The sequence below is a fragment of the Orcinus orca genome, chromosome 10, assembly GCF_937001465.1.
Source record: "Orcinus orca chromosome 10, mOrcOrc1.1, whole genome shotgun sequence".
Classification (NCBI taxonomy): Eukaryota; Metazoa; Chordata; class Mammalia; order Artiodactyla; family Delphinidae; genus Orcinus; species Orcinus orca.
Genome location: NC_064568.1, coordinates 65,242,289 through 65,386,120, shown reverse-complemented (window position 1 = coordinate 65,386,120; position 143,832 = coordinate 65,242,289). Strand labels below are relative to the sequence as shown.

Sequence of the window (143,832 nt, the reverse complement as noted above, 5' to 3'; positions counted from 1 at the left end):
GGGAGCAGGGCCAGGAGAACAACAGAGCCTTGATGTGGAGGTTGCTGAAGCTCTCAAGGCCAGACCTGCCTTTCCTGGGTGTGGCCTTCTTCTTCCTCGCTGTTGCCGTGTTGGGTGAGTCGGGAGAGGGCGCTGTGACTTGGAGGTGGGAAAAGGCCCTGGGCACCAGCACATTCACTGTTGTCCTCCCGCAGGTGAGACATTAATCTCTTACTATTCTGGTCTTGTGATTGACATCCTGGGAGGTGATTTTGATCCTGATGCCTTTGCCAGCGCCATCTTTTTCATGTGTCTCTTCTCTGTTGGGAGGTAGGTGATGGTGATTTGCTAGCCCCCAGTTTTTACAGGGGCCCTCACTTTCCTAACTGTTTTCAGACCCTCTTGTGCCCAAAGCACAAAATACTTAAACTAAAAAATCTGTATTTGTTCATTCACCATTCTGTGTCATGCATCCACTCATTTATTCCTCCGTTCACCACGTGGCTCCAACATCTTCAAAGTTTATATTACTTATTATAGTTACGGATAGGAGTGAATGTAGTACAGAAGGTGTTTATGTGTCGAATGGAATGTCTCTCAGTTACCTCTCAACATTTTTATCTCCATGAAGTTCCATTTCTCTTTTCTGTCTCCAACCTCCCACCCTGTGTTTGTTTCCACAGTTACCCAGTTGTCAGGGTGGGCATGTTTCTTCCTCCTGACTCTTCGTCCTTAAGTCATCTTGTCTATCCTGGAAGATCTTACTCTGAGGCTTGTCACCTTTCTTTCCAGCATCTTTACTCTTTTCCACTTCATTTACTTTTCCTTCTGTTTTAAGACGTAGCCAGGAGTCCGCTGTCTACAAACTAAGTAACTAATTAACTAACTGCTTGATAGGGCTGGGACTAGGATGAGGTGAATCAGGCACCTAGGCTGCAGAATTTAAGGAGGTGCTCATTCTCAGGGTCGTGCGAGTACCTCACTAGCCTTCCCCAAATACCAGCCGGCTGCTTGATCCTGCTCCTTTGATATGGTCATACTTCATTTAGAATCCCTCAAAAACCAGTTCTTCATTATTTCATACTTACTACTCTTTGCTGAAACTACTTAAAAGTGAACTTCTTAATGATCAAGCTGCTGCTTTAAAAAAAAAAAAATCAGCCCTCAGCTCTCTATGTGTCTGTAGCATCTGGCATCAGAACAATCTTTTTTAAAAAAATTATTTACTTATGTATCTTATTTATTTGTCTGTGCTGGGTCTTAGTTGCGGCATATGGTCTCTCAGCTGCAGCATGCGGGATCTAGTTTCCTGACCAGGGATCGAACCTGGGCCCCCTGCATTGGGAGCTCGGAGTCTTAACCACTGGACCACCAGGGAAGTCCCAGAACAATCTCTTATGATTGATCTTGTTCTTCAGGTAGCTTTTATGAACTCCCTTTCTACTTTCCAGTCCACTCTGCCTCTTCTGGAGAACCGTCCTCCTCTGGATCCTTAATTATGGACTTTTCTCAGGACTCAGTTCTCTGATCTTTAAGAACATTTTTCCTGTTGAGCTAATGCAGCTCACGTCTGCAGGACATTCCCACATCCACATTCCCACATCCAGCTCCAGTCTTGTAATCCAGAGGCCTCTTGACGTTCCCATTGGATGATGCCCTGTCACCTCAGACTCCATGCACCCAGAACTCCAAGTGCATCCCACTCCCTCCTGGTCTCCTTGAAAATGCCTCCCTCTTCTTATTCCCATTCATGAAACCATCAGTATCCTCAGCTCCAAGCACCAGCGTCGTCGCTGCCTTTCTCACGTTCTTGCATTTGCCACACTCAAAACGTGCTCCTATGGCTCCTTTCTCTCCGTTCTCACTGTGATCACCAAAGTCCAAACCCTCACCATTTGATGTCTGAGTATGCCAGCAGCCCTCTCAACATGGTCATTAGATTTGTATTAGAAACCCATATTTTGTACAGTTCCTGCCTTTGCGCTTTCACAGTTTTCCTTTGAGTTTGACTGTAAAAATTCACTTGGTCTAAGAGGAATTTTCCAATCCCAAGGACAGTGGAGAGGGAGAACAGCAGGATCCCAGGGCTTTGGAGATGGGAGGGCAGGGAGTCCATTGCTACAGTTCCCACAAGAAAGTATCAATATCTGGAAGTAGGAAGAAGGACGTTGGGGGTGGAGGAAGGAGACCAAGACCAAGGGGAAAGCTGGAGGGATGGCCCTGAGAGAGACCAGGTCAGAAGCAAGCCATAGGCTCTTTCCCTTCACAGCATCTTTCCATTTCTATTGTACTGTTCCCTCCTGTCTAGAACAGAATGAACTAGTGATGCTGGTGAATCTGTCTGTTATGATGTGGTTCCCACAGCTGGCTCACTGTGTCCTCTTTTCTCTTCGTCTGTTGATTCCTGCCCCTTGTGTCTCCCTCTCTCTTATTTGTTTCTCTTCTGCTCTCATGATATACTGCCCCCAACTTTGTATTTGTTTTCTTCGCATGCTTTCTCCTCTGCTTCTCTCTCTCCCTCCGTCCTTCTCTGCATCTCTCCTCTTCATCCTCTGCCGCCCTCCTTCCCCGCAGTTCACTGTCTGCAGGCTGCCGAGGAAGCACCTTCACCTTCATCATGTCCAGAATCAACCTGCGGGTCCGGGAGCTGCTTTTCTCCTCCCTCCTGTGCCAGGACCTTGCTTTCTTCCAGGAGACTAAGACAGGTAGGGCCTGGAGTCCAGGTCTGGGGTCCCCCAGGACTTCCTTTCCCCTCCACTGCCCTCCCCCTGCATCCCTGGTGCCAAGGCCTGGAGCTGTTTTTCTCTCTTTGGGGACCATGTAGAGAGGCAGTCTGCAGGGAGGGAGGGCTATGTGAGATTGGGAGCTCAGGAGGGAATTTCTGGGGGTTCTGCATTACAACACGTGGTTTCCTCACCTGCTTTGTCCTGCCCAGGGGAGCTGAATTCCCGGCTGAGCTCAGATACCAAACTGATGAGTAACTGGCTTCCTCTTAATGCCAACGTGCTGTCTCGAAGCCTGGTGAAAGTGCTGGGAGTTTACAGCTTCATGCTCAACGTGTCACCTCGACTCACCCTCCTTTCTCTGCTTGAGGTGCCTCTAATGACAGCGGCTGAAAAGATGTACAGTGCTCGCCATCAGGTACGTGTGGATGCTAGGGAATCCCCAGGGAAGAAGAAAGTTCTCCTAGAGGCCTTCTCCAGGCCCTTAGAGGCTTCAGAAGGGCCATGACCCTCTGGGACTTCGTGTGTGTGTGTGACAGAGGGGGGGGTGGGAAGAGAGGTGGCGGGGAAGAGAGAGAGAGAGAGAGAGAGAGAGAGATTTTCAGGTTATTTTTCATTATAGGTTATTAAAAGATGTTGAATGTAGTTCCCTGTGCTATACAGTAAATCCTTGTTGCTTATCTATTTTGTGTTAGTAGTTTGTATCTGTTCATCTCAAACTCTTAGTTTATCCACTCCCCCCTTCCCCCAATTTTGGTAACCATAGGTTTGTTTTCTACGTCTGTGAGTCTGTTTCTGTTTGTATGCAGATTCATTTGTATTATTTTTTTAGATTCCACATGTAAATGATATCATATAATATTTGTCTTTCTCTGTCTGACTTACTTCACTTAGCGTGAAGAGAGCGTTCCAAGGGCTGGAATGAGACGTGGGGGTCGGCTGTCTTCTGCCGAATCAGCCCCTCCTATCTCCTGCCCCACTTTTCCAGGCAGTCCTTCAGGAGATCCAGGATGCTGTGGCGAAAGCAGGACAGGTGGTACGTGAGGCAGTTGGAGGGCTGCAGACTGTGCGCAGTTTTGGGGCGGAGGAGCAAGAGGTCCATCGCTATAAGGAGGCTCTTGACCGATGCCGGCAGCTGTGGTGGCGACGAGATCTGGAAAGGGCCCTCTACTGCCTCTTAAGGAGGGTGAGGAGGCTGAGTGGCTGGAGGAAGGGCTCAGGGAGGGGGCAGGGAAAGTGATGGTCCTCTTCCTACAGCTGGTCTGGGGGTCGCTCAGTGTCATAGGGGCAGGGAGGCCAAAGAATGGAAGATTCTCAGGCTCCCTTTCCTTCTCCCTCCAGATGCTGCACTTGGCAATGAAGGTTATATTGCTGAGATGTGGGCTGCAGCAGATCCTGGCTGGGGACCTCACCCAGGGTGGGCTGATTTCCTTTCTGCTCTACCAGGAGGACGTGGGCTGCCACGTGAAAGTGAGTCAGGAGCTGTGCACGCTCTCTTTTCCCGCTTTGTCTTCTATTTGTTCCCCTTAAAAAAAAACAACAAACTGAAATAACCCCAACTCATTGTGATAGAGAATTTCAAACATGGGCAATAAAAGAGAAAAAAACTATAATGTGAACCCCCATGTACCCAACATCTGTGTTTTTTTTTAACTTTTTTTTTCTTTATTTTATTTAAAATTTTTGTTTTATATTGGGGTATAGTTGATTTACAGTGTTGTGTTAGTTTCAGGTGTACAGCAAAGTGAATCAGTTATACATATATCCACTCTTTTTTAGATTCTTTTCCCATGTAGGTCTTTACAGAGTATTGAGTAGAGTTCCCTGTGCTATAGAGTAGGTCCTTATTAGTTATCTATTTTATATATAGTAGTGTGTATATATCATAGGATATTGAATATAGTCCTCTCTGCTATACGGTAGGACCTTGTTGTTTACCCCCCAGCATCTGTTTTAACAATTACCAATTCATGGCCAATCTTATTTAATCTGTAACCCCACCCACTTCCCTCCCCCCATATTATTTTGAAGCAATCCAAGATACGGTTTCATCTGTAAATATGTATCACTACATGTAAACATTAAAATACATGTAACCACAAAGCCATGGCCACAGCAAGAGAATTAACAACAACTTCACCAAATGCAAGTCAATGATCAGATTTTCACATTTTTCATAGAGGTATATATTACACTGATCTCTTTCTCTCTCTCATATACATCTGTGGTGACAGCAACCAGTAAAACTTAGATCCATTAAATCATTTGCGGTGGCAAAACGGTGACACTCCCCCATTCCTTATTTATTAGATGCATGTCTCAAGGGAGATGTCTCCTCATCTACTGTTTGGTTGCCAAGTGGTACAGTTTGATTAGGAAAGGCACAGTAAGTGTTTAGTTCCTTCCTATATTTACCAGTTTTCAAAAATAATTAGTTACTGGATCTTGGGCTTTATAAGTTTCGTAGACACGGATTAAACATCTTTTATGGGTGGAGAGCTGTGCAAAGCAGTCTGGCATCTGCAAAGAGGAGGTGGGCACAGCACCCGCTTTTAAGGAGTTCCCTGTGTAACTCGGCCAGACAGAACTGTGTACGAGTAACTGGAAAGGTCTGGGGATGGAAGGACTCTGGCCTCCATCCTTTACCTGGCAAATTGGAATAATGGGGTATTGGTGCCCCTTTGAAATTCAAGCAAATTGCACATTAAGGGGACTTCCCTGGCGGTCCAGTGGTTAGTACTCCATGCTTCCACTGCAGGGGGCACGGGTTTGATCGCTGGTCAGGGAAACAGGATCCCACATGCCCTGTGGCACGGCCAAAAAAAAAAAAAAATCGCACATTAACAGTAGGGAATCGGGACTTCCCTGGTGGCGCAGTGGTTAAGAATCCGCCTGCCAATGCAGGGGACACGGGTTTGATCTCTGGTCCGGGAAGATCGCACATGCCACGGAGCAACTAAGCCCGTGCTCCACAACTACTGAGCCTGCGCTCTAGAGCCCACGAGCCACAACTACTGAGCCCACGTGCCACAACTACTGAAGCCCGCGTGCCTAGAGCCCGTGCTCTGCAACAAGAGCAGCCACTGCAATGAGAAGCCTGTGCACCGCAACCAAGAGTAGTCCTCACTTGCCGCAACTAGAGAAAGTCCACGCAGCAACGAAGACCCAATGCAGCCAAAAATAAATAAATATACATATCTATATATATGTGTATATATCTATATCTATATCTATCTATGTATATATAAAAGGTAGGGAATCTTTTTTGGATGAGGGGAGAAGCATGGCTGGGGTGGAGTGTGACAGGGAGGGTGTGAGGAGTTGGGAAGTTGGTTCCTGGTGGAGCTTCCTTTGCTTGGCTGACCCCTGCCTTCCTGTTTTGCAGACCCTGGTGTACATGTTTGGGGACATGCTGAGCAATGTGGGGGCTGCAGAGAAGGTGTTCTGCTACCTGGACCGAAAGCCAAATCTGCCTCCAACTGGGACACTGGCCCCGCCCACTCTGCAGGGCCTGATGGAATTCCAGAACGTCTCCTTTGTGTATCCCAATCGCCCTGACCAGCCTGTGCTCAAGGTGCCCAACGGAGACCCCAGGGAGGGAATCTGGGCCCCTCACGCCCTGAGTGATGAGAAGCTTATCCTTCTCTGATAGAAAGAAGAGGAGAGGGAGGGCAAACAGGCAGGCCTCTAACTCTTTCCTGGCTTTTCTAGGGTCTGACATTCACCCTGCCTCCTGGGCAGATGACCGCACTGGTGGGGCCCAGTGGATCTGGAAAGAGCACAGTAGCTGCTCTGCTGCAGAATCTGTACCAGCCCACCGAGGGGCAGGTGCTGCTGGATGGGGAGCCCATCTCCCAGTATGAGCGCCGCTACCTACACCAACAGGTGGGTGGGGAGGAAGGAGAGGGATTGCAGATTGGATGGAAGAAGTATGTGCGGAGAGCAGGGGGTGGAGACGGGGGAAGAAACACAAGGGGTCCATTGTGAGGTAGGTAGGCGAGGAGGAAAGGAGGGTCCCTGCCATGGGGGTTTCCACATGGTCCTCTGCTCCTGTCGCCTCTGCCCAGGTGGTTTTGGTCGGGCAGGAGCCTGTGCTGTTTTCGGGTTCGGTGAGGGACAACATCACTTATGGGCTGAAGGGCTGCAGCGAAGAGAAGGTTCTGGCTGCTGCACGGGCGGCCAGAGTGGAGGAGTTCATAAAGGAAATGAAGCACGGACTTGATACAGGTACCTTCTTCTTTTTTTAACATCTTTATTGGAGTATAATTGCTTTACAATGGTGTGTTGGTTTCTCCTTTATAACAAAGTGAATCAGCTATACGTATACATATATCCCCATATCCCCTCCCTCTTGCGTCTCCCTCCCACCCTCCCTATCCCACCCCTCTATGTGGACACAAAGCACCGAGCTGATCTCCCTGTGCTATGCTGCTGCTTCCCACCAGCCATCTGTTTACATTTGGTAGTGTTTATATGTCCATGCCACTCTCTCACTTTGTCCCAGCTTACCCTTACCCCTCCCCGTGTCCTCAAGTCCGTTCTCTACATCTGTGTCTTTATTCCTGTCCTGCCCCTAGGTTCTTCAGAACCTTTGTTTTAGATTCCATATATATGTGTTAGCATACGGTATTTGTTTTTCTCTTTCTGACTTACTTCACTCTGTATGGCAGACTCTAGGTCCATCCACCTCACTACAAATAAATCAATTTCATTTCTTTTTATGGCTGAGTGATATTCCATTGTATAGATGTGCCACATCTTCTTTATCCATTCATCTGTCGAAGGACACTTAGATTGCTTCCATGTCCTGGCTATTGTAAATAGACCTGCAGTGAACATTGTGGTACATGACTCTTCTTGAATTATGGTTTTCTCAGGGTATATGCCCAGTAGTGGGATTGCTGGGTCATATGATAGTTCTATTTTTAGTTTTTTAAGGAACCTCCATCCTGTTCTCCATAGTGGCTATATCAATTTACATTCCCACCAACAGTGCAAGAGGGTTCCCTTTTCTCCACACCCTCTCCAGCATTTATTGTTTGTAGATTTTTTGATGATGGCCATTCTGACCGGTGTGAGGTGATACCTCATTGTAGTTTTGACTTGCATTTCTCTAATGATTAGTGATGTTGAGCATCCTTTCATGTGTTTGTTGGCAATCTGTATATCTTCGAAGAAATGTCTATTTAGGTCTTCTGCCCATTTTTGGATTGGGTTGTTTGTTTTTTTGATAATGAGCTGCCTGAGCTGCTTGTAAATTTGGGAGATTAATCCTTTGTCATTTGCTTCATTTGCATATATTTTCTCCCATTCTGAGGGTTGTCTTTTGGTCTTGTTTATGGTTTCCTTTGCTGTGCAAAAGTTTTTAAGTTTCATTAGGTCCCATTTGTTTATTTTTATTTCCCTTTCTCTTGGAGGTGGGTCAAAAAGGATCTTGTTGTGATTTATGTCATAGAGTGTTCTGCCTATGTTTTCCTCTAAGAGTTTTATAGTGTCTGGCCTTACATTTAGGTCTTTAATCCATTTTGATTTTATTTTTGTGTATGGTGTTAGGGAGTGTTCTAATTTCATTCTTTTACATGTAGCTGTCCAGTTTTCCCAGCACCACTTATTGAAGAGGCTATCTTTTCTCCATTGTATATTCTTGCCTCCTTTATCAAAGTTAAGGTGACCATATGTGCGTGGGTTTATCTCTGGGCTTTCTATCCTGTTTCACTGATCTATATTTCTGTTTTTGTGCCAGTACCGTACTGTCTTGATTACTGTAGCTTTGTAGTATAGTCTGAAGTCAGGGAGCCTGATTCCTTCAGCTCCGTTTTTCTTTCTCAAGATTGCTTTGACTGTTCGGGGTCTTTTGTGTTTCCATACAAATTGTGCAATTTTTTTTTCTTGTTCTGTGAAAAATGCCATTCGTAGTTTGATAGGGATTGCATTGAATCTAGATTGCTTTGGGTGATATAGTCATTTTCACAATGTTGATTCTTCCAATCCAAGAACATGGTATATCTCTCCATCTGTCTTTATCGTCTTTAATTTCTTTCGTCAGTGTCTTATAGTTTTCTGAGTACAGGTCTTTCGCCTCCTTAGGTAGGTTTATTCCTAGGTATTTTATTCTTTTTGTTGCAATGGTAAATGGGAGTGTTTCCTTAATTTCTCTTTCAGATTTTTCATCATTAGTGTATAGGAGTGCAAGAGATTTCTGTGCATTAATTTTGTGTCCTGCTACATTACCAGATTCATTGATTAGCTCTAGTAGTTTTCTGGTAGCATCTTTAGGATTCTCTATGCATAGTATCATGCAAACAGTGACAGTTTTACTTCATCTTTTCTGATTTATATTCCCTTTATTTCTTTTTCTTCTCTGATTGCTGTCACTAAAACTTCTAAAGGTATGTTGAATAATAGTGGTGAGAGTGGGCAACCTTGTCTTGTTCCTGATCTTAGTGGAAATGGTTTCAGTTTTTCACCATTGAGAACGATGTTGGCTGTGGGTTTGTCATATATGGCCTTTATTATGTTGAGGTAAGTTCCCTCTATGCCTACTCTCTGGAGGGTTTTTATCATAAATGGGTGCTGAATTTTGTTGAAAGCTTTTTCTGCATCTATTGAGATGATCATATGCTTTTTCTCCTTCAATTTGTTAATATGGTGTATCACGTTGATTGATTTGTATATATTGAAGAATCCTTGCATTCCTGGAATAAACCCCACTTGATCATGGTGTATGATCCTTTTAATGTGCTGTTGGATTCTGTTTGCTAGTATTTTGTTGAGGATTTTTGCATCTCTGTTCATCAGTGATATTGGCCTGTAGTTTTCTTTCTTTTCTGTCACATCAACAAAGATGTGACGTCTTTGGTTTTGGTATCAAGGTGATGGTGGCCTCGTAGAATGAGTTTGGGAGTGTTCCTCCCTCTGCTATATTTTGGAAGAGTTTGAGAAGGATAGGTGTTAGGTCTTCTCTAAATATTTGATAGAATTCGCCTGTGAAGCCATCTGGGCCTGGGCTTTTGTTTGTTGGAAGATTTTAAATCACAGTTTCAATTTCAGTGCTTGTGATTGGTCTGTTTACATTTTCTCTTTCTTCCTGGTTCAGTCTCGGAAGGTTGTGCTTTTCTGAGAATTTGTCCATTTCTTCCAGGTTGTCCATTTTATTGGCATAGAGTTGCCTGTAGTAATCTTTCATGATCCTTTGTATTTCTGCAGTGTCAGTTGTTACTTCTCCTTTTTCATTTCTAATTCTATTGATATGCGTCCTCTTCCTTTTTTTCTTGATGATTCTTGCTGATGGTTTATCAATTTTGTTTATCTTCTCAAAGAACCAGCTTTTAGTTTTATTGATCTTTGTTATCACTTTCTTCATTTCTTTTTCATTTATTTCTGATCTGAACTTTATGATTTCTTTCCTTCTGCTAACTTTGGGGTTTTTTGTTCTTCTTTCTCTAATTGCTTTAGGGATACAGGTACCTTCAGCCAAACCCACTCACCTCCCTCCCCAGCATCATGAGTTCTGTAGCTGCCTGTCCAGCTCAGGAGCCTTTGTTCCTGGAGAGCAGGGCAGGGTGATGATGCTCTATTTACACGGGCAGCCCTAGAGGTCCCTCCCCTACTCCGGGCCCTCATCCACCTAATTGTTGGCTGTGGAAATACCAGCTGTGCTTGTGAGGAGGATGTTTTCGTGGTCACCTGTGTGTGAGGAGAGGGATTTCTCGGTTTCCTCAGAGGTGGGAGAGAAAGGGAACCAGTTGGCTGTGGGACAGAAGCAACGTCTGGCCATCGCCCGGGCCCTTGTGAGGGACCCCCGGGTCCTCATCCTGGATGAAGCCACCAGTGCCCTGGACGTGGAGTGTGAGCAGGCTGTGAGTACTGGGCTCGGAGGGGCAGGGGCGGTGGGACCTTTCTTAGGGCTGGGATGGAATGGAGGCTACGTGGGGGTGGTGTGGGGACATCCCTAATGCCGCCATGTCTCCCGTCCCATCCTCCAGCTGCCACAGCCCCTCTGAGAGAGGAGGGCAGCGCAGACCTTTCCCTCCCGTTCTGTCTTATCTTCTCGTGTTTCATGCCTTCTCTACCCTAAGTCACTAGAGATGGTGCCCAGTGGGGCCGTGGCGTCCATCTCATTCTTATCTTTCTGAGGTGTTATGATCCTCCCCCTTCAGCTGCAGGACTGGAAAGCTCGCGGGGACCGCACGGTGCTGGTGATCGCCCACAAGCTGCACACGGTTCTGAACGCCGACCAGATCCTGGTGCTGAGCCAGGGAGAGCTGAAGGAGCATGAGCAGCTCATGGAGGGGCAGGACCTCTACTCCCGCCTGGTGCAGCAGAACAGGAGGACTGAGACCCCAGAGATGCTGGAGCCTTCTCAGGGCCATCTCAGTGACCCAGAGTAGCTCCTGCTTTGGCTTTCCCTGGGGGTGTTCCCCTGGGTGGTTGTTTTTGGAGCTGGAGGCCCGATGATGGAGATTTAGACCATGTGTACTTTTGTTGGGGCCATGGGAGGGCAGGAGGTTGCTTTCTGTATCCAGGGACCTTATTTCCTTGATGAACAGAGCTTTGCCTGGTGCTGAGTACTGTACTGTGGCATCATAAGTACATTTCAAAATATTTTTTCCTTATATAAATAGCACACATTCATATAGGAAATGTAGAAAATAGAGACGGGTAGGAAGGAGAAAAGTAAAGCTACACACTGTTTCACATCCCAGAGATAATCACAGGGACTATTTTGCTGGCTGTCTTAGCCTTTGAATTGTTCTTTGAGATACATATTAACCAGTATGACATAAATATTCATGAGTTTGCCTTTCTGTATCCTTCCCTATTCCCACCAGGACCTGATATTTTGTTGGGGAGCTAGGGTATGGTGGGACAGAGGACTGTTCCCTAATTAACAGTATGAATAAAGTATTGATGAGTTACTGTGTACTGTACTGTGTACTGTGTACAGAGTAGGAACTATGCTAAGCCTTTTTCATGTATTATCATTTTTAATCCTTATCCTCAGCCCTTTGAGATTGTTAGTTATTATCCCCATTTTATGGATGAGAATACTGAGTCTCAAAGAGATTAAAGGACTTTCCCAAGGTTGCACAGTGGTGGAATTGGACTTGGAATCCAGGCCTGACCCCAGAGTCCACGCTCTCAGCTAATACATTATATTGCATCTTGTGTCATAATCTACTTTATAATCAGATCAAGTAAAGCTTTTTCACTTCTAGCTCCGAAAAGCTCTGAATCCCTTATCTTCTCTCTGATCTCGTTCTTGTAACTTTCATTCATAGTGTGAGATGATCTCATATTCAGAGAGGTTCCCCTACCGTTGGTGCACCTCTTCCAGCCATTGTTCACAAAGTCATTCTTTCTAAAAGACGCATAAGACGATGTCACTCCTGTAAAATCCTCCCTGTGTCTTCACCCCTTTTTCTGCTCACATCTTCCTCAGAGACAGTTTTTCTAGCCCGTTTGTCTCACCCTTTCTTGTTGGATTAAGTTCTATCCACAACAAACTTCCTGCCCTCCTGATGCCTTTGTGCCTCCGAATATGTTGTTTCCTGCCATTCGGTGAACGATGCTCCTGGATTTGCCCCAGTTCTTTAAGATTCAACTCAGGATTCAAGTCTCCCAAGAAGCCTTGCTTTATCTTCTCAGTCTGGAGAAAGTGCCCTTTCTACGTGCTTTTGTTGCGCTGCTGCTGGGGCTTACCTCTCACAGTCCCTATTAAACTCTCCACCGCCCACTGTAGACCTCTGTCTTTCCACGAGACCATGAGCCCTTGTGGGGGAGGCTGTCTATCTTATTAAGCTTTATATCTACTACCTGGCACAGGGCTCCATTCATAGTGGACAATAAATAAATGTTTGTTGGGTAAATGAATAAATCTCCTTCCTCTACTGTCTTCCATCTTAATCCTCCCTACACATACAAATCGTGGAAAGTCCAAAGCTGTGCACGTCACTGGTTATTGGAAGGGTCTTAAAGTGGACGGTTCCTATTCTAGGAAGTTGAAACTTTCACTTTCCCAGAAATAGCAGGTACTTTCCCGGCTAGCAATGAACTCACCAGATATTTTTGTTTTTGTTTTTGTTTTGTTTTTCTGCCTGGCCACTGTTGGGAGCAAGGTGAGGCCAGAGTAAGGAACTTCTGGTGCAGATAAACCTTTGCTTCATCCTGCTGCTGTCCTACTTCTCCACACCTGTTTATCTCTCAAATTTCACCAAGGGTGAAATAAGCATTGGGAGAGAGAAGGCTGGCCTGATTCCTTCCCCTCCCCACCAAATGTCCTCCTTCTATTTATAAAGTAGGAATGATAATTTCTGTATCTCCCTACCTTATGGAAACTATAGTCCTCACAGAAGAAGATGTATTAATCTTTGATGTCCTCAGTACAAATTATACCCATTGACTCAAAATACTTTAAACTTGGAAGACATCTTAAAAATAGTATAGCTGTCAAATCTTACTTTACAGATAGGGAAAGTGGCCTGAAATCACACAGCTAATCAGTGACAGAGCTGGGAGGAAAACTCAGGCATCCTGATGGGCAGTATGGGAAGATACAGCAGAACTTAGGATCATAAGCGGTCGTGAAAACTTGTTATCTCAGGGAAACTTCCAGGTACGCCTTATTTCAGGGACACAGAACAATGTTCCCCGACAGAGTGTTCAACAAATCCTTACAAGTGTGGTCTGCCTGGTAACCACAGACATTAGTAATTCTGATTTGTCCAGAGTTCTTTTCATTTCCCCCTCCTACTACCCATCACCATTTGACTTCCGCCCCTTAATTTCCCCTTCTTCTTGTCACTTACCTTCATTGCCTTTCCTGCTCAGCCATGTACTACTCTTTCCAAAGCGAGATATGAATGGAGAGGAGGAACCTTAGGAAACTCTCAGATTACTTTGGAGCCCCAAACAACCTCCCGCCCCGTCTGCTCTGCCCAGTGCGGGAATAACATTGAACTTAAAGTACTTTACACTCCAGCCGAGTGGGGCAGCCACTTGTAGTCTGCACGGCAGTCGCGGTTCAGGAGAAGGAAGTGTGGAGTCAGAATTTGCGGGGGAAAGGACAAGGGAATAAGGAAAACAAAAATCTGTTTTGGCGCTGAGTGAAAGGAGCATCCGTTCACTTGGGTCCGATGCCACCTGCTGGCCCTAGGAAAGACTGAGTCTTCAACCTAGAGTTTCAAGGGCTTTTATGAATTGTAATAATTCAGTATCAATGATAATCATTCACGGAGTGCCCTCTGTGTGCTTCTGCTGTGCTAAGTGCCTGCCATATACCATCTTACTTTATCTTTAAGATAATCCCATGTGGCAGGTGTTACTATCCCAATTCTAAGAATGAGAGTGGAGATTTAGAAACATTTACTCACTTGCCTGGGACACAGAGCTAGGAAAAGGTGGACTTTGCTTAACTTTACAACAGAACTCCTCAAAAGAGTTTGCTATACTGCCTGTATCCACTTACCCTCTTACTATTCTCTTTTTTAAAGATACAATTCATGTGAATAAGCAATACGTTAATTAATGTGGTTTACAATTCAAAAAGCACAACATGGTCTATGGAGGAAAGCTTCACTCCCATCCTTCCCCACAGTTTGCCAGTACCCCTTGCTTTGGTGATCCATACTTCAAGCTTTATCCTTCCAGAGAAACAATGTACTGTATATTTAAGCATATATATGTATATATTCTCGCTCCCTGTTATTACAAATAGCAGCTCCCTAAATTCCCAGTTCTGAAATTTACTTTTTTTAAATAAATGTATTTATTTTATCTATTTTTGACTGCTTTGGGTCTTTGTTGCAGCATGCGGGCTTTCTCTAGATGCAGCGAGCGGGGGCTACTCTTCGTTGCGGTGCGCGGGCTTCTCATTGCGGTAGCTTCTTTTGTTGCGGAGCGTGGGCTCTAGGCATGCGGGCTTCAGTAGTTGTGGCATGTGGGCTCAGTAGTTGTGGCACATGGGCTTAGTTGCTCCTTGGCATGTGGGATTTTCCCTGACCAGGGTTCGAACCCGTGTCTCCTGCATTGGCAGGTAGATTCTTAACCACTGCACCACCAGGGAAGTCCTGAAATTTACTTTTTAAACTTTAGAAATATATGGCTCTAATGTATGCTATTTTATGGAAGTACCATATTTCATTTAGCCTGTCTCCTTTTATTGATGAGTAGTTAGGCTATCAGAAGTCTTTTGCTATTATAAGCAATGTCTTGTATAGACATTGTTATACATTGTTATACACATGTGCGAGAATAGGACTAGGATAAAGTCCTAAAGAGGATGTTGCCAAGTCTAAATGTTTATGTATTATTAATATTGATAGATATTGGAAAATTACCGTCATGGAGATTGTATGAATGCAGAATTCCATCAGCAGTATATGAGTTTATCTCTTTCCCCGCATTCTCATCAACACAGAATGTTGCAAAATTTTTAGATTTTGTGACTCTTATAGATAAAAAGTGGCATCGTACTGAAGTTGTCATTTGGTTTATTTTTGTTACCACTTAAGGAAGAAGGATACTGAACCCAGAAAGAAAAACTGGGATGCAATAAGCAAAGATGAGTAAACACACACACGTGCGCACACACCACCACAACCATCGTTAACTGAAACCTGTCTAAAATATTGGTAAATCAGACTGAGGAATGAAAAATGACTATAACTATGAAAATCACTGGCAATAATGACAATTAAATTTAAGAACATGATGGAATAATCAGAAATAACATGAGAGTGAGGGCAGATAAAGTAAAAGAATTCTAAAGTCTTGGTCGTATTTGGCAGGAGGGCAGAGATATTAACTTCGGATGTTGCTAAATTAGGCAGTCATGTTAAAAATGTAGGGGTAAATCTTAATTAATAAAAATTAAAACTCCTAAGCCAGTAGGGGGAAATTAGAGATTACTTAGAATATTTAATTAGTTTAATGTAAGTGATGAAAGGACAATAAAGGAAGCAAATAACATAGCACAATATGTGATAATAGAAACAAATCCAGACAGCTTAGTAGTCACAGAAATGTAAATAGCTTAAATTTAGAAGTTAAAAGAAAGAAGTTCTCAGATTGGATTAATACTATCACAAAATCTAGTTATAAGCCCTTCACATGAGTCACAAAGAAAACTTAAATACTTGAAAAGGTTAAAATCAAAATGTGTAATACGATGTGTAAAGCTAACACTAATAGAAGATAGTTCATGTACATTGACATCTAAAAATATGCATAATGGGACTTCCCTGGTGGTCCAGTGGGTAAGACCGAGCTCTCCCAGTGCAGGGGGCCCAGGTGTAATTCCTGGTCGGGGAACTAGATCCCGCATGCTTGTTGCAACTAAGAGTTTGCACACCACAACTAAGACCTGGCACAGCCAAAATAAATAAATAAGTAAATATTACAAAATAAATAAATTAAAATATGCATAATGATAGCAAGAAGTCACCAGGACATTATACTAAAACTGAATGAGTCTGCACCTAGTAGTAAAGTCAGATATAGGTAAGAAAATATAGACCACAGGTATTCCCTGGTGGTCCGGTGGTTAGGACTCCCCGGTTTTCACTTCTGAGGGCTGGGGTTAAATCCCTGGTAGGGGAACTAAGATCCCACAAGCCGAGCAGCGTGGGCAAAAAAAATCTATATCTATATCTGTATGCCAAATTATAGAAGAAATTGACAAATAGAAACACATTTCTTAATAATTACAGATTAAGTGGAAAAATGAGTAAGGACATAGAATAAGCTTGCTGATGGCCTAGTCTTTAATATCTGAGAGTCAAAAGATAGCCCGAAGACTGATAAATCAAGTAGTTGTATTTAGAACATATGTAAGAGCACAAAGTTATACACAAAGACAATGGAAGAGAAAGGGAGAGAATATAAGCTTGTTTTCTGATGCTTATAGTAGAAAACTAATAGGAACTACCTAAAGAAGAGAGGAACTAACTGAAGTATATAAAAATAAAATTATCAAGACAATCCCAACATAGACACTTTCCTAAATATCTGAAAAACTGCAATTTAGAAAACCACAAAAAGACAAAGTGAAAGATTTTAAAAATGAAATAGTCGGGGCTTCCCTGGTAGTGCAGTTGTTGAGAATCCACCTGCCAATTCAGGGGACACAGGTTCAAGCCCTGGTCCAGGAAGATCCCACATGCCGCGGAGCAGCTAAGCCCGTGTGCCACAACTACTGAGCCTGCGCTTTAGAGCCCGTGAGCCACAAATACTGAAGCCTGTGCACCTAGAGCCCGTGCTCTGCAACAAGAGAAGCCACCATGATGAGAAGCCCGCGCACTGCAACGAAGAGTAGCCCCCACCCGCCTCAACTAGAGAAAAGCCTGCATGCAGCAATGAAGACCCAACGCAGCCAAAAAAATTAAAAAAAAGAAATAAAAAAGAAGTACTCATATAAACATCATATTTAACAGAAAATAATAATCTCCAAATTACACTGAACTATTTGCCATATTAATAATTGTAAATGAACTTAATTCATTAAAATATTAAAATTAAAAATATTTTCAGATTAGATTAAAAGAAAAACTCTGCTGCTTGCAATATACAAAAGATATGCCTAAAAATAAAGTGACTCAAATAGATTCATTCATTTATTCAATAAATAAAATGATGGACAAAGGCATAAAAAGAGAGTGCAAACATAAAGAAAGCAGAGGTCACAATCTTATTAAACAAGGTGAAATTCAGACCAATCTCCCCAGATTGGTTGAGATAAGAAGACACTTTATAATGTAAAGTGTAAAACTCAAAATGCATGTCTAAGAAATATATAAGTTCTAAATAGCATATAAGTAACCCTCACAAAGCAGAAATGAAGGTAGATACCAGGAAAATATTCAGAAATGTAGTAATAGGTGATTTTAATTCACTTTTCTTAGGACTAACAAATCAAGTAGACAAAAGATAAATATGAACACAGAAAATATTACTAACATAGTCAAAAATTAGATCTGATGGCTCTATATTGAAATTTCTTCCTTGAAAATTGAGAACATAATTTTTCAAGTTTCAGCAAAATATTAATGAAAATAGACCACACATTCTGGCACTCAATCATTTCCCCAAAATAGGAATGATACAGGTACAATTCTCTGACTATAATGGAGCAAGCTTGATAATAATCAGGTCAGAAAAGGTAAATGCCCTTCCGCATAGGAACTTAAAGAAATGGTCTTTCTCTTGGGCCAGAGAGTGAGAAAACAAACAAACAAACAAACAACTGAAGATTTTCTAGAAAAATGACAATTAAAAATTGTTACCAAGTCACTCTGCTTGCCGCACAACAGGCCAATAAATCGGGAGACAAGGTGTTGAGGCAAGGAATAGCGACTTTATTCAGAAAGCCGGCAGACCGAGAAGATGGGGGACTAGGGTCCTCCCAAAACCATCTTATCAGGGTCTGGATGGCAGTTTCTTTTGTAGAACAGAGAGGGGGAGGAGGTGAGGAAGTAAAGTAAAAAGGCCATTAGTGTTGCCTGGCTTGGCCAGCATCGGGAAGGGGATGTGTTAATTTCTTCTTTTCTGCAGCCATTCACAGGTGGGCAGAGTCCGATTGTCTCCCTGGGAGCTGAACAAAGGCACTTTATTATAACATTCAGGCAGATGGGCAGGGTTCCCTGAGGCAGGCCGTTATATATGATTATAATAACAAAAGCAATGAAAAACAAAGTTTAAAATCAAAGAAACAGATCCAACATGGAGTCCGACTTTGCTCTTCCCTGTTACAATTAAATCACATATCAAACTTTTGGGATGTAGTTCCTCAGTGTTCAGAGGAGAATTCATGACCTCAGTTACTTACATCCATGAAAGGAAAGAATGAAATGAAGTGAATTAAGTGAAAGGAAAACAAAATCAAACAAAGGGAAACAACTTAAGTGTCTATCGATAGATGAATGGATAAAGATGTGGTACGTATATACAATGGAATATTATCCAGCCATAAAAAAGAAATAAAATCGTGACATTAACAACAACATGGATGGACCTAGTGGGTATCATGCTAATTGAAATGTCAGAGAAAGACAAACACCGCATGGTTACAGTTACATGTGGAATCTGAAAAACAAAACAAGTGAACAAACAATTACAAAGCAGAAAGACTCATAGTCACAGAGTGGTTGCCAAAGGAGAGGAGGCTGGGGAGAGTAAGTGAAATAGGTGAGGGAGATTCAGAGGTATAAACCTCCAGTTACAAAATAAATGAGTTACAGGAATGAAATGTACAGGGTGGGGAATACAGTCAATAATATTGTAATAACTTTGTATGGTGATAGTTGGTAACTAGACTTATCATGGTGATTACTTTGTAATGTATAGAAATATCAAATCACTATGTTGTATATCTGGAACTAACAGAGTGTTGTAGGTTAATTATATCTCAATAAAAATTAATAAAGTCACCAAGATAGCAGTGGAAGATATATATATATTTTTTCTTTTTTTTTTTTTTGCGGTACGCGGGCCTCTCACTATTGTGGCCTCTCCCGTTGCGGAGCAACAGGCTCCGGACGCGCAGGCTCAGCGGCCATGGCTCACAGGCCTAGCCGCTCCACGGCATATGGGATCTTCCTGGACCAGGGCACGAACCCATGTCCCCTGCATCGGCAGGGGTACTCTCAACCACTGCGCCACCAGGGAAGCCCCACCCCGCTGGAAGAGATATTTTTGTCAGGTAATAGGAGAATGATTTTTTACCACCTCAATGAATAACCACATCTACCACACCCAACTTCTCTCACTCCCTAGGGAATGGGGAGGGAATGAGAAAGAGGGATGCAAAATATCAGTTTTGGGGAAAAATCACAGAAAAGCCCATGTCTCTATTAGGTAGGGCTCTTGGCTGAAGTCAGACGGGAAGAGATAGATGAAAATGCCCCACTTTATTTTTCAAACTCATACAAGTAGAACACAAAAACAGAAATGTGGGAGAAAGCAACCAGGGCATGACCTTTCCCTTTATTAGTTGTCTCCCCAGAAATGTCTATTTTCCCTGATGAGCCTCTGAAGCTCAGATTCTTCCACTGTAGACATTGACAAGAAGCACAGAAAATGACTCAACAAAGTTTCCAACTGGACCAATCAGAGGCTTCGATTTATTCAAGATGTATCAGAGGCCATTGACAAGGGAGATTCCCAGGTTGGTATTGCTTCCTCTTCTTGGTTGACATTGCTACCTCTTCCTACAGATGGTCTCCATGTCATTCCTTGCTTGTGATATACAAAACCACTGACTTCTTTTGAAGAGATGGGGATGGAAATCTGTCCTGGTACCAAAGTTATAGTACAATTCTTCAGTTATTTTGACCTTCTGTGCATCTTATCATTACAGGGATGTTAAAGGTGTAGAAATAAAGTTTCCAGGGTTCTCAAGTAAGAAATGTAGTGCAATGGAAATAGCACAGCCTATGGATTTACTACTTGTGACCTTTGGTTCATTCTTTCATTACTTCACCTGTAAAAGGGAGGTCATAATGGTATCTACGGTGAAGCGTTGTTCTGATGATTCTGTCTCTCTTTCTCTCTCTCTCCCTCCTCCTACCCCACACAGTCATATAGTGCTTAGAAAATTGACTCATAACAAGCAATCAAAAAGTATTAGCTCTTACTGTTATGATGTAGTCAAGTCAGATTTCAGAGTTCATGGGCTTTAGGCACATTCACACCGGAAGAAGTAAAAGGGAGCCCTCCTAAATTTCTGGTTCAGCATCCGTATCTTCCAATCTTCCCTCACCACCACTTGCCATCTAATAACTCCTCTTCCCTCTAAATCCAAGCACAAGCCCCAATTTAATCTGTGTTCTCTGGGCCCCAGAGTTCTCTTCTCCTCATGGGCTCTCGTTCATCTCCGAGAGAATCTGCAGAAGGCCAGCCGGGGTACTGCCTGCAGAGGAGCGGAGACAGGCTTAGGCATAAGCAGCCTTGTCATCTGCTTTTACTGCTTCTGATCACCCCCATATCATGTCCTCTTTCACTTAGCCTCAAGTAAAACATTTTTCTCTATTTCCAGATGAGATGAGATACACAGGAAAGACTGAGGTAAGTGTTTGTATGAAGAAAGAAGGAAATTAAAATTCAGTGGCTTGCGTTCCTTCTGACTGCCACCTTTCTACTCAGCGTCATACACACCCTTCCAATTGGGAGCAACACAACCATCCACTTCTAGAAAAAGCACTCACAACCATGGCTCATGCATCTGTACACAGAGTTGAATTTCTGGCCTGTGGTCAGGCTTCTAATTCATGAATATTCTAATCTACCTGAGGGATATGGGGAGGGGGGGTACATTCTGGCTCCTGTCCTATTAGGTTAAGTGAGGCTGTAGTAACAACCACCACCAGTGCCTTTTTTTTTTTTTTTTTGGCCTCATCGCGTGGCTTGCAGGATCTCAGTTCCCTGAACAGGGATTGAACCTGGAACCCCTGCAGTGGAAGCACGGAGCCCTAACTATTGGACTGCCACGAAATTCCCACTACCAATTATTAATTAACTTGCTTAATTAAGCAAGTTATTTCTCATTCATGCAGTGTCTCTTGTAGGTTCAGGTGATTCTCTAGCGCACCTTCTTTCCCTGATGACTCATCTAATTAGACTGCTTTTATATTCTGGTTTCAACATTTTATATAACACAAGGCTGTCTTAGTTGACTTGGTAGTGTTGCCGAAATTCGACCTCTGCACACCGGTGCTGGATTAAATCTCGGGGACAGAGTTTTGGATGAAGTAGAAAGAAATAGCTTTATTTCTTTGCCAGGCAAATGGGGAGACAGCGGGCTAGTGCCCTCAAGCCTGCGTGTCCTGCCTTGGAGGGGGTGGTGAGGAGTCTTACAGTGTTCAAGGAGCAGGGCGTGGTCAGCTCGTGGACATTCTTCTGATTGATTGGTGGTGAGGTAATTGGAAGTCAGCATCATCAACCTTCTGGTTCCAACTGGTCTGGGGTCTATATGCTTCTGGGCAGTGTACAGTTAACTTCTTCCACAAGGTGGGGATTTCAGTATCTGCAAAACAGCTCAAAGGACACGGCTTAGAATATTATTTATAGCCCTTGAGGAAGAACTAAAGGTCCTTCACTTCGTTTAATGGCTAAAATATTATTGTTTTGTCTTGCTTGACTATCTTCCTTTTTTCCCTGCATTTTCTCACTTCTCTGATTAAATTTATTCTTTGACTAAAGTTTTTCTAAGACCAAAGGCAGGCAGAGGACAGTATTCTGAGTACAGGTCTCTTGCCTCCTTAGGTAGGTTTATCCCTATGTATTTTATTCTTTGTATTGTGATGGTAAGTGAGATTGTTTCCTTAATTTCTCTTTCTGATTTTTCATTGTTAGTGAATAGGAATGCAAGAGATTTGTGTGCATTAATTTTGTATCCTGCAACTTTACCAAATTCATTGATTAGCCCTAGTAGTTTTCTGGTGGCAACTTTAGGATTTTCTATGTATAGTATCATGTCATCTGCAAACAGTGACAGTTTTACTTCTTCTTTTCCATTTTGTATTCCTTTAATTTCTTTTTCTTCTCTGATTGCCATGGCTAGGACTTCCAAAACTATGTTGAATAATAGTGGTGAGAGTGGACATCCTTGTCTGGTTTCTGATCTTAGTGGAAAGGCTTTCAGTTTTTCACCATTGAGAATGACGTTTGCCGTGGGTTTGTTATATATGGCCTTTATTATATTGAGGTAGGTTCCCTCTATGCTCATTTTCTGGAGAGTTTTTATCATAAATGGGTTTTGAATTTTGTCAAAAGATTTTTCTACACCTATTGAGATGATCATATGGTTTTATTTCCTTAATTTGTTAATATGGTGTATCACATTGATTTGCATATATTGAAGAATCCTTGCATTCCTGGGACAAATCCCACTTGATCATGGTGTACGATCCTTTTAATGTGTTGTTGGATTCTGTTTGCAAGTATTTTGTTGAGGATTTTTGCATCTATGGTCATCAGTGATATTGGTCTGTAATTTTCTTGTCTTTGTGATATCTTTGTCTGGTTTTGGTATCAGGGTGATGGTGGCCTCATAGAACGAATTTGGGAGTGTTCCTCCCTCTACAGTCTTTTGGAAGAGTTTGAGAAGTATAGGTGTCAGCTCTTCTCTAAATGTTTGATAGAATTCGCCTGTGAAGCCATCTGGGCCTGGACTTTTGTTTGTTGGAAGGTTTTTAATCACAGTTTCAATTTCATTACTTGTGATAGGTCTATTTATATTTTCTAATTCAGCCTTGGAAAGTTGTACCTTTTGAAGAATTCGTCCAATTCTTCCAGGTTGTCCATTTTATTGGTATATAGTTGTTTGTAGTAGTCTCTTATAATCCTTTGTATTTCTGTGGTGTCAGTTGTAATTCTCCTTTTTCACTTCTAATTTTATTGATTTGCATCCTCTCCTTTTTTTTCTTGATGAGTCTGGCTAAATGTGTATCAATTTTGTTTATCTTCTCAAAGAACCAACTTTTAGTTTTATTGACATTGCTATTGTTTTCTTTGTTTCTATTTCATTTATTTCTGATTCTTTATGATTTCTTTCCTTCTACTGACATTGGGTTTTCTTTGTTCTTCTGTCTCTAGTTGCTTTAGGTGTAAGGTTAGATTTTTCATTTGAGGTTTTTCTTGTTTCTTGAGGTGAGATTGAATTGCTATAAACTTTTCTCTTAGGAAGTCTTCTGCTGCATCCCATAGGTTTTGGGTCATCATATTTTCATTGTCGTTTATTTCTACGTATGTGTTAATTTCCTCTGTGATTTCTGCAGTGATCTCTTGGTTATTTAGTAGTGTACTATTTAGTCTCCATCTATTTGTGTTTTTTACAGTTTTTTTTCCTGTAATTGATTTCTAATCTCATAGTGTTGTGGTCGGAAAAGATGCTTGATACGATTTCAATTTTCTTAAATTTTTGAGGCTTGACTTGTGACCCAAGATGTCATCTATCCTGGAGAATGTTCCATGTGAACCTGAGAAGAAAGTGTATTCTGCCGCTTTAGGTGGAATGTCCTATAAGTATCAATCAAATTTATCTGGTCTATTGTGTCACTTAAAGCTTGTGTTTCCTTATTTATTTTCTGTCTGGATGATCTGTCCATTGGTGTAAGTGGGGTGTTAATATCCCCCACTATTACTGTGTGTTACTGTTGACTTCCTGTTTTATGGCTGTTAGCATTTGCCTTATGTATTGAGGTGCTCCTATGTTGGGAGGATATTTAAATCATATTTATTTTATTTAAATCATAAATATTTATAATTGTTATATCTTCTTCTTGGATTGATCCCTTGGTCATTATGTAATGTCCTTCATTATCTCTTTTTTTTCTTTTTTTTTTTTTTTGCGGTACGCGGGCCTCTCACTGTTGTGGCCTCTCCCATTGCAGAGCACAGGCTCTAGACACGCAGGCTCAGCTGCCATGGCCCACGGGCCCAGCCGCTACACGGCATGTGGGATCCTTCCGGACCGGGGCACAAACCTGTGTCCCCTGCATCGGCAGGCGGACTCCCAGCCACTGCGCCACCAGGGAAGCCCCATTATCTCTTGTAACAGTCTTTATTTTAAAGTCTATTTTATCTGATATGAGTATTGCTACTCCAGCTTTCTTTTGATTTCCATTTGCATGGGATATCCTTTTCCATCCCCTCACTTTCAGTCTGTATGCGTCCCTGGATCTGAAGTGGGTCTCTTGTAGACAGCACATATATGGATCTTGTTTTAGTATCCATTCAGCCAGTCTGAGTCTTGGTTGGGGCATTTAATCCATTTACATTCAAGGTAATTATCAATATGTATGTTCCTACTGCAATTTTCTTAATTGTCTTGGGTTTGTTTTTGTGGGTCTTTTTCTTCTCTCGTGTTTTCCGCCTCGAGAAGTTCCTTTAGCATTTGTTGTAAAGCTGGTTTGGTGGTGCTGAATTCTCTTAGCTTTTGCTTGTCTGTAAAGCTTTTGATTTTTCCGTTGAACCTGAATGAGATCCTTGCTGGGTAGAGTGACCTTTGTTGTAGGTTTTCTCTTTCATCACTTTAAATATGTCCTGCCACTTCCTTCTGGCCTGCAGACTTCCTGATGAAAAATCAGCTGATAACCTTATGGGGATTCCCCTGTATGTTATTTTTTGTTTTCCCTTGCTGCTTTAAAATTTTTTCTTTTTATTTAATTTTTGTTAGCTTGATTAATATGTGTCTTGGTGGGTTTCTCCTAGGGTTTCTCCTGTATGGGACTCTCTGCACTTCCTGGGCTTGGGTGGTAGTTTCCTTTCCCATGTTAGGGAACTTTTTGACTATAATCTCTTCAAATATTTTCTCAGACCCTTTCTCTTTCTCTTCTTCTTCCGGGGCCCTTTTGATTTGAATGTTGGTGTGTTTAGTGTTGCCCCAGAGGTCTCTGAGACTGTCCTCAATTCTTTTCATTCTTTTTTCTTTATTCTGCTCTTTGGCAGTTACTTCCACCATTCTATCTTCCAGCTCACTTACTCGTTCTTCTGCCTCAGTTATTCTGCTATTGATTCCTTCCAGTGTATCTTTCATTTCAGTTATTGTGTTGTTCATCTTTGTTTCTTTGTTCTTTAGTTCTTCTAGGTCCTTGTTAAACATTTCTTGTATTTTCTCGATCCATGCCTCCATTCTATTTCTGAGATTTTGGATCATCTTTACTATCACCAGTAAAGATGAATTCTTTTTCAGGTAGGTTGCCTATTTCCTCTTCATTTATTTGGTCTTATAGGTTTTTACCTCCCTCCTTCATCTGTAACATATGTTTTTGTCATCTCATTTTTTTGATGGGTGGGGCTGTGTTCTTGTCTTACTGGTTGTTTGGCCTTTGGCTTCCAGCTCTGGAGTTTGCAGGCCATTGGGTAGAGCCGGGTCTTGGTGCCGAGATGAGGAACTCCAGGAGACCTCACTCTGATTAATATTCCCTGGGGTCTGAGGCAGTCTGTTAGTCCAGCGATTTGGATTCGGTGCTGCCACCACAGGAGCTCAGGCCTGACCCCTGGCGTCCTGGGAACCAAGAATCCGTAAGCTGTGTGGCACAGCAAAAAAAAAAAAAAAGCAGAATAACAAAGAATAAAAAATAAAATTAAATTAGAAGAGTAAAAAATACATTAGGAAAAAAAATAAATGAAACAACAACAAGGCAAAACAAAACCACAGCAGCAAAAAAAAAAAAAGAAAGAGGGTCCAGAAAAGTCCTTGGCTGGGGGAGTGGGGAGGGGCTTAGGCAGGGGCGGGGCTTATGCTCAGGACCCATGCAAGTCTTGTGAGGGGTGGCAGGGGCAGGGCTTAGGCTCAGTGTGCCTGGAGGTGGTCTCGGAGGGTGGAGGTTCAGGCCTGGGACTCCAGCAGGCTCCTTGGGGCCCAACTACATAGGGATGCTGGATCCGTTCTTTTCCCATCCTCCAATCCCCCAAAAGTCTACCCCATCTCTGCTAATTCTCTTGCTGTAAGTGGGCCCCTCTGAACGTGGGAACCCCTTCCCTCCCCCATTCACCCCTCAGGGGTGCCGGTCCTGTCCCACCTCCACTTCTCCTCCTCCCCTCCCTCCCTCCCGAGTCCTACCCAGTTGTGCGGGGGTTCCTCCTATCCCCTTAGGTGTCCAAGGTCCCCCACCAGTGCCTGGTAGGTGCCCTAGTTGTGAGGAGACGTGAACTCTGTGTCCTCCTACTCTGCCATCTTGACTCCCCCTGTCATCTTTCTTCTTCCCACACTTCATATGCTTGGAAGTTCTAATCCTTCAGGATTTACAGCTGGCTAGCAGTAAAAGTGGGAACATGAGACCTTGCTTGGGGTCTCATGCTTCACAGAAGCTTAGCATAAAACTCTCTATTAGAGTATCAGGGATTTGACCAGCTAATAAAGCCTTTGATTTACAATTTGCTATTACATTTATGGGTAGAGCTGTCCTGAGGGCATCTCAGCATATTTGGTAAGGCATAATTCAAGTATTCCAGGCTCACCTGGTCAATTACCATCATAATCCCATATTACGCGTCCGTCAAAGCATATGTTCCTTTAGGGAAATGAAGGAGAAAAAAATTCTATTGTATCTTCTCATTCTATGAAGTAATGTGTGTGTGTGTGTGTGTGTGTGTGTGTGTGTGTGTATAAAATATATATACATATTTATTTTGGCTAATCAGTAATTTTTAAGGAATTCCAGATACACTTTTTGTTTAACTGTTTATTTCCTCTCTTTTGTCCACATGCACATATGTGGAATTATAAAATTCTCTCTTGGCCACATGTATCAAATATCAACTTTATCAATTTTATCATGAACTCTTTCTTAGATGGTTAGAATTTTCTCTTCTTGTGTGCTCAAGCATTACAATGTTGATTTGATTCTTCCTGACATTACAGTGGATTGTTTCCCTGTCACTCCACCCAGGTTTTACATTTCTTGAGGACAAGAAACATGTCTGTTTCACCTTGCACTGTCCACAATATTGGGCCATAGAGCGTGATGCTAATTAAATGATAATGCACTTACAGACCACTTTGGCAAAAAAGGAGTCTTGCTCTCCTTAGTTATCAAATTTTTTTTTCCAGTTTCTTTTTAGCAGAAGATCTTGTCTTGTTCTAAACTGAGTTTGTTGAAGCCACACAACTGGAACTTCCTCATTCCCCTCTATCACCCCAAACCTTCCTATTTCATTCATGTATCTGAAAAAGTCTTTCTCTTTTTATTGCCATGTGTGACAATTATTTGGATTCCAATCAACATTTGGAGAGTAATTTCTCTTTTCTTCTCCTTTTTATCTTCAATTTATCCTAAGTACAGTTGACTTTCACTTGACTCAGAAACTTAGGAAGATCTTTTCTAGCTTAAAAGCTATTTTTCCTTAGTGTTGCTTTTCTCTCAAGAGAGAGTCTCATCTTTTCCCTTGTTTTCACTTCCAAAATTCTCGAAGGACTGCTTACATCTGCTGCCTTCATTTTCTCATTTTAATTCACTCTTTACCTTTTTGAAATATTGCTTCTACCTTTAACACTCTGTTCCATTGAAGGTTTTTGGTGCCCCATTACTTATAAAACACAATAATGCTTTCTTTTCTTTTATCCTTTTAGCCATTTCTTGCAGCATTTTATTCTTTTGAGAATCCTCTCTCCATGCTTTTTTTTTTTTTTTTCTTCCCCCTGTCTTGGTTTACAGGAAATCCTCTTCGGGTAATTCTCAGTCTCTTCAATTTCTTCTCTGATAATCCTTTCCCTAACTCCTTATAAGGTCCATGCTTCAAAATGCTGTCTACTATCTTCTTTATTTACACACTCTCTGTAGGCAATGTGAACGACCCCATCGGCATGGAGATCTATTAGTCACAGCAGGCCAGGGACAGTGCTATATGAGGATAGTAAGATCCATGATAAACAATCTGCCCAGTTCTTCTAAGACCTTTTTCTCCTAGCCGGTTTCCATGTACCTAGACTGCTGCCAGTGATTTTGCAGGTCAAGAGTTCTTGAGTGGTAACTACTTTATGAAAGTATTCTACCCAGCACCTAATGACACAAAGCCCCTCTGTCTTGATTGGTTATCCATGTGAGGAGTTTCCAATCCTGGGGAGGCCAGAAAAGTATCTCTATTCTTCATGAATATTTTTGACTGAGTTGTGTGTGGGCAAGCCCCATTCTGAAGAGGTGGACGATTTTTCTGTCTCGCTTGTTTTCTTCCAGAATGGGTTCTAGCTGGGTTCCCTGGGTGGTGGCTTTGTTAGTGACGGTAGTCAGGCTGGATTCCTCCATGACTCAAGGCAGAGATGCTCCAGGTAAGGACACAGTGATTTCTTTCATGTGTACATGCAAAAACTGGCGTGGGGGAGGAAGGCCTTTCCCTACAGGTCCAGGCTCCAGTCCAGACCGGAAGGGGCTTCTAGGTTCAAAGAGAGTCTTCTTCCCTTTGACAGGAAATTATTCCTTCCCTCTTTACCACATGCAATGGACCGGCAGGAAAAGGGTCTTCCTGTCCCACAGCCACGGATTCAAGGAGTCCGGAGGCAGGAAAAAGGGAAACATTGCTTGCTTAGGGTCCTTATGGTATTAATGACAGTCTGGAGAGCTGTAATAAATGGAGGCAGTCTGAGAATAGCTGCTATCCTTCAGCCAGGAGTTTGATGATTGTGACTGTTTCCATATGTATCCAATTGAGGTATATGTGAATAAAAGAACTTGGAAACGAAGGTTGCTTCATTTGACATTTTTAAGCCCCTATAATATGGTCAGATTGTACGAAGCGATCTTGAGAAATGAGAGAAATTGAATGTATTAGAAATTGTATTAAGACATGGCTCAAACCCGTGTCCCCTGCACTGGCAGGCAGATTCCTAACCACTGTGCCACCAGGGAAATCCCCCACCTTTTTTTTTTCAGATGTAAATGTACTTTTTATTAAATCAGAAAAAGATACAGTATACATGGTATCAGTCAATCATATGGCTACTTTGGATTACATTTTAATGCACTCATCATCCTGTGTACTCCTCTGTACAAGTATTAAAAAAAAACTCAGGTATTTGAATAATCTTCTGTAAATTTTTATTATTAACTGGGGTTATAGGGAGGGTATACATGTATTAGATGTATTAGAATGTATTAGAAATTGAATGCCTGTCCTCGTGTTACCAGGTACATGTATTTACTGCTGTTATTTTTCTAGCTGAGGAGTTAAGCTATGCAAACATGAAGTGATATTACATTCTGAAAACATTTATCAGAAGAAAACAGGATATAACATGCTAAAAAACAGAACCCCTTTGAACGTCAAAGTCTCATTAAACACAAAAGAGGAACAAACCTAGGGGTGTGGAGGGTGGGTGTGAGGAGATCATTATTCTTGGAGAACAGAAACCTCTCTGAGCTTATGATATCCATTGAACAACAACAACACATGCACAATCAGTAAGATCTAAACTCTGACACAGATCTGACTGAAAACTAACTTTTAAAATATTTTTATTTAGAATGTAAGACAAAATAGAGATTTGGAGGTTAGAGCATTGTTTGAAATTAGCTGAGTTCGAGATGAGTCTGGCTGACCCAGGAAGGATGCTGCTGTCCTGACACTCAGTCCAATAGTTCCTCTGAACGTAGAAATGAAGGAAAATCTACTACTCGAGATCAGTAACAATTATCCTTCAAGTCTCAACTGAAATGCCATTTCTTCAGGGAGATCTTTCCTGATCAACTTACATTATTAACCCATTTGAATGTCCTTTTATATTGTTCTCAAGTGCACAGAATGGAGTTAATCTTCCCCAGTGACTTCACAGCACCTTGTAATCACTGATCAGAACAAGGACGCTCTCCTCTCTTCCCTTGTCTACATTCTCACTCCCTCCCTTCCATTCTAATGTGTCTGGTATGTCTTTAAGTATGAGGGTGGCTTTTAGGAAGATGTAGCATTGTTTTCCTGTGTGTATTTTAAAAAATATTTTTTTATTGGAGTGTAACTGCTTTACAATATTGTGATAGTTTCTCCTGTACAATGAAATGAGTCAGCTATATGTATACATATATCCCCTTCCTCTTAGGCCTTCCTCCCACCCCCGATCCCACCCATCTAGGTCATCACAGAGCACTGAGCTGATCTTCTTGTGTGTTATAGCATGTTCCCACTAGCTATCTATTTTACACATGGTTGTGTATATATGTTATTCCTAATCTCCCAATTCGTCCCACCCTCTCCTTCGCCTCCCTTTCCACATATCTGTTCTCTACGTCTGCATCTCTACTCCTGCCCTGCAAATAGGTTCATCTGTACCATTTTTCTAGATTCCATGTACATGTGTTAATATGATATTTATTTTTCTCTTTCTGGCTTACTTCACTCTGTATGACAAACTCTAGGTCCATCTACATCTCTGCAAATGATCCAATTTCGTTCCTTTTCATGGCTGAGTAATATTCCATTGTATATACGTACCACATCTTCTTTATCCATTCATCTGTCGATGGACACTTAGGTTGTTTCCATGTCCTGGCTATTGTAAATAGTGCTGCAATGAACATTGGGGTACACGTGTCCTTTTGAATTATGGTTTTCTCAGGGTATATGCCCAGTAGTGGGATTGCTGGGTCATATGGTAGTTCTAGTTTTAGTTTTTTAAGGAACCTCCATCCTGTTCTCCATAGAGGCTGTATCAATTTACATTCCCACCAGCAGTGCAAGGAGGTTCCTTTTCTCCACACCCTCTTCAACATTTATTGTTTGTAGATTTTTTGATGATGGCCATTCTGACAGGTGTGAGGTGATACCTCATTGTAGTTTTGATATGCATTTCTCCAATAATTAGTGATATTGATCAGCCTTTCATGTGCCTCTTGGCCATCTGTATGTCTACTTTGGTGAAATGTCTACTTTGGTGAAATATCTATTTAGGTCTTCTGCCATTTTTGATTGGGTTGTTTGTTTTTTTTGATATTGAGTTGCGTGAGATGTTTGTGTATTTTGGAGATTAATCCTTCGTCTGTTGCTTTGTTTGCAAATATTTTCTCCCATTCTGAAGATTGTCTTTTCATCTTGTTTATGGTTTCCTTTGCTCTGCAAAAGCTTTTAAGTTTTATCAGGTCCCATTTGTTTTTATTTTCCTTACTCTAGGAGGTGGAGTCAGAAAAGATCTTGCTGTGGTTTATGTCAAAGAGTGTTTTTCCTATGTTTTCCTCTAAGAGTTTTCTAGTGTCCAGTCTTACATTTAGGTCTTTAGTCCATTTGGAGTGTATTTTTGGATATGGTGTTAGGGAGTGTTCTAATTTCATTCTTTTACATGTAGCTGTCCTGTTTTCCCAGCACCACTTATTGAAGAGATTGTCTTTCCTCCACTGTATGTTCTTACCTCCTTTGCCATAGTTTAGCTGACCATAGGTTTAATCTCTGGGCTTTCTATCCTGTTCCACTGATCTATATTTCTGTTTTTGTGCCAATACGATACTGTCTTAATTAATGTAGCTTTGTAGTATAGTTTGAAGTTGGAGAGCCTGATTCCTCCAGCTCCGCTTTTCTTTCTCAAGATTGCTTTGGCTATTCAGGGTCTTTTGTTTTCCATACAAATTGTAAAATCTTTTGTTCTAATTCTGTGAAAAATGCCATTGGTAATTTGATAGGGATTGCATTGAATCTGTAGATCGCTTTGGGTAGTATGGTCATTTTAACAATATTGATTCTTCCCATCCAAGAACATGGCATATCTCTCCATCTGTTTGTGTCATGTTTGATTTCTTTCATCAGTGTTTTATAGTATTCTGAGTACAGGTCTCTTGCCTCCTTAGATAGGTTTATCCCTATGTATTTTATTCTTTGTGTTGCGATGGTAAATGAGTTCGTTTCCTTAATTTCTCTTTCTGATTTTTCATTGTTAATGAATAGGAATGCAAGAGATTTGTGTGCATTAATTTTGTATCCTGCAACTTTACCAAATTCATTGATTAGCCCTAGTAGTTTTCTGGTGGCAACTTTAGGATTTTCTATGTATAGTATCATGTCATCTGCAAACAGTGACAGTTTTACTTCTTTTCCATTTTGTATTCCTTTAATTTCTTTTTCTTCTCTGATTGCCATGGCTAGGACTTCCAAAACTATGTTGAATAATAGTGGTGAGAGTGGACATCCTTGTCTGGTTTCTGATCTTAGTGGAAAGGCTTTCAGTTTTTCACCATTGAGAATGATGTTTGCCGTGGGTTTGTCATATATGGCCTTTATTATTCAGTGAGCCAAAAAGTGCCTTTCATTTTTTAAGTAAAAATAAAAGGCACATTTTTCATTTTCACCAAGAACTTTATTGAACAACTTATTCACCATTTTTTTTACACTACCTTCTGCCAGTTTTCAGGCAAATTCATAATTCCATCTTCCCAAAACTTTTTATATTTTTGAGCAAAGATCTGTTTCGGGTGCCTTGTATGGTCTTCCAGGGAATTGAATTTTTTTCCATTAAGAGAATATTGTGAAAACCAAAATACATGGAAATCCAAAGGTGCAATATCTGGTCAATAGAGCAGATGAATCAGAACTTCCCAGTGAAGCTGTAACAGTTTCTGCCTGGTCATCAAAGAAACATGAGGTCCTGCATTATCCTGATGGAAGATTATGCGTTTTCTGTTGATAATTCTGGAAGCTTTTCATCGAGTGCTGCTTTCAGTTGGTCTAATTGGGAGCAGTACTTGTTGGAATTAATCGTTTGGTTTTCTGCAAGGAGCTCATAATAGAGGACTCCCTTCCAATCCCACCATATACACAGCATCACCTTCTTTGGATGAAGACCGGCCTTTGGTGTGGTTGTTGGATGTTCATTTCGCTTGCCCCACGATCTCTTCCTTTCCACATTATTGTATAGTAACCACTTTTCTTCGCCAATCACAATTTGTTTTAAAAATGGAACTCTTTCATTATGTTTCAGTAGAGAATCACATGCGGAAATATGGCCAAGAACGTTTTTTCTGCTTAACTTACAGAGAACCCAAACATCAAAGCCATTAACATAACCAAGCTGGTGCAAATGATTTTCAGTGCTTGATTTGGATATTTTGAGTATGTCGGCTGTCTCCTGCATGGTATAACGCTGACTGTTCTCAATTACTGTTTTAATTTGATCGCTATCAACTTCAACTGGTCTACCCGACAGTGGAGCATTGTCCAGCGAGAAATCTCCAGTACAAAACTTCGTGAACCACTTTTGACACGTTTGATCAGTCACAGCACCTTCTCCATACATTGCACAAATCTTTTTTGTGCGTTTCAGTTGCGTTTTTACCTTTCTTGAAATAGTAAAGCCTAATATGTTGAAAATGTTGCTTTTTTCTTCCATCTTCAATATTAAAATGGCTACACAAATATTCACCAATTTTGATAATTTTTAAAAAATGTATGCCGATATGACAGCTGTCGTATACAATCTAACAAAGTTGTTTTGAATGAATTTAAAGACAACTAAGTTCTACTAGAGCCATATTACAGAAAAAAACACACAAACCTTTTGGCCCACCCAATATGTTGAGGTAGGTTCCCTCTATGCCCATTTTCTGGAGAATTTTTTTTTTTATCATAAATGTGTGTTAAATTTTGTCAAAAGATTTTTCTGCATCTACTGAGATGATCATATGGTTTATTTATTTATTTGTTTGTTTGTTTATTTTTGGCTGCATTGGGTCTTTGTTGCTGTATGCAGGCTTTCTCTAGTTGTGGTGAGTGGGGGCTACTCTTCATTGCGGTGTGCGGGCTTCTCATTGTGGTGGCTTCTCTTGTTGCAGAGCACGGGCTCTAGGCACACAGGCTTCAGTAGTTGTGGCATGCAGGCTCTGTAGTTGTGGATCACGGGCTTAGTTACTCTGCAGCATGTGGGATCTTCCTGGACCAGGGCTCGAACCCATGTCTCCTGCATTGGCAGGTGGATTCTTAACCACTGAGCATCCAGGGAAGCCTGATAATATGGTTTTTATTCCTTAATTTGTTAATATGGTGTATCACGTTTATTGATTTGCGTATATTGAAGAATCCTTGCATTCCTGGGACAAATCCCACTTGATCATGGTGTATGATCCTTTTAATGTGTTGTTGGATTCTGTTCGCTAGTATTTTGTTGACGATTTTTGTGACTATGTTCATCAGAGATATTGGTCTGTAAGTTTCTTTTTGTGTGTGTGATATCTTTGTCTGGTTTTGGTATCAGGGTGATGGTGGCCTCATAGAACGAATTTAGGAGTGTTCCTCCCTCTGAAATCTTTTGGAAGAGTTTGAGAAGTATAGGTGTCAGCTCTTCTCTAAATGTTTGATAGAATTTGCCTGTGAAGCCAACTCGTCCTGGACTTTTGTTTATTGGAAGACTTTTAATCACAGTTTTAATTTCATTACTTGTGATAGGTCTGTTTATATTTTCTAATTCTTCCTGGTTCAGTCTTAGAAAATTGTGCCTTTCTAAGAATTTGTCCATTTCTTCCAGGTTGTCCATTTTATTGGCATATAGTTGTTTGTAGTAGTCTCTTATAATCCTTTGAATTTCTGTGGTGTCAGTTGTAATTCTCCTTTTTCATTTCTAATTTTATTGATTTGCATCCTCTCCTTTTTTTTTCTTGATGAGTCTGGCTAAAGGTGTATCAATTTTGTTTATCTTCTCAAAGAACCAACTTTTAGTTTTATTGACATTGCTATTGTTTTCTTCGTTTCTATTTCATTTACTTCTGCTCTGATCTTTATGATTTCTTTCCTTCTACTGACTTGGGTTTTCTTTGTTCTTCTGTCTCTAGTTGCTTTAGGTGTAAGGTTAGATTTTTCATTTGAGGTTTTTCTTGTTTCTTGAGGTGAGATTGAATTGCTATAAACTTTTCTCTTAGGAAGCCTTTTGCTGTGTCCCATAGGTTTTGGGTCGTCGTGTTTTCGTTGTCATTTATTTCTATGTATTTTTTTTTTTTCGGTACGCGGGCCTCTCACTGTTGTGGCCTCTCCCGCTGCGGAGCACAGGCTCGGGACACGCAGGCTCAGCGGCCATTGCTCACGGGCCCAGCCGCTCCACGGCATGTGGGATCTTCCCGGACCGGGGCATGAACCCGTGTCCCCTGCATCGGCAGGTGGACTCTCAACCACTGCGCCACCAGGGAAGCCCTTTCTATGTATTTTTTAATTTCCTCTGTGATTTCTGCAGTGATCTCTTGGTTATTTAGTAGTGCACTATTTAGTCTCCATCTATTTGTGTTTTTTACAGTTTTTTTTTTCCTGTAATTGATTTCTAATCTCATAGTGTTGTGGTCGGAAAAGATGCTTGATACGATTTCAGTTTTCTTAAATTTTTGAGGCTTGACTTGTGACCCAAGATATGACCTACCCTGGAGAATGTTCCATGTGAACCTGAGAAGAAAGTGTATTCTGCTGCTTTAGGTGGAATGTCCTATAAGTATCAATCAAATCTATCTGGTCTATTATGTCATTTAAAGCTTGTGTTTCCTTATTTATTTCCTGTCTGGATGATCTGTCCATTGGTGTAAGTGGGGTGTTAAAGTCCCCCACTATTACTGTGTTCCTGTTGACTTCCTCTTTTATGGCTGTTAGCATTTGCCTTATGTATTGAGGTGCTCCTATGTTGGGAGGATATTTAAATGATATTTATTTTATTTAAATCATAAATATTTATAATTGTTATATCTTCTTCTTGGATTGATCCCTTGGTCATTATGTAGTGTCCTTCATTATCTCTTGTAACAGTCTTTATTTTAAAGTCTATTTTATCTGATATGAGTATTGCTACTCCAGCTTTCTTTTGATTTCCATTTGCATGGGATATCCTTTTCCATCCCCTCACTTTCAGTCTGTATGTGTCCCTAGATCTGAAGTGGGTCTCTTGTAGACAGCACATATATGGATCTTGTTTTAGTATCCATTCAGTCAGTCTGAGTCTTTTGGTTAGGGCATTTAATCCATTTACATTCAAGGTAATTATCAATATGTATGTTCCTACTGCAATTTTCTTAATTGTCTTGGGTTTGTTTTTGTGGGTCTTTTTCTTCTCTCGTGTTTTCCTCCTCGAGAAGTTCCTTTAGCATTTGTTGTAAAGCTGGTTTGGTGGTGTTGAATTCTCTTAGCTTTTGCTTGTCTGAAAAGCTTTTGACTTCTCCATCGAATCTGAATGAGATCCTTGCTGGGTAGAGTGATCTTTGTTGTAGGTATTTCCCTTTCATCACTTTAAATATGTCCTGCCACTTCCTTCTGGCCTGCAGACTTTCTGATGAAAAATCAGCTGATAACCTTATGGGGATTCCCCGTATGTTATTTTTTGTTTTCCCTTGCTGCTTTAAAGTTTTTTCTTTTTATTTAATTTTTGTTAGTTTGATTAATATGTGTCTTGGTGTGTTTCTCCTAGGGTTTCTCCTGTATGGGACTCTCTGTGTTTTCTGAACTTGGGTGGCTATTTCCTTTCCCATGTTAGGGAAGTTTTTGACTATAATCTCTTCAAATATTTTCTCAGACCCTTTCTTTTTGTTTTCTTCTGAGACTTTTTTTTTTTTTTTTTGCGGTACGCGGGCCTCTCACTGCTGCGGCCTCCCCCGCCGCGGCGCACAGGCCCCGGATGTGCAGGCCCAGTGGCCATGGCCCATGGGCCCAACCGCTCTGCGGCACGCGGGATCCCCCCGGACTGGGGCACGAACCCACGTCCCCCACATCGGCAGGCGGACCCCCAACCACTACGCCACCAGGGAAGCCCCTTCTGAGACTTTTATAATTCGAATGTTGGTGTATTTCATGTTGTCCTAGAGGTCTCTGAGACTGTTTTCAATTCTCTTCATTCTTTTTCCTTTATTATGCTCCTTGGCAGTTATTTCCACCATTCTATCTTCAAGCTCACGTATTTGTTCTTCTGCCTCAGTTTTTGTGTTATTGATTCCTTCTATTGTATTTTTTATTTCAGTTACTGTGTTGTTCATCTTTGTTTATTCTTTAGTTCTTCTGGGTCTTTGTTAAACATTTCTTGTATTTTCTCGATCCATGCCTGAATTCTATTTCCAAGATTCTGAATCATCTTTACTATCATTACTCTGAATTCTTTTTCAGGTAGGTTGCCTATTTCTTCTTCATTTAGTTGGTCTTGTCGGTTTTTATCTTGCTCCTTCATCTGTAAGATATTTTTTTATTGTCTCTTTTTTTTTTTTTTTTTTTGGATGTGTGGGACTGTGTTCCTGTCTTATTGGTGGTTTGGCCTGAGGCTTCCAGCCCTGGAGTTTGTAGGCTGTTGGGTAGAGCTGGGTCTTGGTGCTGAGATGAGGACCTCTGGGAGACCTCACTCTGATTAATATTCCCTGGGGTCTGAGGCTGTCTGTTCATCCAGCGATTTGGACTCAGTGCTCCCACCATAGGAGCTGACCCCTGACCCCTGGCCTGGGAACCAAGATCCTGCAAGCTGCACAGGGTGGCAAAAAAATAAAAAAGGGCAGAATGTAACAAAGAGTAAACAATAATAAAAGATTAGAAAACTAACAGATATGTTAGAAAAAATAAAATATAAATGAAACAACAACCAGAAGGTAAAACAGAATCACAGTAGCAAAAATATAGGAAAAAAAAGGCCGGAAAAGGCCTTGGCTATGTGGGGTGGGGCTTAGGCATGGGCATCGTTTAGGTGGGGGCGGGGCCTTATGCTTAAGCCCTTGGGGTGGGGGGTGGGAATTAGGTTCAGTGCTGTTGGAGGTGCCCTGATGTGCCTCTGGCCTCAGAGTAGGGATGATCAGGCCTGAGACCTTAGCAGGCTCCCCATTCACCTTTACTCTTCTTCCCCTACCCCCTCTCTCCCACACCCTTAGGACCCACATGGCAGGAGGGGTCCCCGGATGGTGGAGTACTCAGGGCCCGAGTGGGCAGGAGAAATGCTATCCACGTTCCCCCGAGTCCTCTGAAACTCCAAGGGTCCCTCCAGGCATAGGAACCCCTCCCCTCCCCCAGCCACCCCTCAGGGGCACTGGTTCCCTCCAACCTCCACTTCTCTTTCCCCCTTGCTCTCCCCCATGTCCTCCCCAGTCACTTGGGGGTTCCTTCTATCCCCTTGGGTGTCAAGGTCCCCCATAAGCCTCTGGTAGGTGCCCTAGTTGTGGGGAGACACGATCTCCACATCCTCCTAGTCCGCCATCTTGACTCCGCTCCCTCCTGTATTTTTAAATTTTAATGAATGTCATTGTGCGATGAATCACATTCTGTTTCTTTTCTTACCTAACACAATGCTTTTGAGCTCTACCTCGGTGTTGGTGTTCGTGAATCCAAACCTGTCTTTATTGATAGGGAAGCAGATCAGGGAGGGGAAGTGTCTGTTTCTATGTAAAATGAACTAGAACTTAAGTGAATTGAGACCAATCCAGGTCCATTTACCAGTTTGTCTCTTAAAATTGTCCAGATCTTCAAATCTAAGACAACTATCACCACCTTAGTTTGTTTGGGTTGCTATGACAAATGCCACAGATCGCGTTGCTTATAAACAACAGAAATTTATTTCTCAAAGTTCTGGAGGCTGGGAAGTCCGAGATCAAGGCTGCAGCATGGTTGTGTTCTGGGAAAGGCTTTCTTTCTGGTTCAGAGCGGGCACCTTCTCTCTGTGCCATCACATGGTGGAAGGGGCTAGGGAGCTCTCTGGAACCTCTTTTCTAGGGACACTAATCCCTTTCATCAGGAATCCATGCTCCTGACCTAAGTACCTCCCCCAACACTGCCGACTAATACCATTACCCTTGGGGGTTGGGGTTTCAACATGTGAATGGAGGGAACATAAACATCCAGACCACAATACACAATCATACTTTTTCTTACCTATGAAGACTGATTAAATAGCTTTGGGAAATTAAATTGTTTTGGAGAACATGCCAGTTAGAAAAGAGTTACATTGTATGAAAGTCAGTATAGATTTCAAACTAATCACTATCAATACTAATAAGGTACTTTGAAAGTGGAAAATCATAATGGAGAATGGATTTGCATTTTTACTTATTTATTTAAAATTTATTTTTAAAAATATTTATTTATTTTGGTCTGTGTTGGGTCTTTGTTGCTGCACACGGGCTTTTTCTAGTTGCAGCGCGCGGACTTCTCATTGTGGTGGCTTCTCCTGCTGCAGAGCACAGGCTCTAGGCGTGCGGGCTTCAGTAGTTGTAGCACACGGGCTCAGTAGTTATGGCTCTTGGGATCTAGAGTGCAGGCTCAGTAGTTGTGGCGCACAGGCTTAGTTGCTCCGTGGCATGTGGGATCTTCCTGGAACAGGGCTCAAACCCATGTCCCCTGCATTGGCAGAGAGATTCTTAACCACTATGTCACCAGGGAAGTCCCTAAAATTTATTTTGTATTGAAGTATGGTTGAATCACAATGTTGTGTTCATTACTGCTGTACAGCAAAGTGACTCAGTTATACATCCTTTTTCATATTCTTTTCCATTATGGTTTATCACAGGATATTGAAGGATTTGGATTTTTTAATTCATTCTTCAGTGGAAGTGTTTAATATAAAAGTTTCCAGAAAAGGTTTAAGTTAACCCTATATTCACCATATTATTACAACCACTAGAACTGTGCATACAGGGCCAATGATGATGATGATGTTGATAAAAGGCATCTTCAAGTCATGAGTTAATACTATTTTACCCAACATAGATAGAGGTAATGAGGTCATTACCTTACTAGAGCCAACAGAGGGGATGAGGTCTCTGAGTAATCGTGCAAAGGAAAATGTCCAGAAGAAAATTCATTAAAAAAAAATTTTTTTTTGGCTGTGCCACCTGGAATCTTAGTTCCCCAATCAGGGATTGAACCTGTGCCTCCTGCAGTGGAAGCACAGAGTCTTAACCACTGGACCACCAGGGAAGTCCACAGAAGAAAATTCTTGAGAAAACCCATAGTGAGTGGAAAGCAGAAGGGTAGTTTATTTCACACCTACTATGAACCTACTCTGCATTTCTTTACCCCACCTCCATCCTCCTTTCACTTTACTCCAGAAGGAATATGTAGAATTAACCTACTAACGGCAAGAATACTATTGAACTATTCCATACAGGGCTGGGAATTCTTGGGCTTCTGAAAGCTTGGCTTGGAGAAACTTAGCACAGTGTCTGGCAAAATGCAAACAGTCTATAAATATTGGTCAAAGGAATGAATATTTGTTGAATGAAAGTTTATGTCTCTGGACACATTCTGAGTTACAGGTCTCCTGTTTGGCTGGCCTGGTAGGCTGGACCTCAGGCTTCTTTCAAAGAAGAATGGATGTCTCTTTGCTAAGAGGAACCAGGGTGGGGCCCAGGGGAGCAGAGGCTACTTTGGCCGATTTACTGAGGTCAAAGGCCTCTTCTCCAATCAATGTGGTCTGGCATAATAAACCAGGTATGGGTTTCCTAACTGGGGCTGGTTCATAGTCTTTTTTTTGGTTTTCTAGAAGATTTTGTGATTCAGGCAAAGGCTGACTGTTACTTCACCAATGGGACAGAAAATGTGCAGTTTGTGGTCAGATTCATCTTTAACCTGGAGGAGTATGCACGTTTTGACAGCAACTTGGGGATGTTTGTGGCCTTGACGGAGCTGGGCCAGCCTGACGCTGAGCTGTGGAACAATCGGCCCGATATACTGGCAAGGAGTAGAGCCTCTGTGGATGCGCTCTGCAGACACAACTACAAGCTGGGTGCACCCTTCACTGTGGGGAGAAAAGGTGAGGTGTAAGGTGGGGACTGCAGGGATTCAGGAATCTCCCCCGTGTGAGCCTGGCTGTGGCTCTTCTTCCTTGTACTGGGCAGTTTCCTGCTTCAGGATAGATGGGTCAGGAGCAGGGGATTCTGTATACATTCTGTCCTCAATTGTGACTCACTCACTATCCTCAGGGGTCAGTTCATGGTGGTCTTGGGTCCCAGACCCCCAGTTCTCAGGGACTTTAAGGGCTAGTGTCTTCCCAAATACAAGGGGCAATTGTGGGCATGTGATAAAGCCTAAATCCTCCTTGCGACACTAACATATCCAGTGTTTGAGTCTTTGGGGGTGAGATTTTCCCACATTTCCAGTTTCTACTTGGGTGATTTGGGAAAGAAATATGGGGCTGAGATAACCTTTAATGAAACTCCTGTGTTGGCTTTGTGGATTCCCTTCACCATGTCTCATGTCTTCTCTCCCCCGCTAGTGCAACCAGAGGTGACAGTGTATCCAGAGAGGATCCCAGCCTTGCAGCACCACAATCTGCTGCTTTGCTCTGTGACAGGTTTCTATCCAGGGGACATCAAGATCACGTGGTTCCGGAATGGGCAGGAACAGAGAGAGGGGGTCATGTCCACTGGCCTCATTAGGAATGGAGACTGGACCTTTCAGACAATGGTGATGCTGGCAATGACTCCTGAACTTGGAGAGGTCTACACCTGCCTTGTTGATCATCCCAGCCTGCTGAGCCCTGTTTCTGTGGAGTGGAGTGAGAATCAGCTTATACTTTCTGGACAAAACTCGGCTCAATCTGACTCAAGACCTGTGTTACCTCTGTGTTCATCTTGGCTTCAACACTAGTTCTTCCTCCCTCTGATCTGAGGGAGTCATAGAAATTGGGGTCTTTGGGTTGGGGTGGGAAAAAACATGGCTATCCTTGGATCTTCCAAGAAATATGGAGGTGTAATCACCTTGTCACTTACTTCCAACTTTGGGAACTACTGTCCTCTAATGCTTTGGTCTTGGCATTTAGGGGGGCATTATAAGAATCATTAACAGAAACTCCATGAGTACAAACCTTGGCTTCCAAGATGTAGTCCTTCCCTAGATAGCATTGGATTGGTGTCCAGCACAGGTTCTGGGATTTCAGGAAGGTACACCAAATACTGGGAGCTTTTGGCTCACTTTAATACATGTTTTCCATAGGAGCTCAGTCTGAATATCCTTGGAGAAAGATGCTGAGTGGAATTGCAGCCTTCCTGGTTGGGCTAGTCTTCCTTCTGGTGGGGATCGTCATCCACACCAGGGCTCGGAAAGGTAATGAGCTCTGAGGAGTACCCCTGCCACCTGCCCCCTGGCTTTCCCCGCTTCCCACTTTTCCTAACGTCTAAGATGCAAGGCAGGGAGGGCTGATCATACCTCTCAGGGATCACTGGGATAAGATGTAAGTGACTCTGGCTGGGTGCGCTGTCTGCTGAGTCCCTGTGCTGGAGGGTGGGGGACTCACAGGACTTTATCACTGTCCCTGCAGGTCCCAAGAGCAGTTCTTCGTCCACAGCCACATTAAGGTCCTAATAGAAGCTTCTCCCCCTGGAGCCTGAAGAGGGATTGAGTGGCCCTGGATTAAGTGAAGGACATTCATGAGGTCAATGTTCTGGATGACTCGTTTCCATGAGAGCTTGGCGGAGTCCTGAACTGATTCTAGAGTCTTGTGTTCTGAGATCACGCATCTCTCATCTTTGTGCCCTTCTTCCTCCTCCTTGTCTATAATAGTCCCCATTTCCAAGGACCAGAAATTCCCCTAAGACCTAGCTCCTTCCAATCCCAAACTTTTTACTTTTCTGTGGTCCAGCCCTAACCCTCTAAGTCGTGATCTCCATCTTTCTCTCTTCCAAAGGCAGCCCCACAGTCTTCAGAAGACAAACGTTCAGATAGTCACTGCTCCCTTTTCATTGTTTTTTAAAAGACTTTTTCCTTTAAAATAAAACTGAGATAGAGATTACCACATAAAATGTATAATTCAATACATGACTTAAGGCAAAACCCCTGTAATCAATGCTCAGTTCAAGAAATAGAACTTTTCCTGCTGCTGCATAAGTCTCCCTGCTGCAGGCCAATCAAAGCCCACTCCCTCCTCTCAAAAGTAGTCATATCCTTGCAAACTATTTGGGCCTTGAATTTCCTTTGAGGGATGATTTTATTACACTTAACAATTTTTAAAAAATCATCTGTAGGACTATACAGATTGTCTAGTTTCGGGGTCAGCTTTGGTAAATTTTGTGGGGTAGATTGATTAGGGTACAAAGTATTTGTCATTCATCTCATGGAGATGTAGCTGGCCCTGGACTTAGACCATTCTGAGAGTACATCTAAAGAAGGCTTACAGCTTTTACTTTCCTATTGGAAGTCCTGAGCCATCAGGAAAGAAGTTTGCCTTCATTGCTGATGGGACCACATAGGCCACGTTAGAGGCACTGGAATTGCTGAGGGAGAGAGTATCTCTGTGTCCCAGTTGAGCCTCCAGAGGACCCCAGCCCCAGCTACCATCTGCCTGCAACCATATGAGAGACCCTCTGTGAATACCACCTTCTAAGCTCAGTCAACTCCCAGAACTGTGAAAAATCATTAAATGGCTGTAGTTTTAAGCCACTAAGTTTGGGTGTAATTTGTTATACAGAAATAGATCATGAAATATTGTTTTTCAAAGAATTTTATCAAAACGATAAATCTACCGGCACAAAATTCTTTATATCCTGTTAGTATCTTTTAATGTTTGTAGAATCTGTAGCAATTGCATCTTTTTGTTACAGACGTTAATAATTTGTAATTTGGATTTTTCTTCCTTATCAGTCTTGCAGGTGGTTTATCAAAAAAAAAAAAAAAAGAAAAAAAGAAAACTCTAGCTTTGTGATTCTCTTTATTATACATCTATTGTCCATTCTATTTCCTCTCTTATCTTCATTATTTCCTTTCTTCTACTTTTTTTTGGCATGTGTTTCTCCAGTTTACACAGCACCATTTGTTGAAGACCCTATCCTTTCCCCATTGGATATTCTTGGCTCCCTTGTCAAATATTAGTTGAATATATATGGAAGGGTTTAATTCTGGGCTCTCTTTTCTGTTCCACTGGTCTATGTGTCCATTTTAATGTCAGTACTATACTGTTTTTATAACTATAGTTTAAAACCAGGAAGTACGATACCTCTGGCTTTGTTCTTCCTTCTCAGGGTTGCTTTGGGTATTCTGGGTCTTTTGTAGTTTATGATTTTTTTGCTAGACAGGTTGCTAGTCCTACATCATTCACTTAAAACTTGGTATATTAGTCCTTTGCACGGCTATACCACAATTCATCCATTCTCTCTCTTAAAATTAAGACTGTTTCTTTTCTCTTCAGTTACTTTTTTTATATGTCATCTTGGCACATGTATGAGAATTTATTTAGAATGTTTTTATCTAGGATGGAAGTCTGGGATTATCCAACTACCCAAAGGGATATACACCAATATTTAACATATTTTATAACTTTTTGATGTACAGAATTTTCATAATCAAGACAAAGTTGTCAGTTTTTCTTTTTGAATTTGGAAATAATTTTGTTATTCCTAACCTGGTGCAACAAACATTCAATTACAAGTCTCTTTAAGCTCATGTAGGATTGTTTCTTTTAGATAGATATTGTCTTAGTCCATTCAGGATACTACAACCAAATACCATAAACTGAGTAGCTTATAAACAGCAGAAATTTATATTTCACAGTTCTGGAGGTGGGAAGTCTGAGATCAGGATACCAGCAAGGTCGAGTTCTGGTGAAAACCCTCTTCTAGGTTTGCAGACTGTCAATATCTCACTGTGGCCTCACATGGTGGAAGGGAAGACCCTGGTCTTTTTGGCCCTTTATAAGGGTACTAATCCCATTCATAAGGGATCCACCTTCAGGACTTAATCACCCCCCAAAGCTCTACGTCTTAATACCATCACATTAGGGACTAGGTTTCAGCAGATACATTTTGTAGAGGCACAGAACATTGCAGATATATGGATGTGGATTTTATTGTTGTGTCAATCATGTAACATTTGCACTTTAATATTTTAATAGATACCACCAAGCTCCCACTCATTCATGATGCTACTAATAATATACGAGAGAATCTATTCCCACAGACTCTTGTAAATCCTTTATTTAAAAAACCCAGACTATTATATTTGCCAATTTGGGGGAGAAATATTTCATCACATTGCTATTTGAATTTGTTTCTGATTATTGGTGTGTTTGAGTAAATATTTTATGTTTATTGGCTTTTGGTGTATTTGATTCTGTAAATAGTCTGTATCTTTGCCCACTTTTCTGTTGTTTATTTTTGTTCATTTATTTGTTGATTTGTTGGCAATTTTACATAATAAGAAAGTTAGCCCATTGTCAGCCTTGTGTGTTGCAAAGTTTTCTGAGCTTTATATATTTCTTTAAAATTTATTTAATCCATGCAAATAAATTTAAAATTTTTATTCAAATACATATTTTTCTTTATGTCTTCTACACTTTCTATCTTGCTTAGGAAGACTCTTTCTTTTAAGAAAGATTATTTTAACAGGCTTCTTGAGGTATAATTTACTTACCACAAATTCACTCTTTGTACATGTAAAATTTAATGCTTTCAGTGAATTATAGTTTTTTTCTTTTATTTTTTATTGAGGTAACATTGGTTTATAACACTATATAAGTTTTATGTTACAACCTTATATTTCTATTTTTGTACACACTAGAGCATGCTCACTGCCAGATTTAGTTTCCATTCATCTTCATAGAGTTTATCCCCTTTACCCATTTCACCCTCATCCCACTTCTGGGTATTTATCCAAAGACTATGAAAACTCTAATTCGAAAAGATATATGCGTCCCCATGTTTATCACAGCATTATTTGCAATAGCCAAGATATGGAAACAACCTAAGTGCCCACCAACAGATGAACGGATAAAAAAAAGATGTGGTATATATATATATACATATATATATATGTATACACACACAAACACACACACATACAATGGAATACTATCAGCATAAAAAAGGATGAAGTCTTGCCATTCGCAACCACATGGATGGACCTTGAGTGTATGACCCTAAGTAAAATAAATCAGATAGAGAAATCTGTATGATTTTACTGATACGTGGACTGCAAAAACAAGTAAATAAAAACAATAAACAAGACATATCAAACAAAAATAAATGCTTAGATACAGAGAACAAAGCAGTGGTTACAGTGGTGTCTTTTGATTCATTAATTCAATCTATTTACATTTAGGGTGAATATTGATAGATGAGGACATGGTACTGCCGTTCTGTCTTTTGTTTTCTGGTTGTTTTATGTCTCTATTGCTTTTTTTTCCTTGTGTTTCTGTCTGCCATTTTAGTTTGGTGGTGTTAAAGGACGTTTTTCTCAGTTTCCTCTTTTTTAATGTTTCATGTCTCTGCTCTAGGTTTATGTTTTGTTGTTACCATGAGATTTGTGTAAAACATCTCATGTATAAAATAGTCTTTTTTTCTGCTGATAGCATCTTATCTTCATTTACCTATATGACTTCTGTATTTTTCCTCTTCCCTTTTTATGTTTTTGTTGTCTCAAATTATCCCTTATGTTGTGTTTGTTCTCAAATTGAAGTAGCTATAGTTATTTTTATGCCTCGCCCCCCTTTTACCTTTATGCTACAATAAATGTTTGAAAACCTATTCTGATACAGAGCTGCAATTTTCTGATTCTGTCTGTGTATCACCTTACTCAAAGTTGTGTGTACTTTTTACCTTTTTGAAAGCAGCTCTTTTGCCCCTTTCCTATTTGCCCATTTCTGTTCCTCTCTAACCTTAAAAGAACCTAATTATAGGAATGAGATCACTAGGCAATTGAAACTAACTCCCGACTTATGCTCTCCTGAATGCACACCATGCCTTGTCTAACCTGTTGATTCTTTTCCTAGATAAAAAGCAGTTAAAAAATGACTAGCTCTCTACCCCCAGCAGCTCAACCCCCCCCCCCCACCAAGCAATCCTGCAGGAGATCACGCAGGCAAGATAACATCTGAAGAGAGTCAGCCAGTCTGCACTCAATGGAGAATGATGCAGAACCCAGCCTCCTGCCTTGGTGATTCACTGAGATTCTTTCCTTCCATTCTTCCCTTTAAAAACTGTCATGGCTGAGCAGAATCTTTGGAGTTGGTTTGGGAAACAAGTCCACCTTCTCCCCAGATTTCTGGCTTTTCTGATTAAAACACGTTTCCTTCCTACTGACACTTGCCTCTCAAATTATTGGCTTATGAATGGTGAGCAACTGAACCTGGGTTCAGTTACATTTTTATTTCTGGTAGAAGAGCTCCTTCTTACATCTTTTGTAAGGAAGGTATATGTTGATGAGCTCTCTCAGCTTTCGTTTGTCTGAGAAAGTCTTTATTTCTCCTTAATCTCTGAATGACAACCTTGTTGGATAGAGTATTCTTGGCTAACAGTTATCTTTCAGCATTTTGAGAATGTCATTCCACTCCCTCTTGACCTGTAGAATTTCTGCTAAGAACTCTGCTGATAAACTAATGGGGGTTCCTTTGCAGGTTACTATCATTTTTTCCCTGGATGCCTTTAAAAAATTCTCTGTCATTGACTTTTTTTTTTCTTTCTTTTTTTGGCTGTGCTGTGCAACATGTGGAATCTTAGTTCCCTGACCAGGGATTGAACCCAAGCCCCCTGCAGTGGAAGCACGGAGTCCTAACCGCTGGACCACCAGGGAAGTCCCTGTCATTGACTTTTGACAATTTTAATGTGTCTTGGAGATGGTCTTTTTGCACTGAGTTAATGAGGGGCTCTATTTGCTTCATTGACTTGTAGATTCAGTTCCTTCCCCTGGTTGGTAAGTTCTCAGCCATTCTTTCCTTTTTATTATATTTTAAAAGAAATTATTTATTTTATTTATTCTTTTTTATTTTGGCTGCGTTGGGTCTTCATTGCTGCGTGCAGGCTTTCTCTAGTTGAGGCGAATGGGGGCTACTCTTCCTTGCAGTGAGCGGGCTTCTCATTGCGGTGGCTTCTCCTGTTGTGGAGCATGGGCTGTAGGCACAGGGGCTTCAGGAGTAACTCGTGGGCTCTAGAGCGCAGGCTCAGTAGTTGTGGCTCACGGACTTAGTTACTCTGCGGCATGTGGGATCTTCCCGGACTAGGGCTCGAACCTGTGTCCCCTGCATTGGCAGGTGGATTCTTAACCACTGCGCCACAAGGGAAGCCCCTCAGCCATTATTTCTTTAAATAAACTTCTCTCATCCCTTCTTGCTCTCTTCTTCTGAGATACCCATCACCCTAATGTTGCCCTTCCTGAAAGAGTCAAATGGCTCTCACAGAATTTCCGCATTCTAAAAAGATTTCCGTGCTTGCTTTGACAGTACATATACTAAAATTGGAACCATAAAGAGAGAGATTAGCATGGCCCCTGTGCAAGGATGACACGCAAATTCGTGAAGCATTCCATATTTTTATAGATAGCTAGTGGGAAGCAGCCACATAGCAACAGGGAGATCAGCTTGATGCTTTGTGACCACTTAGAGGGGTGGAATAGGGAGGGTGGGAGGGAGACGCAAAAGGGAGGAGATATGGGGCTATATGTATATGTATAGCTGATTCACTTTGTTATAAAGCAGAAACTAACACACCATTGTAAAGCAATTATACTCCAATCAAGATGTTAAAAAAATAAATAAAAAGATCTTTCTCTTTCCTCTTCTACTAGCATCATTTCTACATTTCTATCTTTGAGCTCACAAATTCTCTCTCTTCCATACGGTCTGCTCTATTTCCAGTGCTTTCTCAAGAATTCTTCATCTCGTTTATTAGTTCTTTAGCTCCAGAATTTCTATTTGGTTCTTTTTTTTTTTTTTTTTTTTTAGGGTTTCAATCTCTTTGGGAAAGTATTCCTTCTGTTCTGCCTTTGTGAGTTTCGTTGCTCGTTGAGTTTCTTCCTGACAGTTGTTCCTGCAGTTGTTTTGAATTCTCTGTCAGTTGGAGCACCATATCCCATGACCTCATCATTGTTTTCTGGAGAATTATTTACTTTTGTGGTACACTATTGCTGTGGTTCTTCATGGTGCTTGATGAGTTGTCCTCTGCCAGCACATTTGAAGTAGCGAGCACACTTCTATTCTGATGAATCGTGGGTTTAGAAGTTAGAGGCTTTTCTTTTGTTTTCCAGTAGGTGGCACTAGAGCACACGGTTTTGGTTTCTCTTACCTGCGCTGCCTCTGGTTATATTTGAGTTCTTCTGTCAGAGGTGTTGCAAGGTGCTCTCACTGTCACTTCTTGTGCCTCTGGAGTCATTGGTGCTTTGCTGCTGCCCGTGTTGCTGGTGTTGCCACCTGAGGCTCTGAGATGGGGGCTCTTCTGCTGTGTCCGGGGTCCCCTGAGTTGCCATTGGCTGTTGTTTCAACCTCCAAGTATTTTCTCTTTCCCAGAGGTCAGGGAGTGGGTCTGATCACAGGGTTTGTTCTCCCCGCAACCAGCCCCCACCCCTAAGTGGGGTCCAACTGTCACCTCATTAATATAACGAGACACCTTTGTGGCTCTCATCACTTTGGAAATTCCAAGCGTTTTAGGAGAACTGTGCCAGGAATGGGGAAAAAGACCAAATATAGATTTCATTTTATGAAACCCAATATCACACTCTGGGAAAAATTAAGTTGCCTCTTGTGTAATTAAAAATTTGTTAAGATGATAAGTCTCATGGAAAGGATTCTTATGACAATAAAGGTGGGGAACACAGGGAAATTTTTGGAGGTGATGGATATATTTAGCTATTGGACAGCTACATTGATCAGCTCTGGAGGTGCCTTACCTGGGGCCCATCTGCTATGTAAAATAAGTAAAAAACAAATCAAAGCCAAATTGATTGGGTTTTCTCTACTACTAGCAGCAGAAAGTGTCTTCATTGAAATAGTCATGCCATACATTTTAATTCAACCTTATAATTTCACACCAGGTTTCAAATAAAATGAGAGGAATCATTTCTTCATCTCAGATAACAAAGCAAGAGTAAAGCTGCAACCTTGGGATCAAATAAAACTTATCTCAACTGTATGTCTATTGCAGACATGACTATCTCCTTATTAAATTCCTATAGCATGATGACTTATTTAGTGTAAATAATATACAATGCAACTAGATGTTCAAAAAATAGACTGAATTTGCTTAAAAATAGAATAATAGTCTCTGACACTGGAGGAATTGTGCTCAAATGATTATTACTTTGAAATAAACTTCTAAATCAATCACTTACATTTAGGATTTCCTTCTATTTGACACTGACTCTTCAAATGGAACAAAATAGCAGAATCCTCTATTTTCTCAACCAATTTCTTTCTCTGAGACTTGTCCAACAACTTTATATAATCTATATTACTTATAATTACTTCTAGTATAATAACTTACTTATATTCCCAAAGTCTATGGAATTTAGAATTATATAATGATTTAATAGTTGCACAATGTTTTATACAAGGGTAGAATATTTCTTTGATTTACTTTTCTAGCTTGTTTCTAATCACATACTTTTTGTCAAGTTTGTTTCCATTCTTATCGTCTGTTTTCAGTTTATGTAACTCCTTTTTAATCTTTTGGATTAAATTTACCATTTACCAATCCCATTGACCATTGCAACAAAAAGAATAAAATACCTAGGAATAAACCTACATAGGGAGACAAAAGACCTGCATGCAGAAAATTATAAGACACTGATGAAAGAAATTAAAGATGATGCCAACAGATGGAGAGATATACCATGTTCTTGGATTGGAAGAATGAATATTGTGAAAATGACTATACTACCCAAAGCAATCTACAGATTCAATGCAACCCCTATCAAATTACCAATGCATTTTTTACAGAACTAGAACAAAAAATCTTAAAATTTGTATGGAGACACAAAAGACCCCAAAGAGCAAAAGCAGTCTTGAGGGAAAAAAACGGAGCTGGAGGACTCAGACTCCCTGACTTCAGACTGTACTACAAAGCTACAGTAATCAAGACAATATGGTACTGGCACAAAAACAGAAACAAAGATCAATGGAACAAGATAGAAAACCCAGAGGTAAACCCATGCACTTATGGTCAACTAATCTATGACAAAGGAGGCAAGGATATACAATGGAGAAAAGACAGCCTCTTCAATTAGTGGTGCTGGGAAAACTGGACAGCTACATCTAAAAGAATGAAATTGAACATTCCCTAACACCATACACAAAAATAAACTCAAAATGGATTAAAGACCTAAATGTAAGACTGGGCACTATAAAACTCTTAGAGGAAAACATAGGAAGAATACTCTTTGACATAAATCACAGCAACATATTTTTTGATCCACTTCTTAGAGTAATGGAAATAAAAACAAAAATAAACAAGTGGACCTAATGAAACTTGAAAGCTTTTGCACAGCAAAAGAAACCATAAACAAGATGAAAAGACAACCCTCAGAATGGAAGAAAATATTTGTAAATGAATCATTGGACAAAGGATTAATCTCCAAAATACATAAACAGATCATGCAGTTCAATATTAAAAAAGAAAAGCCAATCCAAAAATGGGCAGAAGACCTAAATAGACATTTCTCCAAAGAAGACATACAGATGGCCAAGAAGCACATGAAAAGCTGCTCAACATCACTAATTATTAGAGAAATGCAAATCAAAACTACAATGTGGTATCACCCCACACCAGTTAGAATGGGCATCATCAGAAAATCTACAAACAACAAACGCTGGAGAGGGTGTGGAGAAAAGGGATCCCTCTTGCACTGTTGGTGGGAATGTAAATTGATACAGCCACTATGGAGAACAGTATGGAGGTTCCTTAAAGAACTAAAAATAGAATTACCATATGACCCAGCAATCCCACTACTGGGCATATACCCAGAGGAAATCATAATTCAAAAAGAAACATGCACCCCAATATTCATTGCAGTACTATTTACAATAGCCAGGTCATGGGAGCAACCTAAACGCCCATCAACAAATGAATGGATAAAGAAAATGTGGTACATATATACAATGGAATATTACTCAGCCATGAAAAGGAATGAAATTGGGTCATTTGTAGAGACATGGATAGATCTAGAGACTATCATACAGAGTGAAGTAAGTCAGAAAGAGAAAAACAAATATCGTATATTAATGCATATATATGGAACCTAGAAAATGGTACAGATGAACTGGTTTGCAGAGCAGAAATTGAGACACAGATGTAGAGAAAAGACGTATGGACACCAAGGGGGGAAAGCGGTGGGGGGTGGGGGTGGGGGTGTGATGAATTGGGCAATTGGGATTGACATGTATACACTGAAGTGTATAAAATGGATGACTAATAAGAAAAAAAAAAGTTGTACCTAATATAAAAGGGGTTTTTAATATGTGTTTGCCGAATAAATTAATCAATTAATTAATTTACTGGTGCACACTATATTTAGTGTTTAGTGATAAAAAAAATAAAATTTTGATTACATAAAATATTTGAATGTTCTTCAATTTAAAATGATTAAATAAGATATTCAGACAAGTCAAGCTTTCAAATCTGTCCGTTACAACATATTTTCTCATTGTCATTTAGGCAACCACTTTCACAAACCTTCCATTGTTTCTATATACACATGTGAGTAGAATATAATGGAATAGAATGGGTATAGCTAGATATTCTTATTCTCCTCCTCTAATTTATTAAGCAAAATGTTGTACACTACACATACTCTCCTGTACCTTGCTCCAAATATATTTTGGAGATTATTCCATAGCAGGGTACAGAGAGCTTCTCATTTTTTTCTAGCTGCAGGGTACTTCGTCATTTATATCAGTGTATTCATGCATTCCCTTTTGTTTCCCAGCATTTTCTGTTTTCTGCTAAGGTAAGGTCCACACAGGATTCTCTCATGACAGACAGTTTGTCACACTATCTGGTGGGGGGCCTCAGAAATACATCTTTTCCACTACAGTGGCTTTGTCCTGATAGCTTTCTGAAAAGAGCACATCCCAAGTCAGAGTCAGCATGCCACTGATTTTTATTCAAGAGATAGAAAAAAAAAATTGAGGTGTTGAAGTCTACCCTTAATAATAAAAGGAAAGTTCTAGAAGTACCCAGGTTTAGATATTTTCTTTTAAAAAAATCAGGGAAAAGAGACAAAAGAATGTGATTGAAGGCATCATATACTTACAGGTTACCTGCATGTCTTGTATTTGTTGTCCCCTTTCTGTATCCCATGGTGTGAAGGGACTTGTGTGTTTGTCTTTGAGAATGCAAAGATGTAGGAGACCAGGAAGTGGGTTCAGTAAGGGCTTTCTCCTAGCTCAGGGCAACACGCCTAAATACAGAATGCAGAAAACCCCCGAGATAAAACAGGGAAGGAAGCAAGGAAACCTTCCAGATCACATGTGTCCAAAATTCCGGAATGTAAATGAAAACGATCTTTGTTTTGTGATGCAACTCTCCCTTTCTCTTTTCCTTCTGTTTCTTGTCCTTGATGCTGTATGAAGCAGAAGATTCACTCCCTGTGTATTTCAGAAAATAAATATAAGGAAATGAGGGCCAAAGGAGGCAGCAAGGGTAGAAAGCAAAGAGGATCAGGAAAGAATGAAATAAGGTACTGGAATCAACACTGGGAACTTCCAGGTCCAGGTTAGGGGCTGAGGAAGCCATCCAGGACATTTCCTGCAGGGTCATTCAACCAGATCCTGAGCAAACCAGATCCTGAGAAAGTACTCTTGTTGTGAAGAATGAGTGCTAAGCAGGAAAACTTTTCGTGCTGTGAAGAATCTGGGACAGAAGGTTCTTCTTTGTTTTTAAAATTTTTTTTTATTGAAGTAGAGTTGATTTACAGTGCTGTGCCAATCTCTGCTGTACAGCAAAGGGACTCAGTTATACACATATAGACATTCTTTTTTATATTCTTTTCCATTATGGTTCATCACAGGAGATTGGATATAGTTCCCTGCACTATACATTAGGACCTTGTCCGGACCGGGGCACGAACCCGTGTTCCCTGCATCGGCAGGCGGACTCTCAACCACGGCGCCACCAGGGAAGCCCGGGAAATCATTCTTAAGCCTCCCTGAGCCAAAGATACTTTAGAGCACAGCCTCTTATATTATTTATTTATTTATTTTTAACTGAAGTATAGTTGATTTACAATGCTGTGTTCATTTCTGCTGTATAGCAAAGTGATTCAGTTATACACACACACACACACACACACACACACACACACATTTTCTTTTCCCTTATGGTTTATCCCAAGATACTGAATATAGTTCCCTGTGCTATACAGTAGGACCCTGTTGTTTATCCATCCTATATGTAATAGTTTGCATCTGCTAACCCCAAACTCCCAATCCATCCCTCCCCCACCCCCTCCCCCTTGGCAAACACAAGTCTGTTCTCTTACTAGCTGGTGCAAAGCTTTATTGCAAACCACCTAATCAGAATTCAGTCTTTCTCATTTTGTCTGTCTCCTGTCTTGTCATCTCCACCACCGTTTCTAGGAGACCAAATCCATCTCTAAAAGAGGCTGAAGGGGCATTACCTGTTGGCTGAAGTCCAGAGTATCCTAGGAAAGGGAAGCGAGGATGTATACTTAAAACATACGGAGGCAAGTCTGTTCCCGGATACAATGTCCCCAGCCCCTGACTCCCCCCTCTCGCCTGAGATTTCTCTACATCACCATCCATATCACCTGATGCCAGGGTGGAGAGGAGAGCAGACCCTGAGAGCATGTGACCTAGGAAGCTTCCATCACGCAAATCCAGCGTCATTTCATCAGGCTTAGCGTCTCTTCCTGCATTTGCCCCGGGATCTCCATCTGAGATCTCCATGCATGATAACCCTTCTCTTATCTGTACAGGCCATCACCTCTTATATTTCACTCATAAATAACCGCGGACTGTTGATTTCTGGATTTCCAGGAAATTTGAGATTGACTAGGTAAATGTTGCTCGATGTGTTCTCTGAATATCGATGACCCTGTAGGATAGGGTCATTGATATTCAGAGAACTCACTGAGCAAAGCCATATTTCTTCCTCCAAGAAACCTGCGGGGCATCTCAGCTGCTAACAGCTTCCTTACCATTTTAATTCCTGATTAAGAGCAGCCCCACCCCAAGGAAGAGCAGACCCATGACACAGGCCCGGATTCTACTCAACATCTTGCCTCGTGGAGGTTCATACCGTGTCCCTGAGAAAAGAAGCTAGTTTGGGTGATTTTTAACCTGAATCCAACTTCTCTGAGACTCTGAGAGCTTTGACTGGGGGGAGAAGCCTGATATGAAAGAACTAGAATAATTGGCCATTCCTAGAAAAGGAATGGCTACAAGGTTCAGGCAGTGAATCGCTTAAATATCACAGCCCTGGCATAAGGCCACACGTCTTCAACATCGGATGGACGAGGAGCCTGGGACTGGTTGAGATTGAACTCCCCTCAGGACAGGAACATCCCTGTAGAGGATGTGCCCCTCCTCAGGTCACAATAACAACTCAGAGCAGGAGTGTCAGAAGCACAAGCCCAGCCCGACGCAGGGCACTGGTGCCCAGGGCCAAGGGGTGACCACGACCTGTGATGTCATGGGAGGCTCAAAACAGGGACATCCTCTATTCTGCTTGTCAGGCAGAACTGCCTCCCCAGGGAGTATAGGTATTTGTAGAAACCATCACGGGATGTCTGTAAACAATCAGGGGATTTCTATCACAGGATATCACAGGGCAGCCCCAATAACCTAAGCTGAAGGAGAGAAGAACATGGAGAAAATGCACGTATGCTGTGGGGAGAGGAGAAACCTGACACTCGGGGGTAAGCAAGTCTCCTCCCTGATGGGTAAGGAATTTTCGAGGTCAGAAAGCTTCTCACTCCATTCCACTGTGACAGGGCTCGTCCAGCTGGGGTGCTCCACGTGGCAGGTGTAGACCTCTCCACTCTGAGGAACTATTTCAAGCATCACCATGGTCTGGAAGGTCCAGTCTCCATTAGGGATCAGGCCTGTGGAGACCACCCCCCGCCTCCTCTTCCTGGCCATTCTGGAAGCACCTGACTTCAGTGTGGCCTGGATAGAAACCATTCACAGAGCAGACCAGGAGGCTGTGATGCCACAGGGGTTGGGTCTTTGCAGGATACACAGTCACTGTAGGCTCCAGTAGGAGAGAAAATGTAGAGGGAATAGTGAGGGAGACAGTAAGTCTCCTGACCAGATGTAGCCTTGGGCAGACCAGACTGCCATGTGGCTTAGGAGAAGTCAGTGTCATGGGTCTTGAATTTAACCCCTATAACAGGGCCTATTAGAGTTGAGAGATGTTGAGCAAAATTGTGGGGTTTCTTTTCATAATTTGAAACAGTTACCTATTGTTGAAGTGTTTACAAATTTTGCAAGACACAGGGTGCATTCAATAAAAGGGTGATTTCTGTAACTGGGCTGCCTGTGTTCAAATCCAGGCTTTACTTCTAACTGGTTAATCCTGGGAGAGTTTTTAAATCCCTCTGTGCCTCAGTTTTCTCTCCTCTAAAGGAGGATAATGATATGACTTTACCTCTTCAAGTTAAATGAGTCATATATACAATGGAATACTACTCAGCCATAAAAAAGAACGAAATAATGCCATTTGCAGCAACATGGATGGACCTAGAGATGATCATACTAAGTGAAGTAAGTCAGAAAGAGAAAGACAAATACCGTATGATATCACTTATATGTGAAATCTAAAATATGACACAAATGAACTTATCTACGAAAGAGAAACAGACTCACGAACATAGAGAACAGACTTGTGGTTGCCAAGGAGGGTGGGGCTGGGGGAGGGATGGAGTGGGAGGCTGGGGTTAGCAGATGTAAGCTATTATACTGTATATGGAATGGATAAACAACAAGGTCCTACTGTATAGCCCAGAGAACTATATTCAATATCCTATGATAAACCATAATGGAAAAGAATATTTTAAAAAGGATGTATATATGTATAACTGAATCACTTTGCTGTACAGCAGAGATTAACACAACATTGTAAATCAACTATACTTCAATAATAAAATATTGATCATCATATTAAAAAAAAAGAGTTAATGGACTTAAACTATGTAAGGAAATGGTTGGGGGAATTCCCTGGCGGTCCAGTGGTTAGGACTCTGCGCTTTCACTGCTGAAGGCCCAGGTTCAGTCCCTGGTCAGGGAATTAAAGTCCCACAAGCCGCACAGGGAGGGCCAAAAAAAGAAAAGAAAGAAATGGCCAGAACTTAGCCTTCAGTATATGTCAGTTACTTATCGAATGTTTTTACTGTGAAAGAAAGTGTGATTCACAGCTTAAGGGTAAATTAGGGAACAGTAGTGGGGTAGATAGAGATGTAGAGTGTGAAATCCTGGTTACACTGCCTCAATGGACTCACATCTTAGAACAGCACAGAAATGGTTCTTCCCCTGAGAAGCAGAAATAGACAGAGGTCATTCTCTAACTCTATGAGTTGTGTCTCAAGGAAAGCATGAGTCCTGCAGAGGAAAAGGAACAAGGAAAGTTAATCATTTAAAAAGTTTTTATTGTTTTATACTCAGCTGATGGATCTCTCTCTCTCTCTCTTGCTCTTTTTTTTTTTTTTTTCCCCAAAAAAGCCACATCTAGTTTTTCAATTGTTATCATTTTAGAATTCTCTCTCCTTCTAAACTGACATTTGAGATCAGGGCAGGGTCTGGGACTCTTCACGTCTGAGACAGCCTCTAGCACTCTCAGGCCCTCAATAAATACAATTATTTTAAAAGAAAGGAGAGGGACTTCCTTGGAGGTCCAGTGGTTAAGACTCCGCCCTCCCAATGCTCAGGGCCTGGGTTTGATCCCTGGTTGGGGAACTAAGATCCCACATACTGCAACTAAGCCTGCGTGCCACAACTAGAGAAGCCGTCGTGTGGCAACTAGACCCAGCACAGTCAAAATGAAATAAATAAATAAATTAATTAATTTAAAAAAAAAAGAAAGGAGAAATGGGGGACACATTTTTACAGTACCACAAAATAGCAGATTTAAGATCGATGGTAAATCATTAGTCACAATTTTTCAGTTTCTATTTCAGTAAGTAAAAAATGTTAAATTCTCAACATGGAAAATATTGAACAGAATCTAATAGAAACCACAAACTGGAGAAAATGTTGAATCAAGTATCAGCAAAGTGTTAATAATCTTACTGCATAGACAACCCATAAAATTACTGAGAAAAACACTAGGACCCTAGTGGCAACAGATTAATAGATAATGCTTTGGGCAGTCATTAAAATTGGGGGGGAAAAAAAGAGAGAAGAACTTTAGAAATAAAAGAAATGTAAGTTAAAAATAATAAGATATAAATTTCTAACTAAGTGGCAATATGGAAAATAAAATCTAACAATGGGGAATGTGAGGTAAATTGCTTACAACCATACAAAGGGAAAACACAACTACCTAAGTACTATTAGCATTATAAAAATAGTAACATCAGTATGGTATTATTAAGTAACAAAATTATATCTGAAAAGCTAGCTTCACAATAATTTCAAATATGTAAAAATATACACACTAAGAAAACAAAAGAGTAGTTGGAAATTTAGACCTAAAAGTAGCCTCAGAAACGTCGGAGGTGAGTGGAAGGTTCTTCTCCGCTGCACCCCTAGAGATTAGTCTCCCTCACAAATTTCATTCTCAAAGAAACGCGCCTGCACACAGACGCCACGCCGGCACATTTATTTCAGGGGTTTCAGGAGTAAGAGGGTGTGTGACCAGAGCAGACTGGGGCTCCTCTCACGTTCTCCTAAACCTCTTACATTCCTCACCTCTCCTCCCCTACCCTCCCCCAACCACAGACACCTGGAGGTTCCTTCCCGCATCTCCGACCACCCACCCCAGTCAGCCTTTTCCTTCGTCTTCCCTCCCCCAGACTCTCCCAGGGCGGCAGCGGAGGCTGCCTGGAGCCCTCGCTGCTGCATCCCTCTCCCCATACCCCCCTCCCTCCCGGTCCTCTCAGACCCCAGGCCCACTCCCCCCACCATACACACACTCTCTCCCCTCTCACCAGCACACGTCGACAAAATCTCACTTTAGTTTTCCCACAGAAGGCTCTCACGTGTACCCTCGTAACTTGCACTTGTCCACAATCCTACACACTCACCCTGGACTCAGTCCCTCTGTCTCTGTGTCTCTCTGTCTCTGTCACCGCCCCCCCCGCCCCCCCACGATCTCGCCGCCGCACGCTGCTTCTCTCCAAGAACTTGTAGTTGATCCTGCAGAAGGTATGCACGGCGGCCCGCGCCCGCTGCAGGGCATCCTTCTGGCGGTTCCAGAGCTCCGCGGCCGGCCGCCCCAGCTCGCTCACCGCCGTGTCCGCCCCCACGTGGCTGTCGAAGCGCATCAGCTCCTCCCGGTTATAGATGTACCTGTCCAGGAAGTGCACCTGCCGCGTGCTGTTGGAGAAATGACACTCGGACTTTACCTGTACCATGAAAAGTGCTGTGGGGACAGGAATGATGTTGTCACCCGCGCGCATGGGAGGAGACTGGCGGTGACGCCCACCGATGACAGGCGCCCGAGCGCAGGCGGGGGGCGCTAGGACTCCCTCGGAGGCTCTACCGGCACCCCACGGGTTCATCTTCCACCTGCCAGCGGTGGAGGAAGGACGTGCTGGGCGGAAGAGACCCCTCTGCTCCTGAGCCATTCGGGCTCCACTTGGCTTCCATGCTCGCCTGGACATCTCCAAGTGTGAACTGGACTGGGATTTGCCCCATCACCATCTCCTCTTAGGAGCCTCCTTCATTCTGTAAGTACTTGGTTAGGGCTGTGCTTGTGTCCAAATTTCGCTGTCCCTTGGGACTCCAAGGAAGGGAACACAGCCGTCTCCCCTCTACTTGTGGAGCTTAAAATTTAGTGAAAGTGATGGACAAAAGCCAAACACGAAAGAATTTATACAGAAGTGAGAAAAGTCAGGATAAAAGTGTGGCGTTCTATAGCAGAGAATGATAGGATGACCTAAATTAGGTTAGGGTGCCAGAGAAGTGGTCTCTGAAGACCACTTTAAGTGGTAACATAAAAGGTTACGTGGATGTGAGCTAGAGGAAGTGTGTGTGTGTGTGTGTGTGTGTGTGTTTAGGGGAAAAAGAGACACATTTTAGGTAATGGTAATACTGTGTGGAAAAGCTGAAAGAATTGATGAACTTCCTCTAGAAAGTTCACTGAAGCACAGAGAGTGAGAGGAAGGAGGGGAAAAGATTAGACTGGAAAAATCACATGGAACCAGGCACTTAAATTCCTTGTAGGTGACATTAGGATTTTGACTTTATGCTAAACGTAATGAGAACTATTGAAGAGTTTTAGGAGATTAAAACCATAACCCCAATACAGGTCCACAATTCCTTTCCTGCATTTCCAAATCTGGATAGCTCAGAAAATCAGATTTTCTAAAAATTTGCTGCTAAAATTCATTTGGCAAATCTGACCTGCTGAGGGAAGGGGTCAAATGTGTCTCAGAGCTCCTATTGGTTACATATGGTTCTGTAGCTTCACTGTGTGTAAAGATACACATAGACATAAATATACACATATATATCATACGAATGCACATATTTTTGATTTTTTGGTATTAAATTACAGTATCATTAACATTATGTTAGTTCCAAGTGTACAACATAATGATTCAATATTGTTAAAAGTTATACTCCGTTTAAAGTTATTACAAAATAATGGTTATATTTCCCTGTGTTGTACAGTATATCTTGTTGCTTATTTATTTTATTCACAGTAGTTTGTATCTCTTAATCCCATACCTTTATCTTGCCCTTCTCCCCTTCCATTTCCACACTTGTAGCCACTAGTTCACTCTTTGTGAGTCTGTTTCTGTTTTGTCATATACATTTGTTTTATTTTTTAGATTCCACTTATAAGTGATAACACAGAGTATTTGACTTTCTCTGTCTGACTTATTCCACTAACCATAATACTCTGTAGGTCCATCCACATTGTTGCAAATGGCAGAATTTCATTCTTTTTTATGGCTGAGTAATAGTCCACTGTGTGTGTGTGTATGTGTGTGTGTGTGTGTGTGTGTGTGTGTGTGTGTGTGTGTGTGTATATATATATATATATACACAAACCACATCTTTACCCATTCATTTGTTGATGGACACTTAGGTTGCTTCTGCATCTTGGATATTTGTAAATAATGCTGCAGTGAACATTGGGTTGCATGTATGTTTTCAAATGAATGTTTTTGTTTCTTTCAAAAATGAAAATATTTTTGTCTTTAGATTTAGTTGAATTGTGAAAATGTCAAAAAGAGTTAAAGAATAACCCTGTGGTTAAAGGTAAGAAGAATAAATGGAAGTTTCTGATATCATCAATAGTGTGGAAAGTAGCATTGCTGCAGAAATTTGAGGCATTTTACTGAAAAATATTGTAACAGCCACCACTATTTATGACTTAAAAAGACAAGTTGTTGAAATCAAATAGAGATGTGATGACCAAGAACTCGTGACATTTTGAAAAACATGGCGTAAGGCAAAAAATAAAAATGAAGATCTTGAACTTGCTTTGATTGAATGGATTCAACAAGAAAGTAATGAATTTGTTCAACTGTCTAGTTTTGGGGGTAATGAAACAAGCTAAATAAAACCATGAAGAGTTGAACTGGAAGGTGAATGTGTGTAGAAAGTGTAAGTCTAGAATTTCTAGAAGCAGCATAGTGTATATAAAGCGGTGTTTTCAACCTCAGCACTATAGACATTTTGGACCAGGTGGTTCTTTGTGGCTGGGGAGAGGGAGCTGTTCTGTGCATAGTAGCCTGTCTATCAGCTTTCCTGGCCTCTACCCACTAGTTGTCAAAAGAAACCCCCTGTGTGACAACTAAAAATGGCGCTATCTGGAGCCAGTGTTCTGCGGCGGGTGAAGGAACGGGGAGAAAGAGTGCTGAGCTGTCGTTGGGTGAGAACCATGGGTGTAAATCATATGAAAAAACTGTCCTGGAGAAACCACTCTCAAGTATGGAGCAGCTGAGAGTGACATAGAAAAATTTGCCAATATTATTTCTGTTGAAAATCTTGGTCCTACATGAAATATGTTTTTTGGGAAGCCGGTCCCAGTGAAGAGCTGTTTTATCCAATAAAATAAATTTGTTCAGTCCAACCAAAGTTGACTGATTTCTTTGCCTTGGCAATTAGTCACTGTGATATTGTTATTTATGATAAGAAACATGTATTTGTTCTTCATCCCCGTTTCTGCCACAGGTCTCCTAAAACCCTGGAAATTTCCTAAGGGGTAAAATCAATAAATGAGTCTTTTATATTAATTAGGTGACTTTTGGATCCAGTCTAAGGAGATGTACTGGTCCATAGTCCTCCCTATCTCAATAAACAGCGCCACCATCCACCTAGTTATCATGCAAGACAAAATCCTGAGGGATAAGCTTTTGATTTTCTATCTTCCAACTCCCACCATTTAATTCATTAACAAGTCACTCAACAATCTATCCCAAATCTGTTCACTTCATTGCTACCACACTAAATGAAGTCACAGGCACATCTTCCCTGGAGAACCCTTCTACTCTCCCCTAACTGGTCTCTGTAACTTCACTTGGAACCCCTGCAATCCAATCTCCATGTGGTAGCTAGAATTAGTTTTTAAAATAAATATAAATGGACTCTCCTTGTAACCCCTTAGTAGCTTCACATAGCTCTGTAAATAAAAGTCAAATTTCTCACTATGGCCATCAGGGCCTAACATGATTTGACTCCTGACTTTCTCTCTAACCTCATCTTATTCCACTCCCCAACTTGCTTTCTCTGCTTCAGCTCCTCTAGCCTTCTTTCCATCCCTTAAACACAGCAAACATCTTCCCACACTTTGACCTTTCCCCTGGTTCCTCTCCCTGGAGCATTTGTCCCTTAGATCCTTCCCATGTCTGGCTTATTCTCATCATTTATGTCTCAATTGAATGTCACAGGAAGAGCCCTGTAGGCACTTGCACTGAAGTCAGGTGAATACAATTTTCTCAGTCCCTTAACCCTTATATTTTTTTTCAGAGCATTTATTGCTGTTTGAAATGTTCTTCTTGGTTCAATGTTTATTGGGTTGTTGTCTTTCTCTCTTGTCATTAGGTAACTTCCATGATCATAAGGGACTTTTTTTCCTGTTATTCAAATAGAATCCCCTGTGCCTAGGACAGAGCCCAGTATATAATAGTTGCTCAAAGAAGTATTTGTCATCTAAATGAATAAAGCCATAGTTTTGGGAATGGATCTTTGTGGGACTCCTGGTAAAGCAAGAAGGGGCTCCAGTTCCAACACACTTTTGTAATCATGACACCTATGTCTCTTCTACTTTCCTGTGAGAAATTCAGACTAACTTCCTCTTTCTCCTCTTACTACTTGGAAGAAACATTCACAGGTAAGGAAAAGGTGATTTTTAAGAGATAGGGAACATTTCATGAAGTTTCATTTCATCCAATGCGTCTGTTATAGTGCTGAGGGTTTGTGCAAACCGGGGATTTTTAGTAACGGTGATGACATAGTAGGGGAAAGAATAGGGAAAAACTGGAAGGAGAGGTAACCAAAGACGGCTAATTATGGAAAATAGATGGCATGATGAATGAACCTATGAAATTTGGGCCCAAGACTCCAAGAGGTCAATGAGTTCCCTTGATTTCCTTAGTGGCTTTCAGCCCTATGGGATGGAAACAGCCTTCACATGCTCTGTATCCTGCTCAGGGTGTATGGTTTGAACCATATGAAATTGCTGATATTTGACTATTTGGAGTTTATAAAAATATAATTTCATAATTTATTCTATACTAGTTGAATCTCTTCTTGTGGGTTCAGGCCACAGAAAGAGGAGATATAGGAGAAACTGATAGGATAGAAAGGTTCAAAATAGAATAAGCACTAATAAGAACTAACCTGTGTCAGGTTTTCAGTTCTTATGAGTTCTTTAAGGCATCACAGAATGCCCCTTAGATGCTCCTTAACTACAGGGTCATTCTTAGTACTAAGGATCCCTGCTTCAGGTCCAGAGTGCTTTACGCAGGAGAAATAGGGAGAAAACTAACCCCAGCTTTTGTCAGAGTACCTCCAGTACAGGCATACAGGCCTTATGAACAGTGGGGTTTAGGGAGAAAGAAAAGGAGACAATAGATAACCAACAAGGACTTACTGTACAGCACAGGGAACTCTACTCAATATTTTGTAATAACCTATAAGGGAAAAAAATCTGTAAAAGAATATATATATGTATAATATATAATATATATATATAACTGAAGTGCTGTGCTGTATACCTGAAACTAACTTGATATTGTAAATCAACTATACTTCAACTTAAAAAAAAGAAAAGAAAAGGAGACAATGGTGAGGTCTCTTGATACATCCTCACGTATTAGTGAGAGGTAGCCGCATCACAGATCCCATGGACATAACACAGGATCTTCTAGGAGAGATCTTTCTAATTCCTTTTGAGTCCCCATAAAATTTTCAGAGGATTATTCCCATTTTCTGGCATAACTCAACAGAATAAAGGGAACCACGGATGGGAATTGTTTTGAAATCATTAATAATCATTTTAGATTATTTTTGAAAGCATTTCTAAATCCTCTCAAAACCCCGAGGGAATGGGATATAAGGCTGGAGAGGTTTTATTAGAAGAGAGTTGACAAGAAATAGCCTATATGTATATATACGAAGGCACCTTATGCTGGTCTTATAAAGAGGGCAAGTATCCAGGCTCCTTTTGTTTGTGGAAGGAATTGAGGATCCATGTGATAAAGGTAAGTAGTCACTGAAGAAGATGTCGGTGTTTTAAGTGACATGGCCTGGACCCAGACAAAGCTAACTCCCTCCCTTCCCCCACACCCCAAAATAGCTCACCATCAAAGGTGTGCGCTTACCTCTCCAGCCCAAGCCAGGAGCGGGCTCAGCACCATCAGTATCACTGTCAGTATTACTGTCCAGGAGCCTGCGGGGAACCAAAGGCACACCATGCAGAAGAAGAGAAGAAGACAGGGTGCAGGGGAGCAGACAAATCTCAGTGAGGACTAGGACCCTCCTCCAACCCACATCTCAAACATTACCAACCAAGGAACTCATTTCTTTGTTCCTGGATTGGGTCGTCTCAGTTTTGGAGAACCAATCAGATTCATCTGTGAATATCATCATCAGTTGCTGGTTAGATACTCAATATGAAGTTCCTCTTTTGAAACTCAGATTTCCTTCCTTAGGAGGATTGTTTTAATTTCGTGCTTTAAAGGTTTGATCCAGTTGTATTTGTAACATTTTAACTGGGGCCCTATTGTGAGCCAGCTCTGTGCTGGTCAGCGATGGTCACCCAAGTTTTTCAGGATTGTCTCCAGATACTGTCACTGAGTTTAGTGGGACCTCCAGGATACACATAGAGAAAGCGGCTTATCGGGGGCAATCCTTGTGGAATGGGGGGTCTTGAAGGTACCTTTGTAGAGCATGTAAATAACAATGTAATAGGGTCAATGTCCAAATCACATTCTACAAGACCCTCCATGTGGAATGGAGGTTCTTGAAGGTACCTTTGTAGGGCATGTAACTAACAGTGTAATAGGGTAAATGTCTAAATCACATTCTACAGGGGGCTGAGAGATTGATAAAGGACTCAAATCAGCCTTTGGCACAGCAACTCTGCTTTAGAATAATTAATATTTTATGTGAAAAAGTGATCAATCCATTCCTCCTAGTTCCCTTTTTGACTTCCTCATTTAATTGGGGATATTTCCCTTTCTTTCTCTTTTAAAAAAATTTTAATTTTATTTCATTTATTTTTTATACAGCAGGTTCTTACTAGTTATCTATTTTATACATATTAGTGTATATATGTCAACCCCAATCTCCCAATTCATCCCACCATCACCACCCCCCACCATCAGTTTCCCCCCTTGGTGTTCATATGTTTGTTCTCTACATCTGTGACTCTATTTTAGCCCTGCAAACCTGCTCATCTGTACCATTTTTCTAGGTTCCACATGTATGCGTTAATATACGATATTTGTTTTTCTCTTTCTGACTTACTTCACTCTGTGTGACAGTCTCTAGATCCATCCACGTCTCTACAAATGACCCAATTTCGTTCCTTTTTATGGCTGAGTAATATTCCATTGTATATATGTACCACATCTTCTTTATCCATTTGTCTGTCGATGGGCATTTAGGTTGCTTCCATGACCTAGCTCTTGTAAACAGTGCTGCAACGAATATTGGGGTGCATGTTTCTTTTTGAATTATGGTTTTCTCTGGGTATACACCCAGTAATGGAATTGCTGGGTCATATGGTAATTCTATTTTTAGTTTTTTAAGGAATCTCCATACTGTTCTCCATAGTGGCTGTATCAATTTACATTCCCACCAACAGTGCAAGAGGGATCCCTTTTCTCCACACCCTCTCCAGCGTTTGTTGTTTGTAGATTTTCTGATGATGCCCATTCTAACTGGTGTGAGGTGATACCTCATTGTAGTTTTGATTTGCATTTCTCTAATAACTAGTGATGTTGAGCAGCTTTTCATGTGCTTCTTGGCCATCTGTATGTCTTTGGAGAAATGTCTATTTATGTGTTCTGTCCATTTTTTGATTGGGTTGTTTGTTTTCTTAATATTGAGCTGCATGAGCTGTTTATATATTTTGGAGATTAATCCTTTGTCCGTTAATTCATTTGCAAATATTTTCTCCCATTTTAAGGGTTGTCTTTTTGTCTTGACTGTAGTTTCCTTTGCTTTGCAAAAGTTTCATTAGGTTTCACTTGTTTATTTTGTTTTTATTTCCATTACTCTAGGAAGTGGATCAAAAAATATCTTGCTGTGATTTATGTCAAAGAGTGTTCTTCCTATGTTTTCCTCTAAGAGTTTTATAGTGTCTGGTCTTACATTTAGGTCTCTAATCCAGTTTGAGCTTATTTTTGTGTATGGTGTTAGGGAGTGTTCTGATTTCATTCTTTTACATGCAACTGTCCAGTTTTCCCAACACCACTTATTGAAGAGATTGTCTTTTCTGCATTGTATATCCTTGCCTCCTTTGTCATAGCTTAGTTGACCGTAGGTGCATGGGTTTATCTCTGGGCTTTCTATCCTGTATCAGTGATCTATATTTCTGGTTTTGTGCCAGTACCATATTGTCTTGATTACTGTAGCTTTGTAGTATAGTCTGAAGTCAGGGAGTCTGATTCCTCCAGCTCTGTTTTTTTTCCCTCAATATTGCTTTGGCTATTCGGGGTCTTTTGTGTCTTCATACAAATTTTAAGATTTTTTGTTCTAGTTCTGTAAAAAATGCCATTGGTAATTTGATAGGGATTGCATTGAATCTGTAGATTGCTTTGGGTAGTATAGTCATTTTCACAATATTGATTCTTCCAGTCCAAGAACATGGTATATCTCTCTCCATCTGTTTGTGTCATGTTTGATTTCTTTCATCAGTGTCTTATTGTTTTCTGAGTACAGGTCTTTTACCTCTTTAGGTAGGTTTATTCCTAGGTATTTGATTCTTTTTGTTGCAGTGGTGAATGGGATTGTTTCCTTAATTTCTCTTTCTGATCTTTCGTTGTTAGTGTATAGGAATGCAAGAGATCTCTGTGCATTAATTTTGTATCCTGCAACTTTACCAAATTCATTGATTAGCTCTAGTAGTTTTCTGGTGGCATTTTTAGGATTCCCTATGTATAGTATCATGTCATCTGCAAACAGTGACAGTTTCACTTCTTCTTTTCCAATTTGTATTCCTTTTATTTCTTTCTCTTCTCTGATTGACGTGGCTAGGACTTCCAAAACTATGTTGAATAATAGTGGTGAGAGTGGACATCCTTGTCTTGTTCTTAATCTTAGAGGAAATGCATTCAGTTTCTCACCATTGAGAATGATGTTGGCTGTGGGTTTGTCATATATGGCCTTTATTATGTTGAGGTAAGTTCCCTCTATGCCCACTTTCTGGAGGGTTTTTATCATAAATGGATGTTGAATTTTGTCAAAATCTTTTTCTGCATCTATTGAGATGATCATGTGGTTTTTATTCTTCAATTTGTTAATATGGTGTATCACATTGATTGATTTGCATATACTGAAGAATCCTTGCATCCCTTGGATAAACCCCACTTGATCATGGTGTATGATCCCTTTAATGTGTTGTTGGATTCTGTTTGCTAGTATTTTCTTGAGGATTTTTGCATGTATATTCATGAGTGATATTGGTCTGTAATTTTCTTTTTTGTAGTATCTTTGTCTGGTTTAGGTATCAGGGTGATGGTGGCCTTATAGAATGAGTTTGGGAGTGTTTCTTCCTCTGCAATTTTTTGGAAGAGTTTGAGAAGGATGGGTGTTAGCTCTTCTCTAAATGTCTGATAGAATTCACCTGTGCAGCCATCTGGTCCTGGACTTTTGTTTGTTGGAAGATTTTTAATCACAGTTTCAATTTCATTACTTGTGATTGGTCTGTTCATATTTTCTTTCTTTTTTTTTTTTAAACATCTTTATTGGGGTATAATTGCTTTACAATGGTGTGTTAATTTCTGCTTTATAACAAAGTGAATCAGTTATACATATACATATGTTCCCGTATCTCTTCCCTCTTGTGTCTCCCTCCCTCCCACCCTCCCTATTGTTCATATTTTCTATTTCTTCCTGGTTCAGTCTTGGAAGGTTATACCTTTTTAAGAATTTGTCCATTTCTTCCAGGTTGTCCATTTTACTGGCATAGAGTTGCTTGTAGTAGTCTCTTAGAATGCTTTGTATTTCTGCAGTGTCTGTTGTAACTTCTCCTTTTTCATTTCTAATTTTATTGATTTGAGTCCTCTCCCTCTGTTTTTTCATGAGTCTGGCTAATGGTTTATCAATTTTATCTTCTCAAACAATCAGCTTTTAGTTTTATTGACATTGCTATTGTTTTCTTTGTTTCTATTTCATTTATTTCTGCTCTGATCTTTTTGATTTCTTTCCTTCTGCCAACTTTGGGTTTTGTTTGTTCTTCTTTGTCTAGTTCCTTTAGGTGTAAGATTACATTGTTTATTTGAGATTTTTCTTGTTTCTTGAGGTAGGCTTGTATAGCTATAAACTTCCCTCTTAGAACTGATTTAGCTGCATCCCATAGGTTTTGGATCGTCGTGTTTTCATTGTCATTTGTCTCTAGGCATTTTTTGATTTCCTCTTTGATTTCTTCAGTGATCTCTTGGCTATTTAGCAACGTATTGTTTAGCCTCCATGTGTTTGTGTTTTTTACTTTTTTTCCCTGTGATTCATTTCTAATCTCATAGCATTGTGGTCGGAGAAGATGCTTGATATGATTTCAATTTTCTTAAATTAACTGAGGCTTGATTTGTGACCCAAGATGTGATCTATCCTGGAGAATGTTCCGTGCGCACTTGAGAAGAAAGTGTAATCTGCTGTTTTTGGATGGAATGTCCTATAAATATCAATTAAATCTATCTGGTCTATTGTGTCATTTAAAGCTTCTGTTTCCTTATTTATTTTCATTTTGGATGATCTGTCCATTGGTGTAACTGATGTGTAAGCCCCCCAGCATTATTGTGTTACTGTCGTTTTCCTCTTTTATAGCTGTTAGCCGTTGCCTTATGTATTGAGGTGCTCCTATGTTGGGTGCATATATATTTGTAATTGTTATATCTTCTTGGATTGATCCCTTGATCATTATGTAGTGTCCTTCCTTGTCTCTTGTAACATTCTTTATTTTAAAGTCTATTTTATCTGATATGAGTATTGCTACTCCAGCTTTCTTTTGATTTCCATTTGCATGGAATATCTTTTTCCATTCCTTCACTTTCAGTCTGTATGTGTCCCTAGGTCTGAAGTGGGTCTCTTGTAGACAGCATATATATGGGGCTTGGTTTTGTATCCATTCAGCCAGCCTGTGTCTTTTGGTTGGAGCATTTAATCCATTCACATTTAAGGTAATTATCGATATGTATGTTCCTATGACCATTTTGTGAATTGTTTTGGGTTTGTTTTCGTTGGTCCTTTTCTCCTCTTGTGTTTCCCACTTAGAGAAGCTCCTTTAGCATTTGTTATAGAGCTGGTTTGGTGGTGCTGAGTTCTCTTAGCTTTTGTTTGTCTGTATAGCTTTTGATTTCTCCATCGAATCTGAATAAGATCCTTGCCAGGTAGAGTAATCTTGATTGTAGTTTCTTCCCTTTCATCACTTTAAGTATATCATGCCGCTCCCTTCTGGCTTGTAGAGTTTCTGTTGAGAAATCAGCTGTTAACATTATGGGAGGTCCCTTGTATATTATTTGTTGTTTTTCCCTTGATGTTTTCAATAATTTTTCTTTGTCTTTAACTTTTGCCAATTTGATTACTATGTGTCTCGGCGTCTTTCTCCTTGGGTTTATCCTGTATGGGACTCTCTGCACTTCCTGGACTTGGGTGGCTATTTCCTTTCCCATGTTAGGGAAGTTTTCAACTATAATCTCTTCAACTATTTTCTCAGGTCCTTTCTGTCTCTCTTCTCCTTCTGGGACCCCTATAATGCAAATGTTGTTGCCTTTAATGTTGTCCCAGAGGTCTCTTAGGCTGTCTTCATTTCTTTTCATTCTTTTTTCTTTATTCTGTTACACAGCAGTGAATTCCACCATTCTGCCTTCCAGGTCACTTATCCGTTCTTCTGCTTCAGTTATTCTGCTATTGATTCCTTCTAGTGTAGTTTTCATTTCAGTTATTGTATTGTTCATCTCTGTTTGTTTGTTCTTTAATTCTTCTAGGGGTTTATCCTTTAATTCTTCTATGTCTTTGTTAAACATTTCTTGTATCTTCTCGATCTTTGCCTCCATTCTTTTTCTGAGGTTCTGGATCATCTTCACTATCATTTTTCTGAATTCTTTTTCTGGAAGGTTGCCTACCTCCACTTCATGTAGTTGTTTTTCTGGGTTTTTAAATCTTGTTCCTTCATCGGGTACAAAGTCCTCTGCATTTTCATTTTGTCTATATTTCTGTGAATGTGGTTTTCCTTTCACAGGCTGCAGAATTGTAGTTCTTGCTTCTGCTGTCTGCCCTCTGGTGGATGAGGCTATCTAAGAGTCTTGTGCAAGCTTCCTGATGGGAGGGACTTGTGGTGTGTAGAGCTGGGTGTTGCTCTGGTGGGCAGAGCTCAGTAAAACTTTAATCTGCTTGTCTGATGATGGGTGGGGCTGGGTTCCCTCCCTGTTGGTTGTTTGGCCTGAGGCAACCCAGCACTGGAGCCCACCTGGGCTCTTTTTTGGGGCTAATGACAGATTCTGGGAGGGCTCATGTCAAGGAGTACTTCCTAGAACTTCTGCTGCCAGTGTCCTTGTCTCCACGGTGATTCACAGCCACCCCTGGCCTCTGCAGGAGACCCTCCAACACTAGCAGGTAGGTCTGGTTCAGTCTCTCCTGGGGTCACTGCTCCTTCCCATGGGTCCCAATGTGCACACTACTTTGTGTGTACCCTCCAAGAGTGGAGTCTCTGTTTCCCCCAGTCCTGTCAAAGTCCTGCAATCAAATCCCACTAGGTTTCAAAATCTGATTCTCTAGGAATTCTTCCTCCCATTGCCAGACCCCCAGGTTGGGAAGCCTGATGTGGGGCTCAGAAGCTTCACTCCAGTGGGTGGACTTCTTTAGTATAAGTGTTCTCCAGTCTGTGAGTCACCCACCCACCGTTACGGGATATGATTTTACTGTGATTTTGGCCCTCCTACCATCTCACTGTGGCTTCTCCTTTGTCTTTGGATGTGGGGTATATTTTTTGGTGAGTTCCAGTGTCTTCCTGTTGATGATTGTCCAGCAGCTAGTTGTGATTCTGGTGCTCTCACAAGAGGGAGTAAGAGCACGTCCTTCTACTCCGCCATCTTGGTTCCTACCAAGAGAGCTGTTGGAAGATATTTAATCACAGTTTCAATTTCATTACTTGTGATTGGTCTGTTCATATTTTCTATTTCTTCCTGGTTCAGCCTTAGAAAATTGTACCTTTCTAAGAATTTGTCCATTTCTTCCAGGTTGTCCATTTTATTGGCATACAGTTGCTTGTAGTAGTGTCTTATGATGCTTTGTATTTCTGCAGTGTCCGTTGTGACTTCTCCTTTTTCATTTTAATTTTACTGATTTGAGTCCTCTCCTTTTTCTTAATGAGTCTGGCTAAAGGTTTATCAATTTTGTTTATCTTTTCAAACAATCAGCTTTAGTTTTATTGACATTTCTATTGTTTTCTTTGTTTCTATTTCATTTATTTCTGCTCTGATCTTTTTGATTTCTTTCCTTCTACTAACTTTGGGTTTTTTTTGTTCTTCTTTTTCTAGTTCCTTCAGGTGTAAGGTTAAATTGTTTATTTGAGATTTTTCTTGTTTCTTGAGGTAGGCTTGTATTGCTATAAACTTCCCTTTTAGAACTGCTTTTGCTGCATCCCATAGGTTTGGATCATCATATTTTCGTTGTAATTTGTCTCTAGGTATTTTTTGATTTCCTCTTTGATTTCTTCAGTGATCTCTTGGTTATTTAGTAACGTATTGCTTAGTCTCCATGTGTTTGTGTTTTTTAACTTTTTTTTCCCTGTAATTTATTTCTAATCTCATAGCATTGTGGTCGGAAAAGATGCTTGATATGATTTCAATGTTCTTAAATTTACCGAGGCTTGATTTGTGACCCAAGATGTGATCTATCCTGGAGAATGTTCCATGTGCACTTGAGAAGAAAGTATAATCTGCTGTTTTTGGATGGAATGCCCTATAAATATCAATTAAATCAATTTGGTCTATTGTGTCATTTAAAGCTTGTGTTTCCTTATTAACTTTCTGTCTGGATGATCTGTCCATTGATGTAAGTGAGGTGTAAGTCCCCCAGTATTATTGTGTTACTGTCCATTTCCTCTTTTATAGCTGTTAGCCGTTGCCTTATGTATTGAGGTGCTCCTATGTTGTGTGCATATATATTTATAATTGTTATATCTTCTCGGGTTGATCCCTTGATCATTATATAGTGTCCTTCCTTGTCTCTTGTAACATTCTTTATTTTAAAGTCTATTTTATCCGATATGAGTACTGCTACTCCAGCTTTCTTTTGATTTCCATTTGTATAGAATATCTTTTTCCATTCCCTCACTTTCAGTCTGTATGTGTCCCTAGGTCTGAAGTGGGTCTCTTGTAGACAGCATATATATGGGGCTTGTTTTTGTATCCATTCAGCCAGCCTGTGTCTTTTGGTTGGAGCACTTAACCCATTCACGTTTAAGGTAATTATCGATATGTATGTTCCTATGACCATTTTGTTAATTGTTTTGGGTTTGTTTTTGTAGGTCCTTTTCTCCTCTTGTGTTTCCCACTTAGAGAAGTGATTTTAGCAGTTTTTGTAGAGCTGGTTTGGTGGTGCTGAATTCTCTTAGCTTTTGCTTGTCTGTAAAGCTTTTGATTTCCCCATCAAATCTGAATGAGATCCTTGCCAGGTAGAGTAATCTTGATTGTAGGTTCTTCCCTTTCATCACTTAAATATATTGTGCCACTCCGTTCTGGCTTGTAGAGTTTCTGCTGGGAAATCAGCTGTTAACTTTATGGGAGTTCCCTTGTATGTTGTTTTTCCCTTGATGCTTTCAATAATTTTTCTTTGTCTTTAATTTTTGCCAATCTGATTACTATGTGTCTTGGCATGCTTCTCCTTGGGTTTATCCTGCCTGGGACTCTCTGTGCTTCCTGGACTTGGGTGGCTATTTCCTTTCCCATGTTAGGGAAGTTTTCAACTATAATCTCTTCAACTATTTTCTCAGGTCCTTTCTGTCTCTCTTCTCCTTCTGGGACCCCTATAATGCAAATGTTGTTGCCTTTAATGTTGTCCCAGAGGTCTCTTAGGCTGTCTTCATTTCTTTTCATTCTTTTTTCTTTATTCTGTTACACAGCAGTGAATTCCACCATTCTGTCTTCCAGGTCACTTATCCGTTCTTCTGCTTCAGTTATTCTGCTATTGATTCCTTCTAGTGTAGTTTTCATTTCAGTTATTGTATTGTTCATCTCTGTTTGTTTGTTCTTTAATTCTTCTAGGGGTTTATCCTTTAATTCTTCTATGTCTTTGTTAAACATTTCTTGTATCTTCACGATCTTTGCCTCCATTCTTTTTCTGAGGTTCTGGATCATCTTCACTATCATTATTCTGAATTCTTTTTCTGGAAGGTTGCCTATCTCCACTTCATTTAGTTGTTTTTCTGGGTTTTTTTTATCTTGTTCCTTTATCGGGTACAAAGTCCTCTGCATTTTCATTTTGTCTATATTTCTGTGAATGTGGTTTTCCTTTCACAGGCTGCAGAATTGTAGTTCTTGCTTCTGCTGTCTGCCCTCTGGTGGATGAGGCTATCTAAGAGTCTTGTGCAAGCTTCCTGATGGGAGGGCCTGGTGGTGGGTAGAGCTGGGTGTTGCTCTGGTGGGCACAGCCCAGTAAAACTTTAATCTGCTTGTCTGATGATGGGTGGGGCTGCGTTTCCTCCCTGTTGGTTGTTTGGCCTGATTTGACCCAGCACTGGAGCCTACCCGGATCTTTGTTGGGGCCAATGGTGGATGCAGCCTGCCCACCAGCCACTCCGTGACCCCGGCTTCCTGTTCCTCTGGACCCCGGGAGCAAGCTGGTGGGGGTGGGGTGGGAGGATGACATCACGGGACTGTTTTTTAAAGAATGAGGCTGCCGATGATCAGGCCGAATGCCTTGGGTTCTAGGAGGAAGGTACTGATGAGGATGGGGTACCCAGGGCATCTTTCAGGGTAGCATTGGAGTAAATAAAATGGGAAGCTCATGGAAAATGTCCTGTGCCCATAAGGGGATTTTTTTTTTACTATTGAGTTGTATGAATTTTTGTATATATTTTGGATATTAACCCCTTTATCAGATACATGATTTGCAAATATTTCCTCCCATTCAGTAGGTTGCTTTTTCATTTTCTGAAGGCTGCAAAGGAATTTTTGTAGTTTGATGTAGTCCTACTTGTTTATTTTTACTTTTGTTGCTTTTGGTGTCAGATTCAAAAAATCATCAAGACCTATGTCAAGAAGCTTAACACCCTATGTTGTCTTCTAGGAGGCTATGGTTTCAGGTCTTACATTCAAGTCTTTAACCCATTTTAATTTTTGTGTACAATGTGAATATTGATAGTAGTCTAATTTCATTCTTTTGCATGTGGTTGTCCAGTTTTCCCAACACCATATATTGAAGAGACTGTCCTTCCCCCACTGTATATTGGCTCTTTTGTTGTAAATTAATTGACCAAGTATATGTGAGTTTATTTCTGGGCTCTCTATTCTGTTCCATTGATCTGTTCTTCCAAATTCCGTACGGATTTGATTACCACAGCTTTTTAATATGGTTTGAAATCAAAGCTGGAGGCACCATTACTCTTAATGCATTTTCCATAATTAACTTTATAATGTTTCATTTCATAAAATGTTAAGCATGAAAGGGGCTTTAGGGACTTCCCAGCCAATTTCAGCCACCACTTACCAAGAAAATGCAAATAGTTGGAGGAGTGTATCTTTCCCAGCCAAGGTCACCCACCAAGGCCTCCTCACGTCCAGTCCAGACCTCATGAGTTTCCTTCCAATTTACACTTTCCTAAATATCACTTGGCATGTATGTTCCGAAGTTTTTACAGGGAATGTTAAATATTTACACAAAAGCATAATGGAGAGGAGAGAGCAGCTGGTAGATCTCAGTGGCTTATCTTCAGGGAAAGCCAGGGGGAGCCTTAACCTAAATGGAAAATTCATTAGCAGCAGCCCCAAGAACCTTGCAGTGACGCAGCCTATGTACAGTTCTGAAAGGGGCCCCTTCCTAGCCAAAAGCCTTGATGCCCAGGCACCCCAGGCACACATCGCACGTCCCTTCCCCCACGTCAGACACCACCAGCTGCTTGAAGGATACTGTCACATTTTGTTCTGCAAGATCCCCAAGAAACCTCCTGAGACATGGCCTCTCACCACATCCTGGGTTTCCACACTTTCCACTCTTAGTTAACTTTCATGTAGGTGGTTTAGAAGGCGGCGGCTAAGCCCAGCTCCCTCCACTGAGGGACAGAAGGCTCACAAACAGCCTCAGGGAGGAGCCGGTGGCAGGGGCAGAGGCAGCCTGGGACCAGGAGGAAACCGCTTGTTAATCCAGGAGACTGGATGGGTTAAGTTAGGGCCAGTTGTGTTCTAAGTGAGGGTCTGGGCTCAGCCGCAGCTATTTCCACCAAGGAAAAGGCCCTCTTTGCTTATCTCAGTGTTCATCGTTCTGTTCCCAAAGCCCTGAACCCTCAGCTGAGTTCAGGCAGGAAAGCTTATGAAAGGTGGTACTTTCTGTCTTGGATATAGATAGGGTGCCGTTATTTGGTTTTCAGATAAACACACATTCGAATTGAAGACCAGTGTCATTTGAGACTTAGAATTGATTTGTGTCTGAGGTACAGAAGTGATCTAAGTCCTTGTTACTTGACGTGGCCCACACACCAGCAGCGTCAGCATTACCTGGGGGCCTCTTAGAAATGCAGGAACGTGGGCCCCCATGTCAGGCCCACAGAGCCAGAGGTGCACTTCAGTAAGAGACATGTATGCAGATTAATTTGACAATGACCCTGCCCTAGGATCGTTCAGTTAAAAGTAGACAAGCAGATGAAGCTGAGAAAAGTGGGTGGACAAGATGAACTAGGGGTTGGGGGTAGTAGAGGGATGTGAGTCCAAAGACATGGGTTGGAAACAGTTCTCTGCAGGGCCTGCTGAGCCAGTCTGAGCAGGACAGCACCCCAGTGCGCACACAGCCCGATTTACCTGTAACTCACCATGTGACCACTGACTTGGCACAGCGACAGTTTGGAGTAGAAGAAAAATTCACTTCCAGTGGTCATTTCTCCTCTCCCCACAGGGGTTGACAGCTACTAGGGAGATGAGGCATCTGTTTTCATCACTATGAGTCTTTCTAGAAGGAGCTGAGGATCATGATGAAGAAATTATTTCCTGGCATATCTGGGCTAATTAAAAAAAAACCACCCTCACCACCATCCGTTTAGTTGTAGAACTCACACATTCAAGAGTTTTCACAATGCCAATTCCATTCTTTTATTTCCTCATACCACAAATACTTTACTGCCTTTTTACAAACTGAATTTACACAAGCAAATTGCAAAGGAAAACCAGGTGTTCTTTAATCCTCCAAAATGCATGTATGAAATATAGCACAAACCCTAGTATCTATACACAAACAGGTTTAGCTGAAGCTTATGGCCATTTCTTAAAATTAGCATGACAGTTTAGATATTTATGCCTGTAAAGTTTGCATAATCTACTATACATAGTTTTTTCAGAAGCAGTTTTAAGACTTTTAACTAATTGGGGAAAAAAAACTTCAACAAAAAGCTCTAACAATTCTGTGAAACTTAAATTATTTACAATTAAACATTTAGGGTCCTGATTCACAAAACTTAGTGCATATCATGATTAATTTATGAGTTTCACAGAGAAGGTAAGTAGTATGTAGAATAATCCCCAGGTAAAATCTAGAATGAATGGCTTTTAGAAGAATGTCTGTAATATGCTTACTGGAAACTAGAGAAAAAGTAGCAAAACAGAAACTTCAGCAGCTGCGTTTGATTTGAAAATTTAAGTAGATAGCTGCAATCAGAATAAACAGGTGACCACAACAGAAGAGCTGGTGGCATTTTTGACATTACTCTTGGTATGTACAAGAAGAAAAACAATTCTCCCCTTTTTCCATAAAAAAATTACCCCCAATAATCACAACACGTGAACTCAGAGTCTTTCTCCAGAGTTGTCTTCAAACTTGATGCCAAAATTAGCAAACGTCGACAGAAAGTACTGTCAGTTCAGTGGGTTCTGTTTAGTGGGAAAAGCTTGGGACAGGGTTACCGAGGGGTTAGCTATTCCAATTACAAAAGAATCGTCATAGATAAGGTGCCGGAAATCTAAGCTTCCCCTCAAAGCACTTTGGTGGATTCAATAGTGATTTCATGTATATGCCAAAGGAGAGGACTCAAAGAAAATTAGCAGGACAAACTGTTTTCAAGGTGAAGTGATAGATTTCAGTGAATCAGGTCCAGGTAAAGTCTTTTAAAAAAAACCCCAAAATTTACAGTAAACATTTTAAACTCTGGAATGCAGATATAGTTATCAGTAAGTTACATTTACAAAACCGTTTCCACAGTAGTTGCTCCAGAGTCAGAACTGAAAAATGTACAAGCCAGCTCACAAATGACTTTAGATACAGTGTTATTAAAATACATTGTTAATCATAAAAATACTTTACTATGTACATGTACACTGTATAAACTCTAGATTTGCCTAAACCCACTTCTGCCGAGCAGCGCAAGAAACAGTGCAGTGCTATTATCTGGTCCTCACACCATGCACACGGGCTGATCCTGCGGTCAGTCCTTCACTAACACGGTGAAGCATTTCTCCTTCTGCAGGACGTCTAGTTGGAAGAGTCAGTTTTACTTCCACTGTACCTTACTTTCCTAAATGCTGGTCCAAGTAACTCTGGGCATTCACATAATTCATTTGCGATTTGGTTACACTTTAAAAGAAGGCTGTAGTTCATCTCGTCAGTTATTACACTGTCTTGCTTGTAGTCTGGATGGTTTGCAATGAACTCCCTCATCCATCTGGCAACTGTCATTAATTCTCCTGAAAAAAAATTTTTTTTTTTGTAACAACTTAATGGTAGTGTTTTTTTTTTTGTTTGTTTGGTCTTTTTCTTTCGTAAGTTGACATTTATTGGCCCACATAATACAATCCTGAAGAAGAATCAGTGTGGCCTTCTGGTGTAGCCACATGGCAGGGGCCAGGAACGAGCTGTATTACGTGGCTTCCTCCTGGGGAAGGGTTTCATGTTGTAGGCAGGCAGTGAGAACACACACATCCCACTGCTATGGGACCTGTTAGATGCCACCCACATGGTGATGCTGTCGGCTCTAAGACACGGGAGCCAATGTGTGTGGACTAGAGCCCGAGTTCTCCCATCTGGCCAAGTCCTGCCCATGCCGGTGTCACGAGACTGCCCCGGGACAGGAGGGCCCCCGAGTTCCCCAGAGCCATCTGATCAAAGAGGCGGAGAGAATAATGAGAAGTAGATGCATGAAGACAGAAACTGGCAGATACAGCATTTGGGGGGTGGGGTATATCCTTTGTGGATCTGGAAATTTTACAGAAGCCTCAAGCAAAATACAGATGCCACTGCTACTGTCCTCTTAGTCACGGCTGACAGCTCCCCAGCCACCATGATCTCAAAGCTGAGAAAGTGGGGTTCCAGGGCACCCCTGTAGGGAGGCAGGCTGGAGGGCCACCGTCTTAGCTGTGCTATCAGTTAACCTGAGGACTGGCTTAGACTCACTGTGCAAAGAGCCCAGGGTGCCTCACGACACACACAGTCGGGCATAAATGTCGAACAGGCAATCCAGATACTGTATTTCGTTGCCTAAGAGGTCATCGGCTTAAAGATGCAGCGTTATTGTATGAACCAGTAAGAACAAAAGCACTGCTAATCAAACCGCGACTGTCAAAGATTACAAGGTGCATCCAACCGCCGAGACGGTACAATGTGGGAAAGTTCATTTTTAGGATACCATGTACTTTAATAAAAGACTGCTTTAAAAACTGAATATTGTAAGATTGTGAGGTTCTGCCTACGTTAAGAGATTTTTAAAAAAGCAAAGTGCAGAATGCCATACCGGATGCTCTCTTCTTAATCAGCTTCAGGTAGTTCAGAATACTGCATCTGGTGTCCACGTCCACCTCCATGTTTTCCAAGTAAGAGTTCAGGATGGGGATCAGCCCGGGGAACATGCCTTCCTGCAAGAAGCGGGGTGCGCTGTCAGCCGACTCCCTGGGGGCGGGGGGTGGGGTGGGGGAGGGGCGGGGTAGCTGGGGCGCGGGCCCTACCTTGCCGTTGATGATGGTGTCGATGGTCATGAGTGCGTACTCCTCGGCTGCTGGCTCGGTGCTGCCCGTGGTCTTGCTGCGGCCGTCCACCATGGCGTTGCCACCTGCCAGAGGGGCGCAGAGGGTGTTAGCGGCCCGTGTGGCCTACAGGGACGCCAAAAATGCAAGAGAAGGCAGTACCTTTGCAAATATCTTTTCTGAAATAAAACAATCCCTGCAGGACGGCATCTCGCTTCTGTGCTACTTTCATGTTCTCATCAACCTGAGGGAGGAAAACCATCGCAGCCAAGTGAGAACATTGCCAAAGTCAGGGCACTCCCGCTCCGGCGCATTTGGGGGCTGTGGTGCCTCGCTCACCTCGCGGTCTGGACCCATCTGGGAAGAAGCCTCCCACAGCCAGCGCTTGCTGGCGGCCAGATAAGACTTTGCACTGTCATGTGGGGCTGTGTCCCTCAACCCCAGACTGCTGGGATGTGCTTTTTAATAACAATGGGGCAATTCTAAGAGAAGCTTACCTTAAAAATCAATGCGAAACTTACACTCATGTAGGCCGCCCACATCTCGAGGTCCCTTGAGACACCCTGGGATGAATCTATGGCATTGGGAGGTCAGGGGCCTGGTCCCTCCTCACAGCCCAGACTCACGCTCCTGCCTCTCCTGCCACCTGGAGTTGAGGGCTGTGCCCTCCCTGCCTCTGGGGCTTTGCTGCCTCATAGGTGGGCTGTGGGATCTGGAATAAGGTGACCCCTCCCAGGGCAGGTCACCGATGCTGCCTGCCCACCTGCGGCTCTGCCGTGCCCACTCCCTCAGGAGACCCCAACCCCTATTTGTGAATTCTCCATTTCTCCAATGATTTTTTAAGACCCTCAAAGTAGAGCTTTTAAAACTTTTTAGTAGTAGTCCCTTATTTCTATAATGAAATCTTAGGGGACTCTCCATATTCAAAACAGACACAAGTCAGAGGTCATGTTGAAGAGGGATGGTCAGTGCAGAGTCTTTGGTTACTTAGCTTTGCCCCCTCACACTGATCAATTCCTATCATTATTTTGTTTGTTTTAAGGCACATATGACCTTCGGATTAATCTAGATACAGGAACATATTCAAGCAATCTCAAATTCTATCCTGGCTAGGAACATCTGGCTTCATTTCTAATAACGTTTGTATTTTTCTTAGTCTTGACAAAAACTCACAAAGATCATCAGTTTTAATTTCTGCTTTTATGAATTCCTTTTACAAAGCTGTAATTTTCCTACAGCTCTTTACATTCTTATTTAGTTACTTAGGTTTATTTTTAATATTTCTGTTTATAGTACTTAAAGCTGTGATTTTCCCTTAGAAATTATCTTTGCTGGCATCATTTTCCTAAACAATCTATAATTCTAGTTTTTCAAAAAAAATTTTATTGAAGTATAGTTGATTTACAATATTGTGTTAATTTGTGCTGTACAGCAGTGACTTACTTATACACATATGTATTCTTTTCCATTCTAGTTTATCACAGGATACTGAATATAGTTCCCTGTGCTATACAGTAGGACCTTGTTGTTTACCCATTCTATATATACTAGTTTGCATCTATAATTCTAGTTTTGACTTAATCTAGAACCTACTAGGAAAACGATTTAAAATTTCCAATAGTTAAATGTTTCCTGAACATTTTCTTGTTCAACTTTGGTGGGAATGTATCCTATACAGTGTCTACTTCTGAGAAGTGACAATTTTCCTTAATTAATTTTTGTTATTCTTCCTCAGGGCATTTAAAAAAGGTGTGCCATGGTATAAGATTTGTGATCAGGCGACACAACCAAGCTTATTAACTGTGTCATTTAATTCCCCTGTGGCCTTTCTCATCCTTTGATTATATGGCCTGTCAGTTACTGAGTAACACGCCAGAAACTCTGCTAAGTGACTTACTCCACGAACCCCACATGGCCTTACGACAGTCCGTGTGTCTCTGTTCTACACCTGCGGACTGGGGCACTGAGAGGACAACTAACTTGTCCAGGTGAAAAAGCTAGTAAGTAGTGCAAGTGATTTATGAATTGAGTGCTCACCCGGAAGCCACATCTTAGCCACCGTACTACAGTGCCTTTAAATTCTTCTTATGCTGCTGAGAAATGTTTGCTACACTTTATGTTAAAAAAAAGAAAATGGCTCTAATGTTATCTTGAAAAGAGTATATAAAATTGTTTCCTGTATCTCATTTAAGACCTTCTCACATTTTGTCTGTTAAGACTTTGCCCTTCCTGAATTGTTAAGAGGTCATATGGAGCTCTTTACTGTCAACATCTGTCCTTGTTTTAAGTATATCTTATGCAAACAACATGTACCATTACATTGCTATTTTATATCACCCATTTTAGCTTTTGAATAGGAGAATTTAGTCTATTCAAATTTGTTTTCATCTTATTTTACCACTGTATGTTCTCTGGACCATAATGTCTTATCACGCCCATGGCCCCAGACCCACTTTTGTGGCACCAGGAAGCTTTGTTTTTTTTCCCACCTCTTTAGCTAGGAGATTAGAGGCGACAAATCCTATTTCTACACTATTAGTGGTCTTTCTTACTTTTAGACAAGTAGTTTTGAAATTCTCTCTCCAAATGTCAAGCATTAAGAAGTATCTACCATTCCCCTCCTTCTACTATCCCCTTGCTAGATAAGATTTCTGGCTTAATTTAGCCCTAATTTGATCTTTTTTGTTAGAATCACTTGCAATTTAAAGACCAGTTTGACTGGCATGGTTCTAATTCTTTACCCTTCGGATTCTGTAGACCTCTCGCCATCTCTTCTAGAGTTTAATGTTGTAGATGAGAAATGATATCCATTGATTTTCTTCTCCCTCTTGGCAGGAAGTTCAGGTATCCTAATTTCCTCTCCTGTCTGGACAACTGATCTTCTCTTTGAGATTCAGAAATTCCTAGACTTGGGTTCTTCTTTGAATAATTCTGTCTCATCCTCAGTGGACTCTCACTCAGGGGAAATTCTATTTCTTTATTTTCTTTATTGTATCTCACATCTCTTTTGTATAGACTGTTCTCTTCTTCTAAATTTTGATACAAACCCTGAACTTTCCAGAGAAATCCTCTCATCCTTTTCCCCATAATCTCTGTTTCTTTGCCAACCTGCTGGGATGAATCTCAGTTTGGTTCCCCTGAATCACAGACTTTGGTCTTCAACCACACCTGCTTACTGGTGAGCATACTGAGTGTGGCTACCACGTCCCTTGTTTCTGAGAACTCTTACTTTCCAAATGTTCTTTGGTCCACAGGGCTTGTTTATTTAAGATGTGACCTTTCTCTAGAATTTCTTCGAGGGCACTAATGAGAATTTATTTTAAAATTCTTTCCAGTTTCTACATTAACTGTGTTTTGGGACTTCCCTGGCGGTCCAGGGGTTAAGACTCTGGACTTCCACTGCAGGGGGTGCAGGTTTGATCCCTGGTCAGGCAAGTAAGATCCCACATGCTACACGGCCAAAAAAAAAAAAAAAAAAATTAACTGTATTTCACTGAGGATAATATACTCTGCAGGCCCATGGGCTCTTCTCTTTAAAAGTTTTCAATTTTATACTGACTTTCAGACATCTATATCTGACCCCAGAACAATGTGGGGCCACCTATATGAGGATTTTTCCAGCAGTAAATACTACAGTATTCCATGATCTGCTGCTGGTTGAATTCTCAGATACGGAGGAACTGACTATAAGTTACACGCATGTCAAGTGTATTTCATAAACTGGCAGCTCACGTGAACTCTCCTTACGTGCGTTCATCTCTCCAGTGGCTGTACCACATTCAGGGTGTGTGTGTGTGTTGGGACAGGGCAGCTCTGCTTCTCTTCCCTCCAGCCCTGAGCCCCGGCAGACCCTCACTCCGCCCGGCAGCCTTTCCCAGCCACTCTCTGTGCCAAGAGACCCACCGGCCAGGAACCAAAGGTCTCTATACTCACTTGGCTACTGCCCCGCGGCCCCCAGCCTTGCTGCCTCACAGCCTGGAACTGTTCCAAGGCTCTGCCGGGAAACTGCTTCCAGAAAGCTCCTTCTTGGTTTTTGTTGGGCTGAGGCTGATTCAGATTTGTTTTTCCAGTAGTGCAGCGCCAACTATGTTCTTCAGAAACCTCTCCAGTTTGGTTCCATTCCCTGCACTACCAAAGTTACGCGTCCCTCCGTCCTGAGTCTAATATCGTGATCGGCCTGGGACTGGACAGGACAAAACCCATTTGTGGGAATCCCTCCCGCCATCATCTTGAGTCAAAAGCCTCTAGAAACTAGAGATTGTTCAAATGCAACCCTAAATGTCTTCCAAATGGGCTGAGTAAGGAGCTACTATTAACATTTTTTTCCAGGAGTCTCCACCAAAACGGTACCAAAATCTATAGCATAAACTTAGGTTTAAAAAGAAAAAAAAAAAAAAAAAAGGGTGGAAGGAGAGCATTTTATTCTAAGGGAGGAACAATCCTAAGCGAGGTCAGAGTTGAAACAATTATTATACATAAATGAGCAATGGATGATAACCTACAGACACCCAGCCCTACACTGAAACTCATCCTTACCTTTGACAGCGGGATGAGAAAGTCCAGTTTGTAGGAAAGGATCACCCTGGTGAGCAGCACCACGAACACCACGTACGCGGAGTTCTCGAAGTCTGTCAACTGAACCTGGACACGGGGCCCGAGACATTAGGGGCCCACCATGCAAACAGCTCCTCCCTGCGAGGCCCCTGAGGGTCATGTCTTTCCCAAGCATCTCCTAACCTCCCACCTGGGTCTGGAAGCCTCTGCCCACAATCTATTCTCAGAAGCAGTCCTCCCGAGCTGCTGCACTTGCGTGTAACACGCACACACGTGATCTGTGCTGCCTTCCAAGTAACCCGAGCTTCTGACAAGGGTGCGGGTGGGTGGCAGGTGTCTGGGAACGGGTGCGTCCAAGTCGGTTCCTGCCGACAGGCTGCGTACCTCCATGGGCCGGAATTCCACTCTCCATCCAATGTCGGAGTTTGGAGGAGGAGGTTTAAATCGCATTGTCTGCCAATTTGTGGACTGAATATTCTGTATTCAAAAAGCAGAGAATAAAACCAATTTTCCAGTAAGGTATTAAGATGATTTGATATTTAATACGTGAAGCAGACTGTTTACTGTCCATACCAAATACTCTTCAATTTACAAATACAAAAAGGTACAATTTAAGATTTTCGTGGAGCGTGACCTGCTAGGGAGACAAAACAGCAAGTGCTTAACGGAAGTCAGGCGACACGACAGCAGTCCTGAAAGAAGCGGTCGTGTTATTTTCCTGTGCCGCATATTTGCATTTTTCATCGCTATGAAAATAAGAGAAAATACTGAATGAAAAATGCAGAACCGGAGAGTAAGAATCATAAAATAAGGGTACTTGAACCAATTTAAAATCTTTGCTGCACGGGGTCATGGAGGTCATAGAAGGCTTCTACTGTCATCAACTCCTTGCCCCTCCAGACAACGGCCTCCACCCTGGATAGTGAAGTGCAACACCTTCAAAGAGGAGCAGATACCTCGAAATGGTCGGACTCGTTGGCATCGTCCAGGTGGATTTTCTCTTCAAACAGAGTCAGCGGGTCTCTAATGAAGAGATGAGCCACGTGCTGGGCCAGGAGATGATCGATGCCTGCAGAGAGAGGTCACACCACTCACATCAGAGCTGTTCTCCATGCCCAGAAAGATGGCAGGACAGCTCGGGAAGTCTGAAGAAAGGGCATCTAGAAGCTTAAGAAATGGCTGGGCTGTGCAGGATTCTCGTGTCTCCCAGGATTTTATCCTATGGAGTGTGTTCGCTCCTTACCCAACGCCCGTGGGGGCAGAGCTGTGGACCAAGGGACAGACCTCCAAAGTCAGCTCCTTTTGCTAAAAGTCAAGATCTCACAAGTATCTGGAACTTGAAACTTTAAGAACAAGCAGCCTCATGAGAAAAGTTAAGAGACTTCACACTAAAAATAGAAGCCAGGCCAGGAGTCAGCAAAGGAATTTAAAAGGGCTTTGAAGAACTAAAGGCTTACAATCAAATCTAGACAAAAGGAACAGAGGCTCACCTTCCTGCAACAGCTGTTCATAGATTTCTTTGTGTTTCGTCAGGTCGATGTCATTATATTTCTCACCGCACTCAGATAAGTAACTGTCTATTGAATCATATCGGGACTTACTGATCCTATAGTGGTTGTTCTTCAGCGGCTAAAATTGAAAAAAATACAAATGAATGCCATATAAAATGATGTGGAAACAAACTAACGCCCCAAATAATTATATTAAAAGCCTATATACTATATATGTAATTACATAAAACTGTCCAACCTGAACATGAGATCCCGAAAAAAAGCTAGTTAATCCTGAAAAGTATTAGAAAAATTATATTAAAAAAAAATCTGGAGACAATTTAAGTAGTCTGTTTTCTGACATGACTTAAATATATATATATTTCTTTTTCTTTTTTTTAAAGTGGATCACCTTCATTCTCATTAAGATAGGAAAATGCCAATGTTGAAAGCAAAACTATAAAACTATAATGTAAAACAAAGCTATTAAAATGATTTCTGCTTTAAAGTTTATTTCTACTTAGAAGGCATGTTCAACAATTTATGAACAATTACACAAAGAGCAGAGCATCAATAGGGCAGCCCAGTCGAGAACATCAGAATCACCTGTGAGGGCTCCTTTAGTAACATGTATGTCTAGGTCCCAGTTCTGGACATACTTACTCACTGGGCTAGGGTGGGCCTGGGTACTTATTTTTAAAGATCTCTATAGGTGGTTCTGACGCACAGTCTCGGTTGGAGAGATGCAGTTCAACATGCAAACAAGAGGCGCAAACCTACCTCATTAGGCAAACCTAACCCTCTGTAACAGGCCAAAGAACCTGACAACAGATGACACTTTCCACAACAGAGAGCACCACAGACAAAGCACTCACGTAGCACCAAAAAGCTTTCTGGTAAAAACAGCCATCAGCACTGACTCCCAAAATATAGAAAACTTGTACTACTAATTTTAGAAGGTAAAAACAAGTACTGGTTCCAACAAATGATGAAAATTAACTTGAACGCCGCCCCCCCCCCCCCCACCAAATCACATTTCCTACATTCTCACCCCAAACACACATTGTGGAGCCAAAGACAGGTTGATAACCTGTCAGCTTCTTCCCATGTGTGACTAACCCACTCAGGATAAAAATTTAAGGGCGACTTCAAAACTGTAAGCAGTGACAATATCCCCATTTTACCTGCTGGACTTAAAAGACTATTAAGGAAAATCACTCCCACCTCCAGTCCTCTCTCCTCCCGAGTTCTATCATCTACAGATGCAGAAATCACGCCCCAGCGACAATCAATGTCTGACACATAGCCTCGGTAAAAAGGAGACGCAGCGCTCAAAGCCATCTAAAAACAAACAGAAGTCAGCACCTGCAAGTTCAAAGTGTCATTTACATGCTGAAAAAAGCTTCATGCAGTTACCTCTGGTCTGGAAGAATCAGTTTATGCAACCCCTACAGATTTCTACTACATCTACTGCACCTGCCTTCTCATGGTGAAATACACCAGAAGTGACTCCAATCCTTGCCTCTGATTCTTTTAAATCATCTTCTCTATACCGTGAGGACAGGCGGGATGGGAGGGGGAAAACGGCTACGCTCAAGCTCGACACTTCAACACAAAAATGCCTTACTGGCAACGGTAAACTCCACAGCTTAGACTCTTATCCATTACCTCTAAGTCTGCATATTATTCATGTTAGTTCAGTTCTAAATGAAGTCTTAACGGGACTTAAATAGTACATGGTCAGCAAATTTTGCACGTGCAGTCTTTATTTTATACAAAGAAGTAGTTAAAATTAGGTGTGATTTCTACTTACGACAATTGGGCAGATAGTGGCCAACTGATCATAAAGGTATCTGGCCTCAGATATGCTGCAGGCTTGGAACGTTACCTGTTTAAGAATCCCAAGTTATTAAACAACAACACAAAATCAGTACCATCCTCCACAAGGAGCCAAGTCTGAGAAGGAAGGTGGTTGGTCATGGCATGTGATGGTCATTCCGTTGATGACAACATTGAACACAGGAGTTTTAAGAGCTGTCTCGGATGAATTTTGCTAGAAAATGGCTTTAATCATGTTCACATCTACTATAAATAAGAACTAGATTAACAATGAAGTTCAGCCAGGCGTTTCCTCTTCCACTGACTTATTTCCTTCTACAGCTGCCCATCCACATCTGTGGGCTTGTATACATTTTGGTACAAAAGGGGGATCTGGAGATGCGAAGGACAGGTTTCAGAGTTCACTGGTGGCACAGTGGGGGATAGCTCGGAAGGGGGCAGGACTGGAGGAAGGAAGAGAGGGCAGTTAAAACACTGCAACTGTCCAGGAAAAAACTGAGGAAGTCTGGTGGGAAGAGGCACAGCAGGGCCAAAGCAGGCCTGGTGACCAGTGGGCACAGCGGAGTGAGGAGTGACCTGGGTTTTGGCCTTGGTGCTCCTCGGACAGATGGGAAGCAGCGGCGCCAAGACACAATGGGCTTATGAGGCCAAGGAAGAGCGGAACAGCCCTGTAAGCGGCTTGGTCTCCAGGGCTGGGGCCAGGAAGAAAAATCCGAGCTGGAGAAGTATTTGGGGAGTAGGCCCAGATGATGTACTAAGAAGGGCAGATTGCCCAGGAAGCCCGCACAAGACGGGTAAGTAGGACTTAAGAGTTAGGCAGAGAAGGAGATCACGTAATTGATTAGTGCAAATCCTCTTAAAGCAATTACCCAAAGAAACCAAAAAAAAAAAAAAAAAAAGTGCTGCCCTCTGCAGGGCTGGGGCAGCGGAAGGGGCAGGGAACGCAATTGTGGTTGTGTTGGCACATTTGTAATAACTGCAAACTGGGAACAGTTCTCATGTTCTGTTGTTATTTAATAATGACAGTTTGGATTTTGTGTTGGTGCAGTAAATAATTTAAGTGCTTAATAGTTGAACTAGAAGCTGAGTGAATGTTTACTATTCTAATCGCAACCTGTTAGTTCCAGTAGTTTTAGCCAGGTCTCAACTTTGCTTTTTTTTGTTTTGTTTTGGCTTTTGTTTAAATGGCAGAGGACTTCTGTTGGAGACTCAAGGGTCTAACCGCTGAATTCATGGCATTTCACGTCAGTGTGGTGACTGACTACTACAGAAAACGATGATTCAGACCATTTACTGTGTCCTGACTTTCCTACCATTTCTATGTGAATTATTAAGTCAGCGCTATATTTTAATTAAAACATAATGATAGGTACCCAGCCATTACAAATTAATTCAACACACGGAGAAGAGCTGTGTCACAGGTGTAAAGGAGCAAGAATGTCAAAGGTGAAAACAGAAATTGAGAAGAACTGACAGGTCACTAATAACCCAAACCAGGGCAGTTTCTGCCAAGAGGTGGGAATGCAGAAATCAGCTTGTCTGTGGGTAAGAGTTAAATGAGAAGTGGGGGAGATGGCGAGCAGAGTATTCACAGGCTTATCTGCTGTGACCCCACCCCTAAAGTGTAAGCCCTAGGAGGGCAGGGGTCTGCCTTGCGGTTCTCTATCCCCAGTGTGTAGAACAGGGTCTGACACCCACTTAGTCCTTAATATTTATTAAGTGAGTAGAGTATCTTGAAGGAAAGAGGGTGCTAAAAAGGAGAACACAGGAGCAAAGATAAGTTTTATTTTTATAAAATGGTGGGATACTTGAAAACCTGACCCTATAGCCCAAACTTATATGGATTGAGATCAGGAATACCTAAATGTTCCCCCAAGTGTTTTGACTGCTGAATGCTTTTTTTTTTTTTTTTTTGCGGTACGCGGGCCTCTCACTGCTGTGGCCTCTCCCGTTGCGGAGCACAGGCTCTGGACACGCAGGCTCAGCGGCCATGACTCACGGGCCCAGCCGCTCCGCGGCATGTGGGATCCTCCCGGACCGGGGCACGAACCCGCGTCCCCTGCACTGGCAGGCGGACTCTCAACCACTGCACCACCAGGGAAGCCCTGCTGAATGCTTTTGTACATACATCTCTTAGTTTATTTAGGTCCTTTTTTGAGTTACTCTTAGCTATTTTAGAGTCTGTTATTTTTGTTTTTAAGAAGATCCTATGATAAGCATTTTTCCTTTTCAGGTTTTTGATTGGCTTCTCTTAGATGGCCTAGTATATACTAGACAATTCACAGGCAAATTCTGAAAAAGTCAACCCTAGAAAAATATGCTTAAGAAAACTGGCAATTGGAATTCAATAGCCGAGTTAGAACAGTGATACGACTTAGTTATTCTAAGTATATTTAGTAACTAGCTTCTTTACCCCAGGGCTGATTGAGCCATTGAGACATCACTGTGGTAAAGGCTTTAATGGGGGAAGAAAAAAAAGAGTTCTTAACACCTTAAAAAGATATGAATATATGAACGGTTTTGGATTCTGGTATCCTTTTAAAGTATCATATAAAGAAAAGAAGCAATGTCACTAGGAAACTGATGAGGGAAAAAAAAAGAGAAAGTATGAAAAATTGATGTTAGAAACCTAAATATCTAAAATTTGTCCAGAACCCAGTGTCGAAGCCATAGGATTTTCTTGGGGGGGCGGGGGGAAGCCTATCACAATATGCATGAACTTATTAAATGATTCCTGCAAAGTCCCCCACCAAGAGTCAAGAATTTGAATATAGTTGAAGTACTTTTTGTTCTGTACAGTAAGATGCTCACTAACCTTAAAAAACAAACAAACAAAAACTTTGAAACCATTTTTTTTTTGCCTTATTGTAATAAGTAGTTTCTAGTGTTCCACTTAAGAGATAAAGCAGAGATTTCTGTGGTGATTGATGGAATTTGTCTCATTTACCATATACTTACATTATCTGTGCTAAAGACTTTTAAGTGGAGTATTGAAAGTGGGGTGGCTGGACACACCACTGAGAAAAAGAAAACAACCTTAAACCCATGACAAAGCTTAAACTGGATGGAAAACTGTATCTACAAGCAATAAAAATGTAAACTACCTACCATTAGGACACATTTATTTGTGTAAACACAGTGTTTCAAGGGAAAGACTATCCCTTTGGAATGGGGCAACTGTGCAGTCCATGGCAAAACATCCTGGTTTAATATTAAACCAAGAAAAAGAGGCAATCGGTCCTCCAAGAGCACTGATAGATTTTAAAGCTGTGCGCTCTAAGTTCTAGAGCTTAATGGTTCTCTTTAGAAATATTTGGAATTAAGATAGGGAAGCAGATAAGGCAGTTAAAAGTCAACAGGTCTCTTTTTTATGAAGTGTGTCCATCTGGAAGGAAACTCATAGCCTAGGTTTGTTTGGAAGACACGCTTTATGCCACCTATATAAGTCAGGGAAAGCAGGGGAAATGGTATCCTTGGCCATGGTTATTTGAACACACTTAGCATGTAAAAATCTGACTCTGGCATTCAATTTTGATTATACATAGTTGTAAAATAAACACATCCAAGATACATGTGCAAGAAAGTGTGTGTCTGTGTGCAGCTGCCTGAAATGATGGGATGCTGGGTCCCCAGCCGTGTGGAGGGCAGGCAGACTGAGGGCTGGGGGTGGGCTGGGGGGTGCTCATGTGGGGTCAGGCTTCACACTGCTCCAATCAGCAAATAATCAGAACTGGATAAAATCTCCTTGGATAATAACAAGAGGCCCTCTTTTTTTCTTTTGAAATTTTCAGTTTGAAACTTCTAATTTTGTGCCACTTTTACTTCTGTTCTAACATGACTTTAAACAAATTAAAGGTTAAAACCAATACTGTTGTTAATAAAAACAATTAAAGAATATTAGCTCAGAGACAGACCTAGAAGCAGCCTTAATATAAATCCTTCTTTCAGCTGTTGAGAAAACCGAGACCAGAAGAAGGAGAGTTACCCAAATACCTAAGAAATCACAGCTAAAGCCCAGACACAGGCTTGTGGGCAGCCCGATGGGTTCCTGCTCCCCGCTCTAGGTCCCCTGTGTGGTGGGACACCATCCCTGCCACAGGTGCCAGTAATCTGATTAGATCCAGGGGAAGTTTTAACCAAGTCATTGAGAGAAAGGCTATTCTACAATACCTCCTGTGAAACTTAGCCAGGGGCAAGGCAAACATGGGCTGCTAAATATTTATTCTTTTTATAACACTAGATGGCCTTGCAGGAAAATAAAAATTTAAAGTCCAAATAATCCTTCCCTTGGATCACAAGCTCACTGGAGTGCATCCAGAATTCATTTTCAGAAATGATAAGATTTGAGCAATGTTTACAATCTCAAAGCTAGTCACTAGATGGCAGCAAAAATTAGGCACAGAGAGAACAGAGACAGTGACTGCGGAATATTTCACCTTTTAAGTTCATTAACAACTATGTCTTCATAGTGAACTGTAGATTCTGTCCAGAGACAACTTCCAGTGAATTTACTAAGATAACTTCATTGGTTTTCAGAAAGAAGTACTAGCTACTATTTCAACCTGATTAAAATGTGATTTTTAAAAAGGAAACATGCACATATAAAGAAAAGAAGTTAATAAATAGAAACGGATGAGGACAGCTTGCCTCTCTGGATATTTGAAATGATACCTGCAGACAGCAATTGCCCATCCCAAAGCCCATAGCATCCATGTAAATGTGGTCGGGCTTAGAAGCCTTTGCTGCCTCATCATCCTCAGGAAATGTTTCTATAAATGGAGATGGTGTATTCTTGTCCTTAAATACTGCAGTATTAATTGAAAAAAGAAAAAAAAAAGAAAGAAAGAAAAGAGCAGGAAATGGGTGAGAGTCAAGGATTAACAACAATGGGGGGGTCCCCTCCCACCCGCCACCTCTGTAGACTCACTTGGGACGTTGATGACAACCTTTTCTCCTCTTCTGTGCCGGATGTTCCTGGTGAGGGTACTAAAAAACAGACAACAAATGTCCTAAGTTGGTCACCTAAGAACCATCATGCAAAAGAAGAATTTGACAATATGCAAGTACATGGAATGAAATCCTCCCTCAAACTAATCCTCTAAGACATCCCTACCGAAAATTCATGTGGACCGAGAGACTGAGGGGATTTCCTGAAAGAAGGCTTTGCATTAATACCACGTCCTCTGGTTCTTGTTTGAGAATGTCATTCTCTCTCCTGCCCAAGCCCTGATCCCCGGCTCCGTGTGACTCACCAAACCAAGCTCAAGTGTCCAAGGTCTACCGCGGTCTAGTCTCACCGTATGTTTCTAACATTTTCCATGCTAAGTCCAAAGACTTGAGCCAAACTGTGGTACTCATGTTCCCCGGGCATCTCTGGACCCCAGAACCTCATCACTCCCTCCACCCATCCTGCAGCATTAATACTATCCTCCAGCCTGCGATGTCTGATCCAGAAGGCCCTAGGCAAGCTGTGGCTGTGAGCACTGGACGCGCGGCCAGTCCTAATTAAAATGTGCTCTGAGGGTGAACACACAGCACATTTTGAAGACTTGGTACAGAAATAAAGTAAAACTTATTAATAATTAAAAAATACTGGTCACAAGTTGGATATATAAAGTTAAATAAAATACACTATAAGTCCACCTTTTTCACTTTTTTAAGGTGGCTACAAAATTACTACTAAAATTACATGTGTGGCTTGCACTATGGTTTTACTGGGCAGTGCTGCTGTCGACGGTGTAAATGTCACCTCTCTCAGGAGGCCTGCTTTTGACCCCCTCAGTCAGAAGCACCTTTCTCTCTCTGGTGTTATCATCTTTGGACACCTGTCATAATCTACCTTTTCTTGCAGCTGAATATCTCCAGCTTCCCCTTGGCACACTATAAACACTTGATGTCGGAAACTATGTTTATATGTCTTTATCTTCCCCACGGACTCTGCACCTAGCAGGTGTGCAGACCTGTTATAGGAATGAACACTGAGAAGTCACAGGTCCCTAACTCTAGGTCAGGAGCCCGGGTTCAGGATGACAGGTGAGACTCAAAGGTCCAAAGCTGAGATCAGACTGAAGCAACTTGAAACCCTAGAATTAAAACTACAGACCAACAGACTTAGGAGTTAGTGGAACAGAAGGTAGAGCGTGCCTACTATATACACAGGTATTGTACACATTTTACCTTATTGTCAAGGTATATGGAGTGGGATGAGAAGACCACAGATACTGGCGGTAATTTTCAGAGGAGGAAAAGGTAAAAATGATGACAAGAAAGCTTCTCCAAACAGGTGTTAACAGAACTAGGATTGAAATGCATCTGTGGCTAAGTGAACAACGTTAGGATCACTTGGAAAACAGGCAGATCCAGCCTGGAAACAAGCAGCACCAACCGAGCAGCCTTGGGGGACTGAGAACAGGCGTAGCTGTGGGTCTGTGGGCTCCTCTGGTTAATTACCACAGGAGCTGGAATTCAGGAACCGCTCAGTAATGACTCCGGGAGGGACACTGCACCCCCAGGGCAGGGATCCAGGGATCTGAGTCATCCACACACTTACCTGAAGCGCGGGTGCTTGTTTATCGCTTCATCAGGAAAGAAGAGGGACTTGGAAGCTCCTCCTTCCACTGGGTTGGGCTTGAACTCGGGCAGTGTGAACCCAGGGCAGCCTAATCTACAAGAAATTGAAGAACTAAAGAGATAGAATCTGTCTTCAGGGATTAAAAACATGCATGTGTAACGTTGCCTTTTTCAGGGGTCCGGCACACAGGTGTTCTGCAAACACTGTGCCCCTTGCAGCCACGCCTTTGCAGTCTGTCTTGCTCACCAAGCTCTTCTCTTGTGACTGCAGCCCTTTTGCCGATTTTATCAGAAGCCTCCGTCCACTCAGGGTCTGCAGAGCGCTTACTTACGTCCTGGCCGCCTCGGCTGTTTCCCCCACGTGGTTTCTGAGGCGTCTTCCTTTACCAGCTCTGACCCCTGCACACCACCACCTCCTCATCAGCTTGGTTCGACTTGGGACAGGCCTCCTGCTTCTTGCCTCTGCCAGGCACCTCATGATTCCGTCCAGATCAGGCAGGTTCTCTGCCGGTGCCCCTGTCCACCCCCAGGATCTCCCTCTGGAGGCTGAAACCCAACCCTATTATCTCACTTGACCTGAGGAAGAGCTTTAATTCCAACAGAGAAACAAAGCAGGGTGTAGATCGGCAGTGGGAAACTTCTGGCTTGGGGGCCAAGACTAGCCGGTGCCTTATTTTCAACCTCACCTTTTATAAAACTGGCCGCCATGTTCGCCTTGTGAACAACAACTGAACTTGCCGATCTTATCTGGAAAACAGCCCGAGCTATGATGGGGCTCCTCAGAGCTCCTGCAGCTCCGTACATTATTCACTGACAGCCTGCAGCCTTAGGAAAAGCCCTTACAGAGAGTGACAAACTGAGATCTGGGGGTCTCTCTGCTGACCGGAATCAGGCTGGAGAAGCACGTGTGTACTTGGCAGGAAGCGGGCAGCCAGGACTCAGACCCGCACCCCCAGCCCCACTTTTCCTCCAGGCCAGCACCGTCCCACGGAACCTCTGCAGGGATGGAAATGCTTACGACCTGCACTGCCCAGGTGGGTACTGAGCAGGTGGAAGGAGGCGAATGAGACTGAGGAACTGAACTTCTCATTGTATACAAGTCGGATTGATTTAAATGTAAACAGTCACACGACCACTGTTTGGGTTGCTAGGCCACACTACAGTTGCACCTGTTTACGGAAAGAGAATCACCCTGTTTACACTGAAGAAACTGAGTCTTGCTCTCCCTCTTGATCCCGAAATAAAACTTGCCTTATCATTTAACTGTGGATGTAAGTGAGGCTTCTACAAACAAATAATTATTATCTTTGTTTTGTTTACAAATCCAAAAATACCCTCTCATCATAAAAGATACGGTTAGGCTTTTTTAAAAAAATTAGATTTTTAGAATAAAACTGATTCCTAGCTCAACTCTCCTCCCTTCATAATAACTTAAGGAAAAAGATACTTCTCTAAATGTCTGATGAGTTGCTTAAATAAGGTTTCAACTATTTATATGTGACCATGGAGATTTTAAAAAACAAAATTCCCTTTAAGTGTCCTAAGACCAGTGGTGTGACTGTGAATGCCTATGTTCATCGTGGACATTTATCAGGAAAGAAAAAGAAAGCATAAAAATAGTTCAGAGTGTTCCAGGCCACGGATACCAATCCCCAAAGAGCTTTTGAACTTTGGGGAGGTAAGCATACTTTGCCACAGTCTGACAGATATCTAGCAGAGATAACCAGATTTACGATTTGGTAGAACTGCATTCTTGCATACAGGTCCTATGTATAACTGTGTGATATTTACATACCTCATACTAAGCTAAGGACAGAATTTCACTGTTCATATTTACCTTATATTTACTCTTATGAAACTTTAGCCATAACTAGATTTGATGACAAATCCTAAATCTTTTCAGCACAATCCAAACATGACCCAGTGACTCCCTTGTTCTTTGTTAATATGTATCAACAGACCCTGGGAGCGCTGATGCCATCCCCCCGTCGGGGGGCCCCCTGATCTGATCTGGGGGTAACGCACATCCTTCCTTGTGCACTGCTCCTTCCCCTCGGCCTGCGGAGTCTGTGGCCCTCGGGTCCTTCCACAGTCCCCCCGGCCACCACCACCACTGGCAGAGGCTGGCATATGACTCTGCCTGCAGCTCTAATGTTACAGATTCTACCAGACACAGTGTGATGAGGATGAACTGTCTGCAAAGCATGAGAGCTGTGGGGTCAAGTGCTGGGTTGTGATCTGCTCTCTTGATACCCGGATGCTCTGAAATGCCAGCCATGCACGTTAACACAGGGACTAACCTGGGAAACGAAGTGATTGTGCAGAGGGCCTGGTTTTCCCCCAGCAGAGATGTCGCTTCCTTGCGGCGCTTCCTCATGTTGTCCTCGACCGTGTTGAACTCAGACATGGTCCCTCCGTACGGCTGGCCAGGTGTCCCCTCGATCATGTAGCTCCCATACTCTGGTCTCCAAAGGGTAGGGTGGCTACAGAGGAGAAAAGGTTTCAGTCCATCTTATTCTTCTGCTGCAGTCTGCTCCATTTTTAGTTTTGAAAAAGTTGCTTCCAAAAATTTAGAAACGACTGGGTATACAAGAAGCCAAGAACTCTTTACAATTCCCAGTGGCTGTTAATCTTCCACAGCTTTTCAACTACATAAGGGTTACAAGTGCTGGGTCTAAAATATTTATAAGTAACTGAGACACACACAGGGCATGCGCTGTCCAAGGCAAGCAAGCCTGTCCACTCTGCGGGGAAGGACGTGGGGATTTAAGGCCTCCTTCAGTTTAAGACTGGGTTCCAAATGCAAACCCAGCCTCCCAAAATGTAGTGGGTAGAAAAATGAACTGGAGGTACATGCCCCCTTCACCTCTGTCTACTGAAATAAAGAAATATTTTAAAAATATCCTGCCAGCCAAGCAAAACCCATCTGCAAGTTTTCTCTGACACCATGGTTTGTGATCTTGGTAACTGCCAATTTTTAAAAAAAATATTTAAATAGTAAACAAACTTTATATTGAGTTTACTCTTCTAAGTGCTTACTAACGTATTTAGAATGTCTACACCCTAAGAGGTAGGTATTATTATCCCTGATTTACAGTTGAGGAAACTGAGGCACAGAGAAGTTAAGTACCCCACCTAAGGGTACCCAGCTATTAAGCAGAGGAAGCAGGATTTGAACCCAGGCAACTGGGAACCAGAGCCAGAGCCCTAAACTGCTGTGCTCTCCTGTCTCCTGTATGTGGGAGGAGAGATGATATTCCAGTGGTTCTAACAGTTTCAGAAACTCTCAAAGAAGCCTTCAGTACATCAGCTTACTTTGGGTTTGTCCTTTCCCCCTTTTCTTGCAGAGTTTCAAGAAGTTCCTCTCCAGACAGTACCAGTTGGGCTTTTCTATTTTCATGATCAAAAGATACCAACATGTATTCCACCTATTGAAAATAAAGGAGAGAAAGATGAACATTCCTCCAGACTCGTGCTTGATGTGACCTTTAGGAAAAGTAGGGAAACGTGAAGGTTGGAAAGGATGACAGTGTCCTGAGGAGTCACATCTGCTTACACAACGGTGCTTACTGAGTGAGGTTTGCATAATGCAAAAACCTGGAGAGAATGGCCAACAGTGGCCTTGTGGGAGTACAAGGGCTCTTACGTGATTCCGTCTTCCCTCGTTCTACTTAACACCTTATAGAAAGGTCAGGATGCCCATTCTGACAAATTGTCCTTCGAGAAAGAAGTATTTCAAAGCCAGGATTCTGTAAATCGCAGCTGCACGTAGTAGTCGCAGTTTACAACGTATTTCCTCGGTGGGCTTACTGTAAGTTTATGAAAGGGGTTACCTGAGCGTTCTAATCAAGGTAGATTATCCTTCCTCACTGGTAGGTTATTTAATCATCCCACTATGAGCCTCACTAATGGACAGTTAAATCAAAATCAAATACACCAATGTAGAGGTATTAGTTTAGGAGTTTCGGCAATTTTGTTTTGGTTTTTCAGGAATAATTTAAGACCACTTCCCCACTCTGAACTCACACAGAATTTACAACGCAAGGTGCACTAGTGCATTCATAACAATACCTGGTGGAATTCTGATAAAAAATCAAGAGTGAAATACCAAAGTAAGACTCTTCTGGGCAGAGTACAAACAGAACCTGCATTTGTTTTCCCTGAAATCGCACGCTGTTAAGTCACGATAGTTGCTGTTAATAATGAAGATTGTCACTCCCTATTCACGGTTAATACAGACACACATCATCCACAGGTAGGTGCAAAGACTGGAGCTGGATCATTCAGGCAAACCCTTGAGAGCACCCTTCGCACACGACCCCAAGACACGGATGGCAAACTTGTGGCACGTGGCAGACCAATCCCCAGAAAGTGCGTTGTTTGGCTTATTATAAAAGAGAAAGGCAACAATACATCCACTATCTACCTTATCTACCTGACATTTCACATGTAAATCCAGATCCCAGCCTTAAAAACAAACCAAAGCGCAGAAGCCCAGCAGGAGGCCTGGGTCCAGAGGGGCTGGGGCTGGGCAGCCCCCCTTTGAGGGGGGCTCTGGTCTGCAGACCCACCGTCCCAGGTGGAAGGCATCTGAGTCAGTCCTCCCTATCACAGAAATAGTACTATTCAAGAGACTGGTTTGCCCTTCAGCTAAGAAATATAAAAGGGGGAAAAAATGTTAGTAACCATAGGGAAATAGCCTGGCAGGTTTAGATGACAACAAAAATAAACTTTTGATGAATTTTTATTAGTTGTTGTTATGGACTGAATGTTAGTGCCCCCCACACCATTCTTATGTTGAAGCCCTTAACCCCCAATGTGATGGTATTTAGAAGTGAGGCCTTGGGGGGGCAGGTAATTAGATCAGGAGAGTGGGGCCCTTGTGACGCGATTTGCGCCCTTATAAGAAGAGACGAGAAAGATGATTTCTCTCCACTGTGTGAGAACACAGCGAGAAGGCAGCCCTTTGTAAGCCAGGAAGAGGGACCTCACTTGGAAACCAAATCTACCAGCACCTCTGACCATGGACTTTCCAACCTCCAGAACTGTGAGAAGTAAATGTTTGTTGTTTAAGCCACCCAGTCTGTGGTATTTGTTACAGCAGCCTGAACAGACGAGAGAGTTGTCTTACTGATGAGTTCAAGTCATCAGCGCTGAGGTGAAAACAGCACTTAATTTGGTAACAATCTAGTTCCATAAGACTCAGAAGCAGCTACAGGCAGTTCCCTATTTAGGGAGATTGTACTTTGAGAAAGCTCCTCTGTCAATTTCTGTGTACATTAGAAAAAAGGAATTTTCAAATTCCTTTGAAACAATGTTATACAAAGGTCTCTGGGCCACTTCTCTGAAGTATTTAACCTATCATGCGTCTGACCTCTGGAGACAGGAAACCCATCACTGCGTCCCTGTGGGACAGTGAGGTCCTACATTGCTTCCCAGGCACTGGGATGAAGACTCTGGCCTCCTTACACCCTGGAGAAGGGGTTGCAACCAGGTGTCAGGCCGAGGAGGGGGAAGGTGCGGGGTAACTCAGCCCAGGAGGACTGGGCTGCAGGGCGGGGTCCGCAGCCACCCTAAAGGAATTCAAAATTCAGGATTCAGGGCCAGCTCCTCCATTCCACCGGCCCAAGCAGTAAGCAGTCTTGACTTCGGCTGGAACCACCCATTGCATCTAAGAGACCTGGTTTTCTCCTTACACCGACTCCTGAACAAGCCCTCAGCCATCTTGTGATAAGGCTCTAACTAGCTGATGACCCATCAGTGCTGAAACACAGCGTCCTGCTGCCTCCACACCCTTTGTCCTTTCACCCAAAGTCCTGTGGTCGGCAGGTGCTGGGAGCACTGCACAGAGCCAGGTGGATGTGGCTCCTGCTGTCAAGCTCACAGGTGGCTGAAATGACAGCCAGCAACTCAAGGGAGCTAAATGGTCTGGGGCACGTGTAACAGGAGGGTCTGGTCCCGCCTGGGGTATCAGGTTTCCTGGGGGGAAGGGGGTGGCCAGGCAAAGGAGAGGGTCGTCATAAATACAGCCCCCACTCCTGACCCCTGAGCTCCCCCTGACCACCACCCTGACTGCAGCGTAATCACCTGGTTGGCTGCCCAGAGATGCAGATAAACTGGGCCCACTCCTGGAGACCATGTCACAGTAGTCCCGCCTCTAGACTGTAAACTGTTTAAAGCTAGTGACTGTGCCTTCTGCCCAGAAGATGGTTTCCTCACACAGCCAAATACTAATGACCAGGATTTTTGAGCACTTTCAACCATCCAGTTGGATGGCCCCCATTTCCGTATCTAGCAAGACACTCAAGCCTGGAGCACCCAAAGGGGTCCTAGAACCAACGGTGATGCTACTTGGTTTCAAAATCACTTGTAGTGATTTAGGGAAGACCTGCGTGGCAAGACCAGAAGAGCAGCTGTGCCTGAAACAGTGGGTGAACTTGAGGTGACCACCACAGGTCCAGGAACCCTTTGTATATGGTGACATTTTAGACTATAACTGTTGAAATGTTATTTTAAACTGCTCTATTTTCCCCAAAAGGAAACGTTTTCGTAGTTTACTCTAAAGTTACATCAGGGAACTATACTCAATATTTTGTGATAACCCATAAGGGAAAAGAATCTGAAAAAGAATATATATATGTGTATACATATATATGTATGTGTATATATATGTATGTATAACTGAATCACTTTGTTGTACACCTGAAACACAACATTGTAAATCAACTATACTTCAAAAAAAAAAAAAAAAAAGAAACACACAGGCCAAAAATAAAGTTACATCAAATTCTTATAATATCTGCTATATTCTGACTTTTCCCCCACTATGAAATGCCATTTCATACCACAGAATAACACAGGGTGCACGTCAGGGAAGTTTACACAAAATAAGCGTGGCCTTGCCCTGGCCTGGTCTTCCTCCAGTGTCCTAGACCAGGACTTCAGCTAACAGAGCAGGAGGTTCTTTAATCTCAATTTTAACACTGCGTAAAATGATGAATTTCCTATACGATTACGTAAAGTAACTTCCTTGCATCATTACCAAAACAAATTCTTCACATGCCAAGATTAGTAATATGAAGCCTCAGTGAAAAATTTTAAGATTCAGGAGAGAGCAGGGAAAATTGTGATGAATCTCATAAAGGGGACAATGACACCTTTCGATAAAGGAAAGGAAAAACAAACACCCTCTCCTTTATGGTAGACACTAGGCATGTGTGACCTTTTTAGATTTAAAATTAAAGTAGGGTTTCCCTGGTGTTGAAGTGGTTAAGAATCTGCCTGCCAATGCAGGGGACACGGGTTGGAGCCCTGGTCCAGGAAGATCCCACATGCCGTGGAGCAACTAAGCCCGTGTGCCACAACTACTGAGCTTGCACTCTAGAGCCCGTGAGCCACAATTACTGAGCCCATGTGCCACATCTACTGAACCCGCGCACCTAGAGCCCGTACTCCGCAACAAGAGAAGCCACCCAATGAGAAGCCTGTGCACCGCCATGAAGAGTAGCCCCCGGCTCGCTGCAACTAGAGAAAACAGCAACGAAGACTCAATGCAGCCAAAAATAAAATAAATAAACTTGTAAAAAATAAAATTAAATTAAAGTAAAATAAAAATTTCAGTTCCCAAGTCCCTAACGATATCGCAAACAATTCAATTACTGCAGGAAGTTGTACTGGACAGCACTGGACTTAAACCCGAGAGAAATCACCTCTTGGAATTATATCTGGACACACTTACTGATGCATTACTGCTGGTGCAAAGGAAAGCCCTGCATGCCGATCTGCTCTTTCATGTCCTACAAATGGTGTGAGACATTTACTTTCTGGGCCTCTGAATTGACACTGGCTGATTTTTTTTAACCATGCCACTACACTTCAGGCGTGTGTCAGTTTTCATTTTCTGATGGTTACAAAGACCAGGCTAAGTCACTCCTACCTTATTTCTGAACCAAAGTAGAACCCAACCAGTCTGCTCCCACAAATCAACCTCACAAAAGAGAGCACATCACGTGAAGTTACCAAAGGAGATGTTTGCTGTGGCCACCAACACGGGCACTCTGCAACTTAGAAACCTAAGCCAGAAGACACGTCCTCCTAAAGAAATAATACTGTAAATATAAATAGTTCTTATTTACCTCAAAACACCTGCAGGTTAGTACTATAGCTTCTGGGTTCTGAGGACAAGTGAATTCTTTGCTTCTTTCCTGAGAACAGGGTCCTGGTCACCGCGCGGCTGACAAGAGAGGGTGTCTTGGACCAACTGCTCTGCAGCGCTTAGGTGGGGAGGGGGCGGTGAGGGAGTGAGAGGTCAGGGCCCCTGAAGGACTCCCACGAGGTAAAGGAGAACTCAGGGCTTCAGCAGGGCTGGCTCAGGGCCCCAGGCACTCCTGGAGCAGGTGACTGACAAAGCAAGCTAGGTCCCTGTAAGTGTGTTTAGAGATGAAGTTGGCCCAAATTCAGGGACCACCATCGAGAGATAAGAAATTCAGGGCTTTAGTTCTTAGGAACTGGTGATAGATTAACCCACCCAACAAAGGGAGGGTGATGCTTTCTAAAGAGACCTAGATCCAGTGCCGAAACAGGACGTGCAACTCCTAAGTCACTGCTGTGCTCAGAGGGGCCCTTGGGCCCCCAGGGGCAGGTGACAGCGATTCCAGACCTCCAAGTGCAATGCCATTCCACCACAGTGAGGGTCTCCTTCATAACCGCATCTGAGGGTGCCTGGATGCTGAGGCAGGTGCCACCAAGACAGCAATTCTGACCTGCTGAAGACAGGGTCTGCAGGATGCAAGACGCGCTAAGACAAACCCCTTCCTGCCATACCTGGAATTCATGGGAAAGGATTACAATCTCTGTTTAAGATAAACCAGAGCTCCTGACTTGGGGCTCTGATGCTGGCCCACTACCTGCGGCCCGGGACAAGGTCCGCCTGGCAGCATAGCTATCAAGTGAGGTCAGCCTCATCCCCACAGAGGCTCATCCTTGTCTGCCGTTTCACAGGGCTAGGCTGCCAGCAGAAGATTAGCTGGAAAGGCCGCAGCCACATTGCTAAACCTGTTAGCATTTGCCCTGCGGACCGAGAAATTGACCACACATCCTCGACTTTTCAGATCTGAAAGTGTAGCTGGCATTTCACTAGGAGGGAACCACTGATCATCTGGTAACCAAAAACACCGAAGCTTGCACTTGTTGCTCGAGACCTTTATCAAAGCAGCCCACCTGCCTTGTTACCCCACCCCACACTCTACTCCTTTCCCTTCCACCTCCAGCCTCGCCTCGGGTTGGAGCCTAGTTTGAATCTTAGTAACATCTGTGTTTTTTTCTTTTATAAAATGAGGATAACGCCTACCTCAAGGGGCCACTGGGGAGGAGCACACAAAGTAATGTGTCAAGTGCCTAAAGTGGTAGTTGAGTACACATATCCTCACGTGTTAGTGATGATTTTCTAGCTCTCGGGCAGGGACACACGTATTGAGGCAGAACAGTGTCTTTTAAGTGTTCTTATGGGTCCATGGTGGCCTGTAATCAACATTACCAAAAAACGTTGAAATGAGTAATAAATACCAGAATATGTCATTCATGGAAAAGAAGTACTATTTCACCCAAATACTGTTTCGCGCTGTGTTTGTTTCAGGCACTCGCGGTCTCAGTAAAAGGAAAGACTTCATGCAGAACACCGCCAGCTCTGCGACAGTGGGCACAGGTCAAGTCACCCCCCTCCCGGACACTTTCAAATGGCTCAAACTCAGCACATCTTAGCACCCTCACCACGTGTGCCGCCCCTCCACTCCAGCCCCGCCCCCCAGGCTGCACCCACACAGGCCTTCCTTCTGCTTCTCCGCCAGTCAACCACTCCAGGGCCTGGACAGCACCGCTGTTCTCTGCTTGGAAAGCTCTGACCGCAGCCCCTCAAGTAGCTGGCTCCTGATGGGCTCTAGTCACATGCTACCTCTTCAGAGCAACCTTGGCTAACCCCCAACACTAGGACCTCTCTTGTCCCATGCCCAGGGGTGCCACCCACACTAGTGCCTTGTGGAGTTGTGGAAGTGGTTACCCAGGCCAGAGCAGTCTTAATTTCCCCTCTCTCCTCACAAATATTACAATTATGGACATTTGGAACATGTCCTAATCTAACAAAGTGTCCCTTCCAACTCTAAACTACTATGTCTGTCATTAAACTCTTCCAGAAGTTCTTGTGGTATAAAACCATCCATTTTTCTTTCCCTCTCAAAGATAAGACAGTACATACACTGCATTGCCAGGAAGGGAAGTTTTTTCAAATGCATCGTCTTGCTACCTAAAGCTCACCCCTTCTAAGCACATGATCTCTTAAATTGTATGCATACATCAGTGGAAATCTTTCTAAAATTGATTACATCCTCTTCTGCTACAATAGGAAGATACTAAACATACTTCCACTTTTTTATTAAGGCTTCAGACTCGGGGCAATTTCATTTCTTTAACAGAGCAAGGCCCTGGGAGGCACCGGCTGCCGTGTCGAGATCTGCTTTTCCAAGCTGCTCTCCGACTTGGTCTCTGATTGCTGCCTCGACTGATTTTTTGTAGTTCATCCTGAACCGTGGAAGGAAATGACCAGCTTGCAGGAATTGTGGACAAAGTGAGCAATCTCCGGGTGAGGGCTTGAGACAGGCTTCCAGGAGTAAAGTGCATGCACTCTGTACCGAGAGGGCTTTTGCCTGCTTCCTAGTTCTCGCTGTCTGTGTTTTGGGGCCGGCAGCTCCTGAGCCCTGGATACCACTCACACAGCCATGGAGGGAGGACCACAGGCAGGGCTGCTGCCGCATGGTGTGTTGGACGATATGCCTTCCAAGTGCCCGACTTGCGTAAATACGTGAACGCTTTAGCGGGAAATGAGGGAAGCACTCCCAAATAACCTCTTTAACGTTCCTCTGAGGCTTACAGTGCTCAGCGTATCCTTTCAAGCGAAAAAACTTTTTAAATTAAAAAATGTAAACTTTCATGGAGGCTCTTGCCTTCAGGGTTTGTTTTAACTCTGCTAAATCATCATCCAGTACAAAAAAAGGAAGGTGTTAACTAAATCCAAAGGACTGAAAAAAGGGCCTGGGGGATGGGAGACAAGACAGTGGGTTTGTGTGAACATTTATGTAATTAGGAACATCTGGTTTGGGGGTTCTTTTGTAATCTTGTTGTGGAAATAAGTTTAATTACTAAATCCTGACCATAACAGACACAAACATCTAAGAACACAGCAAGCTCTCCAAACAGTGTCCAACAGAGTAGAGCCGTGGCCATATGAATGCTGCAAAAATATACCAACCTAGATAACCAAGTTTTCTGGACACCTATAAAAGATGTGCTCTTTTGGCTAGAAGTCTGACGCTTATTTATGTTTCCTTAACTTCTGAAACATCTGAAACAATGTCTGAGAAACCCAGCCCTTAAGTGGAGGAGATGCAGGGTCATCATTCTAAATTACTCAGTCCTTTATGATCAGTTTCAATATACAATCCCCGCGGCTACTAAGTAACCAAAATGCATATGCTTTCCCAATTCAATTCTGTTTCTTTCTGAAAATCATAACCAAGATTTCAAGGACCCTACAGGCTGTGAAAACATGCATGGGCTTTGAGCCATTTATTTTGGCTGGAAACCAATTTTTGCTCTTTTCCCAAGTTCTAGTATGTTCGAGATAGGTCGCTGCCAAACCCTCCAGTCCCCTAACCGGCCAACTCCGGCTTCACTTCCGTTCCCATCCTTGCACTCCTCTCGAAAGCCTGACATCCTTCCTGCCCCCAGGGCAGTCCTACTGCCCCCACTGGTCCTTCTCCAGATCCCACACACGTCCAGGTCCTTCTGTGTGTATCACCAGGGTTCGGAGGGGATGGCCATGCTTCCTCTCTGGGTTAGTCATCTCGCTCTCCTCCTTGGTTTTAACCCCATCTTCAGGCCCGTGGCTGCCCTGCCACACACACAGCCAGCTCAGATGTTGCTCCAGCTCCCTCTGCACTGTCTACCCCGCATCTCCACTGCATGAGCACTGGGCTCCTTCACCTAGGAGGTCCCAAACCAGAAGATCCAAGCAGTTCCCCAGGAACTATCCCCACAGGCTACACTCTCTCCCCTCCCTCAGCATCGAGGTAACCTCTGCAGTGGGAGCTGCCAGCCTCTAGTTACCCTCCCAGCCCGTTTTCCCCACCACCGCCGAAGAGACCCAGGATCAGTCTCCCGGTACGATTCCTGGACTGACAATACCACGTCTCCTGGCATGGTCCATTACAAAGGACCTTGACATATATACACTAATATGTATAAAATGGATAACTAATAAGAACCTGCTGTATAAAAAAATAAATAAAATTCAAAAATTCTAAAAAAAGATATATGTATAACTGAATCAATTTGTCGTACATCTAAAACTAACAATATTGTAAATCAACTATAGTCCAATATAAAAAGATTAAATTACAAAAACAAAAAACCCCCCAAAAAACAAAGGACCTTCGACAGCCTCAGCCTCTAGCCACTCCCCTTGCCCTGCTCTGGTCCCACACCACGGCAGTGATCCTCAACTTCAGGCACTTCACAGTCGCACGTCTGCACACACCCTTCCCTTGCGCTGTCTCCCTTTGAGATCCTCCCAGAAGGTCCCCCACTCCGCCCCCCATCTCTAAGACTCCCAGGATCTCCAGGCAGAGAGTAAACTCCTCCCCTCCTCTCTCCCCTGACCCTGCCATGCCACTGGAGTTCTTCAAGGGCAGGGAGCTTCTCCCTTTTCTTGGTTTCTCTCTTCAACCCCATGACCTACCACAGGAAGTCCTTGATAAACAGGAGTCACTCAATAAATACTTAAAAGTCATCCATCATGGAAATAAAGCCTTTAGTATTTGCCACATGTAAGTGAAGCTTAAGTCTCAGTTTTTCTGAAGGAAACAGTCTGCGATAATATCTTGTTTTTATTTTTTTTTAATAGAAACATTATGGGGTTCAAACAGGTTTACTTAGGAAGTTAAGGAAAAGATTTTAGAAACCTAATATCTATGGGTTTGTAATTAGATTACTTTTTCAGTAGCCAGTAAAGTACGTTCTCTTTGAAAAATCCTAAAACCCAAAAGGTGACGGGATAAGGAAACGGATTCTACTGTCTCTTGTACACATTTCCTGATTTTTGTAAGTTGTGTGGCATTTAAAGCATTCTGAAACAGTCAAATTGTTAAAAGATACAATTAGAAATTATATATACATATAAAAGCATGCAATTCAAAACCAAATGATAGAATTTTTTGATTATTCTTGCAGATGAGGAAATTGTGGTCCAAAGAATTTAAGTTCTGTATCTAAGATCACACGACTGTTTGGAGGAAGACTTGTGGCTGCACTCCCATCTTAAACATGTATGCAAACTTCAAAATAATTGTGTTTTCACCAAATACCCAGTCATAGGATGATAACAGTGGTACTAAGTGATGAACATTATAGCATAAAGGCAAAGAAAATCCTGACTTAAAAAACTTGGCTATATCTAGGCTGCTGGAGATATAACCATGAGGGTAGCTAGCCTTTGGACAAAGTCTACAGACAAAGGAGAGCAGAGCTCAGAGAAAAGGTAGAAAGACTTCCACTTCTGTTCAAGATGGAGTAATAGCGATCAATTTCACACCCCCCACCCTGAAAAAAAAAAGAGAGAAAGAGAGAAAATATATAAAAGAATTTTCAAGACACTGGACATCAGATAACAAAGGGCAGAGATCCCCGTGATAGGAGGGACAATTTAAAGTGAGTGAGCCCTGCAAATGCCCCAGCTTCCTGCCTGGCGAGAGGCACTAGATCATGGGCAGGGAGGTGAAGCAGAGCCCACGGTGGGAGTGGGGGTTTGGTGGGGGGAAGGACTCCCTGAATTGAAGAGATAGAGCTGAGTATCTGAGGAAACCAAGTAATTTAGAGGTCACAGGACCAAGTACCAAAGGGAAGAGAGCTGCACAGACAATTCCGGAGATCTGCAGAGGGTCCCCCCTTAAGGACTCGGTAGTAAATCGACCCACACGTGAGAGGTGAGGACCCAAAGCTGGGACAGGGTGCCTTCCCCCCGCCAGAATGGAATAACTCCTAGTTCAGGGCATTGAGGAAGGTACCCCTGAAGGCCTTGCCTTGGCAGAAGAGAATAATTAGCCCTAAAGTGACACTCTTCCGGACCTGCTGAATAAATTGTAAAAGCAAGACCTGAAAGGATCAAACCATCTCCAAATAACTATATTCCAGAACAAAGCTTAAGAATACGTTTAGGAAAACGCAAATATCAAGCACCCAACGAGGTAAAATTCACAGTGTCTGGCATCCAATCAAAGACTACCAGGCATGCAAAGAAGCAGAGAAACCTACTCAAAATGTAGAGAAAAAGTCAAGTGAACCTGACTTTAAATGACAGAGATGATAGAATTAGCAAAGACATCAAAACAGTTACTAGAACTGTATTCCCTATGTTCAAAAGCAGTATAGTAAGGTTGCAGGATACAAGATAAATACACAAAATCAATTTTATTTTAATATATTAGCAACAACAATCAGAAATTATAACTTAAAGAGTAATACCATTTACAATAAAAAAAATATGAAACACTCAGTGATACATCTGACAAAAGACATGAAAGACTTGTCCACTGAAAACTACAAAACACTGATGAGAGAAATTAAACAAGTGGAGAGATATACTTGTTTATGGGCTGGAAGCATCGTTAAGATGTCAATTCTCCCCAAACAATCTACAGATTCAACGCAACCACGGTCAACATCCCGCTAGGGTTTGTTTTGGGTAGAAACTGCCAAGATGTTCTAAAATTCATGTGTAAATTCGAAGGACCTAAAAGAGTCAAAATGAGTTGAAAAAGAGCAAAGTTGGAGAGGTAAGACTACCTGATCTCACAGTTTATTATAAATTATAGCAATAAAAAGTGTGGTATTGGCATAAGGACAAATAGAGCAATGGAACAGTACAAAGAGTCCAGAAATGAAACCACACATAGACAACTGATATTAGACAAATGTGCAAGGGCCTTCGGCGGTGGAGAAAGGATAGTCTTTTCAACAAGTGGTGCTGGGGCACTGTGCAAAAGCAACCAAACCCAAAAATCCATACCCTGCATCATATACAAAAGTTAACTCCAAAAGGATCATAGACCTAAATGTAAACCTAAGACCATAAAACTTCTAGAGGAAAATACAGGAGAAAACCTTAGATAATGAAAGATTTCCTAGACAGAAACACAAATTCTATGTTAGAGGCTCAGATAATATTCTGACATCTTTTCTCAAGATATGGGGCCTTACACTGAACATTACCTAGGTTTCTCCTTCAAAATGAAGCTACAGAGTTCTAGTTAGTACATTTGCTAACACCACTGCTAGACATTCCTAGAAGTGGTACCTTTAGAAGTGATATCCTGGACATTCCTCTTCACAAAGAAGAATTCAACAGTGATGTGGTGGGGTCACAGTAACTTGTTCAGGAGTCCAGAAACATATTCTTAGGGGAGCCACGTGTGCGGAAGGAATAAACATTTTCCTCCCATTGTGTTTTCGCCATATTTAAAGTACATCAAAACCTCTACGTATCCAAAAACCTCTACAAACTAATCCTACCTGTTCACCGCACTGACACCACCACCAGACACAGAACGCTCACACACCAATGCTATTTCTCACCTTTCTGCCTTTATTACACTGTTCACTTGCCTGGAATCCTTCCCTTCTCTTCCCTTCTACTCATATAAATAACGACCCTAATTCTCTAGGGCAGCTTCCCAAAGATGGTGCCTGACGCATCACAATCACCCGGGGCGCTGTGTGTCTCACACGTCTGCAAAGGGCACAAGGGAACATCTGGAGGTGATGGAAGTGTTATATGTACACAGATGTTTCCTATTTCTTTGTTTTGACTGTGGTTGCAGATATCTGGTTGTATACACTTGTTAGAAGTCATTGAGCTCTGTGTTTAAAATGGGTGCATATTATTGTATGTAAATTATAATTCAATGAAATTGGTTTAAAAAGAAAGCCCACATAAAACTATATAACACGAAATGAACAGGGGGAAAAAATCCCAAACTGAGATGGACACCAGAAGTGATAGTCAAGCTCACATTTAAGCCAAGCTTAAATTCCTAGCCTCAATTCCTAATACACAGTTGACCCTTGAACAATGAGAGGGTTAGGGATGCTGACTCTCCCCACAGCCAAATATCTGCATATAAATTTTACGGTCTGGATCATGTGGTACTCTAGTACGTTATTTATTGAAAAAAAAATCCATGTATAAGTGGACAAGTGCAGCTCGAATCCATGTTATTTAAAGCTCAACTGTACACACAGTCAGTTTTCTGGTTCCCTAACCTTCAAAAATGAACCTCTTGGTTATAAAAGGTAATTTTGAAAAAAAAAGAAAATCACCAGAAAGCTCTAACCATATTTCACTCTTTTTCCTCGATTTCACCACCGTGCTTTAGACACATCAGTAAATGCGGATAAACTGATGCCCACAGTGACAGCAAGAGACAGAAAGATGCAGCAACTGTGCTTCGTGTGCAGAGAGCACACAATGACCTACGGAATCTTCATGAATTCTCAGAGTAATTTTTGCTCAGTACCTTATTCTAAGAAGTCATTGTCAAATAATGCATTTTAAAAACACAATTTAGATTCTGAAATGCAGTTTAGAAATACCATAAACAATTACTAAGCTAATGGAATACAATTATATCTGAATGGGCAAATTTCAGTTAAAAACCGGCAAACATGGAATGCCTCATTCCCCAATAACCATGGCTATTTAAATGATATATTTTAAATGAGATATCCTGGGTATTTAAACATTCCCAAGTGAACATTTATGAGTCTTACTTAAAAGACTAGGCACTTACTTGTAAACCATTCCAACAACATTATCTCATTTAATCTTACTAACTCTATAAGGAAGGTATTACTCTCCCCATTTTACAGATGACAAAACTGAGATAAGCACTTCGTCCAAAGCTACACAGAACCTTCAATTAGACTCAAATGACTATGCTTTTGTCCATTCTAGATTTATAGCTCAGGATGTTATTTTTGCTATAGGATCATAAGCTTACTGATTAACAAGCTATGCATTTTCTAATTAGTCATGTAAGCATTCTTAACCTACATAGGTAATTTGAAGTTCAAACTATGAATGATATGCCAGCCCTTTATAAATCCCATCTCAGTTCTTATTGGTTTTACACGATAATAACACACTTATAAATATTAAAGATGTATATTTCTCTCAAAGTTCTCATAGATTTATCTGCTCATTAGAGTACAATTGACCTTCTTGCCTTTGAAAGGCAAAAAAGAAAAATCAGAAAAAATGTTTCCTTTAAAATGTTTTTCTGACACCTCTGTAACCTGGAGAGTTTGAACTCTGTAAAAAGAGATTTGATGAAATCTCATACATTGTAAATATTCCAAAACCTGGTGTAATGTATTTAAGAAGTGGACCGTGGAGTCAGACAGATTTCAATTCTGATAATGCCTCTGCCACTAAGTAGCTGAAGAGCCTGGCAGGTAGCTGACACTAGAGGGATATTAGGAAGCATTCAAGAGTCGAATTTACTGCCACATTTGCAGTGTTTATAAACTTCCTAGGTTTGTCTTTTAATGTGCATACTCCAACTTACAAAATCTGTACCTAAAAAGTTGTGTGTGGGCTGTGAAGAGAGAAGTGCTTACTTTTTTGCATAAAAGAACGCTTAGCAGGCATCAGGGCCCCCAGGAACACCCATCTCAGCTCCCCCTCACCCCCATCTGGGGCAGCATGAAATATCTTCCCAGTACCTGGGAGTTAGAACTTCGACTACCCACAGTTAACAGCATGATCAATGGGTTGGGACCAGCCACACTAAAGGCGAAACTCGCATTTGTAAGCTGACCTGGGAATCTGCCTGTTTCTAAGGTTCTCACAGGAAAATACTTCTGAATTCCAAAAAGCCAGCAGACACACACTTGTACAATACAACCATTTTCACCACAGTGACTGGTGGCAGCCTTCTCTTCACTCAGCAGTCTAAAGATGATCCCAGGCGAGTTTCAAAGAGGAACAACCCTCTCATTTTCCAAAGGAGGAAACTGAGGTTCACAACCACCAAGGTGGTTGGCAAGCCTTGGAATACAATACAAGTGCAACTCCAAATCCAAGTTCTTCCTGATAAATACCACCAGAGACAAATACTGTCCTAGCGCCAAGCATTTCCAAAGTGGCAGGCTCTCCTTCCAACCAGATCTACAATGATAGGTTTAGGCTGCTTTTTTTCCTTTTTTAATCCGAGTCCATGGTCCTGTAAGCGCAACATCAAAACTTCCACAAAGAGCAGTATTTTGGTATCACGCTGACCCAGCCCAACATATCACGTCCCAAACACCCCTTTCTGTCTGGTGGGGCCATCCTTCATCTCCAGGGCCACGGCACCCACCACACCCTTCTCCAGTTTTATCGGCCTAGCCTGATTCTTGGTTGTTTCCTAGGCTTCTGCATCCAAACAAGCTCACTTGCAGGCTGATTCTGCCTGCAGACTTTTACTCAGTAGACATGACAGGGAGTTCCCACTATGCGCAAGGGTCAATGCTAAGAGTGTTAACGGCCTGCTCTTTCTCAGAGGCTCACCTCGTCAGGGAGGCCTGCCACGATAAATCTGGGACTCTGACTTTCAAACCCCGTAACTGCAACCACAGTAAGAAATAATTTACATGCACCCAATATACCACCCCTACACACACTCTCAAATAACTCAAGTTTGACATAATATTCTCACTACGTGTGATAAACCAATACTCTTCATCCTACCCCATTTCCATTTTTAAAGTCTCGGAGAGAAAAAAATCTAGGGGGAGAGGAGAGATCATAAAATACACACAATACACAAATAATACACAGTAGTCCCTCGGTATCCACAAGGGACTGGTGCCAGGACCCGCCAGAGACACCAAAATCCGCAGAGGCTCAAGTCCCATAGTTGGCCTTCCATTCAGCATCTGTGGATTCAGCCAACTGTGGATCAGGCTGTATTCACTATCCGACAGAAAAACCTCGTATAAGTAAACCTGAGCAGTTCAGACTCTAGTTTTTCAAGGGTCAAAATGTCAGATGCTGTAAAGAAACAACGAATTTCAGACTTCTAAAATCTTCTAAATTTATTTCTCAACCCACTAATGGATCATGATCTCCAGTTTGAAAAGTAATTTTCTGTAACATAAGAGTGATTACCTTTACATGATGCTGGAGGAACAGAAGCATCAGCAAATGCTTAGGTGTGAGACAACCCCCCCCTCCCCTGCCCAAGTCACATCGCTGTCCAGAGATGCAGAGGTACCACAACACAACGGAGAGTTAGCCCCTGTTTGATTTACAGAATCAAACTGGGGGAGACCAAGCTTTCAATGAAGTCCTATTCCAGGAGTAGGAAGAGTGGGGCTTTTTTCTTAACCACTAGGGAAGTCTTCACAATCTCAATTCTTCCCCTTGGGTCATGCTGCTTATTTCCAAGAGGACTGTCAATACTGGCAGGCAGGAATTTTATTCTTTTTGAAAATCTTACACTCTACCCCGACATGACTGAAGCAGAATTTAAAGTAATAATAAATAATCAGTGGGTTATTTTTTAAATATAAGATAACTTTTCTACTCCATGGTTTCTGTTAAACAGTAAACTCCTCATTCCAAAGGACATGGGTTTGTTAGTGGAAAAAAAGGAAAGGGAGGTGTGGGAGAGAAAAAAACATCCAGAGGGAACAGAGGATAGATCATAAAATAAACACAATACACGAATATATTAAATGTCGGATGCTGTAAAAAAAAAAAAAAAAAGAGTTTTAGTCTTAAACTGAAGAATCATCACCAAACATACTGTACCCCTCTTCTGTCCAATAAAGTATGGCAAACCACTTACGGTAGAAATGTGAATTACTAGTCATGATACTTTTCTAGCTTACAGGAGCACAATTCCTTCAAAAGACAGGCAGAATTATTTTCCAATCATAGAAAAACTAACTTTTTGCAAGGAGAGAGATTCGGCACTGGTGTAGCAGCACCTTGACACTTAGGTAAAGAGTGATAACACTGACAAGGAGATAAATTATTTACACCTGAGCAAGCCATGGAAGGCAAAAGGTAAAAACACGAAAAATATAAACGAACCTTTCCAGAAGTCATTTGATTATTGGAACTGTATATACACGTCTTTTTTAAAAAAACAGGAAGGAAAGGCATAAAACGCTTTGGCAGAAAAGACTTTAAAACTAACAGGAGGCAGTGCTTTCCAAATCATTCCAATAACCAATGGTTCAATATTGAGAATCTAGAGGCATTTCACCTCGAAGCAGCACACATGTGGAAGCACAGATTCGGAAAGTTTATATACTAGATCTGGGCCATGGAAAGACACTAACAGATCCTAATTTTGAAGCTCTCAGAGTTCCCAGTTAGAATTAAACCAAGCCATGATTTTTTAAATTTATATCTATAAAGTGGTGGTCGGGGGGGGGGGTGGTTGATGAGGAGAAGCTGGAGGTTTAAAAGGCACCAGGATGAGGTGGGGCGGAAGCGAAATCCTGAAGACCTGATTCCTAACAGCAACCGGCCTTCTAGGACAACTTTAGTCCCTTTCACTTTAATGGCATTTTGAGACGGGACCGTGGGTCGATAGGCGGCGGGCAGACACCCCAGCCTGAAAACTCCTCCAGGCACCCAGTGTCACACTTTTGCACGCTCACGCCCTCCCAGCGCCTACTCCGCACTTGCTGAATGGAAACGAACCTCGAATGAATGAATGGGAGAGAGAAGTCCGGCCAAAGGCTCGGAGCACGGCCCTGGACAGCGCTGGACGCCCGCGGGCTCGGCGGGACCCTCGGGGGCGCAGCGGGGACCCTCCGGGCAGCGCAGGGCGCGGACCGAGGGCGCAGGGGCCTCGCCGAACAAAGGGGCGCGGGGCGGCGGGGGCCGGGCGCTCACCTCGTCGCCCCACTTGAGCACGTCCTTGTGCCGGTCCTTGACGGCGTGGTAGATGTGCAGGAACTGGAGGATCCCGTGCAGCCGCACGTGGTCGGCGTGGCGCTGGGTCTCCTCCCAGCTCAGTGGCGAGCCCTGGGACAGTAGCCCCATGGCCGCCCCCTCTCCTCGCCCTCTGGGCCGGCGGCGGCCGCTCCGGGCTCCGGGCGCGCGGCGCGGGCCGGACACTCAGCTCCCCGCGGAAGGCGGCGGCGGCTCAGCCCCGAGGGGGCGCCCTCGGGCCGCAGCCGGCGGAGGAAGGGTCCGGTCCGCTCCGGCTCCCCCGCGCGAGTTCCTCGCCGCCCGGGGGACTGACCCAGGGGCTGGGTGTACCGCGCGGACGGAGGCTGCGGACCGGGGGGGCGGGCTGGACGGCCCTCTGCCCGACGGCCTGGCCCCTCGCCCGCTCCGGCTCCCGCCCCGTTCCTGCAGCGAGGCGGCGGCGGCGGTCCCCACAGCCCCGGCGCAGCGGTGGCTCCCGCTTCTCTTTGCCGGTGTCCTGCACTACCTCCTTCCTACTTGTGACCAAAGCCTGCGCCGCTGAGCATGCCCAGTGCTCCCAACCGCTCGCCGCTCCCCAGCTCGATCCGCCGCTCCGGATTTTATAGACTGCGGGCTTGGGGCGGGGAAAGGAGGCGGTGCGGCCGAGGAGGCGTGGCCGAGCACCCGCAGAGACTCAGAGGCTGTGGGGTAGGCGTGCGCAGGCGTGGTTAGGGCGGAGTCCAAGGGGAGGGCCTCACCAGGCCGGGGTCGGCCTCGCTTTAAGCAAACGCGATGTGTAAAAATCCGTTTTCTCTAATCCAAAGAGAGAAACTCTGCGTTGGGGAAGAAGTTTGATTATTCGAATAAATGAAGAATCCACCATATTATTTTTTATGGAGAGAAGCGCCTCACACTTATAAAACCAGGGTGAGAGCAGCAGGGTGTGGCAAGAAAATTTGTCTACAGGTTTTTAGACGTGTACATATTATAAGTATTTGTGTAGTCTCTAACTATTTATTTGATGACATATGTTCTTTGGATGGCACAGACACCATTCACTGCAACCAAAGGAGCTTTGTCAACATTTCCATAAGGATCGTTAGAAGGAATCATCTCCAAAGTATATCCCCCATCCAAACCTAGGATTCAACCATCAAGTGATTAAAATGATGCTCATGTGAGCTTAACCACGGGGTGGAAGGTTTTAGAAACAGCTGGGGTTAGCCTTATCCTGGCAGGAAAGGGAAGGAACGAGGTAACTCGCCCCCAAGTAGTTGTTCAAAAAATATGTCAAAAGAGCAATGAGATGACAGATCAGGGGAAAAGTGACAGCAACTAGATCATATGTGTACTGAGACCAGAAAGTGTGTACTTACTGTGCCCTCTTCCCTCACACCACAAAGTTAACATTTAGTGACCACTTAATGACTGACAAATGGGTACATGATCGTAGAAGTCTCTTCTCCCACACCCTTCACGTTGGCTGTGCCCATCTCAGGGCTTGGGGACATGGATACCCAAGGTCTGGCTGTAATGTCCACAGGGGTGTATGTGTATGTGTCTGGAGTGTGGGTGGGGATGTGAGGGGGTTTGAAGCTCAGTAGATGAGGTTTCAATCATCTGTTTCAACAGCCAGGATAAAAACCAAGCCTCATTCTACTTTGTCCACAGCCCCCTCTTCCTTGTACCCTCCCCACCAACCTCACTAGATCTGTGCGGTCCGGCTTTCTGCTGTTTTTTCTGCTTGGAATTCTTCACCTGACACAATCCTGTTCATTCTTTGAGTCCCAGTTACTCCTCTCTGTCTTTTGGTTGCACTTGTACATGTCACTATTTCTACGTTATGATAGAATCATTTAAAAAATATTTCCACACTAGGTAGTGACTTCCTCTGGGATAGAGATGATTCACGCCTTTTGTATCTTTAACTCTAGAAAAGTGCTTTGTGTAAATGCAAAGAGGCAGTGTGGAGGTGGGGAGGGAGGGATAGTATTGGTCACTGTTTCACGAGGCATTCACGTCCAGGCGAGGCATCCAAAGGATCATTTTGTAATTCTCATAATCTCATCTCACATCTGCATACCCTGGCATTGTTCAATACAATAGCCATCAGCCACATGTGGTTGACCATTTGAAATGTGGCTAATTTGAGAAAGTGAATTTTACTTTTGTTTTAATCCAGTAAAATAGGAATTGTAAAATTGATGTTCCATTTGGCTACTGGAAAGCTTCTAAGTAAATCTGGAACAGATTGGGAATGTGAAATCCACTTTTTCATCTGTAAATTTTATGAACTCTAAATACGGATCAAGTATTTCCAAAGAAAATTTATTGGACTGGAAATGAGCTGAGTGTAATACACACACCAGATTCAAAGACTTAGTACACACACACAAAGAATGTAAATATCTCATTAGTAATTTTATATTGATTACATGTTTCTATACTAGTATTTTGGATATGTTATAGTATATTACTTAAATTAATTGACCTCCAGGGTGACTTGTAAGTGCTGTTACAAGGGGAAAAAACTACAGATCAACAGACGTCATATTTAACAAGTCATTCCCCTCTATTTGACAGTGTTTTGCATTTTCTTTGGTTTACTTCTCGATTTCATTCTGTAGATTGCACCCAAGACTGGGTTTCGACTTGTGGGAGAGGGTTTTCTGCAGACAGCCCCGCAGAGAACGTTTAAGACCTTAATGATGGCTAAAGCGAAAAGAAGGCGCGCATATCGTGCAGAATCAGCGTTGACCAAAGGTGGATTCCCGGACAGTTCTTCTGCAGAAAACAGCAAGACCCACTGGGCCGGAACCCAGCGACAGTACAAACACCGCATCCTGCGCTCGGGGTATCCAGGGAGGCCGAAAGCTCCGCCCCCAGGGCCGCCCGGAAAATCCGGGCGGTGGAGCCGAGGGGCGGGGAGCGGGCGCCGCTCTGAGCATGCTCGGAGAGCCGGCGGTTCGCGCGAGGAAGCGGTGCGGCCGCGGGCGCTGCACGCCGAGACGGTGTTGTGGTCCAGCCCCCGACACGTGACTGCGCGGGTCCGGCCCCCGCGCAGAGCGCCGCCTCGCCGTGACTCAGCACTCTGTGCCGGCTCAGAGGTAGAAATCAATCCCGGAGAGGCTGGCCAAGTTGGAAGTGTGGTCCTGCACTCCTGCCTCCGGGGCTGCTGCTGCTGATGTTGCGGCAGCCATTTCAGTCTCGTCGGTTTTCGGGCCTTCGGTCAAAGAGGAAAAAAATATGTTTCCCTGTGGCCACGCCGCTCCCAGTTTCCCCTGAGTCAGCGGCTCCGCGGAGAACCCGGAGCTGGCCTTTCACAGGGCGAATGAGGACAGCAGAGGGGCTGTGCCTAGGGCTCTCTGAGGTTCAGGCTACTTGCGGTCACCCGCACCAGCCTTTACTGCTCCGTTTGGCCTGAGCATCCCCTAGATGGTCTCTTAGGTGGTGTCAGTACCTTACTCTTTATGGCGCACCTGCTTAATGCCACGCTCTTTGATTTGGAAATCTGTGAGGCAGTCCTGGTTGTTGTCTCGTTTTATGGACGAGGCAACTGAGATCCAGTAATAGCGACAGGTAGTTGCTACGCAGGGACTTGAACTCCAGTGTGATTTCAAAGCCTGCGCACTTTCTGCTGCACTTCACATCCTGCGTGAAGCTGATGGCCTCCTGCAGTGGGACTCTTGGTTCTTGATACTTCCTGCCCTACAGCCTTCCTCTTTTGACACACCCTTCCCCCAAAAGACCTCTGGTCTGCTAGTGAGGGGCTTAAGACTTTCTTTTTATTTTCATTAATTGGTAGAAAGACAGTTAACTTGAGTGTATGTAATACAAAATCCAAAAGCTGTGGAAAGGTGTTTCTCCCTACAGTTTCACTGTACTTTGAATCTGAATTGATTATACTAAAGAAGGCCTCCAGGACCTTATGATAGAAGAGCAGTAGCCGAGAGATTGGGGTCTTCATGTTAGCTCAGAGGGTAAGCATCTGGGTGGAGCTAAGCAACGTTGTGTGTATCATAGGGGACCCCTACCTCTTCACCTGTTCCAATGAGAATCTGGAAGAAATGTGGTTTCCCTTCCAACCTAAACGTTCTCTGATGTTAATACTACTAGATTAGTTAAAAAAGTGCAAACCTTTTTGTATTGTGTAGTATTTCTAACGCATGATGCTGAGACGCGCAATTGCTATTTTAAGTAAAAAGAAAACAAAACCTTTTTTTTTGGCCGCACTGTGCTGTATGCGGGGTCTTAGTTCCCTGACCAGGGATCCAGCCCACACCCGCTGCAGTGGAAGCGCAGAGTCCTAACCACCAGACTGCCATGGAAGTCCCAAGAAACACCTCTTTTAACTTAGTTTCTAAAAGCCAATTTTTAGTTTATATGGATTTAAAAAGTATAAACATGTTCATTTTCATGTAGAGTTACTAAAGATGTGCTTGTCAAGGGAAGCCCTTTATTAAGCTGGGGAAGCGAAAGTGTGTAAAGAAGACGGGTAGGAGTCAGCTGGGGATGAGGTTAAAGATGTGGGAGTGAGAAAGGATGCCTTAGAGGCAAGATCTCTCAGGAGACATGACTTGATGGGATCCAGAGCACACGTAAAGAGGTGAGCTTCTTTTCTTTTTTAAATAGTAATATCGTCTTCCTGTGAGATGCTAGGGAAGATGTATTGGGATGGGCAATGTGGTAGCTGAGTTCCATAGACTCACTCTTTTCACTGGAGTATAGTTAAAGAAACACAGCTTTTTTTTTTTTTTTTTTTTTTTTTGCGGTACGTGGGCCTCTCACTGTTGTGGTCTCTCCCGTTACAGAGCACAGGCTCTGGACGCGCAGGCGCAGCGGCCATGGCCCACGGGCCCAGCTGCTCCGCGGCGTGTGGGATCCTCCCGGACCGGGGCACGAACCCGTGTCCCCTGCATCGGCAGGCAGACTCTCAACCACTGCACCACCTGGGAAGCCCAAAACACAGCTTTTTTTGATGGACATTTCCAAACAAGCACAGAAGTAGGGAGAACATAGTGTAACATACCTTTTACCCATGTTCAGTATCACTGCATGGCTAATCTTGTTTTGGGTATTCACCCCCCCCTTATTAGTGTAGAGCAAATCTTACTGAGTATGATCTCAAGTGGTTAGCTCTAAATGAGTGCTAAAGAAAAAAAGAGGAACGTAGGGATGAGGGGCGATCCAGGAAGACAGGAAGGAATGAGCAGTAGGCTAATCCCTTGCTGGAAATCAGTGTCCTTCATGCAGAAATTGGAGACGCTTGACGTTATCCAGTGGTTTTTATTCCAAATGTTCTAGCTATTGTTATAAATTATGGGACCTTGCATTTAAAAACAAAGCCAAAAACAAAACCAAAAACTGTGCTTGTCACATGTAGTATAAACTGTTTCACAATAGCTGGCATGGATAATTATTATGGTCAAAGTAGGCCCACTGTCAAAAGGAGAATAAGGATTTTCAAGCATGTATTTACCCTTTTAAAGATCCCTAATGTTAGTCTACACCCCTTCCCTCCCATTTCGCTTACACTGGTTCACACAGACATATGTAAACTTCATTGTAGATTAGATAGCATCAAATAATTCACCTTTGGCACACAGCAGCCCATCATTTGTGGATGATGAGATGTGAAAAGGTGCTAACTGTAGTTACATATACTTGAAAAGGCAATTGTACTAAATATTGAGCAATTTTGCTTTGATAAGATCAGTTCCTAAAAGAAAAAAAAAAAAAAAGGAATAACATAATTTTACTTCCTGAAGGTATTTTTCCACACACAATACCCCTGCCATTTATTTTAGTACTTAGGCTGAAATGTAATAGGTACCTTTGGGGGAAAAAAATCAACTCATCTAAAATGCAACTTATCCTAAATGCAACTTATCCTACAATCCACATGAAGAATCATCCATCTCAGAATGTCAGCAGTGCCAAGGGTGAGAAATCTTGGTCTACATGGATCAGGATTGATTCTGAGTATTACGTGGGTGCCTTTCCTTAAATCCTTGCAAGGGTTTCTAAGGTCATCAGAATGATTAGTTGAGACGAACTGGATATATACAATGGTTAGTATCACTTTATTTGCGGTTACCATGGACACAGATATATACAGCCGTCTAGTACACTCAGTCTGTGGTACGCTTCTGGAGCTTACGATAGGAGGGTGAGGTTAGGGCCCCTACTTTGTCCTGTTTTTCTTTTCCTCGTGTTCTCTTAGTCATCCGATCCCGGTCTCCTCTCCATAGCATCTTATTTCCTGTCCATGTGAGGCTAGTTATATATTTGTACCAATATTAATATTAAACTGCAGAGTTCTTAGTCCCCTGTCTAGATTTCTTAAAAATTCAGTTTAAAGAATGAAAACTCATTAGCTTTCTTAAAAGCTCTTTTCCTCCTGGACAGGGAATATGTCATATGTATGATCAGGGCATCCAAGATGGCTATTCTCTTGTTCCCTGTACATCCCCTGCTTGACCAATACCTGCTTCACCTACACCTACTCCCGTGACTGACCTTCCTATTGATACATACTTGGCCCTGCCCCAGCTAGTGATTGTTTTAACTTTAGATAAGAACATCTCTACCGTGATACTTATCAAAGGGGTGGTGAGAGGTGCCCCTCTGCTAGTTTCCCTGGTAATCCATGGCCAAGCTGACGTCAGTTCCCCCTGTAACTGGTAACCTGCCCCCAGCACACATAATCCTCCTACCCCCCACCCCCCAGCCCCAGCAAAGACTGCCACACAGTGGGGTGTCGCTCTAGGACCTTGCTTCTGGTGTGTAAGCTCCCCAATCCATTAAGCCACTGATGTCTCTGTTGCTGACTCCGGGCTCTTTCTTCGGTCTTGAAGCTGGGCAAACTGCGGGGTGCAGCCCGACAGCATACTGCAAGAAGACTTGGGTGCTAATTTGCTGAGTAGTTGTAAAGATTGAAAATAACCTGCAGAGCATCTGACACATAGTGGGGCTCATGAAACGGTACTTCTTTTGCATCAGTCAAGGCAGGGTAGGAATTTCAGGAGTAACAAACAGTACTACACTCAAATAGCAGTGAGCTCGCGAAGCATCTTCCAGCCATGGCTGGAATGGTAAGAAGTTTTAGATTTTTCTGGAATGACACTCCCTTGTTACTCAAAAGCTCAGTACCTGTAAAAGCTGGGGTTAAAACTCCCCCCTGGCCACTGAAAACTGCCTCTCTGGGACTTTCATTTTTAAGGTTTTGTGACTTCTGCCAGTGTCTTTTCTGGAAGTGTCATTCAGGCAAATCTCTATGGGTTTTCTACCTTATTTCTCCCCAAGAAGTAGCCTGGACAAAGTAGAGAACAGCTTGCTACACAGCAGCTGCCCCATGGCCTCAGGTAGGGGCGTTGTAGGGGCTTCAAGGAAGACAGGCCACAGCTCACATGGCACGTGAGCCAGTGAGTTCACAAAGAGAGTCGCTGCAAAGCATCACTTTGGGATGGGTAGCCCTGCCCTGGTACAGCCCGCCGTTGCCCTTCCGAGGGGTGTTCAGCCAGGGAGATGCGCGTCGGCCAAGTAGGTTGCTCCATTTGTCCTTGATCTACGGAAGGAAAGGGATCTAAGAAATCGTGCTACATCTGTTATGACCAGGAAGGCTCACATTTATTCCTCTCCACAAACCAAATAAAGCAGCACCTGATCTGGGTGATCACTGCCACCTGGTATGGTCACATCTCACTGTGGGCAGCAACATTCTTTGCAGTAAAAATATTCTCCTTTTCAAGGTGTGCAATATTATGGAAAAGTTTGGGAAAGACTTCTGTGAGGTATGAGCCCATTTTACAGAAGAGGAAGCTGAGGCTCACAGATTATTCCATCCTCAAAGGCCACACTTAGAAACAGCAAGTGAACAGCAAAACCAGGATTTGATACCAGGCCTGTTTGCCTTCAAAGTCCAAGTTCATTCCACCTTCTTCACACTGCTAAAAACCAAACCAAACCATATAAACAGTAATACCTAAATTTTGATTAGGCTTTTATGGCCTACCAGGTGCTTTGACAGAAGAAAGGGAGAATTAAGAGGGGAGGGAACGAACATTTCTCATATACCTATACTGCATCTGGTGCTTTCCATCAACCATTTTATTTAATCTTCTTAACTGTGAATTTCTGATTCACAAAACTTATAGTAGATGGTCTTGGTTTATTTTACAAATTTAAGTTGCCCTTTCATTATTTTCTCTCTGTACCTCACGAGTTCTAAGAACAAGCACACTAATAACTCATATTTGTGTATGAGAGTGTAGCTTTCACATAGTTTATCTCATTTGATTCTTATAACACACGTGTGGAGTAGGGCAATTTTACAGGGAGGAAACTGAGGCTGAGAGGTTACCTACCTTGCCCCAAAGTGGCACCACTAGCATAAGGCCAGGTTGGGATTAGAACACACATTATTTCTCCAACCCTGCCAGCACCTGGCCGTGGGCATTGATTCATGAGTATTTCATCACCAACCCAGTTCTTCAAGAGTTGAAGTTTAGCACATAGTTTTTCCTCCCCTCTTTTTCAAAATATTCCCGATCAACAGAAAAAAAAAAAAAAAAGAAAGAAAACAGAACAAAAAACACAAAAACAAAACAAACAAACAAAATGTCCCCAATCAGTTGTCTTTTAAGAGCTAATACAAAAAGAAGGCTGGCCCAGGAAATGGCTTTCTTCTCTGGGTAAAGGAGCCGCTGGCCTGGTAGTAAGGTCAGTGTCTCTCTTCATCCGGGTGATGGCTTGACCACCCAGGTTCACCCCATCTTTTCCCAAAGTCTTTCCTCCTAGTACCCTCACCTGACTCCTGCCTGCAGGCTGCCTTTACACATAGGCTGCCTTAATATAACATATAATACGCTGCCTTAATATATACGCCCCCTTTTCACAACTGCTTTATATAATCTTGTAGAGTTTTAATATGACTTCATTTTAGAGATGGGGAAACTGAGCTGGAGAAAAGTTGAATGATAGAACCTACACTTAAACCCGGGTCTACTGACAGAAAAATGAGGACCCTCCTTGCCCTAATTACGATGGTGTCATTTCATTTGGTAGAGACTTTCGGAATCAGACAATCATCCTTGCTGGCTCAAGACTGTGCAAAAGAAGTTCTTAAACTTGATTTTTTTCTTTTTATAAATTTCTGTTTCTTTCTCTATGCCTTTTAATTTCTTTGTCCAGAACTTTGGGGCATTAGAATAATTACCTAAGTCCTGTGCTGATGGAAGAAGATAGAAAGGCTGGATGACCTTGAGAAGACCCTCAAGAAATGATTTCTTTCTAAAGGAAAATCTTCAATAACTACACTCCTTAAAGTAAACCCATAGATGTAAAACAGGCCACTCCTTTTCAGTATCATTCACTAAAACTCATGGTATTGAAAATAAAATTCTCTGCCCAGAGATGTCTCTCAAGCACATAGCACAGCCCTTTCTCCTGCCCAGGAAAACCGTATGTAACTTTTGTGAGAGCTCACGAACCATTTTGGGGAAATTCAGTGGGTTTTCTGAGTCATAATTAAATTGCAAGGGTGATAGCTAAAACCTTGAATGTGAGAATTTGTCCTTGAAGTTAAGATTATTACTGAAGTAGATTTAGGCACTATCTTCTTGTTTACACTTTGCAAAACAAATAACTAAGAAATCTTTTACAGATGTCTTTTAATATTTAAGAACATGGATTAAATAAGCCCATAAACTAGCTATGAAATGAGTACCAATGTTGATCTGGGCTACAAAGAACTTTTGGAAATTTAGACAATACATAAAGTTCCATGATTATGTAATGAAGGCAATTCTCTGCCAGTCGGATTAAATGTGTGCTTGTTTATTTAACAAATATTTGCTAGGTACCCACTCTATGTGGGTCCTGTTCTTGGTACTGGGGACTTGGGGTGAATGGGAAGGACAACGTTTCTGTTCTCATGAGCTTTCCTTCTAGAGGGAGAAGACAAAAAATAAACAAGTGAATAAGCACAGTGATTTTAGGTGCCATTTTGAAGAAAGTAATAGAGAGAAGTTATTACTATTTGATGATTTGCGTATGTCAGACCTCCTTCTGGTTAGTTTTGCTAACGATTTAACTACTAGAGCTGTGATTTTGCAGCCCCAAAAAGCTACCAGCTCTAGAGTATTTTCCTTTGCTCCTGCTGGGGATAAAAATCTATTAGTTGAAGTAGAGATTTTTTTCCTTCTTTTCCTTCAGGTAGGGCATATAGCTTCCTTCCTAAAATCCTTCAAAATGAGATAATCATTGTAATTGTTATTGAAAGACATGCTTTAGTTACCTTTGATAGTTTGTTATGCATCTCTAGATCTTAGAAACAACATTTAACAACTTCTAAAACCTCAAGTATTTAAGAAAGATTTATGATGGGATTTATTCAGTAAGTCAAAATAGTGTCAAAATGTCAAAGAATATTTGATTTGATGTTCATTAAATTGACTTGACATGTTACTTGGGTCAGGGTTTTTTTTTTCCAAAATTTACTTGGATTGAAAATGATAATTAGTGATATTGCCTTTGCTAACATTAGACTCTGCTCTTCTGCATGGAGACCACATTGATAGAAAGTTCCTAACACGGGGTGGGGAAGGGCATCTAGAATGTAAAACCAGAGGGAAAAAGTGCAAATTGTCCCGTTTTTCAGATATTTGACTTCATTTTAGAGATGGGGAAACTGAAATTTGGTACATTTGATGAGGTCAAATTTGTAAGAAATAAATATTTTAATCCATATTATATTACACCCAAGGTTGTTTATAAATCCTGTTTTTTTTTCTCTCCTCATAAAAGACAAACATAAATTCTGCTTCAAGATGGAACCCTAGCAAGAGTTTTCTCTTTTATCCATTTTTGTATTTTCTAGTTGTAAAATGGAGATTCAGGTCATCCCATTTTAACTAGGGTAATATGTTCTGAGGTTTCTGAGTTTTCATTTTCAAGTTATGGCCAGTTTATATAGTTTTAGCGCTGTTTTATATTCGGATGGTTATAGGGTAGTTTATTTAAAAGGCAAAAAGAAGTGCCAATGTAAGCCTGCAAATATTTATTTCGACTTTTAAAAGTCTGTTAACAGCTCAATTCAGGTAACATGTTGCATGATTAATGAAAGCTGGGTTTCTTTTAACGGAGAAAGAAGACTGTTGAAATAATTAAAAAAAAAAGACTATTGTGTTTTGTTTCCTCTGAGGCTTGCAGTTTAGTAATCGCATTAGTATTGCATTCCAGACTCCCAGAGGAAGGGCATGAAAACTGGTGTAGATTATGAGGGGTTACCGGAAAAAGGGAGAGGAGGAAAGAATTGAGGGGAAAATGAAAGAAAGAAGAAAGGGAGAAAGAGAAGAAAAAAAAAACCAGGGACAGCCTGGAGCAGTGTCTTTGGTTCCTTACGGACCAACTCATTCTTTCAGATATTAGTGTGCTAGTGACAGGACTCTGGGCAAATACATTAACATCTTAGCCTGGGTTCTGGGGGCAAAAAAACAAGATTAAGAAAAAACATAAGAAAAGAAATTGAAAATGATAATTCCAGCCACAGAGTTATTGTGAGGTTTAAACAGCATAACATATGAAAGTGCTTCGAAAAACTTCTCTACAGAAGAAAGTTCTCTGCAGATACTACAGGCAGACCTCAGAGTCTGCGGTTCAGACCACCACAATAAAGCAAATGTCAATAAAGTGAGTCACGTGAATTTTCTGGTTTCCCAGTACATATAAAAGTTATGTTTACATTATACTGTAGTCTAGTACTATGTCTTAAAAAATGTAAATTTTTAATTAAAAAAATACTTTATTGCCAAAAAATTGTTAACCATCATCTGAGCCTTAAGCGAGTCCTAGTAATAACATCAAAGATCACTGATCACACGCAAGAGGGAAGAGATATGGGAACATATGTATATGTATAACTGATTCACTTTGTTATAAAGCAGAAACTAAAACACCATTGTAAAGCAATTATACCCCAATAAAGATGTTAAAAAAAAAAGATCACTGATCACAGATCACTGTAATAAATATAATGATAATGAAAAAGTGTAAACTGTTGAGAGAATGACCAGACTGTGACACAGAGGCACAAAGTGAGCAAATGCTATTGAACAAACGGCATGAATAAGCTTGCTTGATGCGGGGTTGCCACAAACCTTCAATCTGTAAAAAATGCAATGTCTTCAAAGTGCAATAAAATGAGGTGTGCCTGTATTAATAAAAGGTACAGGCCCATTTACCATCTTATTTCTAAAACTATATTTGAGGTATTTCGAGGGGCCTCCAAGCCAGGCTCAGGCACAGAGAGTAAGATGAACATCCTTTATCTTGTGAGGAAACTTGCAGTGTCTCAATACTCAAGTGGGTGCATGTGGGTGCAGGAGGAACAGAACAATATCTCTTTGATTAGTGCCTATTGTAAAAAACAAACAAAAAACCCCAAACCCCCCGAACAAAACAAAACAAAGAAACCAAAAGATACTGTGTAGGTGATTCATTCTACAAGACAGGAAAAGGTGAAGGAAACTGATTCATCCAATTCAAGGCCAGGATCCAATAATTATGGAGGCTGTGTTCCATTCACTGAGGCCATAGTATGTGTCCGTCACTGTGTTCAAACTCTTAAGCATACTCTCATTTAATTCTCACAACCACTCTATGGGGCCAGCAATGGCAGCTGGCCACAGCTCCACGTGGCAGCTGAAAAAAGCAACCTTCAAGGATTTAAGCATATTTACAAGTTACATATCTAGTAAACGTCAGAGTTCGATTCCAAGTCCAGGTGTTCACCACCTTGCTTCTCCACTTCAGCTCTCCAAGCATACCTGTGACACCTGCTCTTCCCCAGTGTGTAGGGGCTCAAAGGCCAGGGGCCCAGGGCTCTCCTGCAAAGTCTGCTGTTGGCCCTGTGGAATCAGAGACCTTTTTCCCCTACCCGTCCCCCTTTCCTGTAGCATTTCCGGAGGGTGTCTGTGTTCCTTCTCCCCTCTTGGGGTGGTGGCACCATCCTTGAGGGCATCCATGGCTTGCTTCGCAGTGATGTTCTCCTAGTTCCAGAGGTTGGTGAATACTTTTCAGGGGTTAATGGAGGAACTGGGAAGTGTCAGGGTTCAAAAACGGGAAAGAGGGATAAATTAGGAATTTGGGAGTAACATACATACTACTGTATATAAATTATATGGGAAAAGAATCTGAAAAAGAATATATATATATGTAACTGAATCACTTTGCTCTACAGCTGAAACTAACACAACATTGTAAATCAACTATACTTCAATAAAAAATAATTTTTTAAAAAAGGGAAAAGAGGCAGGAAAAGGAGTAAAGTAAGGGTACTAGGGAAATATGAAGAGATCTAATGAGTAGTAGTTAATTGCCTACTAGGTGCCCAATACTGTGGTAGGTGCTGGGACAAAGATGTGAACAAAAGGCAGACTAGTTCTTTCTCTGTTTACAGCCAAGTTGGGTAGAAAGAAAGTGGTGTTAAATAAAGAGATGTGTGAATTAATGCATAACTTTAAGTTATGATGTCTTAGGACAGTAGAAGAGTGCTATGGAAAGGAATAAGGAGAGGAGGATACAGTTTATTTTTTTTTATTTTTAATTTTTAAAAAAACTTTTTAGATTTTTTTTAACATCTTTATTGGAGTATAATTGCTTTACAATGGTGTGTTAGTTTCTGCTTTATGACAAAGTGAATCAGCTAGACATATACATATATCCCCATATGGGAGATAGTTTCAGAAAAGGCCCTTCTGAGAAAGTGATATTGAAAACATTTTTATAGACTGTTTGATATTGAAATACTTGTATATTGATGATTCTAGAATAATGTAACTATTAACCTTTGATGGAAGTTATGCATAATAGTAGGAAATGCATTTATTTTTATTACATATGCATACTATAGTTTTTGAAAGTAAATTTCAGCTGTAAGTGAATATTTCTATATCTGCTATAATTATAAATTTTAAGGAAATATTATTATCTTTGTATTACCTGGAATAAGACATAATAATCATTGATTTTTACAGATAAAATATCAATTGTTTTGTGAAGAGATTTCTCTTTTCCTCATATCCCCCAATTAACCAAAGTTTAACTCCTTCTATACATATAATAGAAATTATCTTCTCACCATTTAATATATCTGTTTTAATATTAATATTCTACAGTATGTGGGCTACATCTCATTTTTAAGTCTTATTTATATAACCACATAGCGTTTTGTTTCCAGTAAAATGTTACTTAAATATTTGGTTTAGGATACATCTACATTTTCATAGAGAATAAACTGATAAAATTTTAGCAACAGTTAATGGCCAAATAAAACATTTAGAAAGCTTTTCCAAAAAAAAATACAATAAAATATGTACTTTCACCCTACCTTTTTATTTTTAGGATATTTGTCTTTCTCTTACCTATTTATTTATTTTTGGCGGCACTGGTTCTTCTTTGCTGCGCGTGGGCTTTCTCTAGTTGTGGCGAGTGGGGGCTACTCTTCTTTGTGGTGCGTGGCCTTCTCATTGTGGTGGCTTCTCTTGTTGCAGAGCACGGGCTCTAGGCACACGGGCTTCAGTAGTTGTGGCACGTGGGCTCAGTAGTTGTGGCTCGTGGGCTCAGTAGTTGTGGCTCGTGGGCTCTAGAGCACAGGCTCAGTAGTTGTGATGCACAGGCTTTGTTGCTCTGCAGCATGTGGGCTCTTCCTGGAGCAGGGCTCGAACCCATGTCCCCTGCATTGGCAGGAGGATTTTGAACCACTGTGCCACCAGGGAAGTCACTCGCCCTTCCTTTTGAGTATGAATTATCACCTTATTGCCTATTGAAAGTTACTCCTTAAATATTTTACATTAAAGATAAAGTTATCTTAATTAGTGGGAAGAAATATTGATCAAAATCTTTTATATTTCATCCTACCTCTGTGCAAAACCTTCATGTAAAACGGTGTATGTATATTTCAAAGTGTAAAAGTAATGTGTGTGAGAAATTTTACAATTATCAAACCATTAAAAGCACTGTTAATTTTTTAACTGTTAATACTGCTGAATAACAGTAAAGCTTGTTAAATGGTAAAAATATATTTCCTCAGTTCTGATTCTTCTTTGTTACAGTCTGAAGTCACGATTTGTTTTATGATCATTGTTTATGATTAGCATTATGGCTGGGGTAAAATAATTTTTTTCCCCCAACCCTTCTTATTTAAATTGATGGTGCAGCTGACAACTACAGTTGACCCTCGAACAACAAGGGGTTTAACTGCTGGATCCACTTATATGGATTTGTTTCAGTAGTAAATACTGCAGTATTACAAGAATCCTTTGTTGGTTGAATCCTGGGGTATGGAGGGTCCACTGTACACGGATTTTCAGCTGTGAAACTGTGAAGAGGGTCAGCACCCCTTCCTTATTCAAGGGTCAAATGTAATGGATCTTGGAATTGGCAAAATATGGCATGATGTACATAGTGATTTCAGCAGCAAGTCTTGCTTTCCTCCACCTGGGGTATAAAATGAAATGTCATTAATTTTTACAAAATTATTGGAGTACAGTTGATTTATAATGTTGTGTTAGTTTCAGGTGTACAGCAAAGTGAATCAGTTATACATATACATATATCCACTCTTTTTAAAGATCCTTTTCCCATACAGGTCATTACAGAGTATTGAGTAGAGTTCCCTGTGCTATAGAGTAGGTCCTTATTCCTTATCTATTTTATATAATAGTAGTGTGTGAATATCATTAATTTTTAATATCCAATTTACCCTGGTTCTTCTCCCCAGAATGCGATTGATTGACCTGAGCCCCTGCCCCCATCCCTCACTTTCCCACATTTCCCACTAGGTATTTCTGCGAGTCCTGGAAGGGGTGCCTTGCACCAGGCTTATAAGCCCCTCCTCTCCTGTCACCGCGATGGACCCACATGCTCTCTCTCCCGCTCTGTCTGGGCCACACCCACTGCATTTCCTGTGCCTCAAGGACGGTCTCTTCAGACATCCCAGGTCTGTATAGACAGGGAAGTCCCCGGATGCTGCCTCCACCTGTGTACAGTCGTCAGAATCTCAGCGGCTTCAGAGTCCCGGGAGGGATGTCTCCAGGGCTGAACTGCACTTGGTTTGGAGGCGGCTCCGCTGGAAGCCAGACGGTCTCCAAGCCTCCGAGGGACGCTTCTGTGGCACCTCCTTACCTCATTGCCGCCTGGATCCCCCATCCCTCCTTTTTGCCCACCTTCCTTTCAGAGACTAGTCTCCTTAAGAGTGTCCTGGCGGTTCCAACCCATTCCCCTCTGAACAAGGAAACTGCAGCGGCCTCCTTTTCCCCCAAAAGGCATCAAGTCATTTAAAAGAAAATTCAGAAAAGGCAGTCAGCAAGAACAATGGAGACTACAATAGCTGTTGCCCCATTTTAAAATTAAGAGACTCAGCAGAGAAGATTTGAGGTTGAATGATTTGTCCAAGGTCCCAGAACTAGGAAAACCACGGACAGGCGGAGAACCCAGAACTCTCTATGCCACTGCCCATAAGAAGACTGAGTTTTCTTTGTCCTCCTGGCTTTTTTCTTTTTGCCTCTTGCTGAGCCTATCAGCTGAGGGAGGTGGAGTAAGAAGTGGGAAGCACATCTCTCCTCCAAGTGCAACTGGTTTAACCCCCACCCCACCCCACCCCTTTCATGTTGCTGCCATTGTTTCAGGCATAAAGCAGGGACAGTGTCCTAACAAAAAGGCTTCTGAACATGTGTTTCAGCTTTTACTGCATTTTTCTTTTTTTAATTCCGTTTGATATATGCACTTATATGCTTAAAAAAAAAAAAAAAAAAGGAAGCTCCAGACAGCTGAGAAGAAATAGTTACAAAAGTGCTGACATCTTTTGTTATGAAACCGTTCTTATGATTTTAAGTGAGTTTGGCTTTTTTTTTTTTTTTGATCAGTTTTCTCCCTTGAAAGAACCAGTGAATTGAAATGCAGTTCATTCATTCATTCCAATCTTTTTATTCCCTCCCTCCCACCCTTTCTTTCTTCTTCCTTCATTGATCATTTAGGAGACACTTGCAATATTTGAGACAGTGCTAATGGGATACAGAGATGAATATAGCTGGTACGTTTCCTAGGATACTACATTGCAAAGAACTGGATCTTGAGAACGACGGTAAATACCAAAAAAACTTTGGTGCAAATTAGAAAAGGATAATTATTTAAGCAAAATTCTGATGAAGTGCTAGTTTTTTTTTTTTTTTTTTTTTTTTTTTTTTTTTTTGCGGTACACGGGCCTCTCACTGTCGTGGCCTCTCCCGTTGCGGAGCACAGGCTCCGGACGCGCAGGATCAGCGGCCATGGTTCACGGGCCCAGCCGCTCCGCAGCATGTAGGATCTTCCCGGACCGGGGCACGAACCCGTGTCCCCTGCATCAACAGGTGGACTCTCAACCACTGCGCCACCAGGGAAGCCCTCTGTTTTGTTTTGTACATAGATTTCTCTCCACTGGAAGAGAAGGGCACTATGGAGGCATCAGTGGGAGGTGATACATGGGCTAGACTTTGAAGGACAAGTGAAAAGTTGTTATGTAGAGATTGGGACATGGACACAGAGTTTTGGGCAGTAGGACCATTAGGAACTACATCATGGAATCAGAGGACATAATTCACAGTGAATATTCTATTTTGATGGAATGTTAGATTTTCAAGGTGAATGATAAAAAATGTTTTAAAAGGTAGATCCAAATCTAGAAGACATAAAATGCCAATCTAAAGACTTGGGACTTTGTTTTGTTTTGTCCTATATTGTGCTAAAAGTTAAGCCAATGGTACCCCTCAGTTTATAGCAAAGTTTGGCCATTAGTCTGTGCTAGACTCTTCTGTTTCATTCATTCATTCATTTTTATTTCCTTTTATTTCCCACTCCCAGCAACTGCAACCTTGCTAATGCACTTGATAGTCATAATTTTTTTGTATGTGTTTTTATTATATAAGTACGGTTGTGTGCATGCTTTTTAAAATACCCTTCATTGTGGAAAATTTCAAAAGTAAATGAACTACGCATCATCCACTTGTAATAATGATCAATTCCTGTCAAATCTTATTTTATCTATAGCCCCAGCTACTTTAGCAATCCCTCTGGTCAGATTACTTTGAAAAAATCATAGACATTATATTATTTCATCTGTAACTATTTCAGCCTGAATCCTTAAGGGATGAGAACTTTTTGGGGGGAAACATAACTTCAATGCTATTATCTTGCTTAAAAAATTAGTGAAAATTCCTTAATTATTTCTTCAATAAGTGGTGTTTGTATTTCCCTAATATTTCTGTAGAATATTAGAGGAGATGGAAATTTTTAAAATCTGTAAATTTGGAAGAGGAGCCCTGCAGAGCGGGACTAACAGTTCTGAGGAGGTGATGTTGCTCTCAGTGGAACATGTTGAGGCTGGCTGGGGGTATGTCGGGAACCCTGAAAACCAGGCTCAACTGTTGCTACTGGCACGGACTCCACTGCTGGGGAAAGGAAGGCTTGAGGGGTGATAATGGTTCCCTTTTTGATTTTCTAGTTCTTTGCAACCTGTCTAGCAGTTCCTTAATTATGTTCAATACTCACTGTTAACAATGGCTGTGTGTTTCCGCCTCCCAAGTGGACTCCAACTGAGAGACGTCATCTCATCTTCCTTTGGCTTCTCCTCTCCACCACTGCGTTGATATTATCTAGAGTTTTAATTCTAGATTATTATAAATATGTATTTTTATTTTTCCTTCTTTTATTTGCTCATTTTTTAAAAATAAAAAATTGGGGTTTGTATTTCATCTATCTTTTTTTTTTAAGGTTGTTGATTTTGAATATTTATTTATTTATTTAGGCTGTGCTGGGTCTTAGTTGTGGCATGCAGCATCCTTTGTTGCAATATGCGAGATCTTTAGTTGTGGCATGTGGACTCTTAGTTGCAGCATGTGGGCTTTTTAGTTGCGGCATGTGGACTCTTAGTTGAGGCATTCATGTGGGATCTAATTCCTTGACCAGGGATCAAACCCGGACCCCCTGCATTGGGAATGCAGAGTCTTACCCACTGGACCACCAGGAAAGTCCCTCATCTATTTTTTTCAGACCAATTTTATTTTTCTGGTAACTTTAATTTTTTTTCATTTTAACAGCTTGATCGAGGTATAATTGACATACAGGAAACTGCACATATTTAAAGTGTACATTTTGATAAGTCTTGGCACATGTATACACTCTTAAAAATCATTACTGTAATCATAATATCACTATAATGAACGTATTCATGCCCCCCAAAAGTTTTCTCCTGCTGTTTTATAACCCTGCTCCCACCCCTCCCTACCCTTCTTCCTCATCCCCAGGCAACCACTTACCTGATTTTTGTAGCTGTAGATTAGGTTGCATTTTCTAGAATTTAATATAAATCGATCAAACACTATGAACTCGTTTCTGTTTTTCTTGTTTAGCATAAGTATTTTCAGGTTCATTTATGTTACTGCATGTATCAATAGTTCATTCCTTTGTATTGCTCAGTACTATTCCATTATATAAATGTATGGCAGATTATTTATCCATTCACTTGTTAATGGACATTTGGATTGTTTCCAGTTTTGGCTATTACCAGTAAATTTGCTGTGAACACTCGTATAAGTCTTTGTATGGACATATATATACTTTCTTTTTCCTTGGATAATTCATTGGAGTGGAATGGCTGGGTCAGATGGGAGGTGTATGTTGAAATTTTCTTTTTTTCCACATCTTTATTGGAGTATAAATGCTTTACAATGTTGTGTTAGTTTCTGCTGTACAACAAAGTGAATCAGCTATACATATACATATATCCCCATATCCCCTCCCTCTACAGCCTCCCTCGTACTCTCCCTATCCCATCCCTCTAGGTCATTACAAAGCATCGAGTTGATCTCCTTGTGCTATGTGGCTGCTTCCCACTAGTCATCCACTTTACATTTGGTGGTGTATATATGTCAATGCTACTCTCATTTCATCCCAGCTTCCCCATCTCCCCCGTGCCCTCAAGTCCGTTCTCTACGTCTGCATCTTTATTCCTGCCCTGCCACTAAGTTCATCAGTGCCACTTTTTAAAATTCCATATATATGTGTTAGCATACGGTATTTGCTTTTCTCCTTCTGATTTACTTCACTCTGTATGACAGATTCTAGGTTCATCAGCCTCACTACAAATAACTCAATTTTGTTCCTTTTTATGGCTGAGTAATATTTTATTGTATATGTGTGCCACATCTTCTTTATCCATTCATGGGTGGATGGACATTTAGGTTGCTTCCATGTCCTGGCTATTGTAAAGAGTGCTGCAATGAACATTGTGGTACGTGTCTCATTTTGAATTATGGTTTGTTCAGCGTATACGCCCAGTAGTGGGATTACTGCGTCATATGGTAGTTCTATTTTCAGTTTTTTTAAGGAACCTCCATACTGTTCTCCATAGTGGCTGTATCAATTTACATTCCCACAAACAGTGCAGGAGGGTTCCCTTTTCTCCACACCCTCTCCAGCATTTATTGTTTGTAGATTTTTTTAACATCTTTATTGGAGTATAATTGCTTTACAATGGTGTGTTAGTTTCTGCTTTACAACAAAATGAATCAGTTATATATATATACATATGTTCCCATATCTCTTCCCTCTTGCATCTCCCTCCCTCCCACCCTCCCTATCCCATCCCTCCAGGCGATCACAAAGCCCTGAGCTGAATTACCTGTGCTATGCGGCTGCTTCCCACTAGCTATCATTTGGTAGTGTATATATGTCCATGCCTCTCTCTCGCTTTGTCACAGCTTACCCTTCCCCCTCCTCAAGTCCATTCTCCAGTAGGTCTGTGTCTTTATTCCTGTCTTACTCCTAGGTTCTTCATGACATTTTTTTTCTTAAATTCCATATATATGTGTTAGCATACGGTATTTGTCTCTCTCTTTCTGACTTACTTCACTCTGTATGACAGACTCTAGGTCTATCCACCTCATTACAAATAGCTCAATTTCGTTTCTTTTTATGGCTGAGTAATATTCCATTGTATATATGTGCCACATCTTCTTTATCCATTCATCCGATGATGGACACTTAGGTTGTTTCCACCTCCGGGCTTGTAAATAGAGCTGTAATGAACATTTTGGTACATGACTCTTTTTGAATTATGGTTTTCTCAGGGTATATGCCCAGTAGTGGGATTGCTGTGTCATATGGTAGTTCTATTTGTAGTTTGGAGAATCTCCATACTGTTCTCCACAATGGCTGTATCAATTTACATTCCCACCAACAGTGCAAGAGGGTTCCCTTTTCTCCACACCCTCTCCAGCATTTATTGTTTCTAGATTTTTTGATGATGGCCATTCTGACTGGTGTGAGACGATATCTGATTGTAGTTTTGATTTGCATTTCTCTAATGATTAGTGATGTTGAGCATTCTTTCATGTATTTGTTGGCAGTCTGTATATCTTCTTTGGAGAAATGTCTATTTAGGTCTTCTACCCATTTTTGGATTGGGTTGTTTGTTTTTTTGTTATTAAGCTGCATGAGCTGCTTATAAATTTTGGAGATTAATCCTTTGTCAGTTGGTTCATTTGCAAATATTTTCTCCCATTCTGAGGGTTGTCTTTTCATCTTGTTTATGGTTTCCTTTGCTGTGCAAAAGCTTTTAAGTTTCATTAGGTCCCATTTGTTTTTGTTTCCCTTAGTCTAGGAGGTGGGTCAAAAAGGATCTTGCTGTGATTTATGTCATAGAGTGTTCTGCCTATGTTTTCCTCTAAGAGTTTGATAGTGTCTGGCCTTACATTTAGGTCTTTAATCCATCTTGAGTATATTTTTGTGTGTGGTGTTAGGGAGTCTTCTAATTTCATTCTTTTACATGTAGCTGTCCAGTTTTCCCAGCACCACTTATTGAAGAGGCTCTCTTTTCTCCACTGTATATTCTTGCCTCCTTTATCAAAGTTAAGGTGACCTTATGTGTGTGGGTTTAGCTCTGGGCTTTCTATCCTGTTCCATTGATCTATATTTCTGTTTTTGTGCCAGTGCTATACTGTCTTGATTACTGTAGCTTTGTAATATAGTCTGAAGTCAGGGAACCTGATTCGTCCAGCTCCATTTTTTCTTTCTTAAGATTGCTTTGGCTATTCAGGGTCTTTTGTGTTTAGCTAATCAATGAATTTGGTAAGGTTGCAGGATACAAAGTTAGTGCACAGAAATCTTGCATTCTTATATACTAACAATGAAAGATCAGAAAGAGAAATTAAGGGAACAATCCCATTTACCATCACAGCAAAAAGAATAAAATACCTAGGAATAAACCTACCTAAGGAGGCAAAAGACCTGTACTCAGAAAACTATAAAACACTGATGAAAGAAATCAAAGATAACATAAACAGATGGAGAGATATGCCATGCTCCTGGATTGGAAGAGTCAATATTGTGAAAATGACTATAATACCCAAAGCAAGCAATCTGCAAGTTCAGTGCCATCCTTATCAAATTACCAATGGTATTATTCTCAGAATTAGAACAAGAAATTTTACAATTTGTATATTGAACTTTTTAAGAAACTGCTGAACTACTTTTCAAAGTTGTTGAACCAACCAGCAGTACATGAGCGTTCCAGTTCCTCTATATCCTTGGCAACACTTGGTATGGTTGGTGTGTGGTGGTATTTCATTATTGTTTTATTTTGCACTTCCCTAAGGACTAATTGTGTTGAGCATCTTTCTATGTGCTTATTTGCCATCTATATATCTTCTTTGGTAAATTGTCTGCTCAAGATAGACCATATTTTGAGCTATAAGACAACTCTCAATGCATTTAAAAGGATTCACATCATACAAAGTATGTTTCAGACCACAGGGGAGTTAAATTAGAAATCAGTAACAGAATGATGTCTGGAAAATCTGCAAATATTTGGATCCAGTGTTGCTGTTAAGAAATCCAATTCTTGTAGTTTTATAGGAGATGTTCTTTTTCTCTGGAAGCTCTTAGAATTTTCTTTATCTTTTATGTGCTTAAATTTCCCAGTATTATATCTGAGTTCTTAATCTTATTTGGCACTCAGTTCCTTCCATCTGAGTTCTTTCATCTTTCTTTAATTCAGGGTTATTTATTTTTATTATTTCCTTAAATATTTTTTCTCCTCTCTTTAATTATCTCCTTTGGATTCCTATTTTCAGTATGTCAGCATGTCTGCTTTTTATTTTCCATGATGCTTAACTTTTTTTTTTTTTAATTTACTTTTGGCTGCCTTGGGGCTTCATTGCTGAGCAGGGGCTACTCTTTGTTGCAGTGCTCGGGCTTCTTATCGTGGTGGCTTCTCTTGTTGCTGAGCACAGGCTCTAGGCACACGGGCTTCAGTAGTTGCAGCACACAGGCTCAGCAGTTGTGACATGTGGGCCCTAGAGCGTGCAGGCTTCCGTAGTTGCAGCACGTGGGCTCCGTAGTTGTGGCTCACGGGCTCTAGAGCGCAGGTTCAATAGTTGTGACGCGTGGGTTTTGTTGCTCTGTGGCATGTGGGGTCTTCCCGGACCAGGTATAGAACCCATGTCCCCTGCATTGGCAGGTGGATCCTTAACCACTGCACCACCAGGGAAGTCCCTGCTTAACTTTTTATTTCTATATTTATTTCTTTATCCTATTTTTTTTCTGCCTCCTAGGAAATTTCCTCAATCTGCTCTTTCAGTTTTGCAGTTTATTCTTTAGCTATATTCAGCTTGCTATTTATCCCATCTACTGTTCTTTCTTTGAGTGTTTTTTTTAATAGCTAATCTTTCAATTTGCCTATCTTTTTGACTTTTTCCTGTTTCATATTACCAGTACCTTTTGACAACATTGGTTGTGCTTATTTTAAATTCTTAATCTGCTTATTCCAGTATTTCTGCTTGATATGATCTATGTTGTGCAGTTTGTGGTGTTCCTTCTCTAGGGGCTCTAACCTCAGGTATTTAGGTTGTGAGCTGATGTCCCCCTAGAGTTATCAAGTACCAGGATGAGACACCAAGGCTCAGGCCCTGGTTTATGGCTTTCTTGTGATTTTAAGAAGAGGTTAGAAGATGAGCCCCAGGGAGAGAGTCCTAGACACCAGAACTGCTGTCCACCACCCATCTGTTGCCATTCCCCCCACCCCCCAACTAGGCATTCCTTGGGTAAGGGTTCTCCTCTAAAGTTTTAAAGGGAGAAGACAGTTCTCTCAGATGTGACCTACTATCCCTTATGTGGGCTGGCAAGGAGGCTGGGAGGAGTGGGTCTCAGGGCAGCTGGTCAGCGTTCCCACCTTTATGTGGGCTCCTGTTGCTGCCTTCTGACTCCCAGTGGTAATTGGGTGGGCAGTGGTCCAAAAGAAATCTGAGAGAGGCAGAGCAGAAACTAACAGCACTCTCTCACCTGTTACTCTGCCTCTGCTTGCCTCTCCACCAACAGCTGACAATGGTCTGTAGTCTCTCCAGAATTCCTCACAGTTTTGAAGATTACCACGTTCCTCTCTCTTCTGTAGTCTCCCCAGAGCTGATTCCCTGTGGCCTATCTCTGCTAAACATCTTGTGTGTACTGCATGGGGTGGCAGTGAGGGATAGGTTACTGAGAGCTTTTGAGTTTCGCTGTAAGAAAATTAATCTTGCAGCAGAGTGCGATAAAAAGAGGAAGGAAACAGTTATGAGTCTAAGTAAGCAGTAACAAGTATCTGAATTGATAATTTGTATGTTGAAGTAAGAAGATATTTTTTTTCTGTATAAATAATTTACTTGTTAGTTGAACCCAGACTTGAAGAAGCTATTGGGGTTTTTGTTGTTGTTGGTTATTTAATATTTATTTATTTATTTTGGCTGTGCTGGGTCTTAGTTGTGGCATGCAGGATCTTTAGTTGCATCATGTGGACATCTTAGTTGTGGCATGAGGACTCTTAGTTGCGGCATGAGGACTCTTGTTGTGGCATGCACGTGGGACCTAGTTCCCTGACCAGGGATCGAAACTGGGCCCCCTGCATTGGGAGTGTGGAGTCTTACCCACTGGACCAACAGGGAAGTCCCGCTATTGTTTTATTTTGCCTTTTTTTTTTTTTCCTAAGTATGTTTGTTCTTAGCTAGATTTTTTTTTGGTCTTTTTTGGAGTGAATTGTAAACTAAGCACTGGGAGAAATTCAAGATGTTAAAGTGAAAAAGGAAGCTAAATGAGGCCAGATTGGATAGCAAATTGCTATTATTTAAAACTTATGGACCACCCAGACTGCGGCAAGTTCTGTTTAAGAAAATACAGAAACATCATTCCTTCCACCTAACGACTAACAGTTTCAGAAAATATATACCACATCTTCTGCTTGTGTTTTACTCCAGATACTTCCAATATTTAAGCTTGTTTAATCTGAGGAATTTCCTCTTCGTTTTCTTTCCCTTAATTTTTTTTGAGAGTGGTTCCCTTTCTCTTTTCATAAAAATAGAGACTATGAACAAATGTTATTGTGTATGTTCATATTATTGGGCTGAAAGTTGGTAACTAGAACACTGTCTTTATCCTTCATAGGCAGGCTAGATGGAGCTTTTGTTACCCCCTTGCAACTATTCAGTGTGTTTGCCCCTCCACTCAACAGTAACTGGCTAGTCTCTATTTTTATTTTAGACTAAAATCAAAGAAATCAGTTTGAACTGTAGCATGCAAGATTTATGTTAACTATAAACATATGAAAAGTGTTCAATCTTAAGTAAGAGAGAAAAGTTTTCTTTTCTTTTTTTCTTTTTTTTTTTTTGCCTATCAAACTGCCAAAAATTACATGTAAAAAGATTTTGGCAGTAAGAATTCTCATAGAATGCTGATGGGAACATAACTTCTGCTCACCATGAAGGGTACTTGTAGATATGGCTATAGCTGCCTCTGTGTAGCAGGTGGACACCACCTCCACCACATCCCATATTCAGTGGTTCTCAAACTTTAGCGTGCCTCAGAATCACTCAGAGAGCTTGTTAAGACTTGGATTGCTGGGCCCCACCCCCAGATTTCTGATTCAGTGAGTCTAGGGTGATGTCTGAGAATTTGCATTCCTAACAAGTTCCCAGGTTACAGTGACACTGTAGTCCAATACCAACTTTAAGGACCACCGCCACATGTCAATGGTCCTCGATCCTGGCTATACCTGGGGATCTTAAAAAGAATCCTGTTGCCAGAAACTGCCAGTGTCCATGTCTACTCCCAGTGATTCTAGTTTAATGGTTGAGAGGGGGCCTGGATATCTATATTTTATAAAAGGTCTTCAGGAGATTCTAAGTGGCACTTTGGGTTGAGAACCACTGCCATATTCTCATTCTCTACCCATCATCCAGAGGAACTCTTAGAGATGCTGTTTCACTTCCAGTCAAGCCTTCAACACTAAGGTATTATCAAGATATTTTTATTTAAATTGGAATGCCCATTGGCCTTGGTCTCCACCAAAATTAAGTCATTAAGTATTTTTCTCCCTACTCTTAATAGTTCCCCATGATTTCTCTCCTCTGATCCATTCTCTCCTCCCTCTTCTCCCCACTTTCTTATCCCGTTCTCATCTTCCAGTTGCTTCCTCTAGAATTCTTCACTAATTGGTTATTAATAATCTCTTCTCTTTCAGGCTGTCTACCATTTTTTTACTTCGTCTCCTTGCCTTATCTGTAGCTTGGCTTGTTTCTGAAGATAGCACTTTTCTTGCAGCCCTTTCAAATCCAGGCTGTGTTTATAAAAGGAGGTTCTCTTTGGTGCTTTCTGCACAGAGGACTGATATGGGTAAGATATGCCCCTATACCCCCTAATGTCTCTCCTATACCTCAAGTTTTACCCTTAACATTTTAAACCTTAGGCTGGGCATGGGTAATACTGTTATTAAGTTTCCTCAGATATTCACGTTTTACTGTGAAAAAGTTTCAGATACCTTCAGAATAGGTTATGTGCCTTATGCAAGGAGCCAGCTTCCTATCAAAGCATGATTGACAGCATGATTCTGTAACAAGTATCAAGAATCTTAAAAATATTTATGCCCTTTGACACTTTGATGGGTGGCGGGAACACAGGATAGAGAGGCAGAGGCCCAGGCCAATTCCTTCCACCTATTTCTCTCCTTTAATAAGAGGTGTGCAGAAAGGGAAATGTCTTCCCATTCTTTTCATTAGGCCCAGAACAACGTCTAGTGACCCTGAAATTCAATTCTCCCCAGAGCTGTAGTTCTCATTGGGAGCAAGTCTAAGTATGCTGGGAGAAGAGATGTGGACATATTTATTCACAAACACACTTTGGACTTTTTTTTTTAAGTATCTCTGTGTCACTGGTGCGTAGTGTTTTGCTTCCACACTTTTTATGCGTGCACAAGATCTGGGTACAGTTTGGCTGGCCTATCTGGGAAATGAGAGTAGTATGAAGGGTGTGTTTAAGCCACAGCTGATAATTCTTCTTTGATAGAGACAGCTCTATTCTGGCCCAATGTACAGAAACTGGGTGCATAGAAAGATAGGAGACACAGTGGGATGGTGGAAAGAGCAAAAGACTAGAAAACTCAGAGTAAGAATTTTTTGACTTACTGGCTTTGATTTTGGGCAATTTACTTAGTTTGTGTGAGCCTCAGTTTCCTTACCTGTAAAATGGGGGTTAGAGTGTCTTTTATTTTCCTCACAGGGTCTTTGTGAGGATGAAATAATTTAATGTGTGTGAAAGTACTTTGACAGTAGTAACGTGCCACAGAACAAAGGCAAGGCGTTCTTGTAGGATGGGGTGTGGTGCTCTCCTGGGCTTCAAGGGGAATATTTGAGTTAAATTGACTTGTGAAATCTGTGAGGTTGACCTGTTAGTAATGATAAATTGTAAGTTTAAAAATGGTTAAGAGAAACTGTAGCTTCTGGAATTATAAAATGATTGAATGGAGATAAATAAAAATAGCATAAATTTACTGGATTAAAAAGAACCTCAGATTTGGAAAATATGCTACCTAGTTAAACAACATCAAATAAACAAACAATTATCCAAATAAAAACACTTAGCCGTTTCCTAAGCCCTTTTTCTTTTAGAATAAAGATTGCCTGATTCTTAAAATATTACCTAGATTCTAGTTAGATATGGGAATGGTTTAATTATTCTACCCTACTTACCAAGAACAATCTTTTATATTTCACTTGAAAAAAAAAAAAAAAAGACCAGCAAGTTTCAACATGGTGCATGTGACAATGTTAATTTTCTGGAATATCTCAATTTCTAGAAATCTCATTGGTCATAAGGCCCTCACAAACTATTGTGTTTATGGTCCCTTTAACCCTTCAAACCAAAAATCCTCAGTGAAAGCCTCCTTTTGGGGGTAAGGGATATGAATATTCCTCCTAAGGAACATACCCCCTTGGTTTTGACTTCTGCCAGGCCTTTACTCCCTCACATCTGGGGTTTCATAATCCCCATTACTTTTCTTCTGCACAGCAGTTCTCAAATTCGGCCTTCTTTCATCATCTCTAAAGTCATCTTCTTAACCCGTGCCTGTTTATCTTCTGCCTGGCTACTTCCTGAACCTTCCATATCTCCAGCGGTATGAGGTTCTATGCTCATACTTTGGCCTCACTTCAAAGTGGTGCTAAATTATTTACTCATTCTTCACTGATTTCTACTCAGTTGTCTTCTCGTTAACCTAAATCCACCT

General features: G+C 41.9%; 3 protein-coding genes, 2 long non-coding RNA genes, 1 other non-coding gene and 1 pseudogene across 8 annotated transcripts in view; 5 read left to right on the top strand and 2 right to left on the bottom strand.

Annotated features, from left to right (window-relative positions):
• The window catches only part of TAP2 (transporter 2, ATP binding cassette subfamily B member), a 12,217-nt gene extending 592 nt beyond the window's left edge, over positions 1–11,625 (top strand). The window contains exons 2-12 of the mRNA XM_033424283.2: positions 1–114; positions 195–309; positions 2,554–2,684; positions 2,915–3,120; positions 3,691–3,888; positions 4,044–4,172; positions 6,088–6,276; positions 6,414–6,587; positions 6,770–6,929; positions 10,425–10,561; positions 10,862–11,625. The exon at positions 1–114 is cut by the window's left edge and continues 387 nt beyond it. Coding sequence (XP_033280174.1) covers positions 1–114; positions 195–309; positions 2,554–2,684; positions 2,915–3,120; positions 3,691–3,888; positions 4,044–4,172; positions 6,088–6,276; positions 6,414–6,587; positions 6,770–6,929; positions 10,425–10,561; positions 10,862–11,092 — 1,784 coding nt within the window. The 3' untranslated portion in view covers positions 11,093–11,625. The remainder of the gene's footprint in view (positions 115–194; positions 310–2,553; positions 2,685–2,914; positions 3,121–3,690; positions 3,889–4,043; positions 4,173–6,087; positions 6,277–6,413; positions 6,588–6,769; positions 6,930–10,424; positions 10,562–10,861) is intronic.
• Positions 11,626–28,319: 16,694 nt separating this feature from the next.
• Positions 28,320–45,332, top strand: LOC101287882 (HLA class II histocompatibility antigen, DO beta chain). 2 transcript variants are annotated; one of them, XM_033424284.2, is made up of 5 exons: positions 28,320–28,467; positions 40,579–40,848; positions 41,389–41,592; positions 42,030–42,140; positions 42,355–45,332. In XM_033424284.2, exons 1-5 carry the CDS (start codon positions 28,377–28,379, stop codon positions 42,396–42,398), a joined length of 720 nt encoding a protein of 239 aa, XP_033280175.1. In that variant the 5' UTR covers positions 28,320–28,376; the 3' UTR covers positions 42,399–45,332. The 2 variants fall into 2 exon arrangements, with proteins under 2 accessions (XP_033280175.1, XP_004267859.2); XM_004267811.4 differs by having other exon boundaries at positions 41,311–41,592.
• Positions 45,333–48,224: 2,892 nt separating this feature from the next.
• Positions 48,225–48,332, top strand: LOC117200656 (U6 spliceosomal RNA). The gene has a single exon (XR_004482276.1). It is a non-coding gene; the product is annotated as a U6 spliceosomal RNA (small nuclear RNA).
• A 5,914-nt stretch (positions 48,333–54,246) lies between these two features.
• On the bottom strand, positions 54,247–65,401 carry LOC101288124 (DLA class II histocompatibility antigen, DR-1 beta chain-like; annotated as a pseudogene).
• A 5,153-nt stretch (positions 65,402–70,554) lies between these two features.
• Positions 70,555–97,660, top strand: LOC117200635 (uncharacterized). Its single transcript, XR_007479823.1, has 2 exons — positions 70,555–71,202; positions 94,374–97,660. It is a non-coding gene; the product is annotated as an uncharacterized LOC117200635 (long non-coding RNA).
• GCLC (glutamate-cysteine ligase catalytic subunit) lies at positions 76,865–115,820 on the bottom strand. Of its 2 annotated transcripts, XM_004267765.3 has the most exons (16): positions 115,194–115,819; positions 97,514–97,626; positions 96,499–96,681; positions 94,179–94,292; positions 92,556–92,614; positions 92,300–92,433; positions 87,603–87,677; positions 87,014–87,130; positions 85,790–85,928; positions 85,256–85,368; positions 84,684–84,776; positions 84,282–84,386; positions 79,908–79,989; positions 79,728–79,831; positions 79,517–79,637; positions 76,865–78,473 (listed from the first exon to the last, which is right to left on the bottom strand). In XM_004267765.3, the coding sequence occupies exons 1-16, from the start codon at positions 115,341–115,343 to the stop codon at positions 78,262–78,264; spliced, it is 1,914 nt and encodes a 637-aa protein (XP_004267813.1). In that variant the 5' UTR covers positions 115,344–115,819; the 3' UTR covers positions 76,865–78,261. The 2 variants fall into 2 exon arrangements, with proteins under 2 accessions (XP_004267813.1, XP_033280178.1); XM_033424287.2 differs by lacking the exon at positions 87,014–87,130 and having other exon boundaries at positions 115,194–115,820.
• LOC125965645 (uncharacterized) lies at positions 87,624–90,736 on the top strand. The gene is made up of 2 exons (XR_007479822.1): positions 87,624–89,506; positions 89,727–90,736. It is a non-coding gene; the product is annotated as an uncharacterized LOC125965645 (long non-coding RNA).
• Positions 115,821–143,832: the final 28,012 nt, after the last annotated feature.

Excerpts from the sequence above, each read along its gene's own strand:
- GCLC (XM_004267765.3), bottom strand. The coding sequence starts at position 115,343 with ATGGGGCTACTGTCCCAGGGCTCGCCACTGAGCTGGGAGGAGACCCAG. Across the intron at positions 92,615-94,178 it reads AACAAGCACCCGCGCTTCAG|TACCCTCACCAGGAACATCC; the intron begins GTAAGTGTGTGG and ends TCTGTTTTTTAG. Across the intron at positions 87,678-92,299 it reads TGGGCAATTGCTGTCTGCAG|GTAACGTTCCAAGCCTGCAG; the intron begins GTATCATTTCAA and ends ATTCTTAAACAG.
- LOC101287882 (XM_004267811.4), top strand. The coding sequence starts at position 28,377 with ATGGGTTCTAGCTGGGTTCCCTGGGTGGTGGCTTTGTTAGTGACGGTA. Across the intron at positions 40,849-41,310 it reads CTTCACTGTGGGGAGAAAAG|TGCAACCAGAGGTGACAGTG; the intron begins GTGAGGTGTAAG and ends CTCCCCCGCTAG. Across the intron at positions 42,141-42,354 it reads CCACACCAGGGCTCGGAAAG|GTCCCAAGAGCAGTTCTTCG; the intron begins GTAATGAGCTCT and ends CTGTCCCTGCAG.